Here is a 109,842-nt window from a genome sequence, read left to right on the forward strand (position 1 = left end):
TTATTTTTTAAATATATATTTTACTGGAATGTTATGAATACACTTTAAATGTTTATACTGTATATTTCAGTTTTAATATGTTTTAATGATTATTGAGGATTTCTTTATGATTCCCAAATCTTTGTACAGGTTGATTGTATATATGGAATAGTAGTTAGAACTCTACCTGGTGGACTACAATCTCCAAACCATTGCCCAAGTTTGGTGACTAAGAACACTGTAGTGTGGAAGGTATCTTCCTTCTGATGAAATGTTAAACCAAGATCTTGACTACTTGGTAATTAAAGATCACCTGGCACTGTGCTTGGCAGGTTGCATTGGTTCTTGTAAGAACTGGTGTATCCTGGGTTTGCAGGTCTAATTCTCTCTTAATTCAATTGGCGAAGTAATTTCTCACTTCCTGCTCTGGCACAGAATGGCTACCAAACATCACCCAGGTTGGGTGCTGCACTTTAATGGCTGAAGAAATGGGGCCATTCCTATAGTTTTAAAGCAGTTTGGAAGCCTTCAAGAATAAATGCAAATATTACAAATTTGCTACTAGAATTATTTTATATGTTAAATATATTTTTATATATGAAGGACTGCTAGACTCTATTAAATACAAATATTGTCATGCTACTGTAAGTGCCACAGTGTTTGTTCAACTGTATTCTATCTGCTAGTTCTTGCCTTTCAGTTGAATTTGGAGTCTTTAAATATAGGGGATGGTTCCTTGGCAATGAGGTGCAAACATCAAGACAGAATTATTATTTAAAGTCTGTCTGTCTTGGGATATCCTTGAAAACTACAGTGGGGTTTCCATGGCTATGTGACTGTGCTAAGATAGCTTTACATCTGCCTTGAAGGATAAATGGCTAAAGGGAAAGTTTCACATTTTAGTGGCATATGTAAGTAACTGAGTCCAAGCTTGGACTGCTGCCAAATGCAGAGAGACACCTGGATTGTAAAATGTATCCCTGTATATTTCTTTCTTGTCCTGTGATTTTTTCTAATGCATGCTGTACTCCTCATAGTTAAATGTAAAAAGAAAACTTTCCCATGATGTTTGTCATGTAACATTCAGGAGATCAGCATATCAGTGATGCAACAAAATGTATTTAACAGCTGCAAAGATAAGAAGCAAAACTGTAGTAATAAAGCAGTAAGGATCCACTGGTGTTTTTTTTTCAAGGGGATGGCAACATCCAAAAACTGAAATATGAAAAATTATGATACCTTTACATATAAATCATTTTAATAATCAGAACACTCTACTTCATTTTCAATGAAAGGGGATTAATTGTATGAGGTTTATAGGGGGGGAAATCCGATTAAGGAAAATTAAGCACCACGTGTATCTGTCAGTGGATAAACAAAATTAATTATCTCTTGATTGAGATAATATAATCAAAATATAAAGCGGGTTAATTCAAGCCAAAACACGATAACTCTGGCTACACAATTAAGTGTAGTTAGTTAGAGCTTTCTCTGTTGGATACTGCTATTATGGCAATCTTGTGAATGCCCAGTTAATTTAGCACTAGAAGCATATGTTACCCCCTTTGACACCAAAGTGCCTCCAACTGTTAGTCATGTACTCCCCCCTCATAAAATACACAATCACGAAATACCAAATCCCAGTCTTCATACAGTGGTATTTGTTTCAAGATCATAAGAACTATTGTTAATATGGTTTTATTGGGTTTTTGATTTGTTGCGTTCTGCAAAATTTAACTTAATAAAACATATATTTACAAAAACATGCTCCATAATGGAATGCAGTAAATGAAACAGGATCTGAGAACAGTGTCTTTACTTCCTAAATCTTAATTTCCAGAACCATGTGTTTACTTTGCATAACGTCACTATTAAACAGTAGAACCTAGCTGTTTATAACTGAACCCCGTTAACTTTTAAAGGTGATCAAAGTCCCCAGATTATCAAAAAATCAATCTAAGACATTTACTATTTGTTCTCTGCTATTTTACTGCTAATTTATACCTTTGATGTTTTACTTCTTTAAAAAAATCTGTCTTTAAATACATTAATAAAGGCCTCAGATGGATTTGATGTAAATCATGAGTATTTTAAGCTGATGTAATAATGACTTTATCATGTCATTGGTTTAGCAGCCTATGAGTAACTCACCACCAAAGATGAAAACATTTCCTGAATGTTAGGGTTAAGACTTCCAGGGGAGTTTGAAGTGAGAAATGTGTGATTTCATCTGAGTATATTGCCAAGTCCTAAACATGAGCAACATGTGGTGCTTGTAAAAGGAAAGCCATTCAAGAAGCATGTTGACAAAGGGAGTTTCTTTTTTCAGAAGGGAACAAAAGCTTTATGATCGTAGTGATCTAACACCAATGCTGAAATGGAACAGAAGGTTGTAGTGGCACTTAAGCACTATGTAAGTTTTTTAGTCTTATCAATAACTATCTATTGAAAATAAAATCAAACAAAACCCATGTTGCAATAAAGATTATTTTTTCCTTTAATAATGTCTTATGTGGTGTTTATGTTTTTTTGTTATTCCTTTTCTGACTTATTAGTTAAAAGGAGGCAAAGCTATGATTAAATACTTTTTATATATATATATTATTTGGATATGTTTAACTTCTCCGTTCCCCTTTTAGTTCTGTTGTTCTTGGCTTCACATACTACAGAGCTACAGAAACTTCAGAATGTGTGAGACCATGCCCCCAAGCCCTCAAGTACTATTCTAAATCCTGGTGTACAAACCGAAATGTAAAAGTTGGTTTAGTCAGCCGAACCCATAGAATAATACCACAGAGAATTACCTCATGGTAATTCCAAGCACATAAAATCACTAACGGAAAGATTTTAAACCATTTATAAACTAGTGTAAAAACATTTTCCGTCACAGTTATTTTCACAATGAAAAAAAAAGACATGAGGGGTTTTGTATATAAATATGATATAAATTAAGTAGTATTTAAAATAGATTAACTTCATACTAACATAAATGTATTCACATTAAGTAATTTAAGTTTAGAAAATCAACAAAATAATTTACCTACATTAACAAATAAATGAGTGACACCCTCTAACTTGTAATGTTTTCATGATTTTATATTCATATTTTCTGTCTTTAAGATAAATCATCAAAGTTGTAAAAAAAAATTCTCCCCTGATTACATTACAAAATGTGCTTTCTGTCATACCTGGAACATCCATTCCTGGAATGGCACATCCATTCCTTTAAAATGGAGGAAGCGTCCCATGTGAATGGAATATTTACATGTAGGAATATACCTGTAAATTCTGACATACCACAATACATCTCGAAAATGATTCTTGTTATTTTAGGAAAAGACTTAGTTTTAGATTTCATGGGGAACTTCTTTTCAGTTTTTTGTGCACCTCTTGGTAATGAAACCCAATTCAGTCCCTCCACAAATCTGACACCCAAGTCAAGATTTTATTTCACCTCCTACCCCCACCACCCAATTTGCATCCCCTGTCTCCATTCCTGTAAATGAGGAAACCTTTAATTTTCCTAATTAAAAATGTACTTACTGTGTCTCTGTGCCCCCAGGTCTGGTGTCTGCATTGATTGTTATCTTGATAATTTGAAGCCGCAAAGTTTTCTTCTTCATCAACAAACGGTACCTGAAAGAGGAGCATGTTACTTTATTTCATCAGCAGTCCTCCGTGCTTGAAGTCAAACCCCGAAGTGTAAACAAGGCATTTAGGGGTTACATGAGCCAGCAAAAGGACATGTAATCAGGGACTGAGCTCAGTAGTCCCTGCTTCTTTAGTTTCACTGTCACATCATTGTTGCAGGTTTTCATTGCAACAGAGAAAGTCATCTCTGTCTGTGTCTGCCAAAACATTCAAAAAGCAGAAATATCTAGGCTGCGCAATACCACAGAGTCACTTCGTAAAGTGTGGCCAAGTAACATTAGTGACTGACATTCCTCAATTTATAAAAGAAAATGTATTGTAAAAATCTAACATCACTTTTATTAACTATTCATTTCTTTGTTTTCTAGAGTGATTTGCTTCTAATCTCATTTAAATGCCATTTCAGAAGCCTTCTATACAGTAGGAGAGCAGTGTTTTATTTCCATAAAAAACAGTTACGTGATATACAATTAATCATTCTCAAACAACAAGGCATCTCTAACAAAGTCTGAGTCCCAACAAGTAGTCTTTTAACAATTAATATTAAATTTGAAACATAATAGTATACAATTATGTACTGCACACCCACAAAATATCACACAAAATGCAAATCGAGGCCCAAATTCCCCGGGTCATGAGTCATTTTTATTCTCGTGGTTAAAAAAAAAGTAATTTACCTGACATCATAGGATTCAACTAACGGTCAACTCCAAAAACAGATCCCTTTATGTTCTCTATGTAATCTCTGTAATGTAGAGCATAGGGTCACATGCATTAGATGACCTCTGGGCTAGGTTACATGACCCCCCCCCAACACACACACATGCATCTCATAGGCTAGGATGAAGTCAGACTTTCTAATACATGGAAAACAAAATGTGGTGTCAATCACGGCATGACTGGTAATAAAAACCACAGGGGGAATTCCAGTAGAAAACATTTAACTTGGTTTTAAATATTGTCCTGTACAAAGGCCTGAATCTAAGATATGCACACAAAATATTACATATACAGTAAGTAACAAAACCATCATCTTTATATATATATACAAAATGGGAAACATTGATGTCAATACGTATTTTGCAACTTCTAAACGATGTGTGAAAGAAATAGAAAATGCAAACAAAATCACAAAATACGCATATACATTTGTAAATTTAATATTTTATTCACAACCTTAATGCTCAAACCTAAGACTTTTATGGGCTAGACACGTTACAATAAATCTCAAGAAAAACCAAGCGAAAAAAAACACTTACTCAACATTAGGTGGAAGCACTTTTGCAACAATTACAGTTGAGAGTCTTTTGGGGCTTGCACACTGGCCTGGTAGAATTGTTGCCCATTATTCCTGACTTCGCTTAACCTGTCTCAAGTTGCATGAGGCACAATTACGGACAGTAGTTTTAAAATATTTCCACAGATTCTAAATAAGATTCAAGATAAGGCTTTGAATAGGCCACTCCAGGACATTCACTTTTTTACTCTTAAGCCACTCCAATATAGCTTTGGCCTCATGCCTCATGTGGGTCATTGTCTTGCTGAAAGGTGAATTTGTAACCATTTATAATATTTCTTTGTATTTTATTTTAACATTTTAGTAGTTTTTTTACACTAAATTTTAACTGTTATGCTCTGAAATTGTTGTTCACTATCATTGTGATAGATGGCAATACTGAACAAACTACAATTCTGTAACATGCCAATTACACAAATTGAAATTCAAGTCTTAGTTGTTAAACACGGTCCAGTATTGCCCCAGCTGTTAGGCAGCCACCTGTGACCACCGACAAAGTAAACCAATTAACAGCAGCATTGAACTGCACCAGAAGCTTTTTACTAACCCTGTGTGCTGTGCTTCAATTAGTCCCTGCTTAGTACTTTGTTTATATATCTAAATATGTACTATTAAAGACTAAATTGCTGTCTCTCTTACTCAGGCCTACTGTTTGTGTATATTCACAGTGAAACCCCATGCCACAAATGATGAGTGGCTTCAAAAGCATCTTGACATACTGTCTTTACATACCAGCATAAGATCTTCTGAAGTCTGTGCTGAACTCTACTAATAATCCATATCACGGATTCTTGCCTTTAGAAAATTTAAAAGAAATTAGCTTATAAAACATGCCAGAAAAACGAGAGTATTGCAAAGGGTTTATTGAAATATAAAGGATTACTAAAATCTGCTTAACCTCGTTTGCTCCACTTTAAAGATGCTTGCTTCATGACCTGAAAACTCCCATCACAAAAGAGTAATCATAATTTGGTATATTAAATGCTGTTGAACACTGAGATATTAGCAAAAAGGAAAAAAACACAGATTGAAACAGAAAATGGTTTCCATTATTTTATTATTTTGAAGAGGTCTCTAATGGGTTGCTGTCCAAACAGGATTTGGAGCAACACAGAATTTGTGTCTGTGGACAGGCATGCCATATGCAAGATTCACAATTACACCACTAAAGCCCAATGTCCCCTCTAAATTAGGTATATATGCAGGATTTGCAATTAAACCACTAGAGCCCCATGTCCCTTGAGACTTGGTGCCTCCTATCCTCTTTACTCACCATCACAACAGGGTCAAATGATGTCATCGTTAAATCTGCTGTTTCTAGTCTCTCAAGGACGTTTAACCCACGCTACCACCTGCAGTGCACAAACACAGCAAAACAGAGGAAAGACCTTGCACAGATGTTCACTTTGTTAAAAAAAGAATGACAAAATTTAAGATCTAGGCGTCACATTCCTAGAACATGATGTGACCAGGCTTTACTGATCTATGAGGAATGTCTATGATAACATCTTTGTAAACAAAGTGATCAATCACAATAGTCTCAGGAACAGCAATTTCAAACCGAGGAGCTCTTCCTCGATGTACAAGGAAATCTGTTTGTGTACATACAACTGCTTGTGTCATTATATGTTTTCATAATATAAGCTAGAAAAAGGAAATAATTCACAACAAAAATGTTTTAAAGGAAAAAAAACAAAAGCAAAGGAACTAATTTTAGTACAACACAGACTAGTTCCCATTTCTTTACTTGAAATGTTATTTTGCCTGTATTTATGGATTTGTATACTTCAGTTTTCTTATTTCTGCTGTTGTCACAAAAAGACGTACATTTTGCGATTCCAAATGTATATATTTCAGGAAAAATCAGAGTAGGTATTACACATCGCTTTAAAAAAATTTACAGATTGAAAAGTTTAAAGTTTAAAAACCTCTCTTGTGTTTATTCACATAAAGATGGTCCTGATATTTCTTTCCATCCATTTTGTTAAAAAAAATGCTGTATGTTAGTGCAACACATAGGAAAAGACATCTACCATTCGGCATTCCTGCAATCAGGTGTGATATTCTACATTGAAGGTTATATATTGGTAAAAATATTATGCCATTTGAAGGCAGCACAGTGGTGTTCGCATTTGCTGCCTTGCAGTGCTGTAACCCTGGGTTAAATCCTACTCTCTGCATGGAGGTTGTTTGTTTTCCCCGGGTTTGCGTGAGTTTCCTCTGGATATTCCAGTTTCCTCCCCCCCATCCATAAACATACTGGTAGGTTAATTGGTTTCTGGGAAATCTGGTCCTAGGTGCAGGTGTGTGCATGTTTGTGTTTGTGCCTGTGTGTGTCATTCATGAGGCATGATAGCAGCCGAAGACTGAGAGAAAGGTGGAATTGCTTATGGAGATGTGAAGACTTGGCTTAACGCGCTTGGCTGAGGGCCAATCTCCCGGCCATTGGACAGGGAGGATAAGACCCCCATGCCACCAAGGGGGTAGCTGCAAAGGGGGAGAGGGGGTGGAGGAGGGAGGCAAAAAACGAGTGAGGAATAGGAGAGGGTAACATGTGGTACAGTATATATGGAGACCGAGTGCTTACGTCAGAATTAGTCAGAGTTCCAGCCGCTGAGCTTAATTAGCGGCCTTCATCCCTCCCGATCTCCATTGTGGTGGACTGGTGTCCTATCCAGGGTGTATCCTGCCTTGCACCCATTGCTTGCCGGACTCCGGCTCCCCCACGGCCCTGAATTGGAAGAAGCGGTTAGAACATGGAATATGATGCCATTTGGTGAACAGAAGTTCACTAGGAATAACAACACCCAAGGATTAAGTGTACTGAAGGCATTATGAAGTATTAGTGAAAATTTAGCTTAACCTACTTGGCTGAGGGCTGCCCTCCCGGGCAAGTGAGCAAGGAGCAGCTACAGAGGTGGAGAAGGGGTGGAGGTGGGATGCAAAAGACATATGTGAGGGAAAGAAGGGGATCAAATACCGTATTTTTAGTGTTTTAGAAGAGGAAGTGACGTGATTACTAATTACTGACAGCTAAGTCTGATTGAACTTGATTGTTGTATCCCTCCTGAACTTTTGTTACAAACTCATTCATTCATATGGTCTGCAAGACAGAATCTATATTTTTTCATACACTAAAATAAATGGAGGAGAGAGATCCTACATAATGTCCAAAGACATATTTAGTTAAAAAAGCTGTAGCTATAGCTAATGTATTCTGCCCTTACATGTGTAAGCTAAGGGTCACTATGGATCATTAGAGAATATGCTAATTAATCCACAATATTGGAAACAAAATAGTCTAAAAAGACTTTTAATTCTGTGTTTATTTATTGGGGGTAGTCATTCTAAAATCCTTTCTGATTTTTCTGAGTGTTTCTGAGGAACAGTCTTTTTGGATACAGATTTAATACAGTTTGTTTTCTATACAACAGCACTGCAAGTCATTCTATCAAGGTCAATGCTAATAATACAATGGTTGCATTTTGTAAAAGGTTCAAATAAACTGCCTGTGTTGCTGTACAGGCACTCTATTGCAAAATGCATTAAAATTCCATTTGTAAAATGTGACAAGTTCTCCTGAAAATGTTAAATGATTCTGGCAGATCTTAATGTCACCACCACAGCAGGGTAGTAAGGACCCTGTACTCCAGCCCCCTGCCTGACATACTGAAACATTAAAAAATAATAACATTGTTATGCAGGCTGTTCCTTTTGCCCAGATACAGCAGTGTCAGCATTTAAATATACACTACACACATGCAGCACACCACTGCCCTGAAGTTGTGTCTGTGGTGGGGAGGGGGTCTTGTTTACAGCTCATAGCAAAGCCCTTGAAGGCCTCATTTTGACAGGAAAGGCAAAAAAAAAACATGCAGAGTGAAAGCCTAGTTAAAAACAACACTGCTGTTTGTCTAAAGATATCCGGATTGACTAACTTGACTTGGGAGAGATATCTTGATCCTCCCCAACAAAATTACACACTGTATGATTAATGGTTACTGCACATGACACTTCCTCAGCAATAAAATGAAGAGTGTTTCTAAAGAAGAAAATGGTAGTCTGGCTATATATAACGAGTATTAACTCTTCAAAATCTTTTTATCTTTCTACTGACTTGCTCTCTTTTGCATGATTTTTATATCATACTGCTGACACTAAATGAAAAGAATGCCTCTGCCTTCTGCATCTATCCCCCCCCCCAAAAAAAAAAATCTGTCATGGTTTATAAATTTAAGAATTAGTTATAATTCTTTTCTAGCCATATTCATTTCACATATTAATAACTCCATATTTGTACTTAAACTGTTTATTGCCCCCTTTAAAATATGTATTCTATAGTACATCCATCATATTCACCGGGTGTTTCTGAGGAACTAGCTGGCTTGTCTGGCCTATCCTAATTCATTAATATCTTAAGTAAATAATCTGCATTAAACCATGCCAGTAGCAGAAGCAACACTACAGAGGATGTGCAAGAGAAACCGAGTCAAATCAGTTTTATGCAATTTAAATCAATATAAGATATAAAACTGAGTAGTTTGACTAGACAAGTTAGGCTGAAAGATAAAAAAAAGTTTTGATCAGATTATAAAAATTGCAAGTATTAATAAATAAATATTAATAAAAACACCTACCTATAATAATTCTCATGTTAATACTTATAATACTACCAATTTTCTTGTTTTGAAAATATCAAGTTCTGTGGTAGCATTAGATCGATTAAACCCTTGTTTTAGAATTTAAGGGAAGACTAAGGACTAATGAATCCTGTTACAACACTAATATTATGAGTGGTGAAATCGTAATATATTATTTTAAATCTAGCGCTTTCTACTGGAGGTGGTTTGATGTAGAAAGCTTTCAAAATGTGTTTTATCACTGAGTGCTGCTCCGTGGGGGTCATTCACACCTTGTGCAGGATTTTCAGCCAAGGAGGCTACTTGCCATTCAGAGAGAAAATTCTCTCATTGTGATTTAAAAACCCCGACCACCTGCAGTCTGAGTGTGGGGTGATATCACCTCTGAGTGTCACGTTTTCTATGCTGTGAAGTACGGCATTGTTTAAAACCAGCTTATCTGCCGAGAGCAGCCTGGTGACATCAGTGGCACACATCCTTTTGTGGTTACGAATGAAATAAGCAGTCAAAGCTTTCACACTTTTTTTTCTCATTCATGTGGCTTCTTAAAGAGATAGGCATTGGTTTTGGAAGAAAGTGTTATTCTACAGCGTTTTATAGTACTGGTCTTGAAAGAAATGTGTTTTTTCCTGTGTGAAACAGTTAGAGCTGCTGCCTCACAGGTCTGGGATCCTGGGTTTGATACTGAACTGAGGTTTGAGCACATTAAAAGAAACTCATGATCACTTGAGGAGCACAGTACAGGAGTTCTTTATTAATCAGAAACTCTAAAACACAACCACCCCTACAAGGCCATTTATATACTAAACATAACTCAGTACACCCATGTGAGAATGTGTCTTTTGAGCCCTTCACCAATTTTCAAAATCATTAATTAACATTCACCCAGTGTGTCTATTTACAGCAATTTAAATGTCTGTAGTGGCAGGTCAGCTATAATATCATGCCAGTCTTCCTGACTCAGTCTGTTCTCCCTATGTTTCTATGGGATTTTATCAATTGCTCTGGTTTCCACCCATCTTCTAAAGAAATGCTGGCTAAGTAAACTGTTATTTCTAAATTATGCCTGTATGCTTGTGTACGCCATAAATGGGCTGCATTCTATGCAGTGTGCCCTACAGACTATGCTTCCCTGGTAGGTTCTAGAGTGCTTCAAGCCTTATCAGGATTAGGCAGCTTTCTGGTAATGTATGTATATTCTGTATTTTCATCATCATGTTTCAATCAATCAATCAAAGTTTATTTATCAAACGCACAACAATACAGCATGCAGCAGTAGTTGCTGGCAATGAACAGTCTTTTCTGCGAGATCACCAGGGGAGTTAAAATCACAAAATTTAGTTACAAAATAAAGTTAATAATACATAATAATGCAATAGAAATTGAATAAAACAAACTCAGACAGAGCTCAATGTAAATAGAGCTGCGGAGTGTCCAGGGTGTATGCAATACATTATGTCCAAGTAGTGCAGTATGCCGAATACAATGAAAACTGTATGTCCATGTAGCCATTACATTTGATTTGCTGAACAAACTGCAGTTTGGCTATTTAGCAGTCTTATTGCCTGGAGGTAGAAGCTGTTACATAATCTGTTGAACTTTGACTGAATGCTTCTGCACCGTTTACTGGACAGTAGGAGAGAAAACAGTTTGTGACTGGGATGACTGGGGTCCTTGAGAATGGACTTGGACTTCTTAAGACATCTAGCTGAGTAGATATCCTAGATGTTTGGTAGGTCACAGCCGGTAATGAGCTGCACTGACTTCACCACCCTCTGCAGTACTTTGCGATCCCGGGCGGAGTAGTTCCCATACCAGCCAGTGATGCAATCAGTCAGGATACTCTCAATAGTGCAGCTGTAGAAGTTGGCCTGGATATGTGATGGCATGCCAAACTTCTTTAGCCTACGGAGAGAGAATAGGTGCTGCCGTGCCGTTTTGATCATGATGTTGGGGTGGTCGGTCCAGTTTAAGTCCTCTGTGATGTTAACTCCCGTGAGCTTCTGACCCTCTCCACTGAAGTCCCACTGAAGTTTATAAATGAAAAAAGCTTGACATTAGCCAGTCCCTTTAAGAATAAGAGCAGTATCTGGACAAATAAAGAAGTTAGTACAGGTGGGTAGCTGCATCAGCATGCGTAGACTGCAAAGGAACAAGTAATAGGCTTATTCCATGCTGAAAAGAGATGAAAGGAATCCTTTTCCTTTTTTCTCTTTTCAGTGTGGAATAAACCTATTACTTATTCCAAATAAAGAAGCTATACTGATTATTTTATTGATTTCCTTGATTTAGTGCAGATTGCAACTAGTTTCATGTGCCTGCCTGAAACTGTCACTCTGTTTCGTAATATAAACAGCTGTAATTCTAAGTGCACAAGTACAGAAAAAGTAGCCCAAAATTGAATTGTGGCAACCTCGCCAACATTAGTTTTGAATTAGGCTTTTATGAAAACACAAGATGTGCACAAGCACACAGGTTGTACTGACAATCAGATCTAAAAAACTGGCAGAATGAGTGCCAGCCTAAATTTCTATTTAGGATGCATACAAACAATCACTTTAATAAGACTCCACAGCTGAGATGTTTTTTTTTTCCTCTGTACTTTTCAGCATGGAATTAAATTATGCCTTTGCAATTCACAAAGTTATAGAGTTACTCATTGTCTCCTCTAAATACAATCACGATGTACTTATAAGAATCGTGAAAGTGGTATAATTTAAAGGAATATTGTCCTATACAATTTACTTATTACTAACATTCACCCTTAGTACAGATACATTGTAATTTGATCAGTGGAAAAAATTAGATGTATACAGTACATAGTGTGCTACCATACAGAAACTGGATTGGCAGTAGTGAAATTAAAGATAAATAGTGTTTGTTCCTGAAGTTCTAAAACATATTCCATAAATAAATAATAAATAAATAAATAAATAAATAAATAAATAAATAAATAAATAAACAAACAAACAAACGTTTTTAGTGTTAAGATTGTCATGTTGTAAATTAGTATTACATTCCAATTTCTCATTGGGACCTACATTACATTTCTTAAGAACTGTTTGTACTGTGTTAGAGCTGGAGTTTTAATCACTTTCCCTGGCTTCTTGGGAATTAGTACTTGTAACAACATTTTTAATAATTGCCTTCCAAATCCATGGTTATAATGATTAAACAATCCAGTTTAGCCATGCAATACTACTGCAGTTATAATCTTTCATGCTTTGAAATACACCCATCAATGACTTGGGCTGAAAGCATGTCAACTAGCTACAAATATTAACTGCTTTATAGAGGAAAATAAATACAATGTCTTTTCATAGGTGTTTAGGTGGAGTTCAATTTCAGTTTGTCAGTAATTACTTCTGAAATTGGGCATCAAAGTACACGTTTTTGTTAGAATGTCCACTTAGACAAGAAATTTTCACGTTAACTATTAGAGCAATTTTGTGTAGAAGTGCTGGCTAACATGATGTGCATTCTGTAACAGTGCAATTCTCAAAATAGCTGTTAAACAATTCTATACTGGAATGGTGACTTACACTTCAGCCTAAGATCTAGTAGTAGTCTGGAATCCTTCTGGTGCTACGAGCCCTCGGTTAATATTTATGAGGGCTCCCCAGTGAAAGCTGTCAAGAATGACATAGGTGATATCATTTGAACAGCTGATGCCTTCAACAGCTGATCTGTTCAAATCATGTCTCATGCACCGAAAACCAAGTGCTCTGATTTGTGTGCTTTTGAAACATTCAGTGAACATTTCAGAAAGTGTTTGGACTTAAAATGTCCTTAAACAAGCTGCAAATGAGAAACGTGCTCATGTTTTAAATCTTTAAGAATTATTTCAAATTAAAAGTAATTTTATAAAACTGCTACAAATAAGCAGATGTCCTGACCAATCAATAATAGCCTTGCCACTCATTTTTATACACTGTACTTACACCATATTCCTTTTCAATACTATATGACAAAAATGCCGACTTCACTTTATCTCTAGTTTTCAAGTGGGATAAAAGGGGATTAAGGAATTGAGAGGTTCTTAATCTCACAGTTTCACACCTTTTTATCAAGCACTCATCATGATCACCATTGAACCTAATTACTGAGTCTTCCCTGCTGCTGAGTCCTGAAGAACAGAGGTCATCCTGAGTGCTCTTCACTTTGCTTCACTGGGTAGAAGATGAGCCAATCAAAAAACCTGGGTGTTGAACAGCTCTTCAATTTCTCTGTGTTCTCTGTGTAGTTTTGTGGTTCTAGAAGTAAATTTAAAGGATTAACAATTGTCAATTGTTAATTGTAAACTGGGAGAGCATACATCTAAGACAAAAAATAAAGAGCAAATTACAAATGGAATGGCAATTAAGGTGCTCTTAATCTAGTTCTTTATGGGTGTCCTCTGCATTATCTACAACAGTGGCAACAGCCAGCACTGTGTATTACATACTGTAGTCCATATTTATAATGTATGTACTATCCTTTTCTTTTGCTATTTAAGTTAAGGGTTTCAAAAACTCAATTATATACATTTCATTTTGGATACTTCTAGTATGTGATTCTGAATCATTTTACCAACATCACTTCAGGCTATCAAAGTAATATAAGAAAAAATGGCGCCACGCTTTATCTGGCAATCTTACAATTTCACAGTCCCTCAATTGCTTGCCTTGACAGCATCTTTCAGTGGTGCTGCTGAAAAGCCCTTTCTGTATCTGTCTGTCAGTGACAGGATTCCTCTGCCTGCCGTTTAGACTAGAGCCTTGGCAACAGCGCTCAAAAGATCAGTAAGCACTGGGAGTCATAAATCATTCAGGAGCGCATCAGCCATCCTGAGCATCTCGTCTTCTTGTTTTTAAGCAGTCATGCATACATTACCACTGTGCACCTAGGAAAACACCAGCAAAACAAAATGAGCAATTAATTAAACAAATGGCTGGCAAAATGTTACCTGGCTACTTTACCTAGGTGGTGACATAAGATGTCTCTTTTGAAAGATTGGGAAAGGTTCAGCTAAATGTCCATTGCAATCTTATTTATTGGTATAAAATCTGCTTATTTATAAATTCTATGTTGGTAAAGGTAAACACATTACATGTTAAATGCGCCAACATATTTTATATGTCACACCTGAAGAAGGCTCCACATGCGAAACGTTGTGTTTCCGTTCTTTTCAGCATGGAATAAACCTGTGACTTGCTCCTTATTCTATATGTTTACACTTATATTTGAACTGGAAGATTTGAAAAAAAGCAATTGATTCCATCTTTCAGCGTTGTAATGACTATGATAGAATAGATTTCAAAGTGAATATAGAAGCATTAGCAAATATGTTGGTAACAACTGTACAACAGAAACCATTAATTCAGAAGTGCAGCTTCAGAAAGCTTTTAGTGCAAATCATATTACGAGGTGATTGTTTAAATAAGGTAATTCCAATGTTAGCTTGCAAGAGTGTACTGGAGTAGAGTAGAAGCAGGCCTCCCAAGTGTCATTAGGCAGCTGTTAATGGGAATTTCACACACAACTGGCCAAGTGTCACCAGAGCTGGTCAAGTATGAGAGAACCTCTGCGTAAGTCAACTTGCTGCATAACAATCCCCTCTGTAAGTTTGCAGTTTTATCAGTGAGTTACGCATAGTTGATCTCTTGATGGTTCTGTGGGCATGTGTGAATGAGAAGTGAATGCATGTATACTGTCTTCATTTCCCCTTTGCTAGTACAAGGGTTTTAGCTCTGAGCTGGGGATTTTTAGGGGACCTAAAAAAGCAAATATACTTGGTAATTCTAAGTTTATTTTAAGTTAAGGGGACAAACTGCTTGCAGATCATACATGTGGTCTATTTATAATGCGCAGAAACGCCTGAGGCAACTGGTGTTTTGAAGTTTTGGTATTACAATGTTTTTAAACAGTTATTTCTGACTATCCAAGCCAGTGGAACATTACAGAACAAGAAGAAATGTATTCTATATATATACAGTACATATGTATGAGACATAAAATACTTGCTGAGGTAATACCACAGAAATGGTATTTTATATTTCTACAACCACTTGAAACAACATCAAATGAGATAGTGGAAGCATTGGCAGTTGTTCATGCTATGATGTTCATGCTACAATGTCAGATGTTCATGGTATGTTAACATTTTTCTGAGTGCATTTTTCTAATTAAGCAAAAAATGTATGAAGATAATTGCAATAAGAATGAAAAGATGGTTAACAAATGCTCATAAAAACACAACCAAAAGTTCTTGGTGAAGCTCTGAGATAATCTGAGATATCACTGAGATACCTGAGTGAGACTGTCTGAATGGGATAGTGATTACTTACTTTGGCATCAAAATTTTTAGTTTAATTTATGAATTGTTGTGCCAATACATAAACTGAGAATTATCCTAATAGTAACAGGAAATTACTAAATTTAAGATTCCATTTTGACGACACAGATTTAGTTAATACTGTGAAGTAAAACTAGTATGTATACAGATTAAAATCTTGTACAGGCCTCAAAGAATTTAATCTAGATATATCTGTTTTGAGATGTAATTCAAAATAAAAAATCAATAATTTTGAGTCTTGATTTGAAGGTGACTCTTTCTACCCTTACGGATAGAATGCCAGACTTTAGGGGCATAGCAGGAGAAGGCCCTGTCACCCATAGTATGTAGACTGGTTGGAGGGACAGAAAGGAGACCACTGAGATGAATGAATTTGCAAAGTGGGGAGTAAAACAATAGTAAGTCAGACAGGTACAGAGGTGCCAAGCCATATAGAGCCTTATAGTTGAGTGTGACAATTTTGAAGTCGACACAAATCCTGAAAGGCAACCAGTGCAAAGACTCCAGGATAGGAGTAATGTGATGACTTGCACTAGACCTGGTCAGGATTCTGGCTGCCAAATTCTGGACATACTGTTCAATGTGGAGTTACATACCCAAGCAAGTAGGGTGCTACACTAATACACCTGTGAGAAGATAAAAGTGTTTAACAGCTTTTCAGGGACAGTTAGCAACAACATAGGATGTAGTCTGGTGAGGTGGAATAATGTTTTTACAATGTGTTGAGGTTTAGATTTAAATTAAAGTGCAATACCAGCCACAGATAGGGTTACTGCACTGGCTTTAGAAAGTTAATGGGAGGTGCCAAGAAGCATGGCCTCAGTCTTGTCGCAAATTAAATGAAGGAAATGAAGTCACCCATGTTTGTATGTCAGAGATGCAATTAGAAACCACTTCAGTGTCAGGTTTAGTATGGATGTAAATTTGAGTATCAGCCTAGAAATTATCATTTAAACCATGTGATCTAAGTAGCTGACCCATTGGGTACATGTAAATTCTGAGTAAGTAAGGGTCCCAGTATCAAGCCCTGAGGAACACCAGACTTAACAAGTTCAACTTCAGAACAGAAAACCCCAAAAGAGATGATCCATTTAAGAGCAATGTCAGAAACACCAAAACCAGTCTCAAGAAAACCAGGAAAAATGAAAACAGGGCTTTCAAAGGTGATGATGCCTACTTTAAAACCACAAAATGTGAATTCCTAAATGCAGTAAAGAGGGCCAAAGCTAAATTTAAGAACTAGAAAATGAACTAATTACGAATGACAGCCGATGCATCTGGGAAGGTATTCAATTAATCACTGACTACAAGGTGAAATAAACTGCTCAGACAAAGTGAATGAATTCTACTGCAGCAGATCTAGACAACCAGGGAGTCACTCCAGCCACCCTCTATCATTCAGAACCATGACATAAAACAATTTTTCAACATACAGAATAGAAGGAAAGCATCCGTGCCAGACTTCGTATAAACAGCTACATCGAAATCTTGTGCCACTCAGCTTACTCCTCTTTTTACAGATATTTGCAAAGTTAACCCTTAAACAGGCAGCCTCAGTTCCTAACCATACCAGCACCTAAGAAATCCACTGTGCGCTGCCCGAATGACTACAAACTAGAAGTCTTGATGTCTGATGTCTGAAAGTATGAAGGTTTCTGAGCAACTCAAAGAAAATTTCCTTTTCTAACATGCACTTGGACTCATCCCGGCATGCTTACAACGCAAAAAGGTCAATTCTACAGTAGAAGCACCCAGCACATATGCCCAGATCCTCTTTACTGTATTTCACATTCACACTCAATCAAAATGTTCAAGTTTACTACTCTCATAGGGCTCATCACAAACAATGACTCAGTATGCAGGAATGAAGTACTTGAATGAGTTGGATGGTTTAGCCTAAATAACCTGGAGCTTAATGCCAATAAAACAAAAGAACTTCTGATGGACTTTAGGCAAAGTAAGGCAGCAGTGTCACCTCTATATATCAATGGTCAGTTTTTAGAGGTGGTGGAGAATTGTAAGTTCCTGGGCACCATCATCTCCAACACTCTAAAAATGGGACGTCAGCACATCCATTATGGTCAAGATAGCCCGCCATAGGCTGTTCTTTCTGAGAGAAGTAAAGAAGTTTGGTGTGTCACAGGAAGCAATGACCTGTTTTACAGATCTGTCATTGAGAGTTTTTTTACCTTCTCCATCACTGTGTGGTATTGCAACACTTCATCCCAGGACAAATAGCAGCTTGAGAGCGCAGTGTAGGAAACCATCATCCCTCTGTGGAGTCACTCTACTTCTCTAGACTGAAACCCACAGCTGTAAAGATCCTCACCAACCCTTCCCACCCTGCCCAACCTCTGTTTACTGTCCTCCCTTCTGGTAAGTTGTTCAGTTTCAAAATAAGGACTACTAGGTTCTTTAACAGCACCTACCTAGAGGCTGTGAAATGCATAAATCCTGCACTTTTATCTTTTTATTTAATATGGTCTCACTGTTATTTGTTTTATCACTGGTGTATGTTTAGGATACTATGTGAAAATGTGTTGGGTCAACGTTGTTTAATATTGCCTTTATGTTGTGTGTTTATATTGTATGTCTTTTAATTATATATCCTCACCAAACCACATTCTATGCAACAAGTTCTAAATGCCACAAAAGTTTTAAATTTGTTGAAAACATTCTTTAGTGTTGTCATAAACAGGGTACAAGTTTAACACAATCCTTCTGCAATGATCACTTCTCAGTTTGGGAATTTGTGACATTTCAACATCTTACTATGTGTTAAAAACCTAAGGGATGTCTTTTAAAAACATTTACATAACAAATATGTAATAAGTGTTTGTCATGTGCCCATGTTATGTCTAGATGTGCCTCACATTACCAAACTGCACCCTCACAGTCAGAAACCTTGCTAAAAAATTTTGTCTAACATAATCATACCACACTCCTTTTGTGTAGTTACAATGTTTTGTATTACTCGGGTTACTGTTTTAAACTATTCTGGCAACACATATTTAATCATGATTAATTAAAAAAAATGTTTCTCATATGTCCACAAACTATAAATGAATGTGGTAAAACATCCCTCTATACTGTATAATCTACAATTAAACTGGCCACTAGCTGGCCTTGTTATTCCTGAAACATATTTAAATGTTACTGTTAGGAACATAATAAAGGTTACAAAAGAAAGAGGCCACTTGGCCCATCTAGTCTGTTTGATAGTAGTTTGTTGATCTAAGGACCATATTCTGACATTTCCTAAAAGAAGCCAGGGTGTCAGCTTCAACCCCAACACTCTCGGTAGAGAACTGCCTGCTGCTCTCAGTTATAAATGCACTTTCTCACAGTTCCCACTTCAGTCCTTGAGTCGTGTTTCATGGCTTATTCTGAAAAAGTCCACGTCACTGACTTTATCAGTGCCCTTGAAAATTTTGAATATATGTTGGACTTTAAAAATCTCCTCATAATTGTCTCTATTCAGGACTAAAAGGTTTAAAGTCTTTTAGCATGTCAGGGTAGAAATTAATCCCAGGAATGTAGCTGGTTGCTCTTCTCTTGACTGATTTTAGAGCTGCAATGTTTTTTTTGTATCATGATGACCAAAATTGTACACAGTATGCTAGTTGAAAGTTTAATGCCCATAGACCTGGAATATTAAATCTTTGTTAATTATATATTGTTGCTTAATTATCCCGAAATATCAAAAATAGCATAATCTTCTGTGGATATAAAACAGACCTCCTCCTCTGAACCGTTGATGTTGAAACATCTGTACTTCTAGTTGCATTGAGCTCAGCTTGTATTTCATAGACAGTTAGTTGCAGGTTTCAAAGACTTGGGACTCTAATGAATGCATTCTCCGATTCTGAGGTCACCTTTCTTCATATTGTTTGATAATCTTGGCTACAGCAGTTACTGACACTTGAGGGTTCTTGCAATTTGTCTTAAAGATTGACCTTCATTTCTTAATATAATAAGAGACTGTCTTTTTTCCTTGCTTAACTGAGCAAATTGTGCTATGTTCATTCAGGAATTACAAACTTTTGCCCATGCTCCCTATACTGTATTTATAGTAATCGTGGGCCCTCACCTGTTTACCAATAATTAGTTACAAAAGGTAAATGAGGTAACATGCTAGTTAACTGTGAGAACATCTAACAAAGACAATTTTGAACTTCTTTTAGTGTTCTAACACCATGTTATACAAATTTCTGACTTTTAACTTACCTGGTCTTCAGACTGAAATCCACTTGCTTTGTGTGTTCATTTTATTGAAAATGAAAAATGAACATTTTCAATGCAGTTCACTTAAGATGATAAGTACACATATAGACAAGTTTATAGAGTTTAAAGCACAGATAATCATGGAAAACCTGGTTTCAAGGAGGTGTACTCAAACTTTTGACTGGTACTGTATACATTTCAGTTCTCTTCAAAAACCATTACATGCACATGCTTTTTCCAGCCTAGCTCATACTGTTTGCACAAATATTTTAGGATTACAGGTCATTATTTATTTAGGTGAAACTCCATCCAAATTATTTTATCAAATGATTGTATTTATCTGATTGTTCAGCAGTTGGAATATGCTACTTATTTCCAGTAATACCTAATAAACACATAACATAAATTTCCCTCTGCAAAATCATTCATGTTTTGTTTTAAACTAAAGCGTAAATCTTTGTCCAGTTTATTACTTTCACATTCCCAAATTGCGGGAAAGTTCATTTGTTTTTTGTTTTTAACTAAAGAGTAAGTCTTTGCCCAATTTATTACTTTCACATTCCCAAAGTGCGGGAAAGTTTCTTTGCCAACCAAACTTAAATACCTAAGTCTATTTTCCCTTCCCTCTCCTCATCCATTTGCCCTTAATGATCATCAGTGTGTATCTCACATTGTTTCTTTGTTTTCGGGTTTTCTCACTGTCATTTTAGCCTGCTCTCCCCTCCTTCACACTTCTATTATAATGCAGGTTGGCCAACTAATCCTAACCCTCCCTGGCAGTTCACACCTCAGCCTGCCTTTCGCTGACGAGTGATGAGATTATCTTGCTGCTTACCCCCTGCCACCTCACACCTACTCCTGAGTTGCTTCTGTGTCATGACCTTGTCACGGCCCCCTTTCTGCATGACCCAGTTCACTCAGATCCTCTTTATTCTTCAGGTGTCCATGAAGAAGGGTCTAGTATTCATTTACAAGTGCCAAATAAAGTGCAAGGCACTGTGAATTACTGTGGACTCTAATGATGTCATTAAAATGCCAAGCTACAAAACTCTGGAAAGTAAACCGGCAGACACAGAATGAGCATATAAATAGCTGTCTTTCTGTGCTTTAAAGACTCCAGAAACAAAAGAAGAATGCTAGGTCAAGAAAAAAATCTGACCACTTTAAAGCACGCCATTTACTTGAGCTCACCACTACAGAATGCTTTGAGGGCTCCCAGATGATTTCTTTACTCTAAATTTCATTGCTTTTGGATTTGTGTTGCCTTCAATTTTCTTCCCAAATTGAAATTCTGTATGTGAGTTCCACCTCACCATTGCAACTCACCTGTCATCTGCAAAGACATGGCTTTGTTTTGCCAATTTGTTTTGTCAAAAAATGGTTTTACGCAAACGTGTAATCAAAAGTGATGTGTCAAATCGTTTTGCCTCTTTACATCCTTGTATTTACACTAGAAAGGTTGCTAACCATGGTTGTGGAGTGTCACATTCCAAAATGATCTGTACAGGTTGCTGTCAAAAATGTCTCCTAAGGTGTTGGGCCCCCACGTGCAGCCAGTACAAGCTGTATGCAGCCAATGTATGCCTCGTGGCATAGAGCCTACCAGCAACTGGAATTCTGCAGGGATGTGGCACCATCAAATGAAAGGCAGTTAACTCACACGTGGCTAATTGAGGTAGAAAACACCGTCCCAGTCTTTCCAGAATATCCTATAAATGCTCAACTGTTTAGATCTGGTGACTGAGAATTGAATGACACACAAATAACTTCAGTCTCGTGCTTATCAAGGCACCGGGTAACACTCATGCTCTGTGAAGACATCCCTTCTGACAGGAATGAAATTCTGCAACATGGGATGAAGTGATCACTCATTAGGTGGTAACGGTTAACACCATTAGGTACTGTAGCAATTAGAATTAACCTTGCCTTCTAAGTGCACCCAAACCTTGCCATGGAAATGCAACCCAAAATATTACAGAACAATCAGAATCACTGTCTATTAGAAACAAACACCTAGAGCAGAGTTCTTTAGATTGGCTCCACAAATACCTTCATCTATGTGTCAGGAACATGGTGAAGGATGATCCATCTGACAATTCTCCACAGTAGTCCATTACCTGTGCTCTTTGTACCTCTGGACTAAAAACGTTTATTGCTGGGTTTGATGAGCAGTTTGTGCATTGCAACCTGACTATGATACTCCTCTCTGTGAGTTTCCTATAGAAAGATTTTGATGAAGCTGGCTACTTGAACCCATAGTTGAAATTTTTGTTCAGTTGATCTGCATTTGTTTGCCTGTTTTGCCTTGCCCTTTGAATTAATGCATGAACATGATGATCATGGAGTATATACTGACATCACCTTAGACACCTTGACTTGTGAAACATTTGCAAGTTGAGCTATCTTGGTCAATGATGCTCCTGCTAAAAGTGTCCCAACAATCATCATTCATTAATGTCAACGAGGTCTCCTCATACTGCTATTCTAGCCATAAGTATAGGCAAGCAGGTCTATGCACAGTTTTTATACATAAACCTAAGCATTCTGTGTTGTTATTTCTTTAATTAAGCACAAGACACACCTGTATGGACGCCCTTGTTTTCAACTTACTTACTGTCCCTCATTTACTCCAGGTGTTTCCATTTTTTGTCCACTCTGTCCCTTTTCTTGTTCATTCTTGAATCAAGATCTGTTGAAGAGGTTATTAGAATAACAGATTGAATAAAAACCTCAAACACCTCAAGGTGTACAGCAGGCTTAATGTAGCAGTCGTTCTTTCTCATTTGACCAGAAATTTCCCTTTCTTCCAAGTCATTAGAAACTGATGATCACAACTTACCTATAAAAATTACTGGATTGTTTGCCTTGTCTGCGCAGTGTATATTCCTCTCTGAGAAATATTCATATGTGGAAAGCCATGTTTTGTCCTTTACACATTCGATACATGTGCTTTATATAGGTGCGATACAGTTGGATCCCAACTCCCTTGATAAGTTTTTTTAGATATTTTTTTATTTTTGCTTCTAATATTATAACTAATTCAATTCAACCACATTTCTGCCCTGCACTTTCTTTGTATAGAGCACAGGTTTTTATGCAATTGAGTAACTGTGAATGTTTTAAATTTACTGATTGGCCTGTTCATGACACAGCCATAACTGTATAATGTATAAAGAGCAAATGCTATAAACTGAACCAATACAAATGAGTCTGGCTTGAAGGGAGACATAAGAGTTTTGAGAGGGGGTTTAAATTAGTACAGAGGGTAGCATAGATAGGGAAGCATAAAAAGAACCCAGGAAATCTGAATACGTAGTACAAGATTTGAAGATTTTTCAAAATGCTTTTCTTCTTCATCTGACAGGCTCTATACAAATCAAGTGATATCTTCTGCATGCAGTCCCTATGTAAGCACACAGTGTGCACTTTTTAAGAAAGGATTGGGTTGAATGTTATTTTTATTTTTTAAGTTTAGCAAGTGAAAAACTCAGTTCCGGAAAAACAAATTATGTATGGAGCTGCTTTTTTCAATGCAGTTCTTGATTAATTAGGACTTTCCAAGAAATGTCATGAAGAGACTCTTGAGATGCGTAGGGATCTCTATTCCTGATGAGTGTATCAGTCACTCCCCTAGCTAAAAATTGTACTCTGTTCTGATTTGAAAATAAATACAAATCCTTTGAAAGAGGAAGCTAAATGTAGAAGTGAGGAGAGAGCATCCACTTTTGTGTGGGTATGTTTGCATAAAATTAACCTGGCAGGGCAGACAAAATATGGTAATGTATTCATTTTGCAAACCTTGAGCTCCAAAAACTGAACTTAAAGTACATCAAACCCACCTGCTGGTCATTTTGAAAATTGCACCACAGCATGAAAATTTGCTCTGGAGTCTGTTTAGAGCTTGCAAAAAATATTTTTCATATAGAAAAAACATATTTCTGGTAAAAGCATATTTAAAAGAGTAGGAGAAACATTTTTTTTCCAACTATAATAGTATAGTAACTATATAAACATGTATATTTGTATGAAGAATTAGATGCTGTTACATTTAGTGATTCATTTTTAAAATCCATAATGTACTGTAAATAAGAGTTTTGTGCATGTTTGTGCCATTTCTGTTTATGTGACTTATGTAACAGGAGTTGGTCTGAAATAATTAATGCACTAAGAGATCATTTACCATGCTGTGTCCTTACGGTAAAGAGAGTGTTCTTCCCACTTGATCTGAAGTATATGTGTCACCATCTGTATTTGTTTCATTGTGTATTTGTATGTGTGTGGTCTGAGACATGCTAATAAAAGTTGACCAGGATAGGGTGCCACTGAGTGACCTTGTAAAAGAAAACCTATGAAAGATTGATTTGAGAAACCGGACCGTCTGTTTTGTTTTTTAAAGGGTCATAAATTATATTTACTTTTTCTTTCAAACACAAGTGGTTGTACCTGGACTAAGCAAAGCAAGGAACTTTAGAAGCCGTACTGCAAGGCCTAGGCTCCAGGTATTTGATTTACTTTTCTGAACTTAAATATTTATAATTGCTTTTTTGTTCTGCTGTTCAAGTTTCATGCAATCAGTGACCTGGCAGGAGACGAGCATCAATCACCCAGGATATGCCAGTAATAAAGTAAGCATCATGGTCTAGAATAAGTAGCAGAACCACAGCATTAACTTAAGTTTTCTTTTATTTTTCACTTTCTAAAAATAGATTGTTAATTCTTAGTTGAACAGCACTTTTTAAAAGCTGTTTTGAAAAGAGCCCTGGAATGCAAGCAAAAGAAACAGATGGGGAGAGAACAATCTTTTGTGGTGGGCACATTTGCATACACTTTCCAGTCCATCTCCTGGAACACAAACATACTGTATCTATGGATATGGATGAATACGGATTAATGTTCACATCCATGATGAGGTACAGAATAAAATCATGTTTACCATACGCGTCTTCATATTACACTATGATACTAGTGACTTTAAGTTTCTTGTGTCTATTGAAATGTTTTAAAGTGAATTGTTTACACAGGGTGTAAAAGGGCAAACCCATAAATATATTCTTTATTATTGTTCTTAATAAAATTTATAGTGAAACCTGGCATTTTAATAATAATAACAACAACAACAAAAATAATAATCACCATCATCATCCCGAAACAAGGCCTCCATCTTTTAGGAGATAAGTGACAGGGCTTTGAGTTTATAAAACTGGCAGAGTACGAGCCAGGCCCAGTTCTGAGAGGCACCTGCCCTGGAATCCTATTACCCAGTACTACAGTTAGAGCGAGACATGCCTCAGCCTGCTGGACTCGGCAGCTGTTGTCTCCAACTTTCCTGCTATTTTCAGGCACACACCAGTGACACATTCAGAAAGTATTCACTCTCCTTTGAATGATGTGACTGAGATGTCTGCCAGGCTTAACACTTCCTAATTTTCAGTATACTACACATTTCTGTATAAAACCGTGTAATGCTTTACTTAATTAATTAACACAGTAATAGTCCAAACACATTGCAATAACAAATGTTTCGGCAAATCTTCAATCTCTGGCAACAGAGAGTCATTGACTAAATGTAAATTATAATCATTGTAAACTCACAAAAGCAACTTGTGACAGCCGATGTGTTTTATACAGTGCCTTGTTTCAAAACATGGAACACTTGCACACCTTCTTACTTTTTAATACCATTCTCATTTATCCTTTTATTCAAGCCATCATACAATAATCATAATTATTTTAATACAATGCCCTAGAAAGTAATATAATAAAGTAACACAATTATAGAAGTTTAAATTGTACAACAATGGGGATGGTAAAACATTGTGAAACATCTCTTGACTTTATCGGGAATATAGAATTCTAATTTCAGTTTTGTGGCAGGGTAACAGAAGCTCCAGATATTGCAGTTTTAACCTTTCAAACAGTATCTTTTGCAATAAAAAAATTGTTGATACAGTCCTGTTTTGTCATGTTTGCCATGTCAGGATATCCAGTATATTGCACACTGATTCTTGAGAGGTTTCTGTATGAAAAACAAATCATTAAGTTAATTAACAACTTGAATATTTACTAAACAAAGTTGTTCGCAGATGGATTAACTGATGAATGACATTATTGAGACCTGAGACCATGGAAACATATCATCGTTTGTTTACTCAAGTAGATGGACAGCAGATATCTTTTTGACTGATAGAAAATAAAAATGTCTGCAGTCCATCTATTTGAATAAGATTTTTTGCTTAGTTTTACTTAAATATGTTGAAAATGTGTGAATGTAGTGATGATTATTTTTCAATAAGCAGCACTTGAAAGAGACCGGCACTTGTGCTCTAGTGTATGTATAAATGTATCATTGTACTAGATTCTTAGTGCAAGTCATACCAGGGTATAAAGTGTATGTGTGCTACATGCCTGTGTTGTCTGAGTGAGTGACTGTGCTTGACAGCCTCCAGACAGAGCATAGTTCCCCAGCTGGTGTGCACTCCAGTGCTGCCGACTGGCTGCTCACTTGATAAATGACTGTGACAACAGCTGTTGTTTTCAACAAGATAACCAAACTGATACAAAGTGGGGATATGATTCAACCATTTTTTTTTCTAGGGAGGTACAGTGAGCTGAAGGAAGAAGAAAAACATATCATGAGCCCTCAAAAAATAAATCCAGATTCTATTATTTTTGCATGGACTGTATAGTTTTCTGAATTCATCCTATAGACCTAAAAGGGACAACGAGTCCATTAACTAATTAACTTTGATGGACAATTATTGCATGGACCATATAAGTTTCAATTTATCTAATATTAAAAAAAGTTATAAAATCGTAAATGAGATTGATTTACGTGGATTTGCAGAGCCATTTCCAAAACCTTGTTTTATCTCCTATTTTTCTGCAATCCATTTTTGGAGACCTGCTCAAAAAAGATACACAATTGTGCAATTTAAAACTCCAAAACTTCAAATGCTTCTGTTGTAGAATTGAATTATTACATTGGATTAGGTGTATGGAAATACAAAAAAGACAGTAATAAGAAAAACACTGAACTATGGGCTGCCAATTTGTTTTGTGGTGTTAGTAATCTTTACTGTAGGATTTAAAAGGATCAAGGCCATTCTAGACTTTAAAATCCTCATGCTCACCTACAAGGCTTTACATGGCTTGGCACCTCAATACCTGTCTGAACTTTTATCGCCCTACTCCCCACCTCGCAACCTCCGCTCTTCAAATTCTGCCCTCCTTACTGTCCCCCAAGCCCGTCTACATTGTATGGGCGACAGGGCCTTCTCCTGCTATGCCCCCAAGCTCTGGAACTCCTTGCCCAAGGATATTAGAGAGTCACCTTCTCTAAACTCCTTCAAATCCAGACTCAAAACCCTCCTTTTCAGAAAAGCCTTTACTTAACTGCTTCCATTCTTCACCCCTCTGCTCTTCTTAATACCATCTTCCACGGTCTCCTCTATTGTTATTGTTGTATTGTTGTAATTATAATTGTGTCCTGTCTTGTGAAATTTTCTTATTTATTGTTGTAGTCTTCTTATTTATTGTTATTGTCATCCTGTAAAGCGCTTTGAGAAGCCACCTTTAAAGGCGCTATATAAAATAAAGTTTATTATTATTATTATTATTATTATTCTAGCAGGCCAGCAGTGATTAGAATAGTAGCTTAAGCTGACCTGCCATTACAGGTCATTTAGGCCTGTACTGTTTGTACATAGATACAATTGTGGTTAATTAATTGATTAATGAGATAACTGGTGAAGGGCTGAGTTTCACATTTCCATAAGGGTTTATTTTAGAATAATTTGATGCACAAAAGGTTTCACAGACATCATTGGTATTGGTGTTGGTTAATTATTAGTCATTTTATGTAGCATTCATTTCTTGGCATTCCATTGTGATTTCCATGTGCTCAGGCCTCATGAGCCTCCTAGGGAGAGGTAGGCCTGTCACAGTCACTGTCAAAACTTTCCTAATATTATGCAATGTGATCTTGATATTAATAAAAAGTGACAATTTAAGTGTGTAAATCTCACAAGAGATAACAGAGTGGATTTTGTTTTGCTTCAAAATGTCAGAAATGTGTTGGATATTTTGTGGGTGTAAAAAAATTCCTTACTTCTCTAAATGGTACACTGTGCAGTGTATCAGGCTCCTGGTGTGTAGAAGCTGCTGTGTTTCACCCAGGTGAGAGCTGCACTTCACTAGTGGGTGATGTGGGTTCCCTCCTGTTTGTGAAGCACTTAAGGATGAAAAATGCTGCTCAATAGCTGTAAATGAATGTATAATTGCTTAATACTTTCAATATTGTAGTACTTGAGATAATACAGTAGTGTGAAGTAAGCTGAAAGCCTTTAAATTTACAAAGTATACTATAAGTGTCCAGCTTACCCATATGCTCAGTTTGGAAAGGCAAGCTGATCTGTGTGGTATGATGCACATTCCACGTCTTAAGGATTGACTGTACTTGAAGGGAAAAGCAAACTTCTCCTGAGCTGTACTTCTCTACTGCCTAATCCCTGACTTGTTTCAAAAGCTTCTTAGTCTTCATGGTCAGTTCATTATATGATCTGAAGCGTTGAGCTAAATAGCTATACTTGTACTCTGAAGTACATTTAAACAGCTGTGATAACACCTAGACTATTACCCTAATTTTGCAACCTTACATACTATTCTTTTACATCTCAACTGATTTTAGGTTGTTATCATAAAGGTTGCTATATAAAGTAAATAGTAAATATGCAACTAAGATTCTTCTTATTTGCTTTAAAAATAATTTACATACTATCTGCATTTTTAGCTGTATCAGTTTGGAGTAAATAGTAAAAAATGTGGAAATATATATGTATTCATGTATAGTCAAAATGTGCCCATTTTTCTCCTGTTGTTAAATAACAAATATCTACTCCAAAACAATAAGTAATCAGTTTCTTACTTCGGAAATCTCTGGAAAGGAAAAAAACGGGGACAATTCAGTAGAAATAAGATGTGGCAAAAAAGATAAATAACCATGAAAACTGGTGGTAATGGCTACTGCCGATTTTCTTCAGATTCTTAACTTGTCGAGAAGATTCATCTGCATTGAGAGGAATAATTGCAGCAATATAAACAACCACATTTAAGACCGCTTGAAAGTCAGCAGCTGTTACATGCATTGCCTTATAATTCCTTGCCAAAGTAATTAGCCAGCAAGATGATTAATGGAATAATGTCTGAAAAAAACTCAATTATCTTTACAGCTGACAATAAAGGATCACAGTGAATACAGCTGAATTGATGACAACACTATATGAGAATATAAATGCTGTATTACATCATTCAGTGATCTTCCAGATTATTGATCTGGTGAGTTAACTGTCAATGAAATCTCAATCAATAATTGCACACCAGACAGTAACACCAAAGCGTTTTCAATTTTTTAAAAGAGTATGGAGAATTAACATTTCTCTAAAATGGACTTTAATTCAATTTAAAAGCGTGTGAACAGCAAAAAGAAAATGTCCATAGCCCCCAGAGTAATATGAGAAGATCCATTAAGATGTCACTTTGTGGCAATCCAATTTTCTACATATTCCGTGTAAGTATTGGCAATTACAGTGACAAACGGCTCATTATTTATTCAGTTAGACCACATTTAAATATGGTATTAAGAACAATCAGTGTTGAAAGTTTTTTTTTCTTGGATTGACCAGAATCTTATAGTTTTTCAATAGTAACAGAGAACACACTCTTGGAGGGCCTACCTTCTCGTGTGATTAATGCTTACCAAAAACTTTCCCCTATTAGTTCAAGACTGAAAACAAAGAGCAACTTGTTTTTGTATCTATGAAGATCTTAGTCTGGTTTGCCTGTTTGATACTGTAAAAGTCCATGGGAGAGACAGCCTAACTAAACACCCCAGCCAATCATCATTGATGTTGCAGTGTGAAGCCTTTTGAGCCACAAATGCCAGGCTGGTGAAAGTACTGAGCCAGAAAGAGCCAGAAAAAGCACTGTAGCCACAGCCATTTGACCTCTGGATGGACAGTGGAGATCCCACTCTGCGCAGTGGAAGGTTATCCCTGTTTGTATGCCAACATGTGGACTGTTTGGTTTACGGTGTCCTTCCATAGACTGGGGCTGTTTATCTACTCTGTCTGAAACTGAAACCCACTGCTGCAGGTGACTGTCTTGAAGGCAGCACAATAGCAGGTCCTGATTATTGTGATATCGATAGGGCATGAGATCAGCCACGGCAGGGCAATTATTTTGTAATGTTTGTTGTGTTGCTTCTTTCCTTGCAGATCAGTTTGGAAAACAGCATATGACATGGCTTGTAGATTTGGCACAGTTAGGCATCAACAACAAATCATTAAAGATTAGTTTTAACAAATTTAAACATCACAATCATGAATTACCATTTTTCATCCTTAAGCTCTCTTTTCCACAAGATCAATTTGTATTATACTTGGTATCATCCATAGATTTCAAAGCAACCTTACCTAAATTTACCTAAAATTAGCATATTATAAACCCAGAGGATGATGACCAATTTCCTTTGGTTAGAAAGGCAGTAAATAAAGGGCTGGCACGAAGTAGTGGGCTTCTGATTTGCGGCTGGTGTTTGTTGACATTTTGATTTAACAGAGGCCATAATCTGAACAGGAAAAAAAAGGTTAAAAACAACAACAGATTTATCATGAAAGATAAAGTAAAGCCCGGTGTAACTCCAAACCTGCTACTTGATGTCTGTATAGCAGAGAGTTGCCCATATACAGGCTCCAGCTAAAAAGTATTTTAGATTGAACTTGAGCACATCTAATCTCCCTCAGTGTTATTTTTAACTGCGGAGATTTCTGACACGTAAGGACACAAGGAGACCATTGTTCTGTCGGAGCAGCCCTGCGCACGACTCTGCACGCCCGCGTGAAACCTGAGCAGGCTGCCCTAGGACCACTAGCCCCCAGCTGTGTGGGATCACTGATAAGTGCAGATCGCGTTCCCTGAGATGCACCCTGGTCTTTTATTTCAACACATCAGCTGGGTGCATTCCAGAGTGTTTCCAACAGAAGAAACAATTATTCTGTGTTTCAAAAGGGCATGTAAGAAAGGAAGGGCTTATCTGGCATTAAAATCCAAGCACTTTACTGGGGGGTGTATTTTGAAAGTCATGTTACTTTTGTTCCTTCTAGAGGTTTTGATTGTTGTTGTTGTCTGATGGCTGCGACGGCGAATCTTTATGGTCTACCAAAAGTTATTATCTTTCATGGAAAGCTGCAAAAATCAAATTCGCTTGTTTGTGCATTACATTAAGTAATCATGTAATGTAAGACCCAACTCCACCAGTGCTTTTTAAACATAAATAAGTTATAGCTGTAATGGCTATTCCTTAACCATCAGTTATTAATTATTGTGACGGTGGCAGAAACTGAATTAAGGAAAGGCCAATATTCTTCCCCTACCTTTTCAAAATAGAAGAAAGTAACCTTGCTCAAAGAAATCAGTTTCTGGAAGATGGGAGTACCCTAGGTTTGATTGGTGAAAGTTTACCTAGGTTTACTAGTAAAAGGAGGCCATGTTGAGATAGCAGTTTCTCGTAAAAAGGAATACAGTCATGTGTTGGGAGAGACAAAGTTCTCAACGGTACTATCAGACTGAACCTTAGGGACTGCTTTGGCTCTCATTTGTTAATCTATTGGGTTTAACATTTCCATGATCTAATGATCCATGCTCCTTGTCAATTATCAGTCCAGTCATGCTCTTGTATGTTCATGTCTTTTCTTGCTCTTCTCATAATAAATGTAGTGTATAAATGCAAGGAATTATTAGTAGTAGTAACAGTAGTAAACATAGATATAATCTGTCATTTTATTTTCACTATTTTATTTGTTTTTATTAAACCAAACAAACTTCAATTGCAGTTTAATATCATTGGTTGGTCATGGTGGAGTCTACTATTTGTATCTATGTATATCTAGATATATTTCTCACGATGAAATTCATGATCTTATCATGAAAATCAAAGTTAGAACACAGAAGAAAGGAATAATGACCTTAACATTTATAACACATTTTAACCAGCAGAGGGAAGTTTAACCTTATTACAATTTCAGGGTTAGCAGTGTGATGCATGGAAAGGCACTGATTACTGTACCTGGGACAGTTAGAAGAACCTAAAAGTTGGTTTCTTGTTGATTTGCTAATTTATTCCTTCCATTTAATAAATTCCAATCTTTTTTGTTACTATCAACTATTAAATTCTTTTTTTTACTTTTATTGACTCCATATTTAATGAAAAAACACAACTTCCCCTTTTCATACATTCACTACTTTGTTGCAAACGTTTTCTCTGTATGAGCTCTACTTTTCTTAACTATTACCTGAATTGTACTGCATTGATTTAGATTGAAATAACTATGGCTGTATACCTTGCGCATTTCTTTCTATAAGTGAGAGAACTGACATTTTTCACTTTACCAAAATTGAAGGGTTCTTTCTCAGAAACCACTTCAAGCAAATATATTAAAGTTCAAATAAGCAATTTTCCATACAAGCCTAGGATGATGATATTGTAAAGAGTAACTCTACAGTGGCCTAGCCTTCCTGTGCCATGACATTACTATTACTATGCTTCAGAATTTGTTTGGAAGTACAAAGATGAGCCGTGGAAGTTAAATGGACTGATCAGACCAAGATAAACCTTCACCAAAATGATTAAAGTGTGGGGGAAATAACTCCAGATTCTCCAGAGAACACCAACTCATCATGTTATGGCCAGGGCAAGCTTCCATAGCTGGGCAGTGCTTTACCATGCAGCATGACAATAAACCAACATGTATAACCAAGGAGTTCTTCAGGAGAAAAATATAATAGTTTTAAATCTATCACTAGATTTAAGTGCAATTAAGCATGCATTTCACATATTGAAGACAAATTGAGTCACAACACCAACAGAATAGGCAAAGTAGCAAGGGCTTGGCATAGTTACATGACTGCAAAGGAACAAGTAATAGGTTTATTCCATGCTGAAAAAAAAGAAGAAAGAGAACACAACGTTTCGGCCGTGGAGCCTTCTTCAGGTGTCCCTACAGAAATAGTCAGGAGAGCTCAATTAGTTGCACACTTCATGCAGTGATTGCTTCAAAGGAATATGAAACAAACTGCTCAACATTCCAAATTTTATTCAAAGTGAATGTTCCCTAATACTTAAGGTCATTTGAAATCACAACCCAGAGTAAATGTTTGTTTTAATATGATCGAATGCATCCTTTGAAGTACCCAAAAATAAAACATACTGTATACTGTACTATCATTTTTAGTAATTTCATGATCACTTTTATATGTGACAAAACCTTGCCTCATGCCTACAAATGTTGTTTGTTTTGTTTTTATTTTGTTCTCCTAATGCTTGTCCATTACTAAAATCCATGTGGTGTGTAATTTGCATATGATACAGAAAACGTAATAGATGCCTTGCTTTGCATGCTTAACAAATGTAAGCTTGCTTGGTTTGCTTAACATCTAGCCCTTAAAATTTAAATGTACTGTACATGTCTATATGCACATTCATGTTGGTCTTGTATTTTATGTATGTATGCTCAGTGCACCTTTTATATCAAACTCTGTCTATGAATCCTCTTGAGATCATGAGACCTCTGATCTCTGTGGGAAAGCCTCTAGCAGATATAATTTAATAGAGAACAGGCAGTCTGCCCACAGAGAAAATAAGGGCCTTTGTTTTCTTTAAGCTTCATTAGATAAAAAGTCTAACCACAAAAATTCAATGTTTTGAAAGTTAATGTTTTGATCCACATAAATTGTCATTAGACCCAATCATGGCTGCTACCAAACAGATTTACAGGTATCAAACTGTTCTCTTCCCTTTTAAACAGCAATTTGGCAAGTTGGAGTACAGAAGAGAACCATAAAGAAGCTTATAACTCAACCTTGTTCCCTGGTATTCTGCTGAAGAATATTTCAGAAATGCATAATAATCCTGACTTTGGGGGGTGCTAAACACAGATGAGTGAAAAGTTTGAAGGCCATTTAAGTAGCGGACTCAAAGTGAGTTGACAGAGCCAAGAGAACTGAAGGTACACTAAGAAGAGAAGTAGGGAAGAGAAGCACAGGACACCAGATTAGAGATCAAGCTCTCCCACCTCAGATAAATCCATTATTACAGATATTTTAGAGGCAGGAACTGCAGAGCTCAGATAAAGAACTGAATGAGGAGCCAATCCCTTCATAGTGTAGGGAAAGCGATATGGAGAAGGATAAAGCCAGTCTACCACATCCACTTCACTCTTTAGAACAAAAACAGTCAGATATCTGCCCCAGGGAACCCATCCCAAACACAGCAGTAGGAAGGAGGATGGATGGCTACTCCAGAGGACATTGACACAAGCTTGAATGAAAGCCATGAAAAGCATCTTTTGACCCAGGCCATGTTTTAAAAGATTTATTTTGTCTGTAACTTTCTCACAAGATGAAATGACATGGTCAGGAAGCTCTGATTGCCTTCAGGATTGTGATGCAATGCAAATGTTATGGGCTCCACTCATCTATATTTCCACATGCAGTGAGGCTCAACTCATCTACCCATGGGATGCACAGTAGAAGTTTGTGTTAGCAGCTGGGAAGACTAGCTGAATATTTTATTTGAAGCATAGAACATCTTACATCACAGTTTTTCGTGTGCTCATGCTTAGAGATCAGTTTAGAATTACTGGTTCAAAGGGGAAAATTGCCACCTAACATCCACCATCAGTATTTCATTTATTCGATTGTTTTATTAACTATTATTCAGTATGAATTCACGATTGGAAAACGAGTAGTTAGAGAATGCATTTTTGTAATTGATGACCTATAACCTTTTTATCACTATTATGGAATACTGTAACAGTAAATGTCTTTTCTTAAGATACGAAGACGTCAGGAATTTGAAAAATACATCCTGAAAAAATAAAATTTCCAAGAGTAAAATTGCTTTTCAGTATAATGCATGAAAAACAAATGAGAGGGAGATCCAGTGCTGTTTTAAATACTTTCAGCACGGCACATGAAAATAAGCCACGATGACCCTCTTACAGATGGAAATTAGATTCAAATTCTTCTGTTCTATTCCTATACAGTTACTTAGACTTAGTCAGAAGAGAGAATTCTAATGTTTTAAATACATACAAAAACATTATCATTTAAAATTGAAAAGTTTAGAAACACACAAGAGAGAACAATATTCTTCTTCAGTGCCTAAATTCACTGAAGGCGGTTTATGAACATTTCAATTTTTTGCATCTCTGCCATGTGTGATGCCATACTGGTGGTGTGGAACAGCTGAGCTCAGATTTCAGACACTGTCAGGGCCTCAAGATTTCAATCCTATATTCCCTCTCTGTTTCTATCCACTCTCTAACACTGTTGGCCAATTGCTTATGCCTCAGTCTGCACAGGTGATAAGCAGGAGCCTTACCAGAGGTGTGAGAGAAAGCAGCACCTCCAGCTGATGCATTCTTTCCCTGAGGCCCACTGGAAAGAATTCCTGACTGTGAGTTGAGAATGGGGGCATTGGCCTGGAAGTGCCTGTGCAAGTCCCTGGTCCCCATATCCACCTCCATCTTGGAAAATCAACCACGACACTGTTCAAAAACATAAAAACATAAAACCAGTTACGAACAAGAGGAGGCCATTCAGTCCATTTGGTAGTGATTAGTTAATGTCATCCTAGTGTTTCTTTAAAGAAGCCAGGGTATTGGCTTCAGCAACATGGTTGTGTAGCCCAATCCTTTAGACTTATGCCTTTGGTCCAAGAAGTGCCTCCTTTTGGTTTTAAATGCACCTCTACATAGTTTTGATTTGTGTGTGCTCAGGTTCACATTTTACCATTAATTTGCAAGAAATCTGTTGACTTTTTCAGAGCCTTTTGAGAATTCCGAATGATTTTATCAGGACTCTTGACACTTCTACCAACAAATTCTAGAGCAGCAATATCATTTCTATTACTAAGTGACCAAAATTGTACACAATATTCCAATTGAGGCCTCAGTAGTGTGTTATACAATCTTAACATAACATCTCTTGATCAAGATTGTAAGTTAATTTGGGGGCCTGCAGGTTCAGAGGCACTTTATGTCATCTGGTTCAATAAGCACCCGCTCACGATCTGGAAAAATCAAATAATATGACTTCTTATCCACAGATGTGTTCAATGAAACATTGAATTTTCTGTGAGTTCATAGACAGAAGAAATAGGACGTTTTTCAAACTTTAAACAAGTTATTACAGGATCACCATCACTTCACCGGTACTACAATCTCCCTGTGGGCTTTTTTCATTTTCTTGTAGTTCCACATTAACCTGGAAGTGATTGATCACATGTGGATAAAACCTAAACACTTACCTATGCTTGCCAGTGAACAGATGGATTTGCAGGCTGAGAAAAGCGAAGGTGATAAGATAATGTAACTCATATGATTGATAGCATTTTATTGCTTGTAATAATGAATTTATGCATCTTGGCCTGTGTGCACTGTTAGCTATGAATGAACAAATGAGTACAGATTTCAGGCAAAACCCTCAAAAACAGCAATGAAATCAAAAGTCCTTGAAGAAAGCAAGGAGTCTGGGGCCAACACCAGGCATCAGGGGAAGAAGGCAAGTGGAAGGAACCTTTTGCCATCACTAGGAGTAGCGAGGGCTGTAAATGGGGAACCTGGGCCCAGTACATACATACTGCTGCACCCATAGTAATGAGCCTCAGCAATCAGGGGGCTCCTATGGGAACAGCAGAAAAGGATTGGGAAAGGGGGTAAGATCAAACACCGGAGAAAGGCTGGGAATGACAGTGCAGTGGGTTGGACACCCGATGGGGCAAAGGATGGTGACGGTAAAGTAAGTGGTGAGATAGAAGAATGGAGAGAGGAAGGAGGTCGAGGACAGAGACACTGCAGTTGTTCCAGAGCTCCAGGGAGAGGTGACAACATCAGAAAGTGTCAGAAGAGAGGAGCACATTTCATGGCGGTTTGCTGGGAACCAACTGTTAACCATGGAGCAGGGACAAGTAATAGATGAAGAGCATCTTTTTCAAGGAGGAGTCAATTAATCCTGGCTGGCTGGAAGCTGGTACGCACAAGGAGATGATGGTGTGGGAGCCAAGTGAAGGTAAGATCTGTCTCTGGCACAAACAAAAACACAGAAAGGCAAGTCTGTGGCAAGAGCAAGCAAGAGGGTGAGAAAGAAGCGGAAAGGGGCTTATTTGCAGAGCGGAAGCAGGGCCAGTCCTTGGCCTAGGTGAACTAGGTGACTACTTAAGGCCCCGCTTCCACCAGGGGGCCCCTTCAATGTGCAACACAACATTTTTTTTAATTGGCATGTTCAAATGTGAGTCAAAAATTCCCTGCTGTAGCTCTGATGCTGTTGTACTGATCTGGGCTGTTATATAATTATTAAATTATAACATTATTATTTGTGAATGTACAAGTGTATTAGTTTATTTGTCAACGTAGCACATGACTCTCATCTTCACCATCTAGACAACAGCATCATTGTGGTTTCAGATGTTGCTACAACGAATGCTGTTTGTTTAATTTCGGAAAGTAGTAAATGTTGTGATACTCAATTTTATTGATTAAACATTGATGAAACATTACAAGTGACCTTCTAATTGCATTGGAAACTATGTGGTAATGCTTTAAAATTAAAATCTTGTAGTTGCAATTGGTAAACACACACTGTCATACCGTACTTATTGGGCACTGAGAAAAGGAATGGCAGAGAAGAACAGGATGGTTGATCTCAAAACTGAGGTACTGTATGCCAAATCAAGTCATGTGTTAATGCATTTGTACTGTAATTCATCTGGTTTTGAGTCTGTCAGATCCATGTCATTAGTGAATGGTAGACAAGCCAGATTTTCTAGCTAGACACATAGACTGGCTAAGGTGTTTTACTAGTTAACAGATTGGAATTTCACATTATTACTTTCAATATTAAAATACATGTTATCTTTGTAAAATGCATGTTTGTTGTTGCTGTTTGTAAGTTTTGTATTATGTATTCTTCAAACTGGTTAATAGATGTTTTCTGGTTATATAATACATTTATGCTTTTGTTCTAAATATTAGAATAAGTTTGTTGTGGGAGCTAGTAATAGTAGTTTATGCACAAATTGTGATCTGGAGGCGCCCCTTTCCATGATCTTTCCTAGGAAAAAAAGCTGGGGCCAGCCCTGAGTGGAAGGGGTGAGATTAGAAGTCTGACCTCCTACTGAGAGTCTATTTAAAAACATCACTATATAAGAATACTAGTCATTTTTTTTCTGCTCTTCAGCAATATCACTTGAAAAATCAGCAAAATTAAAATGATTATTTCTGAGTGCAAAATCAATTAAGTGGTACCGTTTCTAAGAAACATTGGATTTTATTTGTACACCAGGTGATACAATAACTAATTTGTCACAAAGTTTTAAAAGAAAAAAAGTTTACAACTTCGTCATTCACATTCATTACAAAATTGCAAAATGCAACAATGCTGTTGCTTAACAATGTTGTTGTATTAACTATTATCAATATAATATAGATGAAGAATGATCCGGTGACTAATGGAAATGAATGGAATTTGCAAGTCAAAATACTTTATTGTGCATACAGCGTAGATATGTAAATTTATTTATTTTGGTTCCATTTCCTTTTCAGATCTGAGAAATGTGTTACTTCAATCTGTGATCCTGACAGGCAACCTGTTGACACCCTTCCTAGTGGTAAGCGGGACTCTGAGGCTTTCATTATACAACGTCTTAGTTTAGACCTTTAAGAAGAGTAAACACCTTGTCTTGTCTTGTCATCGAAATTGGTGTCAAGGTTTGTGTGTTTGCAATAATATCAAAGAATATCAATTATTCATGTAGATGTTTTAACTGAGGCACCAATTGAAAAGAACAAATATAGCTGAAAGCATTATGTGAAGTGATGACGTTTTTGTAAGTAAGGAAGAATAAAATACATTTTCAAGCTCAATGGTTTGCAGTTACCCTATTGTTTTTTCCAAGTTTTGGCCTGCCTGAAACATGTTTTTATATCAGTTTTCTACAGTTTTTTTGTAGCTAACTACTTAACTTGTCCTTTGCAGAGCTAGATATTCATCATGGAAAGGGAAGCTTGCAATTACTTTGGATTTGGAGCTCTGATATGCTTGGGTTCACTTCTGTTTCCTACTTATGTTTGTAAGTATAGATGATTCACTCAAATTATGAACTGATTTGTTGCTAATGTGCTCTTTTAATATTCTCAAAACTGGAGAAATAAATTCTATGTAAAATTCTCCTCATGTAGACTAAGATGCCCAAATGGTTTAGTAATGGGTTTAGTAATGTTGGAATTACAAATGAAAAAGAAAAGTTCACAAGAAGAGTCTGTTCAACCATGAAAGCTCATTGTTTTTCTACACAATTATTGATTCCAGTGAAAGTATTTTTTTAAAGCTAGTCTGATTTCTGATCTCCTAAACAGTTCTTGGTAATTTCTTTCTTCGATGGATAATTGTTGAAAGGTGAGGATGAAATTTAACAGGTCTGCCATTAAGCCTGTTGCAGAAGTTGCAGAAGTAGCAGAAAGTTTTTTTTTAATTGTTTGCAGTGTAAATCCTATTTTCCATAAACATAAATGATCAATCACCCCCCACCTGCAATTGTGCATAAACAGCAAATGCTTGTTTTGTGCTGTGGGAAGGATAAGACACAGTAGCACTGTTGAAAAAGTCATGAATTGGGAAGAACCCCATAGGACTCATTGTCATATCTTGCATTAGTTTCTAAAATTTGATTTAGACATTTCCATTTTATCACCTGCTACTATCTGCCTATATCCATAACTAAATAACACATAACTTAAAATAATAGTAGATTTTTATTCTGTGGAAATACAAGACATTTTTGTTTCAATTGACCAAGATGAACAACCTACAGATATATTAGTTCCAGCAGAGACAGCCTAGACCCTAAATCAAGTTACTATATACCAGTTACTATATACCAAACTTTCAAATGTACATGTAAAGGATTAGTTTACTGCTGCACATGCAAGCAGTGCATCCAGTTACACATTTGAGAACCTATGCGACATTCACTAAGCATGGAAGACTCCATCATCAGTGAAGCACATCAGTACTCAGAAAAGGTAGCAAGGTATTCTGGAACTTCTGACAACATTATGGACAGAATTTTTGCATTGCTTGCTCGTGGCACTGAGGCTCTGGGTTCAATTCCGGACCCAGGGTGCAATCTGCGTGCGGTTTGTTTGTTCTTCTCAGGTTTGCGTGGGTTTCCTTCATGTGCTTCGGTTTCCTTCCACACCAAAAACATACTGGGAGTATTTATAGTATAGTATAGTATAGTATTTATAGTATAGTATTTATATTTTGGAGGTATCAACTCTGTTTTTTCCTTTTTTCCATTTAGATACTGATTCATGCATTGGGAAGCCTATTATAATTATAAATGAGGATATAAACGCAAATAGAGGATTCACAATCATCCAACCTTTTGATTCTAATGCAACTTTATTTGGAAATGCACCCTGTTCAGGTAAAATTAATTTGATTCTATACTTAGATTGGATCAACACATATGTATATTTATGATGATCTGAACATTCAAAAAATCCTTTGTATATCTATATTAATTTCCTCCTAGTTCCATTCTTATGTATACCTGACCTGAAAATGAAAAAAACTTTTGATATCTTGGTTTAACACTCAAATTAGTAGGAACGAAACCAGGGTATAATGAGAGGTTACTTACTTTTTCTCACAAAATTTTATACAATGCAAAAAGCATTGACAGTTTGGCAATAAACTAGCAAGATTTTCAGACACTCTTATTGTGAATTTTTCGTGTAATTTGTTCTAGGTGTTTTAAATGATACATCTAAATGATATTGTAAATGAAATTATTTAAATGATCATTTATCCACTGTATTGATTAGAAAAGTGATACCTATTCAAGCAGGAAAATGCAGAAATCCTTTTTTACCTTGTATAAAGGGTTGTCAGTTGAAAAAATCATTTAAATTTAATTTATTTATATTTTCTGTTCTTAGCAAACTGTTCATTTTTGTCTGTTTATCAGGATGCCCAGCACAGAACATTACTAATTTCTTGGAAAAATACTGTGTATTGGTTATGGGAAATAATAATACAGGTAATTGATCCATCTCTCTCCTATAGTGAGTTATAAATGTTTTCTTAATTGTCTTTACCAATGTGACTTTCTCTATACTTTTAATTTAATATACAAATTAAAATAGAGTATTTGTATCAGGTTAACATAATTTTCATGAAGTCAGCACTACCTTCTTACTTCTATAGCGTTAAAGGAAGCAGAACAACTGCATATCGTATAACTGATGCATAGCAGAAAACACCATAAAGAAATCCTCTTCTAGTTGTTGATTTTGTGAGTGGAGTATAATGGATTATGCAAGGTAACAAGCTCTCAGATGTATTAAATACAATAAGTAATTCAGGAGACTGAACCTCGAGATTTACATCACTTGAAAGCTGAATTGTCCTCTTAGATTTTCACACACATTTAGACAATTAAAGCAAACAGAGAATGATCCCAGTTGTCAATTCTGACTAAACTTATTACAGAGATGATAAAGAGCTAGTACAACTGAAAATGGTCACATATTCTGCCTGGATAAATCTATTAATAGGAGGAAAAATGAGAATGAGGTTGCTAGTCTGGAGATTTTTGTCTTTAATTCAGAGGTAGCTAGTAGCATTGTTTTTATAAAATACAGATCCGCAATACTGCATATATCTCCATGCCTTAAGGTATTGGCACTTTTTAAATTTTAACTTAACAAAACGTTCAAACTGCTGCACCTTCTTGTTGCAATGGCCATCTGGCAATTTACTGACAACATTATCAGTTTCAAGTGCTTAGACACTTGTTCAATCTTTGAATGTAAAAAGACATTTTAAATGAAACAAATGGAGCTGAGTTTGGCCAGAGCAACGCCATCTGAATGGAATGGGACCACAGGATGGGTCAGCATCTTTCAATAAAGAAGATTTTAAAATATTTGAAAAATATAGAACACAGCCACCAAGTCAAGTGACCTTCTTAATTAATTTATTTTTTATGCATGCACACCTTCACATATAAGCCCTTAAACCCTGTGAGGTTTCATAACTTCCTATGCTCTAGGATGGATTATACAGCAAATTCAGTTTTAAAATGTTGCTTACAAGATTATTGGATCCATGTGATTACTGAGTAGTGTATCTGTGGTACTGCTGCTGCTTTACAACAGTGTCATTACAACAGTGTCATTACAACAGTGTCAAGCAGAATATGTTACACAATTGCTAAATGATACAGTATAAGTAAACAGAGTGGTTGTGTGATGTTTCTTCTCTGAAATCACTAAAGCAATGCAAGTGATGCCTAGCCTAGCTTAAATGAATTCCCTCAGGAAATATCAAATGTCAGCGTAGTGGACGTACACAGTCTTTACATTTATTTATTTGTTTGTTTGTTTTTAGAAGAAAACCACCAAACTGGGAAACAAAAACAGAGTGGTGAGTCATTTAAAATAAGTGGGTGGGAATAGGAGGCTTTCTAAGCCCTGAATATGAAAATTAATGAAAAGCACCTGACATGTGCTGTCACAGTTTCTGTACCAGCAAAGCACGTCTAGCCATACTTTTTCAGTAAGACGCTCATCTGCACCCCACTTCTATAATACATGTTATGACTGTTATAAAAATCAAAATGCTAAAATCTTAAAAACTCCCAAATGGCTTGCAATCTGTTAAATTAATCAGTGTATATGTACGGAAATTGGTGTTTTCTGATGAAAGGACTTGTACCATTAATAAATTCATAAACAAATGTAAATGGAGATGCAGAAATGTGAGTGGACAGCTTCAACTATATCTCTTAAAAAAGAGATATCTCTTTCATATATTTTCAATACCATTTAAAGAAGATGTTACTTTGATTATTTCCCCCATGTTTCACTTTGATTGGTTCGGTGGTGTCAGAGAAGAATGGTTCTGAATGTAATTAAGTCATTTAAAAAACTACAAACAAGAAGAGGCCATTGAGACCATCTTGTCCATTTTGTAGTTAATGTTTACTGTAAGTGATGCAAGGATCTCTTTCAGTCATTTCCTGAAAGAAGTCAGAGTGCTGACTTCAGAAAAGTATCTGGGATACTCTGAGAGTATGATTAGCTTGCTCCATACTCCCATACTCCCAGAAACTTCAAAGTAAGGAGACGTAGATGTCCTCCTGTTCTCAGTTTTAAATGTACTTTCACAAAGTTTACATTTTTGTCCTTAGTGTTTCATGGTTTGACACCTGTTAGTAAAGAGGTCCAATTGCAGTGAGTGTATCAATGCTGTTGATGATTTTCTGCATTTGGAATATCCCCTCATAGTCTTCTCTGTTCCAGATTAAAGAAATTTAGTTCTTTCAGCCTGACAGTGTAGGACAAACTGAATATATCACAGATATATATCTGGTCGTTCTTCTCTGGACTGATTCCAGAGCAGTCATATCTTTATAACACAGTGACGAACATCCCGTGATTTGAATTCTATGATATTGATTATATATCCTTACAGTTTTTGCCTTTTATAATGCTTTCTTCCCTACATTGTCAAAAAATGTAAATAATTAAGATATAAACATCCACCTCAAAAGGAAAGTATTTTTCATTGGTAGTCCCTGAAAAGTTAATGTCTCTTGTATCAAAGCTTTCTGGTTTAATCAGAAAAGAGCTCAGTGTTGTATTATTCTGCAATGATCTTTTTGAAAACCTTCTGTTTTCCAACCTTAGTAGGGGCACCGTCCGACATCACAGAAAATAATTTCTTGATGTGAATTCCTCTTTACTCAGAATAATTAATAAAGGTCTTAGCTATATCTTCCCCTGTAGCTGTGCCATGCATAGATATTAGGCAGCACATCTCTTCACAAATTCCATCTGAGCCACTGTATCTTGTAAGAATTGCTAATCTCAGTACATAATTTGTATCCACACACTCATATTATTACACTCTTATTAGACTTTTATTGCATATGCCATTAAAACCATTTGCATTCCATAGTGACACAGTCCTATTGGCTGCCAACCCATGATCTACACGTTTCATATAATTAAAAAGAGCAGTGGTCCTAGTGCAGATCATTGTGGTACTCTACTAATTACAAGAACCAAATCTGAGCATAAATTTTCAATTTATTACCAATTCTCAATTCAAACAAAATCATTTCCCTGAATGCCTACTACTCATAATATTAAATTTAATGTTTTATTTATATACTTTATCAGAAACCTTCCAAAAATCTATATACACCATATTATCTGCTCTCTGTGTATTTATTAATGGTGTGGTTTGTTGAAATAACTCTTACAAGTTGGTTAAGCAAGACCTACCATTTAAAATCCGTGATGATAAGATATGATTTCCATATGTTATGAAGTGATTAATCCTCTTAGGTCTCATAGTTTCCATAGCCTTACCTACAAATAGAGCAAGCAAATATGTAAGCACAAATACAGCATGTAAAAAAATCCTGGTCTTCTAGACTTCCTGCAAATATTTATTTCCTTTTGCTTCAACTTGCTTTTTAGGAGTGATCACACATCTACCTTTTTAATACTTTTGTCCTAATGTTTGATTCCTTATTTGCATCAGATACTTTTAATGGAATTTATATTTGCATTACCAGGTAACGATGAGTTAATTGATGTAGAAAAAAATGGAAGCTCATATTACATATATTTGAAAAAAAACTACATTTCTATGGTTCCAATATTGCGGCTCATACATGGATGTGAAAATCTAACAGAATTATTGTGCCCTGAACGATTTTCAGGTACATTTTAAATATTTATCTGCTGATTTTTTAATTATTTGTAATCAATTTGACACTTTAGAAACAGTAACTGTTGATTCATTTTCCACTTTTGGGACCTTTATGAGAAAAAGTAGCAAAGCAAATCTGTTCAAATCTTTCTTGGAGACAGTAAGAGCAGATATCTAAGCTCATACATTGCCTAACAGCGCCACCTGTTAAAATTACTGTGCATGTCTGCTGTTAGACATCTAAGTACAGTGCAGTACTTTCTATTTATAAAAAATAAGTGAACCGGAGCTATTTTGACTAGATTTCAATTGCTGTTAACAACATGGATCACTTAGTCAATTGTGTATGTTATTTTTTTCCTTGGCTTATTAAAAATCATGTGAGTTTACTTTCATTAACCAGCTGTACTTTCTTGGTGTTAAGTTTACATTTTATATGATCAATCAAAATCCCTGTAGACTGAACTATATGTTTGTGACAACTTCAGCATTTGTGTATTCTTTACAGAGCCATGCCAAAATTGTAATGAAAGTGAAAACCTTACAGGTACAGATGTTTTTATTACTTAAACATATTATGCTTATGGATATGTTTTATTATTTTATAAATAAGTCATCTGCTTTATTAATCACTGTGTATTTTGTATGTTGATTTACTTTTTAATTCAATCTCTCAGGAAACTGCACAGTTACATGCTTCAGTCCATCAGATGTATGTGCTGTTAACAAGACTCCATTTAATGAAAGCATTTACAAAGGTAAATGTTTCTTATTCATCAGACAAATGTTCAAATTGTAATATGTACAGGTACGTCACATAATGTTTTACAAGAAATTATTTTTAAGAATTCTTACAATCCACAGATAGATTTACCGTTCAATAATGTTATGGAGGAAAGCAAAACAAAAGCATTTTAGCAATGTTACTGTCAATTTTTATTGTGCTGTTAAGGATATCTTTTAGGCTTAGTCCATATGTCTTCTACTGCTGAGCTATGAAGTTCTGAGAATATGAGCTTGTCTACTTGAAACAGACATTTACAAACATTTTATAAAAATCACATATGACATAAACATGCTTGACAACTCCCAGAAAAGGATAAGAGACAAGGCAGCACCTGATTCAAAAACTGGTACTGTGCACTGGACAAATAATACAGAAATACCCAAGCATGGTATCTGACTACTCAGGAGATATTGTTGCCATGATAATATAGTTTTCAGCATCTTACAGAAGACACTACATGTTCAAAGGCATACAATATGGTGACCATAAAATAAGTTAATCTCTTTTTTGTGATAAAGAGCTATCGAAGATTCTCATCACAATGAGCACACATAGTGTATCCAGCACTACTTTCAATTATAATTAATTTTAAATTAATTATTTAATTATATCAAATAAAGAGTGTTTTTCAGAAATCAAGTTATTTCCCTTCATTCAGCACTTCATAGCAGTGTTGCAGCATAAGCTGGAATGTTTTTTGGTTACTGGTAAGCACCATAAACAAAGACCAATGTAATCCTAATAATATTCACCAGAATAGTCAGTGTACAATATCTATACTATCATCTGATGAGGTGTGATGTGTTGTCTACCTGTGGGACAGGTTTTTTGGTGTCTTTGATTCCAGAAGATTGTTAACATTTACATAGAATCAGTTTTCTCCAATATTTAGCACTTTGGAACAAGATTCTCTTCTCTAATTTTCCAATGTGTTTTTGCATCAAGACCTTTTGATTCTTACATCATCAATATTACACTGTGGACAGCTAGAAAAACATTTAATATGAGTTGTATTAGATGCCAATCTGACAACATCCTAACATCACCAATTACTGTATCCCTACCATTTAAATGTCCAATGGCTACAGTAACTACATGTATTAACCCACCAACAACAAGTGGAGCATTCCCAACAACATCATTATCAACTACTGCCCATTCTACAGTAACAAGTGCATCATCAAAAACATCAACGACAACTGCACAGTGTACAAAAACAAACACTGCATCTCCAAAATCATCAACAACTGCACAGTCTACAGTAACAAGTGCTGCATCTCCAACATCCTCATCAACTGCACAGTCTACAGTAACAAGTGCTGAATCTCCAACATTGTCAACAACTGCACAGTCCACAGCAGCACGTACTGCATCTCCAACATCATCAATAACTGTACAGTCTACAGTAACAAGTGCTGCATCTCCAGCATCATCAACAACTGTACAGTCTACAGTAACAAGTGCTGCATCTCCAACATCATCAACAACTGTACAGTCTACAGTAACAAGTGCTGCATCTCCAACATCGTCAACAACTGCACAGTCTACAGTAACAAGTACTGCATCTCCAACATCATCAACAACTGCACAGTCCACAGCAGCACATACTGCATCTCAAATATCATCAACAGCTGTACAGTCTACAGTAACAAGTACTGCATCCCCTCAGCTACCTTTCAAAAATGATACCATAAAAGCAGAAGATGCTTCGTAAGTAACATATATGTCTTTTATGTGCTTCCTATACAGAGTGGTGTAGCAATCTTCCAGACACAGGACAATAAAAACATGGCCAAAAAGTTTTTAAAAAACAAAGTTCATAGAAGTTACTCTTCTGCTGTGAGCCTTCTGGGTAAAAAACAAAAATAAAAACCAAATATATCAAAATGAACAAAACTGGAGATTGTTGAGGTTGCTCAGGGTGGCATTGGGAGCAAGACAGCCCCACCACTTGGGAAAGAGTTTAAAAACTTCTCACAGGTGAAGAGCCACTACAGTAAATGATGGTAATTACCACAGCTGCTGACAGAAGCCCTATCATCTCAAATGTTCATCAAGATTATAAATAAGCAATTTAGATTACTCCATATAAAGTTCATTAGAAAGATGTTTTTCCCAGACATGTATACAACTTGGCTTCAAATATGACTTCATTTTTCAGCATGTATATTGTGAAACTATCAACAGTTTTAATCAATTTAAATTTTAAATGTATCGTGAAACCGTGTCCATATTATTATAGCCTATTCTTCTCAGGTTAAAAAGGTTTTATCCTTGGCCTACTTCATATGTTATATGCTCCACTTCATAGTATAAACTTCAGAATAATATGAAAAGAAGGTGGGTGGATTTTTCTAAACTACAACTGCGGTTTGTGTTGTAATCCCAGAATATAGAGAATTAATAGGGGTTCTATCAGAGGCAATCTTTGTGCAGTATTGTAAAACATTGTCAGAAATTGGTCTTGATTCAACCAAAAGTACAAATGAGACCTATCTTGTTTTTTGTAATAGAATAATGTGCAGTGTTTTTCTTTTCTTCTTCTTTTTTTTATTTGCATTCTATTTAAATGTGTCCATAAAGGAAAATCCCTCAGGGGACAATAAAAATCTTATCTTATCTATCAACTGTAGACATTGAACCCTTTTTCAGTTTTCTTTGGCTGTTGATGGCCTGGCTTTGTGGTGTAGTCTTTGGAAATATTTGTCATATTAGCCCTTCAAAAAACCAAACAGTTTTTATGCTGAAAATCCTGCTTGACATTGAAGTGGAAGTTCATTGTACACAAAGTTGTTTTCAAAATCCTTTAAACAGACCTTAATGAAATAACGCTGAAAAATTTGTAAAGCAGTTTAAAGTAGTTTGTACTTAAATTTCATGGCATTAGTTTTCTTATGAATCTGTTCTAGAACTGATCATGTGTGCGTGTCCTAATGTTTTAGGTTCTGTAAAGCAATTAACTTTATTAAATTAAGAAAATTTGTTTCCTAGCATGCTTTGACACAACTTAAGGTACAGTATCAAATACTAATTAAAATCATACTTTTTCACAGAATGTTCATGAGCAATCTCTCAGCAGTAGCTGATAACATGACAGAGGGTCAGATTGTCATATACAGCTCAGAGAATGTCAAAGGGATTGTGGTAAAACCCAGGATATCAAAATCAAAAACTATTGTTTTTGGGATAACATCAAAGAGAGTAATGGTGAGTATTCATTTGTTGACCAATATAATCTAGTGTATAGAGATACATCATGCTATATATGACATCATTGGTTTACTGGGTCTCACTGGCTCTTTTGAGGGTGAAATATCTGAGAAAGATTAATATTTAAAATTGTTACTTAATTTAAAATGTTTGATTGCTCCTCAGTAATACAAACCACATCAAATGTAAAGTCCTGCAAGAACTGGTTTTATCTGTACAATAAGCTACAGTGTTCGGTTAAGTGAGCATGACAAACTAATTATTATTCACTTTTCATTTTCACGCACCTGAAAATCCAAATTTGGACTTCAATGCTGCAATATCATCACGTACGCATCATCTTTCAGTTCAGGATTTGGAAGACAACATGTCATTCATGTTCACTTAGCACTTTTTAACCAAGCAACTGAATTAACACAAGAAGGACTTTGTGATAATCTTACATGCAGTTACAAGCTAATTCAATATCAGCCTATTACCTTATATACTGTATGCTATACATTTTATGTATATAATTATGTGTAGTCCAACTATACCAATCCAATTACATTTATTGTACAGTATATTTATAATAAATAGAAACAACCAGTTTCTTGTATTAAGGAATTACTTATTGAGCAACTTCAAATATCAATTAAGGCATTTTTTATTATTACGTATGAGTAGCGGCAATGAAGATTTTCAATCCTTCAAAACTTATTTCCATACATTATAACAGCAGATATTTTCTATAAACATGGAGGGAGAAAAGACTGTATTTAACTACAGTAAAACACTTTACAGTGCCCTGTTACTTAGGCCAGCTTCACATGCAGTCATACTCAGCATCATAAATTGGCAAAACATTAGCCACCATAACATTTGTTAAACTCCTCTCCTCTCTGCCCCCCTGTCCCACGCACAAACAAATGGTGAGTAGACACACAAACAGAGAGGAGTCATGAATGCCGAGGGACAAGGTAGGGAAAAAGACCCTGTGCGAAGTCAGAGAGAGAAAACCGAATTCCTAAAGCGAACGTAATACAAATCGGGAGACGAGAGCGAGCCGGAGATCAGAAACGGTGGGTCAGAAATCCAGGGGGTCACAAGAACAAATGAGAAGTCAGAGTAAATCGCTACTTGGATGCATAGCTCAGGCTGAGGAAACCTCAATAGTGAGCGACGACAAGTTGCTGAGTGGAAGTTCAAATAGACAAGGTGAGTGACGTTAATTAGTGAGTGATCAGGTGCTAGTGGGAATGCAATGGTGTCTGCGTGCAGTTTGTGACATTATCCCAGAATTTCTAAAACTGTGTACTTTACATACAGGAAATATAAGAATTCAAGCAACCATAAAGTGTGAAGAAACAATCCTAATGTCAGTACTTAAAACATACCAGAATCCAACCCAACAGCATTAAGGAAAGTTGCTCTGAGATACGTTTATTATGCTGTGCAAGTGTTGGCTTCATTGCTTTGGCACAGTATTTGTAGAGGTAAATGCTGGAGGTTCTACAAAGTGAAAATAATAATATGCAAGATTCTTGTTTTTGAATGAGTAGTTTTCCAAAGTTTATTATTTCAGTCCTTCCATCATAGTATATAAGATCAGCCTAATTAACGTTTTTTAAATTCTTTAAAAAATTTTTGTGTCCTCAGATGATTAATGACAGCACAGCCAACTACGAATTCACGGCATTAGTGCGCATTCCAGGAGAAGCTTTAGACAAAGCAAGAAGTGAAACCAACAGAAGTGCATTTGTTAGTGTTTTTCAATTTCATGGACTTTCAAAGGTAAAGAAATACATTTCTGAATGGTCATGTAACCACAACCTTTAACAAATTATAAATTTGATCACATTCTGTTCATGCGCTTTGTCATAAAAATACAGAACTGCATAAATGGAGCAGAAATACATAGATAGTTGAAGTCTTTCCGTTATGTATCCCTCTTGCACCTCACCCGGAACCCCCACTTCCTCATCTGCACCCTCGCAAACTCTCTAGCTTCATCCTTCAAATAGTGAGGGAGTTTAACAGATAGGCTGCCATCACTTCAGTTATGCAATCAGGCCAAATACTTCATACATGTTTGCTCCCTCTATCACATTCATTAGGATCTAACTAAACTACTTGACTAATTACTGGGTTATACCAACATTATGTGTCAATGACCTTCATGAAAAGATCACTTTATTAGCCATACACAATTTCTTGCATTAGGAATTTGTTTTTTCTCAAACCCCAGCTTGCTCTCCATGAGACACACAGACAGGGAGAGAAGCTTGGGGTCAGAGCGCAGGGTCAGCCATTTATACAGCACCCCTGGAGCAGCTGGGGTTAAGGGCCTTGCTCAGGGGCCCAACGGATTAGGAATCCTCTGCTGGCCGTGGTATTTTCAACAATCTTCCAGCCATAGGTACAGATCCTTAGCCACAGTGCCACCACTCCGCCCCTAATGGTCTACATTTATTGAACTCTCATTCATTCTTGCAACCCACAGTAAAATTGCATACTGTCTATCAAGAACAGATATATAGATTAAATTATATACAGGGTCACCTGAGATAAAATAATTTCGGAAAGACCCTGACATAAGTGTTACATTGTTTCTTAAACATTTTTCAATTATAATTTATTTTAATTCAGAATTAAAATAAATTCTAATTGAATTTTTGGCACAGCATCTTTTGACTTCTGATTCATTTCCACAATTGTGCTAGGGATTGAATGTTTACCCTGTGCTAGAATGACTCGCTGTGACCCTATAAAGGTAAAGCAGTTCCTGAAAATGTATTGAGAAATTTAACTATTTTATGAATCCAGTATACTCTTAACCTTTGTTTTGTATGTTTGTGTGTTTAGGATGAGAACAACAGTCAGGTTTTTGCCAATGAGGTCATTGCCATTGAAATGGGAGCTAGAATTTCAAATCTCACAGACCGCATAACAATATCTTTCACAAATTTCTTGAAGGTAAGTTACAAAGGCTAAGGTTTGTGTCACGAACACGGACTGAGATCCGTGTCAGATCTTGTAGTAGACCCTATGCGATGTGGTAAGAGCTGGAGAAAACAGGAGGCGTGGTAAAAGGGAACACACAGGGGTTTAATAGTGCACAAAATAATAGTGACAATCCGTGAGACAGTGAACGGGGAAGACAAAGAATGGCATCCAAATCCAAACGGGTCCAAAGGCAGGTCAGGGCACAGTCCGAGAGTCCATCAGCGAGAAATCCATCCTGGGAGGCGACAAGGTTAAAATTCCTGGGAGGGGGGAACACACGGAGAGACAAAACATGGAGGTCCAAGGGTGACGGGGCGAGATCCTCCAGACCCTGGGCTCAGGAAGTGGGACGTGTCGGGGATGAGGCTTATGCCCTCAGGAGACGGACGTAGGGTTTCCTGGTGCTAGGCGAGCCTTGCGACATCTTTACCCTAATGATGAGCCCCCAAGGACTGGAGGAGTTAGTCTTTAAATAATAAACCTAAAAAGGTACACCTGGGAAGCTTAATCACAGAAACAATAACGGGAGTAGTGGAGCGCCCTCTAGGGAGGGATGTCGGGCGTGACAGTTTGCTAAAATGGGTTTGAAAGCTGTTCTACAACTAGCACAGACTGAAAACTGCTTATGACTTCAGGAAAGCACACTGTATAGGAATGTGGCAAAACTTTAAGAAATGTGGGATGGAATAGGATTGATAGGAAATCTGTAGAGAATGGTAGGCAGTTGTTTAAAGCTACTCATCTTGGAGCACAGAACAAATTCATCCCAAGAGTTAGCAAATCAAAAACCAAATAGTTCAACAAATCAATTAGGAAAAATATATGGCTGGAAATGAGTGGCTCAAATAGTTTAATAACTTAAGAAGAACATACAGAGACAGAAAGCACTTTATAAAGTGATTAAAAACAAATCACAAGCATAAGTTAAAAAAATGTTTAAAAAGCTGAGAGCAACATTAAAAAATGCAATGGAGGTTTAAATAAAAATTTTTTCAGTATTGCAATAGCAAAGGCACAGTTAAGAAGGAAGTACTGAAACTGAGAGCTGAGAACTTAGGATAAACATATTTCCAAGTCCTAACAATATTCTACCTTAAAGGATGCAGGAGATGTTCATAGGCCATGTAAAAATCTCTACTGAAAGTGAACAGTTATGAGGGGATCTGATCCACGTATTCAAAATTCTAAAACAAAAACACAAAGTCAGCTCAGCAGTGTTCTTCAGGATTAATATTGAACCATGAACCAGAGGAAACAAGTGGAAACTATAGGGGTGTGCACTAACAGCTGAAAACAGTAGGCACTTCTTTACACAAAGGGTTGTGGAAATATTGGAGTAGATTACCCAGCTATGTTATCAAATCGGCTAGATGAGTTGCTTAGCTACAAAGACTAAAGTGCTCTTTAAAGAGTAGTTTTCAAATTCCAGGTGACTGGCATTCAAGGAAATACAGTATGTATACTTGGAGTAAGAACTGGTAAATGGATAAGAAACAGGTAAAGAGTGAATGCTCAAATATGGATGATTTTATTAGAGGAGTATGACACAAATCTGTACTAGGAACACTGTTCTTCTGAATTTGTATCCATCAGATCAAGATTTTAGTCAACTAGTCAAGTTTGAAGGTGGCACCAAAACAGTACAGTTAACAATCAGTATAGCACCTACAATGGAAATTCCAAAAAGATTTAGATATAATTCAAGACTGGGAAAATATCAGTGACATTTAATGTAGAGAAGTGCTGAGTTTTACCTAAGGTTGAAAAAACAAAGCAGAAATATGAAGTGGTAAAAACTGCATTTAAAGAAGCAATTCATTAAAAACAAGTAGTTTATGTTGAAGCATCACTTATCTTCTAGACAAATGAGGGGAAGCAATATAAAGGCAAAACAAATTAAGGATATATATATTTAAAAGTATGTCATGTACATAAAGATATGTTGTGCTAAAACTGTACAAAGTACAAGCGAGGCCTAATTTAGAATATTGTGTAAAATTGTGGTCACTCTGATACAATAATTATTGCAATAATATATTGCTCCTCTGAACAAGATAAAAAAACTACATCTTTTTAGTCTCAGACAGACAAGACTATGAGGCAACCTGGTTCAAGCATTTTAAATCCGCAAAGATTTTCTTTCACAAAACACCTAAAAGGGTTCCTTAGAACTTAGAACTTAGAAAAGGGCTAAATGGCCTCCTTTCATTTCAAACTTTGTTGTTACACATATAATAATTACATTGACCATAATCTACAGATATAATAACTGAATAATTTATAATCCATTTAAATCATTGTGAGAATTGTGTTTTCATTTAAGATGATTTTTAAAAACATTTTAAACAAATTCTACAATATGAACCAACCAACCAACTAGGTATAGGCCCAAATATCAGGGATTTACAATAGTACATTACAAAGGAGTGTTGTAGGACCACATCATACGCCTGTTGCATTTATATTTATTATAAGAGTTACATATTGGGCACCATGTTAGTTTACAGGAATTATAGGAGTGAAAAATCTACAGCATATAATTGAAACTGCATCAGCGTGGAAGCGAGAAAGGAACAAGGAGAGTTTAATTCCGAGCTGAAAAGTGTAACTAAGAAAAAAACAACATTTCAGTGTTTTTCAGTGATGAGTCTTCCTGTTATAAAAAAATGAATTGTATTTTTTTTTTAATTGCAGGGTAGTGCTACTCCATCTTGCAATTCATGGAATGGTGAAGGTACAGTATTTTGCACTTTAAATTGTTACGGTTTCTACATTCCAATGAAGTGTGCCATATTTCCTGTTTTAGCATATTTGTTGAATAAAACAGGGGCACATTTTAAATAGCCAAACTTTCAAAAGCAACATTGTGTGGTGCATAGTGAAGTATAGTAATAACATGAACACAGAATAAAAATGGAAATCAAAATCAGAAACTATTCAATTCACAAAGACCCAGATTAAATCAAGATCTAAACCCACCACCACCACAAAACTTTAAGCAAGGGAACACTGACTCAGTACAAAAAGCCTATGGCCACAAAAATCTGCCTCTTACTCTTTTCCTTTTTCACAACTGACAGGTCACTTGAAATTCACTTGGAAGTTATTAAGGGCCTAATCTATGATATGCTAAGAATTTTCTCATTGACATATTCATATATTTTTAGCAAACCTTTCCAGTCTCTGGTGGATACAAACTGGACCCTTTTACACTTTCCCACAGGTACAAGACTTCAGTGGATCACGGATGGCTGTAAAACTGAAAATAATCAAAGTACTATACGTTGCAACTGTGAACACCTCACCTTTTTTGCTGTACTCATGGTAGGAACAGTTGTCACTACGTATGTAGTGCCCTACTGTTATTGTATTTTACTTTATTTTGGTATTTGGTGACCAGATAACTCTGACAGCTATTTTCATTGTCTTTAATCGGAGTGTACTGTATCATCTTTTTCATGGTAGATGCATCTCATCAGAAGTGTTTTTCCACCTCATTTTCATTTTAGACACATAACAAAGCCTGGATCCAACACCATGTCAAAGGATTTGTTTTTTCCCTCTTTATGCTTCTTAAAGCAGCATAACAGGGCAGCTGTTTCAGTTCTCCTTCACAGATGATTCCTCCATATATTATTGGTAGAATTTCTGGTGCCTGAAATATTATTTTATATAATAGTATACTGCTTTTTTAAAATCATGCTCCTTCCACTAATTGATCTATCCTTTATTAAACTTCTGTTGTCCATTTTTAATTTCCTAGACCTCCGAGAGAACTATCAGTAGCTCAGATTTGAAAACCTTGACATATATTTCCAACATTGGCTGTGGCATCTCACTCTTCTTCTTGAGTGTGGGGCTGTTCATGCACTTTATGTTAAGGTAAGTATTCTTTTAAATGTATTTTTCTGATAAGAAGACCATTAATCACTGTTCTGTTTGAATAAAAAAAAAATGTTTCTGTGTACAGGAGAGCCAAAGCCAACAAAGCAACCAGGATCCTCATCAATCTCTTCTTGGCCCTGTTCCTCTTGAATCTCACCTTTCTAATGAATGAGTGGCTGTCCTCCAAAGGAAATGCAATAGTCTGTGCAATCATTGCAGGAGCAATGCACTACTCCATGCTCTGCTCCTTTACCTGGTTTGCCATTGAAGCCTTCCATTTGTATCTGCAGCTGATTAAAGTCTTCAACATTGACATCAAGCACTATGTGTTAAAAATTACACTTATTGGCTGGGGTAAGTTTAATGCCTCACTTGGTGACACAACAGTTACATTGTACTACAGTATGTATGGATCACTGTGTGCACAGCTACTTGGATGAATGAAGAGTTTTTAATTTGGAATTGAAGACCAAGCTTTGTTTTAGCACTTCCTTGAACTGGGTCATGAAAGACAAGAAAGTAAAGATGGCCAAAAGGCTTGAACTCACTTCTTAGTTCTAGTGCTTAATTGAAGTATGCTAAAGCAGCACCTGTTGATTTAACAATATGATACATAAATGTTTCAGATGTTTTAAGTGTCCTTCAAGTGAATTTCCAGTTCAAGCACGTAAACTCCCGAAAAAAATTGTATACATTATGTAAAAAATCTTCAAGAGGTGCTTATTTTCTAAGTGACAAGAGCAAAGGACTTATAAATATGTTTAAAACAAAAGTTCGGGAAAAGTCAAACCCTGTTCTTGCCCACTTCTGATCTTCTGTGTATAAATATCACAACTCTAGAGCACCCCTCCCTCCACGCCATCACCTCCCATGCAGGAGCTTCCTGGCACATCCCTCAAAACACAGCCGAGCTCCAACAGCCAGACTGTTGTTCCCCACCAAGTCGACAACCAACAAAGCAACGAATATAAACCTCTGTTCCATCTCTATAAGGGTGTGGGCTGAACTTCAACAACGAACTAGAATAAATGGTGCTGTGCAGAGACATCAGTATAACATTTATTTCACTTCTTTGCCGACACCTTATCAGTGTCAGAACTGGGACAATGGCATTCACTGCAATAATGAAACCTCTCTCAGAGCAGAAGTGATAGGTACAAAAAGCATTATCCTGATGTAGCAGAATCGTGCTAGATGGGTGTTTCATTAGAGAGCTGTGTTTGCATGGTTAGAGATCCTTTGAAACTGTGACCCAAAACTTTATGTTGCACGAGGATTTAAAAAAAAAACATGCAACCGACAAGGAACTATTAATATTTTAATTGTTTTAGCATGCTTGACGTTTTACCTTTAAGTACTTCATGTTATTGCACTAGCATTGTTTAATGAAATTAATAGAAGTAGGAATTCAGAAAAAGCTTTGCAGTGTTTACCCTTTACAAATTTGTATTTTGTTTGCATAGAGGAATTGCACATGTAATGGGCAACTAAACTTTATGTGCCCATTCATGTTTTTATTATGTTCTTGAGTCAGTGAGTTACTTAAAGCCAACATTTTCAATAACTTCCTAGGATGATAATTTTAAGGTGGTGTTTGGTTAATGATAATTAATTATAGCCTGGAGAGTCCCAATACAGTTATTCTTATTCCGTCAAAACAGTTGATCAATAAGCAACTGTTCTGAGGGAGTGGTATTTTTCATTTCTACTTGTGGATAAGGTCCCTTGATCAATTAGGCAGCAACAACCATAAGAGCCTGTGACATTTATGTTCTTATGTACTTTAGCAATGCCAGGATTAGTCATCATTCTCCTCGAAGGTCTGGGAAAATATGGTAAATATGACATACAGAGCGATGGTAATCAGACTGCCTCAATGTAAGTACACCATCATAAAATAATTTATTCACTTTTGCTTGGGAATAGATTTATTTTTGATGCTGTTGCTGTTCATCAGCTCATTTGATTCATATTGTATGTACTATACATTTCCCTCTGTATTTGTGGTGGACATGTCCAAGGATGTGCTCTTGGGAAATTGGCCCTAGGTTGTGAGTGTGTGCATATTTATGTCTGTCTTGCGATTGACTGGTGTCTCATCCAGGGTGTACCCTTCCTTATGCTCATTGCTTGCCAAGAGAGGCTGTCTCCCCCGCAACCCTGAACTGAAAGAAGCAATTAAAAATGACAGATGGATGTCTCAGTATGCTAATCACAAGATTCAATACTTTATTGCCATAACTAATTGCAAGGAATTTGTTTTTTACTTCCTCTTAAAAGCTCATTTATCTGGGGTAACAGAAAAATAATATCACCAAATCTATAGGAGAGGCTTTCCCAAAGATGGGCTCTAGCACTGAGACGATTTTTTTTTCTCCTCGAGACGAACTTTGCTAAACATTTTAGGAAATACACCAACTTCCAGTAGAAAAAGGCATACAAGTATGAAATAAAATCGGACGAAAAAATAAACTTGTCTAATAAAAAAAAAACAGACATTTTAAATTATGGTTAGGGTAGCTTTTTGCTGGCTACTGTGTTCAAATGACAAATCATGATGATCTTTTTTCATACTTATGTGTATTTGTTCTTTATTGTGCACTCTGATTATCTATGGATCTAACATAAGCATGTTGAATTAGATCAATTTAAACAGATCAGTATCATTCACCCAAAAAAAAATGAATTTTGGAAATGTGTCATGAATATTCATAAAATTGCATAGCAATGCTCTTGAAATGGAAGGTCAACTAATGTTATAAGCAGGACTTTCTTAACTCAAAACATTATGTAAACTGGAACAAAGCTTTTGCAAGTTTAAAAACGTACTTTCCATTTTTTCTAGGTGTTGGATCACAGATTCCAATGTGCATTTCGTAATCAACATTGGTTACTATGCACTAGTGTTTCTCTTCAATATAGTAATTTTCATTATTGTAGTGAAGAGAATAATCTACCTCAAAAGGACCAACATTGGTGGACCAAATGAACATAGATTAATAAAGACTATATACACTGTAATGGGCCTGTGCTGTTTGCTTGGAATAACCTGGGGCATTGCATTCTTCGGCTTTGGTCCTCTCCAAGTGCCATCATTTTATGCCTTCAGCATCCTCAATTCTCTTCAAGGTAGGTAAAACAAATCAGTCATAATTCACACTCTAATGGACTTTTAAGAATAATTAAAGGCATGAACCCCTAACCAAAATCAAACTCCATTCATCTTTGAATAAAAATCAGATGTTATAGTATTTGTTTTCTGTTCTACACAGAACAGGAAATTGTTTATCAATAAATGAAAATGGAATTCAAGAATACATGTAGATTTTTAAATTTTGTTTTCAAACTGAAAATCTGTTTAGACTAACTCACACCTCACCACCTATTAAGGAATAAGTATTTCAAATTACATAGCACATCATTGTGCTAATTTAGCCTATATACAGTGTAATATGAAATAATGAAATAAAAAAATGGTATCATACCTTTTATTTAACAACTGAGTAAATCATGGATTGTTTAACTTCAATTGAACTGAAATACTTTTTTCCTCCCCCAACAGGTTTCTTTTTGTTCCTGTATTATTATAAAACAAGTAAAGTCACTACAGATGGCCCTCCTAGCTTCTCAAGCAGTAATACCAGCTGGAGTTCAAAAAGAGCTCATTCCAATATTTATGTAACACACACACCTGCCAACAGTGATCCTTCAACGAAAAACCTCTAAATGAAAATTCTGAGCATCAAGTCTATATTAATCATGTTAACTTATCATTATAGACTTAGTATATACTGTAGGTAAAATATAGAGTAACAGATGTGATATATATAAATCAAGTCCTTTTAACAAAGAAAAGGCAGTCATAACCTGATGTAGGATATCTGCAAAAAAGTTTTTCTTGACATCCAACCTAGCAGAGCTGATTTTCTGAGAGAACAGGACTCACCTAATAAAAGTTATTTAAAAGGACACACGACTCAGTTTACTCCAATTTACATATTTTTCTTTCACTATACTTGTTCTCTATTAATAAAAACTGTACATTCAATACTTTAATAACAGCTTTTAAATTAAGCATTTTTGTATCTGTGTTGGGCATCTTATATAAACGGACCATGTAATCCAATGAAATGTTGAATAAAATAATCTGTCATGCATTTCCAAGATTGATTTTAAAAAAACCTACCGTACAGATTTATAGAAAAAATCTGATGGCTCCTAAACAAATTTTATTTAAAATCATTCTCTTCAAGGGTCTGTTTTTCTTGGTTTTAATATTTTATTAGCTTATAAAAAAATACTAATTTTTACATCTCAAAGCGAATGGCTTTTCTGCCGGCACACAAATTTACACATCAAGTAGCTGCTGAGCATCATCTAAAGCTTTCTCCATTTCTTGTAGTTCTGTTTGAAAGTTTTCTTTTTCCTTCAGACGCCTCTCTATTTCTTCTTGCTGAGCCCTCACTTTGGATTTAATTTCCTACAAAAGAAAATTAGTGAAGGATTCAACCCAACTCATTTTATTGCAGGAAAAAATTATGGTTCTTAACAGTCAGTCTTTTAGATAAAATTCCACTTAAATGTGTTATTCTCTTTTTCTAGTATCTGACAACTGTACATTACCTACACGGGAACTCACGGGACATTGCATACTTACAGTAGGTGTATGGTTCTGAGTGGAACACATACAATATATTTGTAATTAAATAAAAAATTAAATTTATGTAATTTATGTACATATTTATAAATGTTTAAAGAATATTCTGAAAGGCTACACAAACACGGAATAAAATCTCTATGCCCTGCTCATGCTAGATTTTTCCAGAAAGGCTATGGCTTTTCAGAGAACAATTTATTATTCTTCTTATATGTTTAATGTTAAAGTGTATCACAGTGGGCTTTTCTAGTCATGAGCAAAGACTTTTAAATGGAAATAAAAAAGCCTTTATTTGCTGTATATTAAGTAACTCCTTACCTGCATCTGTAGCCTGTGCTCAGAAGCTTTCTGACTAAATACCTCCAGTTCATTTTGCAAATTCCTAGACAGACTCTGGACCAGAGAAAATATTGATTATTTCCTTTCTAGCAGCAAACGTTTGCAAAAAGCTAAAATCTTTAACAGTCTGATAACACTGCATTAAAAACAGCTGAAGAATAGCCATTCGCCTGTCACCTATCAGTGTGTTCATTGTTGTTTCTTTCTGTATGAAGTTCAGACACCTTGCCCTTTTTAAACATAGGAATTTGTCAATGGAAACTCAGTTTTAGAAGTTCAAAAAAATAATGCTGAAATGTTTTAAATGGTTTTTATTTTTTAAAAGACAAGGCCAAGTAAAACTAGTGTTTATTATAATTAGTGTTAATCTGGGTGAAGATGACTCATCCTCATGTTCATACTATACTGATCTAAACTAAAATGTAACATTTGAAAGGACCAATTTTAGTCGTTCAGCCAAGTGTCCTTTTGTGCTGATTATTTTCTGCTGGTATGGGCTGAACTGGTTGGTCTCTAGAAACAAAAGAAAACTGTTCTGGCACAAAAGAAAACTGTCTCAGTCCAAGAATGTTCAAAATTAAACAATCACATTTGTTTCTATAAATTTCATTCAAATTAGATTGATTTTAAAATGTCCTTACCATCCTATTAGTTAGGGTTCTCCAGTCAGTAAAGAAAGAACATTTTAATATGTGTGCACAAAACGATTCAGTGAAAATCACAGCATCCCAGATTTTGTTTTCTGGTATTACACATTCAATCACTACACAATAATATATTTTTGTCATGAGGGTGGGATATTATTTCAACCTTCCTGCAGCATGGGGTTATTTCAAGAATGGAGTACTAAGAGAGTGAATGCTGTGCACTATTAAGAATTACAAAACAGATACCTTACAGTTTAGAATGTCAGACTCACCAACACTTCCTTTCTTTGCTCTTCATTTTGTTTTGCTGTTTCAAGGATTTTTTCACCTGAAACTTAGGATGAAAAAAGTCATACCCCTTAAAAAACTAGCTTGTTTAATTCTCTTATTGCTCTGGACTAAATCAATGTGGCAAAACATTTCATGCAGCTTTAAAAGACCATTTTTAAAACTATTTTTCTACTTCATTAATAAAATATATTTTACTTACATTCCAGATAGCCTACAGTTCTGTACTATCCATATTACAAAGCAGTATGCATTGTGAAACTGAACAAATCAAAAACAAAAGGAACAAAATCAAAATACAGAAAATGGATAATTTCTTTACCTGGATCAATGTTGCTAGTTTCCAGAAATAGCATGCACTTCTCCAGCTGCTTTTTAAGTTCACTGGATTCTCCTTCCAGACCTGTGTATTTCTGCGTCAGCTTTGCAATATTCTCCTTTAAAATAAATGTGAGGTTTGTTCAGTATAGAAACGCATACCCTGCCTGAATTGACAATCAAGGGGATGAAACTGCTGCACAATGTAGATTAAAAGAGTGGTAGTGTAGCCATATGAGCCTATTTATGTAGAACAAGGAATAACACCTCTAAAATTTCTCCAGACTAAAAAATCATGCATCAAGAACTAGAATAAACCATGAAACGTAGTTTCATCCATCTATTTTCCACTGCATCCAGTACAGGGTTGCAGGGAAGCCAGACCCTATCCAGGTAAGCAATGGGCGCAATTCAGGATACACCCTGTAGAGGACACCAGTCTTTCATGGAGCACAGATACACCAGGTCCAATTTTTCCAGAAGCCAGTTAACCTTCCAGTATATCTGTGGACTGTGGGAAGAAACCGGAGCTCCAAACAGATAGCACCCTGGGAATTGAACCCAGGACCTGAGCCCTGGGCAATGCTGCACCACAGTGCCAGTCGTTTGCACAGCTTATTTAGGTTTAATATTTTATTAAAGGTTGCACCACAGAGTAAGTCTTATACCTTCTGATTCTTAATAATGGGTAATGGATACAAAAATATTACCAATACCTTATCTCCTAAGCCCCTTCATTTCAAAGGATGTTTAATGGTGGGTAATGGTGGCACAGTAAAACCAATTGTTTCGTAAAAGTGAACATGGACCCAACTTACCTTTGCCTCTGAAAGATTTCGATACAGCTCCAGATTGGATGCTTCTAAAAGCTGGTTCTTATCTCTCAGTTCTGCTTCCACACGGAGCCTGGTATTTGGTCTGAAATGAGGATATACAAAATTAAAATATTCGTCTATTAACTTTCATGAAAAAAAACAGTATTACAATGTCATTAAAAAAAGCAAAAAGACACTTTTAAAAACAAATTCCTAATATAGTTACACACAATATTGATTTTTGAGAATAAATAAAAAAAACATTTCTTACCCTTTGTAAACACCATTTTGAGGAATTTTCCTGGCCAACAACATTGAAGAAATCAAAAGGTCAGCATTCACCTTCAAAACAGCTATTTTAGGCTTTCAAAATAAAATCTTAACAAAAGCTAATCTATAATATATCAGTATACACTTTCCTAACTATGATGGTTATTGTTCATTATGAAGAAACCTTTAAGCAGAGGAGAGTAAACATTTTCCATGATCAGAACAGAAGCAATGCTGAAGTCACCTTTTGCTGACAGTTGGGTTTTGTGGTTTGAATGCTCCAACCTTTTCAGACTTTACAGCAAAGTTGAAACTGGTAGGTACTTCAAATTTGGGAGCCACCGCTTTTTTCATACTTTCAGCAGGGCGATCATTTGCTATATATAAAATAATAAATTTCTGTTACAATGTTACAGTTTTGGATTACAGAATTACATCACAGAAATAAAACATTTCGGGGTCTCATAAAACCTACATTTTGTTGCTTCGTATTGCTTTTTTTCTTGATAAAGAGGAATTCTGGAATTCTCTCTCTCCCCCATGATTTAAGTATCTGAAAAAAAAGGATCACCTTTCACTACACAGCACCTATTTGATAGGTCAGATTTAAAAAGGGCCTTGAACTTTACGGTTCCCTAACATGTATTTTAGTTTAGCATACGAACAACGACTGATCACGATTAAATTGTTAGTATTTAGAAATCAATGAGTTCATTGTTAATCTTAAAATATGCTGTATTTCAAGGCTCTCCGGCAGTATGTCTGAAAAAGATTGCGGCTATAGAACTAAAAGTAAAAAACACGTTAAAGCATGGCACTATAAATACTTTAGTCACACAATCATCCGCAAATCGATTAAGTTAATAAGAACTTTATACTTATACTTATACTTTATACTTATTTTAAGAACTTCATGAGGTATACTTTACACTAATATTTTAATTACAGCCATTAAAAAGCTCAAGAATTAGTTATAGTTTAAGTAGTTAATAGTTATATTTCCCTAAATTGGCAACTAACATATTGAGAACTAGATTAATCAAAATAAGTAAACTTAATACAACACGATCTGTATTATGAACACGAGTCAAGAGTACTTACCAAGCTTGTTTGTTGCCACTTTGCAAAAATACAGCAAAACCCGCTCTGAAATTTTAAAATAAAATACGTCACTTCCTTTTAACGCCCCTGGTATAGGAACTCAGGGTTTCGGAAAGTTAGTGCGCATGCTTGTTAGTAGAGCGGTTAAATTTGAAAAAATTAAACATTTGCAAAGGGTGGCGGAAATGATTTTGGATAAATATAAATGAAGATTAAGACGGCGATATAATTAAAGGTATGTGTTAACATGTGTGTCACTTTTTAAAAGCAGTCTTTAGGTTTAGTTTGATTCAAAAGAATCATTTTAATCAATAGGGCGGTATGCTCTAACTACAGTAGTTACCTTGTTTGGTGCGGAGCTCACTTCTGCATACAATGGCTGTGATGATAGGGGAAACGTTGTTGTGAAACCCTAGCGTGTTTCTGGTCTTGAACATGTATGATATTTCATTTCAAACAAAGAATATAAATGCCGTTTAACGATGTGGACGTGTGTGGTGATGTTGCTTTCTGTGCTTAACCAACCTGCTCACACTGGCTCAGAGCATCTGTGAAATTCAGAAATGTTAGCTACATCAGTTTAATGACTGCATTCTACAATACTATATAAGATCTTTACGTGCATTTCTTCATGTGCATCCTAGCAAGTCATTTACAGTAATGTGTTTCTGATTTTACGTTTATTCATATGGATTTGTTCATTGGTTTAATGTCTATTACCAAACGTTTGACATTGATAAGACTAGAGTTATGTTCGCACGGCGAAAGCAGTGCCTTGTAGTGCACGAATTCAACCAGATGGTCTGGAAACGTGATGATTTTATCGATAATTAACTGTTGAAATATGTATATGTTTCATTCGATATACACCTAATGTGGATGGACTAGTGGACAGATTTACTAGTGTTACGAAACAATCTCGGAAAATGAAACCCCGCAGCATTTATGTCCTGATGTTCTTTCTCTTAAACTGTGTATCAATTTAGTTTCACATGAAACGCCTTTTTGGTGGAGAAACCTGTAGACAGAGTGTAGTCGAAAAGACTGTTTAGCAGGCATTACATTTTAATTTATTGACAATATTCTGATTTAAAACAAAATGGGATTAATAATAAATATACCAAGATAAATTAATTTATCTTTCTTTCCAGAATAAGATTGTTTGGATGAAGATGGAGCCTTTTGTAGCAATCCCAAGTGATCAGTAAGTTGTGTGTTTAATCATAGTTGTAAACGTGTCTTTATTTGAACTTCTAGTTCAGAATGATGTTAAAATGTATTTATTTACAGTAGCAGTGACAAATTGGGGTGAATAAGATTCTGGTGTTGTTTGGAAGGTGAATACAATGGGCTAGGTTTACATACGGATTCAACATTCAGAAAATTTTCATTTTGAGTGAACACCTGCCAACAAACTGAAGGCCAGAAAACTTCTCCATTTTAGGATTCTTAGAATCTTTTCTTTATTCTGATTTCTAACTTGGAATTTTCAGTTAAGTGATTCTTTTAATCATAGTATATTATACTGAAAATATGGAAATGCATATTTACTTTTCATTGTAGCACCACAACTGTGTATTTTAACTGCTAGAACTGTAAATGTTTGACTTTTTGCAAGGCGTGTTAGATTAATTAAAATTATCCAATTTTACAGGTCTGAACCGACTAAAACCAATAATATGCGAAGGATTTCATCGGTATGAGCCTTTAAAAAATTCTCTATGTTCCAGCTTTCATAACAGAGGTGCTTTTTAGCAATGAAAATGTGCATATTCTGTCAAATCCCCACAATAATTGATAAATCTAGATCTTTCAGAGTGCCAACTGTAGCCTTGGTGCTAACACCAGACACTATGCTTTTAATGTTAACGGCTCTACCTCTTGTACTATTAAAGCAGTGATAACACAGTACATTTTTCATTCACGAATTTAAATTGGTTGTTCAAAACCATTAAAGATAACCCAGGCAAGGCTATGCCATCTTAAATAACTGCTGATTGTATTAGAACCATCATCATATATCTGTCTAGTTATATCTTGTCCACATTTATGATATTATATTATTTACCTTAGGCCTCTTTCTAAACTAGTCTTTTTTACTATTATCAGAATAGTCTGATACAAACCATATAGTTTTCTCCTTTGTACTAAGTCCCATTACCTCCATACTCCATACCGCCATGTTTTTCTTCTTTTTTTTCTTTTGCATTCTATTTAAATGTACAGAAGTGCCGGGTGTCCCTAAAACATTTCCCTCAGGGGACAATAAAATCTTATCTTACATTTTAAGTGTTTTTGACTCTTTATCAAACACAGCTGTTCAGCTAGACCTTTCATTTTTGTATACAATGAGTAATTTGTACACTTTCTGAACAGAATGTGCATTTGTTCTTACATTTGTTAAAGTACATGTGTATGTAAACTAAGAAGTCTGCTTTTTTTTTAGATTTTAAAAGCACCTCGCACCCCACTTAAAAGTATTGGGGGAGAAGATGGATGTCAGGTAATTTCAATGATACGTGATTGGGTATTTTAATTTTAAAAAGTCATCTAGTTTAGGAGCTGTTAAAAGTATTTTTAGTGTGCTCTGCTATGAAAAGCATTGCAACAGTTGAATAGTGTGGTCTAATAAAAGTAGTTTTCTCTTCCTGCTAATCTGAGATCGGTGTCAATGTTAATTCTGTAACAACGATTGATGAAAGGTGAAGTGGGGCTTAAGCTTTTCCTTTAGTAAAGTTTGCAATTTGAGATCACCATGATTTAATTTTTTTCCCTGTTAGGACTGCACAAACAAACCATTTGAAAAGAAAAGACGAAGTTCTCGAAGAGTCAGTTTTGCCCAAACCAATAATATAAAGTAAGATTAACATATTTTCAGTTTTCTTCGCAAATGTAAAGTTGCATTCGATTGCAGTTTTTGTTATATAAAAGCTGAGTTGATAAGACAAGTTATGTCTATTCTCATTAATCATTATCTTTTCCTGCTTGGGATATCATTTGGTTCCTTGCTGTGAAGAACATATTTGGACAGAAATACTCCTGTTAATCTTTTTAAAATGTTTTTTTTCTAATATTTTAGTTAATTTAATAATTATGCTTAATTGCGTATGTATTAAGCTACATGTGTATTTACCCAATGTAAGCAGTTTCCTAAAGGTAGATAACATTAAAAAATGAATCCATAAATGACTGTAATTGACATTTTATAAGCTGAATATTATGATCTGTATTTTTATTTTATTCTGTCCTCTTAGGGATTTTAAAAATGATTCACCTGTGACAAAACTTTTGGGAGACCTGGATGGAACGGGTAGGTGTTTGTTTTCATTTAATATTTAATACTGATTTAGTAATATTCCCATTTCTTTTCAGGTAATAATTTTATTTCTCCACTATTTGTCCAATTTTGCATGTAGTCATACTGGAATATTTCAATCATTTTGACTAGTTTAAGTAATAAACTGGAAATGTATTAATATTGAGATATTCAAAAATTGTTAATGATCTAAAACTTTCAAATGTTATATTGTTTTTGAAAAGTATACAAATTTACCCACATTCAGAATAAACAATGGAATATAGCTTAAGGCAAAACAGGTGGAAAAGCCAGCAAAATTTGTATGCATTTAATACTGTTTTGTATGTTAATGTTTCTAAATATCAGTTCTTAAAATGTCACATAAAACATAAAAAATGTCTGACTTTTAGGTGAATGTTTATTTTTTGTAGTGATTGTTTTACCCTTAATTATTTATGCACGTCTCTGTCACTATGTTCCTGATTCAGAAAACACCAATACATAAAGTCTTATAGATAACCCTGAATTGCCTGTTTGTGAATTTTGGGAATGCTTGGTGGTTATAGACCAGTTAAGCAAGTCATATGCTCGGTTAAAGAAATTCCAGTCTTGGGGAGCTGATAGCTTTAACAAATTAGCAAAATTTTACGAATTTTACGTTTGTTATTGATCAGAGTTACAATTCTTCCATTTCTTCAGAAATTTATGATTTAAGGGTTACCTATAAAACCAGCAGGCCTAGTCAACTTTAGAAAAGGGGTTGGAGGCCCCTAATCCATGATGTTGCACTTTTAATGTGAAGTAAATTTAACAATCTTGTATTAGTGCTAGATCATATAGTGTTTTTTCATGTAAGCACCATACATAGAAATGTTGGGTTAGACCAAATTTGTTGCATTTATGAATGATCAAAGCAAAGAAAGCAGAATTCATCCGACTTACTCACTGAAGTGCAGGAGAAAGGGAAAAAAATTATATGCACATCTTTTAAAAATGAACCAGTGAGATGTCGTATGGCATTTAGTTGATATTAAAGACAAGTCACATTTTTTATTAAATTAATCTAAAAAATAAATTTGCCTTTTTAGAAATGGAAGATTTGGATAAGGAGAAGTAAGTATATTTTATTTTCCTACATGAAACTGACACCAGCTCTTTGCATGGCATTTGTTTTTTTTAATCATTTATTGGCAAAAAGGCATACTGTGGTGCAGAAATAACATTCTATAAAGTATTATAAATAGTGTATATTAAGCCCCTAGCAGTTTTGATATACTTGCTAAAAGTTTTGGCTTGTATTTTTTATATTAAAGTAAAGCAATGTATATTAAAATCAGGGATTTTCTCTTGAATAACCTTATCAAAACCTAGTAAAATAATCAATTAAACTCTTTTATTAGCAGGTTGAATGCTGATCAAGATGGAAAACCACAGTTACTTGGTAAGAATTTTGAAAATTTTAACTATGAATATTTTTTTTACATTTTAATTTATAATAATGTAATTGTTTCTTGCAAAGCTGGTATGAGTAGAAATTGTTTCTATTAATGGAGATAATTGAGTAATCATTTCATGTATAATTTTTCAGGCATGGAAACTTTGCTCAATGCTCCCCTACAAGTTCCACAGCAGCAGAATAAGGTTAGATATTTTGTTTCATTGTTATAAATTAAGCCAGGTAATATATAGTACCTTTAATTGTCCCTGAAATTAGCGGGATGACCAATACAGACATTCTTCTAGTTTCATATTGGGATTTTACCTTGTTACACGAGAGCAGTGTCACTATTCCACAGAACTGCAGCATTAGCTTTACATACAGTACATCATGAACAGTTTAATCATATAAGTTATCCAGAATCTTTAAATATCTCGCACATAGATAGAAACTATCAATTTAATATTTAAAAATAAGAAAACAAATCAAACATTTCAAAAACATTTTAATAGATGGCCTAAATGGTTATTTGAAAACATTTGTTAACATCAACAAAAACCCCTTGGAGACAGAAAATTAGTTATAGCAGGCTTTGAATGATCGGGTTTCAGATAATACAGTAATGTCTTATTTCTTTATATAAATACTTTATTTTTTGGTTGAAAAATTCCACTTTATATTATATAAAGAATATCAATTCTAATACTATGTTAATGGAAATCGACATTATATAATTTTACTTTTTTCCATCTCAGGAAAGGTCCTTTTTTGAGCATGGAACTATGGACACAGTTGCTGATAAAACGGTAGTATTTTCTGAAGAAGACAATGCAAATATGGATATGACCTACAGCCACACTATTGTTATTAGTAAGGATGATGATGACATCAACGATGTTGCTAACTGTGGAAATCTAGATGTCGGAGAGTTCATTTCTAGACTGGACAAAAACAAGGACGTTGGTAATGCTGACTCAAGACGGGAATACAGCTACTTCAGCAGATGTGAAGATTCAACAATCTTTGGTAATAATTCTGTGAAGACATCTGATTTCAAAAATGGCCTTGCAAAATCAGTTGGACAGAGTGGTAACAGACGCTTTTTCAGTGATCCAAGTTCTTTAACCCCATTGGTTCAACAGAATTCTGTGCCACCTGGGCCTGAGAAAATATGTTCCAAAGATTTTCTTTCCAGACTCAAATCACATGGATCTGGTTTTGATAAAGAAAAGCAAGCATCTGTATTAACAGAAAGGTTTGATCTCCAGTTCATCAATAAGACAATGTTAGTAGACAAAGAGGACAATATGGACATGACTAAAAGCCACACAATTTCAATAGATACCAGAACAATAAATGAGAATAAATGTGTCATACAGCCTGCAGAACCAGATGATATGGACATGACAAAAAGCCAGACTGTTGACATTGCTTACAAGGAAGTTATGGCTTCTGATCCATTCAGAGTAATCCCTCCAAAAACTAGAAAACTTGTAGCTGGTTTAGCAGGTTGTAGCAATGAAACTGTTGTTTTTTCAGAGGAGCTTAATGAAATGGACATGACTAAGAGCCATACAGTGGCTATTGACACTAAGAGCATTTTAAATACTGGTGAGAAACCATTGGATTTGTGTCATAATGCTCTAGGTTCTTGTGGATTGTCCTCAAGACCTGATTATAAGGACATGACAAAAAGTCAGATGAATTCACTTGATTACAAAACTAATGCAGCACTTACCAATCCAGCTAAAGACATTAACAAAAGATGTAGAAGTGTACTTGGTTTTTCTGTTCCAGCTGATAAAACAGTTCTTTTTTCTGTAGACGAAGATGATATGGACATGACTAAAAGCCATACAGTTGCTATTGACAACAGAAGTCTTTTTAGGCAGAAACGTGAACAAAATAATAAATTAGTTGACATGGAGATGACAAGAAGCCAAATGGCTGCAGTTGACTGCAGGACTATTGAAGTAACCGATCCACTCATGGCTGTGCAAACTAAACCAAGAAGTAATGCAACATCTTTTTCAGCTCCCTATGATAGAACAGTGGTGTTTCCAGAACACTTGGCAGAAATGGAGATGACACAGAGCCACACAGTATCTATAGACAGCACAAATATCTTAATGGCTAGAGAGAAATCTGAAATGTGTTTTTCTGAAAGCCGTTTACCATGTTCCCCTTCTTTTACCTCTGTGCCAAAAGACATGGAACTTGCAAAGGGCCAGACTGTAAAAAGTGACTTTAAAACCACTCTGGCAGAAAATTCCACTTCAGCAATAAGGAGATCTAAACAAAGTATCTTTAGTTTGTCTGTTCCTGCTGATGGAACAGTTGTCTGTTCAGGAGAGTATGATATGGATATGACTAAAAGCCACACTGTGGCTATTGACTGCAAGAGCATTATTAGAGAAATTGATAACCCAATGCAGTCATCAAATAGCAATGTTCCATCAACTTTGCATTCAGTAATTAGTAATGCTGATGAAATGGAATTAACAAAGAGCCAAACGGTATTTGGAATGTTTGAAAAATCTAAAAAAAATCCGATTGGTTTGTCTATTTCTTCTGATAAAACAATTTTTTTTTCGGTGGACCAGGATGAGATGAACATGACAAAAAGCCATACTGTATCTATTGACAACAGGGGCCTTTATGAACAAAACGTGGAGCAAAATGACATGAAAATAATGAAAACCCAACCTGCTGCAGTTGACAGTAACAATATTGAAGATGATCGTTTCATGGGAATTCATACTAAACCGAGACCTAATATGACTGTTTTTTCTGCTCTCCCTGATAAAACAGTGTTTTTTTCAGAGGGCATAGCTGAAATGGATATGACTAAAAGTCACACAGTAGCTATTGACAGATCATACATCTTACCAGCAGCAAGTGAAGCAATAGCCAGAAACAAAACAGGAATGTTATTGTCTGAAAGTATTCTACCAAGTTCCCATTTGTCCACCTCTGAAGCAGAAGATATGGAACTTACAAAGAGCCAGACTGCTAAGATTGACTTCAAAACCACTGCAGCAGACAGTTTTGTCCCGAAATGTAATATCAGATCTGGAAGAAGTGTCTTGGGTTTCCCTGTTCCTGCTGATATAACAGTTATGTTTTCAGGAGGGTGCGATGATATGGACATGACTAAAAGCCATACTATGGCTATTGAAACCAGCAGCCATTTTGAACAGAATGAGGAGTCAGATGATATGGAAATGACAAGAAGTCAAACTGTTGCAATTGACTGGAAGAATATTGAAGCAGCTGATCCATTTATGGGGATCCCAGCTAAACCAAAATGTAATGCGACGTCTTTATTGGCGCCTTCTGATAGAACAGTACTTTTTTCAGAGGACTTAGCTGAAATGGAGATAACTAAGAGCCACACAGTGGCTATCAATAGCTCAAACCTCTTACCAGAAAGTGAAAAAAGAGCGAGAGAGAAATCTGGAATGTTCTTGTCTGAAAGCATCCTACCGCATTCCCACTTTTCCACCTCTGAACCCGATGACATGGAACTTACAAAGAGCCAGACTGTTAAGATTGATTTTAAAACCACTGCAGCAGACAGTTTTGCCCCAAAATCTAACATCAGATCTAGAAGTGTCTTGGGTTTGTCTGTTCCTGCTGATAGAACAGTCGTGTTTTCAGGAGAGAATGATGATATGGAAATGACACGAAGTCAAACTGTTGCAATTGACTATAAGAATATTGAAGCAGCTGATCCATTTATGGGGATCCAAGCTAAACCAAAACGTAATACAACTTCTTTATTGGCTCCTTCTGATAGAACACTAGTTTTTTCAGAGGACTTTGCTGAAATGGAGATAACTAAGAGCCACACAGTGGATATTGACAGCTCAAACATTTTACCAACAAATGACAAAATAGGCAGAGATGAATCTGGAATGTTCTTGTCTGTTTCTGCTGATAGAACAGTTGTTTTTTCAGGAGACTGTGACAATATGGACATGACCAAAAGCCACACAGTGGTCATAGATAAGAGAAAAGTAAAAGAGGTGGGTGAAGATTGCATGCAGTCTGTTCCAAATAGTGTCCAGCTTAATTCTGAGATGTCGGCTGCCATAAAAATTACAAGAAGCCAAACTAGTGCTGTTGACTGCAGGCCTGTTGAAGCTGATTCATTCATTGGAATTCGACAAAGACCTAGAAAAAGTGTGACCTTTTCTTCACTTCCTACTGATAAAACTGTTGTGTTTTCAGAGGATCGGAATGAAATGGACATGACTAAAAGCAACACAGTGGTTATTGAAAGTACTTTTTTTCAAAATAATGCAAATATGCAATATTTACTCAAAAGTGATACAGAAAAGACAAAGAACCAAACTATTGCTAATGATGTGAAAAGCAGCATTGAAATTAACCATCCGAATGCACAGGGAAATAAGAGATTTAAACAAAGTGTGCCTCGTTTGTCCGCCCCTGTGGACAAAACTACTCTGTTGACAGATGATCAAGATGAAATGGACACAACAAAAAGTCACACACTTGCTGTCGGAAGCAGTAATCTTTTAACACAAAGAGAGAAAACAACCGGTGAATTGAATAACTCCATTCTGCGAGTAGACTGTTCAGTTTTGGATCAACAAAATATGGATATAACAAGGAGCCAGACAGTTTTTATTGATTGCAGCACTAATCCAGCAGCAGGTAACAGTACGAAATCTAAGCAATATGTGGCTGCTTTATCGATATCTGAAAAAAATATTGAGTTTTCAAAACAATGTGATGATATGGATATGGCTAGAAGTCACACAGTGGCCATTGAGAGCAGGCGGCCTTTTGAGCAAGTACCCCGTTTACAATTTCAAGATGATAAACAAATAATTGGAAACCAGACTGTTACCATTGGCCACCAAAACAGTGAGATAGTTAACCCATTAATCAAAAGTAAAAGTGCTTCAGATGAGTCAGTTCCTATTAAAACAATTACTTTCTCAAAAGGTGAAAATATGGAAAAAACTAAAGGCCAAGAAGTGGCTATTAAAGGAAGGAGTCCTGTGCAAGGCAGTGAAAGAGATGTAGAATCCCAGGAAATGTCAGTACAGTGTATGTCTAGAACTATCAAACCAGATATTTTTTCATCCTCTGATAAACCTGCTTTAGGTATGAGTGTATTGGTAGATGGTCTTGCAACAGAGAAAACACTCTCTGATTCACGTTTTTGTTTTGAACCTCAAAATGTAAATAAATTAGATGAAGAAAGAGGATCTGAAGACAAGAGTAACTGTTTTGGATTAAATAATCAAGAAGTTAAAAGAGAGAGTGTTCCTTTCATAGTTTCTGACCTTAACTTAGAATCAAGAGAGCAAATGAAAAAGGCTGATTTAACTGAATTAACTTGTGAAATTAATAGAACAGTGGAAGAAAGTGGTGAACTATCTCTACAGAATTCAGGGGCTATTAATGAAGCTGTCAAAATGGCCAACAGAAGAAGGAGAAGTCTTGTGGATCTCCAGTCAAAACTTAAAAACATTAAAAATATGATCAACAAATCAGAAACTGGGATGACTTGCCACACAGCACCTTTACCTAAATTGATTAAGCTCTCAGAAACCGAAACTGAAGACAAATGTGATAAAGATTCCTTTCCCAGAAATGAATGTAACAATCCTAATGCAGCTGATTATGGAGAGGTACATTTTGCAGTATCTGAAGAGCCAAAAAATCTTCAATGCAACGACAACAGTAGTCATGTGGATCTAACCAGGAATATGACCACACCTGTTAACTTCTGTTATGACAAGCCTCAGAAAACATCAATGTCTTTTGGTGGATTTCTACCAAAGCTCCCACAAAAAAAGAAAATTCTTAATAGTAAGACACTGAATTGTGCACAGAGCAGTCATTTTGGGAAAGTACTGATTAATGCTGTAACGTCGGACACTGCAATTCAACAAGGAAACAATGACCCTGTCCAAAATATTGATGAAGAAATTCTTCCTTACTACACTGATGAGGAGGACTCGGCTGAAAATATGAACTGCGAGTTCCCTGCAGAAAACTGCGATAAGGAAAACCCTGTTGAAACTGTTGAGACTGATGTTGGTGTAAATGACTCAGGCTTTGATAAACCAGTACTCAACCAAACACCAAGGCAGAAAAGACCTCTCCAGGAAGATGGACATGAAGACATCATGGTGCATGACAGAAAGATCAAGAGAAGCCCCGATGTTCCTTCTGCAAATCAAGAAAAGGTGTGTTATGTTTTTTTATAATGCTTCAGAATGTGCTTTGAAGATGCAATAAATCGATTTTTTGTTTGTTTGACTGTATAGGTTTGCTTTTTATTTAGAATTTATTATATGCTGGAAGGTAGGTTATTTAATTGATCCTGAAATTTACATCTCTACCAGGTAGAGTTCTTGTTTTCTTGTCACTACAGATTTTTATTTTCTTACTTAGGAAGCCAGAGTGTGTCGTGTCCAGTGGAGCAGTAGTGCTTTGGGCATTACAGCAGAAATCCTGCCAAGTGGGACAATGACCAAGACCTTTGACACCACTTCTGGTAGCAGCAACAGCATGAACCTAAAAGCTGAAGCAACATTTGACTCAAGTGGTAAGCAACATTTTTTGTTATAATGTTTTACTCTAAGTTAGTGAACATGGAAAGGCTGTAATGTTGGATTTAAGGAAAACAGAAAAAATATTAAACAATTTCTACTGAATTTGTATTTAAACGGAAGCCCTGTGTCCTTAGTGTCAAAAATGCTATATCTAACATCGTAGAAATATAAATGATAAAGTCTTTACAAAATGATCTAATTAAAATGTACTAGATTTCAAGTGATTCTAAGAATTTTGTCAATGATAAATTGAGACGAATAGGCAATAGAAAGAAAGTAGACGTAGTGCTCAGGAACTGTAAGAGCCAATACATTATTTAATGTTTTTTTTCCTGAATGATTCACAGCTCAGAGATGCAGTAGATTCGAATCCCAATTTTTGGAGGAGATAGAGGATTTACAAGAGGTAATTTTTATTGTATAGATACATTATATTTTGTTTTTTGTATAATAAAAGTTTTATACAACTATAAATTAGAAGGTACTAAACTGTATAATATATTCAGTATAAGTTTAATAAAGTAATGAAATGTTTAAATAGCTACTTTCTTTAACTCTTAGAAATATTTATGTATCTTAAGCAGGTAGAATGTATTAATGAATAACCAAAAGTTTTATTTTTCCTGTGAGGGGAAAAATGTGAATAATCATTTAACTTTTACTTTTTTATTTTAGAAACTTCAAGATGGTAGCATTACAGCCAAAGAATTTCTCCAGCTCCTTGATGTCTATATGCATATCCAGAGACCTAGGCAGAGCACACTTCCTCACAATGTACGAATTGAAACAAGCCTGGATCTTTTGTTTTGTAGTTTCATTAAAAGCTTGTTTAGTCCTTCAGGATTCTGAAAAATATTATAATTCTTCTTGCATCCATGCAAAGCATTGGCAAAGCATTACTGCTTTGGGGGTCCTTATTCCAAAAAGGTTATCCACTCTAGATTCAAAGATTGTATAGATTCTGTATAATGTAACTTGAATTATTATGTTAGCCTTCTCAGAACAATGTTATTTAAAATTGTACAAAGCAACAGGTTTTATATTTTTAAATGACATTCTTGGTCGGGCAGTGGCTCTGTGGCTAAGGATCTGCGCCTGTGGCTGGAAGGTTGCCGGTTCGTATACCGCGACCGGCAGAGGAATCCTACTCCGTTGGGCCCCTGAGCAAGGCCCTTAACCCCAACTGCTTCAGGGGCGCCGTACAAATGGCTGACCCTGCGCTCAGACCCCAAGTTTCTCTCCCTGTCTGTGTCTCTCATGGAGAGCAAGTTGGGGTATGCGAAAAGACAAATTCCTAATACAAGAAATTGTATATGGCCAATAAAGTGATCTTATCATTTTACTCATCTGAATTGCAGGTAGCATCAGATTCAGCTCCTAAGACAGAGGTCTTGCTCAAAGAAAAGTATATTTATAGACCTCAACAACAGGTTTACGAAGAGGACTGTCAAGCATTGACAGAGACTGTGGACAAGTATGTTTATTTGACATATACTGTGTGACCTCTCATTCTTTACTGCTTTAGTAAAATGTATTCATTCATATTTTCATGTATCAGCAAACGGATGTCAGCATTGTAATACATGTATTTACTTTGTTCATGCTTTCATTGTATAATCTTGCATTTAAAAACTTAAGAGATTTTCATTGTGTAGCATCAGTAGAAAATTGTTTGGCAAAATTGAAAACTTCTCACAAAATTAACAATGTCAGAAACTTTTAAAAATTTATTATTTAATTGTACACAAAATTATTGTGACGTGTTTACAAATGACTGAATGAATGAAGGAATAAGATCTCAACCAAGAAAACATTCTGTTCTGTAATGTTTGCTCCTGTATATAGACATTGGGAAAAGAGAACCGGATTAAGTCATTTTTGATTTAAGTCTGGATTTCATATTTAAATAAAATTTACCTTTTTTTTCTTCAAGATTAAAGACCAGAATCTGTGACCAAGAAAAAACTTTGAAGAGCATGAATGAATCTCTGTGGTTAACAGTGAAATCTTATTCAAAAGAACAGGTCTGTTACTCTCTTTAAATACATTTACATCTCTTTAAATGTATAATTGGCTGAGTGAGAAACAGAAGGAATTATTTGAGATGTTTATCTACTTTTCTGCTATCATATTTTTTATACATATATCAAAAGTAGGAAAAAAATAATTATTCAACATTTGTCAATTATGTTTTACCAACTATTAAATATTTTTTGTATAGCCCTAAAAATCTATTGTGGTATGAATCTCTTATGTATTAATTGCTTTTTTCAGATCTTGCTTTTACAAGTGCTGTATCACTATTAACTTATTTTTTATTCCCTTCAGTTGAGAAGTCTTGCATTCAAGCTGAATGAGAAAAAAGTACAATTCAGGAAGAACGTTAAAGCTTATTTCCATGAAATAAAAATTGACTCGTATTCCAAGTTGGTGCAGTGTGCACAGGTGAGAGAGCAAGTGAACCTTCACACATTGTGTTTGGGATCTTATGGATGTTTATCGTAGGGTATTTTTGAGATATAGTGTTTTATAGATTGTCCAAGAGTAAAGTTCAATACACGTGCAATGATATACACCAAGTAGAAAATCTTAAACACGAAAGTAACTGCCACTGGGACTTCCCAAGCTAGAGTAGTGTGGATTTAGGGCTGTTTTGTCTGTTAATTAAAAAAAAATGTACACATGTAAAATCAATTGTGGCTGAGCAAGTTAAAATTGTGGTTTCTAATTTAGAAAAGAATCCTGTTAAATCCCATTAATCCTGTCCTCCTTTCCTTTTGTTGGCTTGTTGTATCTGATTTAGAGGTGGAGAAAGTACTGAGCAGCACATGTGCAGAATGTGCCTAACATGCATTCCTTATTTTCCATACTGAAATACAGAATTATATCTCTGAAATTTATTGAACAGTGCTAAGATTATCATTACTGTACATATCCAGAAATAATTTCTTTCGACAGACTGCACAACAGGATTTAAAGGAAAAGATCAATTTGACTGAAGGGTTGCTGCAAAACTTAAATGAATGTTTCCATAATCTAGAAGCAGGTATGTACAAATGTTTTGTTCAGCAAAAATTACTTAGTTATCTGCATTTCCTTTAATTTTAAACTATACACTGACACCTCGTGCTATGTTGATGATTTTAGGAGATTTAGTTAAAAGATTTGTCCACTTTGTTCTGTTGCTGAGTAGATATATTGTGTAATATAGTTGATATCTATCATTTATTATATATTAACGTTTATGTGTGTAACTATATTTACTGGTATTATTTTGTAGAGCTTGCAGGCTTGGATTGTTCTGAAATGGAAGAAGAAAATGTGAACCCGGAATTGGAGCTTACCTTGAAGACTAGGCAAGAAGGTAAATTACTTAGTTTGAACCCACTTACTTCCAGTACATTTAGATGAATTCCCAATTTATAGTAACCTTTTAAGTGCTTTGTTTGCATTGTTAATGTCCACTTTCTGTTGGAAATCACAACATGCACAATTTGGAATTACTTTCCTATTTTTTTTGTGATTATTGGGGAAATTAGACTGTAGGTATTTTTTACTGCTGCAAATGTATTGATATAATAAAATGAAGATGCAGATTGAGGCTTTTTCCCTTTTAGTTGTGTAGAAGGCTTAATGATAGCACAAATACTATGCCCAACCTTGCCACATGTTTGAGTTCACGTTCTACAGGAGGTAATACTTAATACTAATATTAGCAATAATAATTGATGTCCATGTTAATGTTTCATTCAAAGATAGTTTAAAATAGCCTTTCTTATTTTAATTATATAATTCAAATGTGCTTATTCAGTTTTCATTTTTTCATTTTTCTTTGGTCAATTATAGAGCTTGAAAACCTCAATGCAGAGGGTGCGGATTGTGAAAGGTAATCTGTTTAAATGTCTGATAAAATATGAAGAACCTTTTTGTCTACGTTAAACTTAATTTAAAATTACAATAAATATTTACTTTTCATGTATTCTGTTACAATGGGAGCAATGTGAAAGTTGCATTAAATAGATTTCTCAGAGGTTTTCCCCCAAGCACTGGTTTAAATGCATTTGCTGTTGGTGACATAATTATGTCAAAAAGTGACATTAGTAACCACTTTATACTGTAAATTAAATTTACTTAGATTACTAGATTTTGTGTGCTTTTTGCATTTGTAACTATGTGCTCCTAGGCACAGAGGTAAGTGTCAATATTTATTATTGTTTTTGTTGTTGTTGATAAAGATATTACTAATTTAAAAAAAAAAACTTTTGTTCAGGAAATTGTTCAAATTGGTGACGGAAAATAAACAGCTTGAAACTGAAGTTTGCAAACTGCAGGTGAAAACACAAGAGTTGGAACTCTACATTCAAGACCTCAACAGGTGTGGAAATTTTATTTTAATAATAAAAAGTATTTTTTTTGTAAAAGTTTTTCTTTCTTAAATCAGGAAATTAATGTAATGAAACATTGAACCATATTTCTCTCTTTATATTTTTATTTCTAGATTATCAGAATGGACACTTACTCAGTGGCTAGATGGCCGGGCAGTCTTCACCTTTTTGAATGGATCTCTTGAACTCGAACTGGTATTTGAAGCACCACGTGGTGAGTAGCAAAAGCGTATGTATAAAATATTAACCTTAGGTTACGTGAGATACAAACAGGTTCAATGATGTAGTTTTATTTTTCTTTCCCAGATGAAACTCATTCAAGTGAAAAGGCTGTGCTAAATATTCTGGCTATAAACTTTTACACACTATTGGATGGTAAGTATAACTATACCTTTGAATCTTTTGTTTCTGCTCACACAGGCTGCCTAAGTCTTTCAGTAAATACATTTTAAACCTGTTACATTAGCATGATGTTTTTGTAATACAGAATAAATAAAATGAATTTCCAAGACCGACTCAGTTTTCATTAATGGTTATTGATGTTGATGCAAAAAATTTTTCTGATTTCCACAGATGAAAGAGCACATCCTTCCTCTCTTGTAATCCACAGTCTGATAAACCAGTTCATAAACAGTAAGGAAAGTTGGTGCAAGAAATACTCAACGCAGTATGATATTCCTAAGGTATGTACTAAACTGTTGAATTGTTGTTGATATTATATTTTGACAGCTTTTCTGCTAAATGTTGGAGATATTTGACTAAATACAGAACTTTTGTATGAAACATTTAAATGTCTCAATCATTGTTTTCATAGTATGGCATCTGAATAGAAATATGTTACTGAAATCTTTAATTCAAGTTGCTGACAAAAATGTCCTGTAAATAAGGAGTAATAAGCCAAATATTTCTGTTAGTAGTTTTTAAAATGCTACTTATTTTTTTGACAGCTCCTTCATGACTTCTCTATTGTGGTTAGTCATCTACGTCTTCTTGGACAAGAGCTCCGATACCTGAAAAAATGGGGGCCGCTCAAATTTGATATATTGGAAATGACACTTTTAGACACACAGTGAGTTTTTATGTCTTTGGTTACTATACATAAAGGTGGTCTAGAACCATCTAATTCTAAAGATAACTGGCTGGTTTTGATTTTGACCTGTGCCTCTAAACAAAAAATATATATGGTTGCAACTACTTATTTTTAAAATATGCATTTTAAAAGTTATTTATGGGTTTTTTTCTTTGACATTTGCTACCTAAATCGAATATCATGGAAAATAAATTTTATATATCAACCTTAAACAATTCATCTTGTTTCCCTTTTTGTAATTTCAGTGTCAAGATTTTGTTCTCCAGTGTTAAAGGATTTGCAAAGTTTGAAATTACATTAGCTCTTACTCCAGCTTACCCATTTTCCCGTCTAGTGCTGTTGGACTTCAAAAATTACATTGGAAATTTAAGGTAAGTCAGTAAAAATTGTGTTGGGGTGCAAGTTTAAACTGATTCCTAAACAGTTTGGCTTTTACATCATTCCTTTTGCACCCAAACCCCCTCCTTTTAGTGTTTTGCATTCCAAATTTTCTTTGAAAAATGTGATGACTCCAAATACATGTCTCTAATCATTGCCTCGATTTCCAAAAAAGTAATGGTATCATCAAAAATAAGCCATCATTTTTCTGTTTCCCTTGGAACCAATTTAGCCATTCCCCTTTTAAACCTGAACTCCACAATTTTCCATTAAAATTATTTTTACACTTTTTCATGTCTCTTGGATTGTACAAACCTACTTTTTAACAAAGTAGTATTCACAATATATCACAGTATTTATATCATCACATCAGCAGTGATACAAAACCCAATTTCTTTTATGTGGCATCTATAATACACTGTTGAATACACTGTTTACCTTCATATAGTATCATATAAGAAAACAGTAAGGTTAATATTTTATGGTTGTTTCACATTAACTAATTAGAATCTGAAACCTGTTTATTTCTTAGGTGGGAACAGATCGAAGAGGTACTATGTGCAGTTCAACCTGAAAACGACTACCTTACCAGGATTGTGGAAAAGATTCACCTAAACCTACTGACAAAGCCTTCTGTCCATTTTTAAGCACTGCTATATCCAATGCCATTTTTTAATGTTGATGAGAGTTAAATATTTTAAATCCAAAACATTGTTTAAAAGCTTTTTAACATATGCACTCACTTTATTTTGAAGATTAAATTCTTCATAACCCTGTGTTAGCCACCAAGCCTAATATGTTATTTCTGAGCACCTTTAGCTCAGGATGGAGGAGCTGTGCACTAAAGACTCCAGCCTCCCTCATATGTTTCTGATGCTGATATATTGACTTGTCATTTTCTCTTTTGTATTCAGTGCTACTGCCTAGCTAATGTTCCGATTTGGTAGTCAGTAAAAACTTAATTAGGGCTCTAATCAGAAGTTACAATAATACGCAGCCTTTCATTTCACAATGTCCTGGTTTTAACAAGCCATGCTGTGTAGTACTAACATACTATTGTGGGTTTATCTGAGTGACATTTGCAGTGAAACTTTGCTGTAACTTCACTGTCCCTTTTTAGTACACATCCTGAATTTAAGTTTCTCATTAGTGCTAATCAGTTTGTAAAGTCAGCCTTGTATATATAAAACAAATCAGATAGCTCCAGATATTTACTATTTGCAAAGGATTTACCATTTTTTAAGTAGACTTTGTATATTTGAATAAATATGTAAGCGTTTATGTATTTTTTTTACTCTGTATATGTATAGATGCAGCTTTAAGTAGAGGTGAATCAGGAATTAGTTTTCTCTTTCTTAAAGTAATTTTAAGTATGCTTGAAGTTGTTGTGTATTTAATTTAACCAGATTTATTTCTTAATTTTGCTTTTCTGAAAAGTTAAGCTTGATAAAAGAGATACAATGTTTTGTGTTGAATAAAAACATTTCTAAAAAGATTCAGACATGATTTGCTTTAAGTGTGCATAACTACACTGCCTGTTATTAAATCTCTTCAGTGCCTTTAATAAACACCAATTTGGATGATGCCTTCAATATACAGCAAAATAACAGCAATTAGATAGGATTACATTATAAAAATGTGTTCATAATTGAAATTGCTGCCAATTTCTAAAGTATATCTGGTATACTAAACAAAAAGATTGATCCTCCTGTTTGTAGTTTTGTACTTTCGATGTCCCACATCTGCAATGCAGTTCTTTCATTATTTCATTTTTACCTCTTCACCAATCTGTACAACAGATTCTGTGGTTAAGGAATTTCCCATGACCAACAGATTCAAAAGGTGGTGTAATGAAGATCATAATAAAGGCTGCAAATGACAAGAGGCCGTCCAGCTCATTAGGCCTCTTTGGTAGGAAATTGATCAGCCATTTCTTGAAAGAAACTAGGGTAGGGGCTTCAACACTATAACTGGGTCATTTGTTCCATTCCCTCACAATCCTTTGGGTAAAAAGATGTTCCTGTTCTTGGATTTTAAATGTACTGTACACAATATTCAGAATGAGACCTTTCTAGTGCATAGATTGTGTACTGTATAATTGTGGCTTAGACAGCAACATTGAAAGACCCAGGAAGCTATCAAGTTTGAAAAGCATCAATTGTAAAACTGACTGAAGAATTAATGTCCAATAAATGATACCTGGTCATTTGTTTAATTTACAAATCACTTTTACTTTTTTAATTATCCTTTTATTCATGATGTCATTCATTTTTGTTACTTATTCTCTACTTTGAAATGAATAGGTTATAATGTCAAATGTTTTATTTACTGTAAGTATTGTATTATGTAACATTTGTATTATGCTGCTTAATCATAGTTTGTTGATTTTATGTTGGATGTATTTCATAAGGATATTGAGTAAATATGTATATGTCATATTTAGATTTTTAAGGTAGTGGCTAGAATGTGATAACCTGAATTGCATGGACCTGCTGAACTTCAGTTTCGAGGGTCTGACAGGCAATTTTTGTCCTGTGTATTCATATCCATTTCCACTAGATGGCTCTGTTACACTTCAATGTCGAGATAACGTTGAGGGAGTGTACTGGTGCACATTGGCTGCTTTTGCATCATCCTGGAGGGAATACTTGTTAAATTAACCTTACTAATGTAAATGTCATTGAAACTAAATTGAGTTGTAGGTATGAGAAAGACACGTTTCAATTTTTTTCTCCAAAATTAGACATTTTATTTTTTCTTGTTAAAGTTGTTAAATTAGCATTTTCCACCAGTTTCACAAGTTAGTGCACGTCAGTACCCATGGACTGGATAATGTGTAATGCAGTGTCCATCCATAAGAAGGTCGCAAAATCGACCAAAGTAACTATTGGCCAATAAGTCTCTTATTACGCATAAGGTTACTAATAATCAAGAAAACCATAATTTGTAGAACATTTAATAAAAATCCTAGATTCCCAAGTTTTCAAAAGATTGTGGAATGGCTACATTAGATATTAATTTATACTTTGTTGCAATATTTTTCTTGCTATCACGTTACAATGAAGTCGGCCATATTAAAAACATTTTTTTAAGTCAAAGCTTGAACGATTGTTCCAGGAGTGAAAAGAGGCTTCCAACACAGTATAGTGCTACCAGGGGAATTGCATTGCGTGCCTGGGAATAATTAACCAAATTTGCCCGACTCTCCAGAGAAGCAGAATCTATAGGCAAGTAACCGATTCGCAGTCTGCTCCTGCTGATGTATGATCTTTCAGCCTCCTAAAGCAATGCAGCTCAAAAGGCGCACCCCCACCCCAAAATGGCACAATGTGATTTTTAACAGACCGCTGCGATATTCGTCAACAAAAACTTAAAACTGTTTGGTTTCGGGCAAAATCTATACTGGGATGAACCAGATAGTGGTTGTATTCAGACCCATTTAGGTAATAAAATAAAAAGCATACTGAAGGCTTGAACCTACTGTACAGCAATGTATGACACAAGAACAGTTAAAGAAATATATTCATCGTTATACCGCATCTGGAATACTGCACACCTGGTGTCGCCATCGTTTTTGGAAGGCAGAATAAAATATTCACTCGTAGTTTTCAATTACACGAACCAATATGGAACGCTTCAAAACAATATTAGTAAACTTCAAATTGAAATTACGGAACATTCATATTTGGGGACCTGCTCCTTTAAGAAAGGCGAAAACGTCATCACGCACGGACGCTTGGTGGTGCGCGGGAGTTTCTGAATTCCACGAACAGGAAGAAAGCGGGAGGTGAGTTTGTCAATAACATTGCAGATCAGAGAAACAAAAAAAAGTTTGTGTTTAATGATTTCAAAGTGACATTCAAGTCACGGTATTATTCCCGAGGAATTACATTAGAAGCGCGTTGAAGATAGATTTAACATTCTTTTAAGTTGTCCAAAGGAGACAAAGGTACTGTACTATTCCTCAACACACGTCCAGGTTACATAACATTGTGTTGTTCCTTAATGTTTTTTTCAGAAGATTTACTGCAAACAGAGGGCTTGGAAGCTAAACTGGACCGTTATTAGTGATTTTCTTACCTGTTCTTCACTTAATAGCATATAGGCCAATTTGGTTAGATTGACCATATTTAGATAGTGTAAGCGAACATTTGAAAATCTAGTTTCAATCTATGGCTTCATAATATGCAATACGTGTATATATCGGCTTACGTGACTTTAGTGTTTTTGTGATACGCCTTATAGTATTCCCTTCAGAACAGGGCCTCTGACTATTTGATCTAATCCTACAAAGGCGAGGTCTGTACTGAAATGCTAAATGCCACCGCTCACTCTACACTGTAGACTCGGTAGTGTGAACTCCTTCAGCTTCTGCATTTCTTCAGTGTTTGGCAAAAAGACAACTGTCACGAGTTATGAATTAAGCGCATTTAAGCAACCTTGTGCATGTTTTATGCAGTTTGTTGGAACAGAAATTGTACGCCTGTTTATAAGTGTACCACATTTGACCACATTGGTCAAAATATACTTTATTTTATATTAGCAGCCTTATATTTTAGTGGTCATTTTACTTGGCAATATGTACAGAATATCCTTATTCTGTGAGGTTTGATTGGAAGTCTAATAGTAGAAGTAGCATGGATGGTGATTTTACAAACGCTTTGTTTTGTTTTTTAACTTAGGCCTACTATAAAATGATCACAAGTTAGCTTCTGCTAAGGGAAATTTGCCTTTAATATCAAACCCTCCCTGAATAAAACTAAGTTCATTTTTGAGCCCATTTAATTCAGCCCAGATCTGGAGTGCTATCTGTGTGGAATTTGTATGTTCTTGCTGTGTTTGTGTGAGTTTCCTCTGGGTGCTCTGGCTTCTAGGAAAGTCAGTCCTTGGTGTGGATGTGTGCGTGTTTGTGTCTGCCTGGCGATGGACGGGCGTCCTGTCCAAGGTGTACCCTGCTTATTGCCTGCTGCTTTCAGAGATAAGCTCCGGCTCTCCCTCGACCCTGCATTGGAAGAAATGGTCAGAAAATGGATGGGTAATTGCTGCCCTCCTAGTCTTGAATGCTTACATTTAGTCTGTTTTGACATACTGTATACAGACGCAAAGGTTTTCCAGAATGGCCATGAGATGTGACACCAGAGAGGAGGTTGAAGTGGAGGAGAACTTTGGGCCTCAACCACTGAGCAGACTGGAGGTATGGTTTTAGACAGGTCACTGCTGTGTGTTGTGTATCTTGTAGCACTTGTGTGTCTATAGTAGTGATGATAAATGGAACATAACATCAGATACAGACCCTGTGGAATTTTCTGGTTTGTAAGTTGCTTATTTTCTCTTACCACGGGGAAAAAAATGTTTTGTTGTCACCTGTCTTTTTACAAATATCTTGTTCTCGTTCATCATTGCAAAGGTTTGTAACACTTAAAGTATTTAGCAGATATGTTTACATATAGTGAACGTATATATTTGTACAAGTTCAAGTAAGTAGCTGCATCAGAAGGCTCCACAGTTGAAACATTCTCTTTTTCTTTCAGCATGAAATAAACCTTTACCTGTTCCATTTAGATATTTATACCAATATCTATATAATCTATTAGCCATCAACTATAAATTGAAGTTATATAGAATGATAATAAAGCATCTATAGATAGGTTAGGGCTAATATGCATATTACTCACTCATACACTAATCCTCATCCTAATCTCAAGATCATAATTACTGAAAATACTAATAGTAATAGTACTCTATTAGCATTCTGCACTACCTCAATTTATAGTGAAACTCTACAAGTAACAAAATATCTCTTACACCTTCTATACAACTCAGTGTGTCCCAAAGTTCTTTGGAATTTTAGTTTTTCCTAAATGAATTGCAAAGGGGTGTCCTCTATCTAGAGATCTGCGGTAGTGTGTGCAGTGCATTATCTTGCCCTTCGCTTTGTCGGCAGTCATTATTTTATATTGTCTTTCCACAGCAATGTGGGATCAGTGCAAGTGACATCAAGAAGCTGGAGGAGGCTGGCTTCCACACGGTAGAGGCAGTGGCTTATGCACCGAAGAAGGAACTGCTGAACATCAAAGGAATCAGTGAAGCTAAAGCTGAGAAACTTCTGGTAGGCCATGTTTATATACTCTTCCTCCTGATCTCGTTTTGTCTAGTCTTATGTTATGTGCTTTGGTTGACCTGTGGCTTTTACTGCTATAGAAGTCCTGAATTTATTAATCAAAATCATCATAGTCCCTTCTTGAGATTGAAGATAAAGACTATAATTCTCTGCCAAGAATTGTAGCTTTTGAATGAAGTTTTGTTTTCCTTCATAAATGGGACCTATACTAAAGGGAACTGAAGAGAAGAAGCTCCTTTGAACTGCTTCAGATAAAACATCCAAAAATGTAGTAAGTTCTTTTGTAAAAGTAAATTACACCAGTGAGATCTAAGCAAAGTGTACAACTTGTTTTTCAGTTGAAATTCATCTTTGACCTGTGGTGTTTGCATGGCAAGAATTTTGTGATCTTTTCAAATGGTCTATTACCACAATTTTTTTACTACAGGCCGAAGCTGCAAAACAGGTACCAATGGGGTTTACTACAGCCACAGAATTCCATCAGCGTAGAGCTGAGATCATCCAGATCACCACAGGATCCAAAGAGCTTGACAAGCTGCTACAAGGTGAGAGCTTATGCCATTAAAAGATTTTTGTGAATATCCAATCCTAAATTATGTCCTCTGTTATGGACCTCAAAGGGTCTTTGTTTCTTAAAATCAGTGATTATAACCCCCTGATCCTATGGTACATACTGTACCACTTGCACTTCAAGGAAACCACTTCATTTTATATACAAATGGCATTTTTGTGAAGTAATCACTCTGTAAGGGCAACCAATTTTAAACAGTAAAGGCACTACTAACCTCCAAACCAGCCTTCACACTGTGCTTTGTAATTGACATAGCTGGTAAGGATCAGCTGCAGGTGAACTCTAGAAGACATGAAATTTACATTGGTGATGAGCTGAAGAAGGGAGACCTGAAATTAAACACCTGAATTATATGCTTGATACCTTTTGCCTAAATGCTGTTTCATTGTAATCTTGTGTCATGGAATTATACTTTATTTTCAAGCATGGTGCCAGTTATAGTTTTATATTGCATCAGTAATGGAGAAAAGGCAGCTGCAAGACTTTAAATTTGGATGGACCTCAAAACTTTACTTTTACTCCAAGCTCAGCTGCACACTTGATATAGAGGTGATCCAGGAGAAGGAGTGAATTAAAGATGATGACACCACTTGCAGCGCATCCTCTTTAAAACTGCCAAAACCATATACTAAGCAGGATTACAGGATGGTGGTGCTCTGTATGATTTTGGAGATTGCTCCCTTTCTTGGGGTCTTTCTTTCTTTGCACAGTGGCACTTAAAAAAGATTTCTTTGTTCTTTAATTGTCTTTGTGGGTAGTTGTGCTGCCCCTCCTCTGACAGTGGACCATTTTCCACTGCATCTGTTGCATCTTGTTTTTCCTTAAAAACTACAGTATCTGCTCTTTCTGATGTGGTGGGCTGAGGGGGGGAGTTTGTCATAATGTCCTGACCTCTTCAGAAGACTATAACAGGGGTTCTACCAATTAGGGGAAGCTCATAGAGTGTTTTTTTTTTTTGTGGGGATTGTAAGTTCTTAACAGCATTTGCAGTCATTGTGGTGAGGTTTTTAGACTTTCTAGGTTTAAATTTGGGATTTGAGGCCTAGGCTAAAGAATGTGGTCTTACATTTGGTCGGAAACTGTTTACTTGTAAAATTGATGTTTCAAATTGGAGGGAGTTGAAGCAAAGGAATGTAAAAAAAAAGGAGACCATTGTCTCTTTGGTCCTATTGTCTCCCAAAACTTTTAGCTTAGTTGCTGTGTTTATCCTGTCAAGTTACACGTGAGAAACACCTTTCAGACGTCTTTTGGTATAGGCTGGGCTAGTCTGCTTCTACACTTTTAGATGAATTATAAATACACAGTACCGTTTTGTCTATTGGGAGACCAAAAGGGAATGGGTGAGATGAGAAGATCTAGGCTAGAAATTGCTGATCGAGACTAGAAGGTCGGGCAGCAAGGTTGTGCAGTGGTCAGCATTGCTGCCTCACAGTGCTGGAGCCCTGGGTTCAATTCCTGAGGTGCTATCTGTGTGGATATATATTTGTATATGTATGTAATATACATTATATTGAAATATATTTGTATATTCTCCCCCTGTTGGTGTGGGTTTCCTCATGGTGTGCTGGTTTCCTCCCAAGGTCCAAAGATGTACTGGTGGATCAATTTGCTTCTGGGCCGTGCGTGTGCGCGTGTGTGCGTGCGTCCTGCGATGGACTGGCATCTTGTCCATGGTGTATCCCACTTTGCACCTTTTGCTTGTTGTGATAGGCTGTAACTCCTCTATTTTAAAATAGAAAGATGGACTAAGAGGTCTTTGTCTTATTATTTTCAGCCTTAAACTCCTATCTAAAAATATTTTACCATTAGTTAGGCCCGCTTACAATTCAGACAAGCACTTTAGGTGCATTCATATGACTATGAATCCGAACAATATTATAGCCTACTGTTTCCTTAAAAGCTGCTGCACACATTATGCTACATATTAGTCATGGTGGGTTCAAATTGAGAAGCTCATTTTCCACAACAAACATCTCAGATAGCCAGACATTTTGTCTGAAATAAAACAATCTGTGCCCATTTAAGAAATAATAACCTTTGAACCTTTGCCAAAAATAGCATTTTGTATAAGTAATATTACCCTACCCTCCTTTACATTATAAAATGATTATCAGAGTGTTCATTTACTGTTGAGTCTATGTCCTAGACATTCTAGAAGTCGACAGGCAACATTTAGTTAAAGGTTTTCCAGCATGATTTTACAGTTTTACAATTAGTGGAAGTGCCAACAGTTATTGTTGGACCTGCAATTTATTTTGGCACAGAGGTGAAAAACATTTCTCTGCCTCATTTTTAACTTTTTATAAGCTGCCTGCTGTAAGTGGCTAAAAAAAGTCTTAATGAAGTTCATGATACTTACTTTGATTAGTTAACACCAGTTTAAAGAAAACATTTGAGTAGATTAAAATAAAAAGAATGTAAATACAATATAGATTATTTTTATTGGTCCGTCCAGATGATTGTACTGTATAGCTGTTAAACTTCATTTATTCTATTTATTTTACTTGTAATTTATTGTAATTACTATACCTCGAGGTAGTACAGAATGGTAATTAATATGCATCAAGTGATAAACAATGAGTCCAGGTTAAAGTTAGTATTAATGCTACTGCATGTATATACAGTATGTGTTCTATTAAAATTTTACAGTTCCTGGAGCTTATAGTTGAATGAATGTATAGTACAGTTCCATTCATATGTATTAAATATTCATGAAACATAAACAACTTTGTTTATATGAATAGGCTGCATCAATATATAATTTCCTAGATCCAAATTCACTTGGCATATAATTTTAATTTGCTATATATACTGACAATGCCATTGATTTTTTTGATTGGTCATTTTTTCTTGTTAGGAGTGTAATCAGGTACAGGAAGCCCTTGATTGATAAAGTTACAATAATTTTATTTTTTTTAAATGAGAAATCATTGACCAATTTTAAACAAGTCACGTTTTCAAGGCAGGCGGTATGAGTTTGAGTTATTTTTACTAGCACATGATTAAACCACAGCAAAGCATGGCTCTCTTTGTATATTGGCACCAGTATAACTTTCATAAAAAGGTGGCTGTGTTTAATAATGTGGTTTTATTGTGAGATTGCAGATCCTTTGCAGATATTTACAGTTGCAGAAAACTTTACAGTTCACATAGTATTTCATATCGGTGAGGACAATACATTGTTATTATCATAATAATAATAATAATTGCTTACACTTATATAGCGCTTTTCTGGACACTCCATTCAAAGCGTTTTATAGGTAATGGGGACTCCCATCCACCACCACCAATGTGCAGCCCCACCTGGATGATGCGACGGCAGCCATAGTGCGCCAGAATACTCACCACACATCAGCTATTAGTGGGGAGGAGAGCAGAGTAATGAAGCTAATTCATAGAGGGGGATTATAAGGAGGCCATGATTGGTAAGGGCCAATGGGAAATCTGGCCAGGACGCCAGGGTTACACCCCTACTCTTTTCGAGAAACGCCCTGGGATTGTTAATGACCACAGAGAGTCAGGACCTCGGTTTTACGTCTCATCCGAAGGACGGAGGTAGGACATTTATGCTGTCTGGGTCCTACCTTGCGTGTTCACGGGCTTGTAAAGATCAAGATTTCCCTTCTAAATTGTCAAGAGACTTTGTCAGCAGCTGTCTAAAAAGAAAGAATCCCACACTGATTCTTCAATCTGTGTGCTAAATTATACAATTAGTTTGGAAAATGTAAAAAATTGACAAATTTATGGGTATGCCCTTTTGGCTGCCTACCAATATGTTTTATTTAAAAAATCGAACAGAATGGTAAGATATACATGAAAGCATATAATTTAAATTTTGGTTATGTTAAAAAAGTGCAATGTCCTAGAAAGACTGTTTAGAATATTGTGTGTAATTTTAGTCTCTTCACTTTCACTTCAGAAAATATATTGCTGCTTTGAACTTAAACCAAACAAAAACAACTGGATACATTCCTGTGCTTTGAAGGAATGTCCTACTAAGACCGAAAATATTGAATCTTTTTAGTCTAACAGAGAAAACTACAAAATCTCCAAATAGGAAAGACAATGGCAGTCCTATCAACTTTGTCAGAATCAAAAGTGAAACACAAACCAGGGGATACAAGGGTAAATAAAGGGGATCAAATTACAAACTTTTTGAGATTAGGAAGCAGTCCTTGTTCCAAAAAGTCACCGGAGTTTGAAAGAAAACACCCAGCAGTGTTTTTGAAGTTGATATTTTGGCTTCATAAAAAAAAAAAAAAAAATCTTTTATTAGATTCTTGGATGAATTAGCTTCTGACGAGCCAAATGAGCTATATATATTCCCAAATTTTTTGAATAAAGTAAATAATCTTATGTATGTTTGGCTTATCTGAAAGTATTAGATTTTTTACATTTATTAAGCGGGGAAGTGCTTAGTGACACCTTTTGTGTCGTGGTCATAGTTAATGTATAGTATTTCCATTTTTTTCAGGTGGGATAGAAACTGGTTCAATTACAGAAATGTTTGGAGAGTTCCGAACAGGAAAGACCCAGCTTTGCCACACTCTAGCAGTGACTTGTCAGGTATTTATTAATATATATAAATGTTTAACATGCTGAAAGAATTTATTAGTCATTTAAACTTTGTGTACACTCTTCTTTTTCAGTTATATCTGTATACTTCAGTTTTTATTGTAGGGTGAAGCTTTGACAGATAATATATGCATGTGAATTTAAGAACTGGCCATCCTGTAGAAGTCAGACAGATTGGGACTGGAGTCAGTGTTCTGATGTGGTTTGTCATTTGACAAGCCATTTTTGCAGTATTCTCAGATGTAATGCTATTTTTATATTTTTGGTTAGAAATAATCAGCATAGATGGTGCATTTCAAATCACAGTGAACATAAAATGTACACAGTGACATGTAAAACCTGATATTTACATTCCAAAATAGACAAAATATCCAGGTATACAAACGTCTAGTGAGGTGAAGCAGCTCTATTACATTGTAAACAAGTAGGGTTGCGAATACATCTCTTTTAATCCCAAAATAAATATTTATCTCAGCTTTAAGACAGTTTTGCCAACAAATACAATTTATTTGTTAACTTTGCATGTGGATTCTGTTAGAACATTTCGGTAGTGAACTGTCTGCACATCCTGTATTTAGACGCTCGTACATCACATTACATTAGTCATTCCAGTGATTAGTGAGCAGGAAGGGCCGCTTCACATCGCAGGTCTCGCAAACTCTTGACAAAATTATGACTATCCATTACTTTCACAAAGTTCACAATTCTGTGCCTAATTTGGACATTGAAAAAACAATATTAAATAATTGGTCTGAGAAATTAGGACTGCAGTTTCCCTTTAAGAAATCATTTGGATAAGCTGACGGTTGTCCTTCAAGACCTGGACTGAGAATCACTCCTGTAAAAGATATTGTGCATTTCAAATGATAAACCATTAAGTGAAAGGATTGTTGTTGTTCTTGTCTCCTAGTTGCCAATTGACCAAGGTGGTGGAGAGGGAAAAGCCATGTACATTGACACAGAGGGGACCTTCCGACCCGAGAGACTGTTGGCAGTTGCAGACAGGTGTGATTTTTCTAAATGGCCTCCTATATGAATGCTTTACATGGGTTATGTTTCTATGACAACATGCTATTCATGGTTGCCAATTTGTAAAGTACGTTTGACTGGGACCTATCTAGACTTCAGTGAATACAAAAAACACATCAGGGAATGAAAGAACTATGACAGTGGAAAGCTGGCCAAATGGTCCTGGAGTTTTATTTTTTTCATCTGATTCTATTCGACCTGTGTTTGGTCTCCACCATTGCTCGAAATAAATAATAAAGGTCTTCTCCTAAATGTTCTGTTTCTTGCAAGTGTCAATATGTTTATATGTATTTTTTGCACATCAAAAACAGTAGTATACATGTGTTCCCACTGGAGCAGTTACTTTAAGCACACACTTGTTAAAACATGTGCTTTAGCACTTAATTTGGGACGTGCAATTTTACAAGCACTTTTTGTGTGTGTTCTGCAAGGAATACCATTACAGTATTCTACTAGAAAAAATGCTGTGCATCATGATATATGCCAATTTTAATTGACTGTTTCACAACACCAGAAGCAAAAATATGTAGATATTTTGGAAGCTCAAGATTGATTAAATAGCTCAAGAATGACTTCAGGTTGTTGGGTCAGAAAGCTACTTCAGAAAACCATTGGGGAGGTAAGACTTCCTTTTGCTTTAACTTGTTCAAAATATTAACTTTTTTTTAAAAATGCAGTCTTGATGAAAGGTAGAAATGCAACCTTTAAATCTGGGGGTAGAAAAAGGAAAGATGTTAGTGTTGACTGTTCCCAAACTATTTGGTCCACGGACTATAAAGTGGTTTGTACATTTTCCAAATGTACAAATGAAAGTAATATACCATTGGTGTTCTATTCAGGGTTTTTCCAGGCACTTCATTAATGAAAATGAAACTCTTTCCCTTCACTATTCGTTAAATGGAAGGGAAGTAGCAGTTGAGAGTGTGATATTGAGTATGCCTGAGTAAAGCAGAGCAAGGCCTTTTATCTGAACTGGCATCTGCACATATGCTGTGGGAAGGCTGGGTGGGTTTTCCTTGAGGCCTGTTTGATTCCTGTTGTTCTTGTTGCACGGATTTAAATCCCTTCAAATGTGGGGTTTGTTAAACGAGCTCGGCCACAGCAATCACTGGAACTCGCTTCCTTACTTCTGAGTCCCTTCTGGAGGTCATATGCATCCAAATAAATTGAACCTCTTTCACTTTTAGACAGTCTATTTGTCTGTAGTGGTTCAGCCAAATTTTCAGTAATTATTTATTGAGTTTTCTTTTTGAAACTCTTTGAAGAATAAGGAAGTAATACCTCAGCACATTTCAAATAAACTTTCCAAGATGTTTTTTTTTTTCCAATGTTTTGAAACCTAGCCTTCCAAGAAAAAGTTGTGCTACTGACAGCTCTGGTCTTAACATACTTGTGGGATTCTTTTTTTTTTTGTTCAGCACTTTTTTTGTTTAAAAAAAACAACAGCAAATGTTATCGTTACAAAAATCAAAAATGATGATTTTGGTGTCTTCGGATATTGTAACCCTAAATGTGACATTCATTTCATTCTGGTCAAGATCAATTGTTCCTGGACTATGTTGCTTTATATACAGTAGATTTTAGTCTAAAATTATATACCTAGTGATTTAGGTTCTTACATCTAAAATTGACTGCTTCTATTATCATAAGCAAACCATAAATAATATACCACTTTTAGGATTCTGGCAATGACAGCCTGCCAGATCAACTTAAATATGGAGGTCCTTAGTTGTTAATCATAGGACCTAGAGTTTATTTTACTATACAGTTGAACCATATATTTTTTTAAATTTGATTATTTTTTAGCTTGTAAAGCAGAGTTTCTTGTCTCATGCCATCTGTTGTACTTTTATGTGCGTTCAGAAGTGCTGCATCTACATATTCAAACTAATGTTTATACTCCTAGGCTTTTGTCTTCTGTTTAAGCTTTTGTTCCTGAGCTATAAAATCAGATTGTAACAGCAGTGTATGTTACTAGCATTATACTTCTGGCTTCTTAGGCTGAATGCACTGAATATGTAAATACAAATTAGACTAAATTGTGCACTTTTATTGTTTTATGTGCTGTGGTTTTGACACACAAATGCATGAAGAATCTGGCCATTAGCCTTCAAATCCGGTTCAACAAAATAAAACTCAATTTCCATAAATTCCATTTCTTTTTGAATCAAATACTGATAAAGGAAGGGGGTTTTGGTTTAAAAATACATAACTACTGTGAATTTCTTTTGATAGTAGAGGAAACAAAGTCTTATTTTATGTCAGTTTGTATGATGTCTGTTACAGAGGAGAATATTACTGGTGTAATGAATGATATTTTGTGATTGAGTGTTGATATGAATTGATTTAATTCTTTCCTAGTTAATAAAATGGTGTGAAACAGTGCTGAAAATATAATGAACAGAAATAACAGTTACATGAAAAGGATCAGAAATACAAGTTCACAATAAGTGCTGAACAAGATAAATAACATTGGTCTCAAGTTAAACATCTAAATGACCAAATTTCAGTATCAGTTCATCTTGTTCTACTCCTTCGTACTTGTTTTAGGCTTTATATACCTTATGTATTGAACAGAATCTGGCCCAACGCATAAAATATTACTGTTAACTTACAAATGAGTTCAGCGCACTGACAAATTAGTCTTTTTCATGCTACAAAGAGTTGTGATAAAAAGCTTTATAATAAATAGAGTGGTGTTTTGTCTTGCAGCATATTATATTTGATTTTTTTTTTACTATTGTCAGAATGATTTATTTGGCAGTAACTTTATGAATTAAGTTGATGTCAATCTGGTGCCTTTGTAGTGTCTAGCACTCGCACTGCCTGCTATAAAACTTCAGCAGAGGTCTGAATATGGGGCATTTCTTGCGTGACTGTAGGACAGATGAACAATAGCCATATGTTTAGTGCTTTAAAATTGAGGCACCTGTGAATGTACTGCTTTATCATATGTCACTTCTACGACCTTTAAATTACACTTATTCAGGCAAATTAAAGGGTATTGTGTTTGTTTTGGGATTTATAAAGGTGCTTAAATGAGTGTGTAAAATAAGTGGTTCATTTAAAGTTACTATAACAATAAACATTAAGAACCTTGCATTTTTTTTAGTCACGCAGAACTTAAACTTGCAAACCTCAGGGAAGTCCCTAACTAACAATTTGTCTGCTCCATGTATTAAAGGCAGCTGAATTATAAAAGCTGCTTTATTTGCTGCCTCTAAACACTAGGTATTCCAAGTCTGTGCATATTAGTCAATGTTCAGAATAAGTATGTAATTACTGCAGGTAAGAGATTTCTAAGCCTTTTCTTTTAACCATTTGTTACACAGCTTTATTAAGTTTGTTTACACAGACATAAAAGAGGAAAAAATGGTGAAAAGGCCTGCAAAAGAAATCTTTCTGTGACTATTAAATAGGATTTCACGCTTCCTTCTCTGTGCTACAGCACACTCGCCCCTTCTCACGGCATGCCGTTGTGAACTGTATGGGGGATCCCCTGAGCCTCGTAATGAGGTCTCACTCTCTCTCTGTGATCGTGTGGCCTGCTGGCCTCCTGTTCTCCCTTGTAGCCAGCCCCAGGTCACTCAGTCCCTGTCAGACTGTAGCAGCACACCATCCAGCTGCTCATTAAAAGCCTGGCCTTTCTTGCCACTGAGCCCTGGGGGAGAGGGTCAGGGGCACTGCAACTGGAACTTTTAAAGATCTGATTACACTGCACGCAGGAGCTAGCAAAAGCTTGCATGGCTGACCTTCAGTATTCCAATCTTTTTTTTTTATTCCAACAGTAGGATATTTTTTCATTTTATTTGTTCAATTTTATTTTGGTATACAATTTGCCTGTGATCTCTGTAATGCCTGCCATTCCATATGTGCAAGGCAAAAATGATAAGAAACTCAATACTTTTCAAAAATCATCACTGTCATCCTGAGTGCAGTTACACCATCGTATTACTTTTTACACCATGTCTAGACTTTTAACTGTGGAAAATAGGTGGAAGACTTCATGGTACAGAACTTGGATAAGTATTAAAACCTTAATCTCCTTTCTAAGTTACGTAAAAATGCAGCTGAACACCTTAGTAATTATTCAGATTAAAATGTTTGACATGACTGTTTCTTTCATGTTTTTTCAGTGTGATTTGCACAGAGCTGATAACTGCTAGTTAGGGATCGCACTTTACAGAGTTGATAATCAGTGGTTTAGGAGCTGGGAAGCCCTGGGTTTTCCCAAGCTTTGTCTTGGTGTTCTGCCAAAGATCTCGAACATACCCTTTACATTTTCTACTTATGTTATTGTCTCCCCCAAGATAGTGCTTTGATACAGTTTGAGAGTTTAGTATTTTTCTTTGGAAATTCATCTTGTTTCAGTTGTCATTTGTATTGTAAAAGTAAAATGCAGTGCAAAATGGATTTCCACTGGAGATGAAATGGTGGGTATTTGTGAAAATGTTGTCGGTATTTAATTAGACACTGATATTTTAGACGCTGATAAATGTAATCAAGATGTTACTGTTACAAACATCTCTAACTTAAATATCTCAAATCTAAATGATTTCATAACTCTGAAATCCATTGTTGAAGATGGTACATTTAAAATCACTGACTTTAAGGTAGAAGAAACAGGACCGTTTGACCAGCAGCCATATCACTCTGCAACTCACAACAGGCAACCCACTGAAGCCAAGCAGGTGTGAGCCTGGTCAGTACCTGGATGGGAGACCTCCTGGGAAAAACTAAGGTTACTGCTGGAAGAGCTGTTAGTGGGGCCAGCAGGGGGCGCTCACCCTGCGGTCCATGTGGGTCCTAATGCCCCAGTATAGTGACAGACGCTGAGATGTAAAACCGAGGTCCTGATTCTCTGTGGTCATTAAAAATCCCAGGGCGTTTTGCGAAAAGAGTAGGGGTGTAACCCTGGCGTCCTGGCCAAATTTCCCATTGGCCCTTATAAATCATGGCCTCCTAATAATCCCCATCTATGAACTAGCTTCATTACTCTGCTCTCCTCCCCGCTGATGTGTGGTGAGTGTTCTGGCCCACTATGGCTGCCGTCACATCATCCAGGTGGAGCTGCACATTGGTGGTGGTGGATGGGAGTCCCCATTACCTGTAAAGCGCTTTGAGTGGAGTGTCCAGAAAAGCACTATATAAGTGTAAGCAATTATTATTATTATTAAATAAAGCAGTTTAGATTTTTTGCTGATGCACACCACACATAACAAAAAGCCTCAAATGTAATTGAGACATATTTAATTAATTTCTTTCTCTTCCAAATGACCGTGAGCTGAATTATAGATGTTGTGGTAATCTTTGAAATTTTCATACCTGCGTCATTTTTAAGAAGTGTCACATTAATTTCATACTTTCCTCAGCTCCAAAAGGTTGAATAAAGGTTGAACTTAAAAAAGTACCTAACAGCAGATGTCTTTGTAAGATGTTTGATATCATTAAGATATCAAATGTTCCTTTGATAAATAACTAATATGCTTTTTTTTACTTTGGTGTAATGTACAATTCATTTGTCTCTCTCTAAAAACATTTTAATGTGTTTTTTTTTTCACTAGGTATGGATTGGTTGGCAGTGATGTTCTTGATAACGTAGCCTACGCCAGAGCATTTAACACAGACCACCAAACCCAGCTGTTGTACCAAGCCTCGGCAATGATGTCAGAATCTAGGTAATATTTATTTTGTATGTAAATTAAAATCAAGAAATATCGGCAATCTGTGGTATATGAATAGAGGGGCAATTCTCAAAAAATAGTTTTCTTCCAAGATCATTGGTAGCTTTTGTCCTATTTAAACAAATACAAATAAACTGAATGAGGATGCAAAATCTAGTTTTTCAGCTTGTTTATGCTTACCATTGACGCTGATGCTTAGCAACAAATAGCCATTGTTTTTGAAGTATATTAGTCTTAAATTTTATGAACGAGGTGGATTGTTACTTTTTATAAATATTTATGGTTAATTTTTTGGTAAATGTGAAATGACTCAGTGTGTTACGTTGCTTTACCTCTCCTATTGAGTTCTTGGTTTTCTATGCTAGCACAAATACCGCATTTCTAACTACTTTGCGGTGCACTGCCACATGGTGAAAACTGGCTTGTCAAGGTATTGTTTGTGATGTCGTACTTGGAGTGTCCGGAAGCACTCTACCTGTTCAACAGCTGTCTTTTGCATTTACAACAATAACGTATGCAAGGGAAGCGAAAACTGAAACCAAGAAAATAGCATGTATTCTTTGTGATTGAGAGAAAACAGTGATGCCTGATTTATGGATGGAGTGTGCCACGTGGAGCTGTCACAAGGAGCTTTCAACTCATGAATGAACTTGAGCAAATTTAGCAACTTCCACATCACAGCCTATAAAAAAGAAATATGTGAATACAACTGTTTGCCACAGTTGAACATGTTTAATTTGGTTTGTCCTTGGGGCAAACCTCTTTTGTCACTCACAATGGTAATGTAGAAGGAATAAGCTTCATGCTATTATTTCCATGTTGTTAGTATTCCTGTTCAGCGAGAAACACTATTGTTAAAGCAGTCCAAAGTGCTTTAAATTGTTAAAGCACTGTTTTGCACTGAGCAAAAACAGGCTGTCACTACAAAGTTCCAAAGTCCTTACTTTGGGGGTTCTGCCAAATTACCATTAATTAAGATTCTTTAAGACTATCAGTTTCTGTTAAAAAGCCTTAAATGTTCAAATTAATTAGGAGATTCTGGCGTTGAAGACTTAAACTCCGTCTCGTGCAACTTTCACAGAGATGTACAGTATCTAAACAAGGAATTCAAGTCCTTAGAGGATAAACTGTTCATTGCTTCTATGTAATGAGCATGAGGGTTTGTCACATTTCATTAGATTAAACGGAGAGCTAGACTGCATTGTCAGCAATACACATAATGAAAACAGTTTGGCCATAAGGGAATGAGACATATACTGATTGCAAGTAAAAGTTGCAATCAGCTGTTTCTGCCGTAATGGGATTTGTAATGTAAAACACAATTGTCCAGCGCTTACTGTGGCCTTAAAATTGGTACATTTGTTCTTCTCTGCAGTTCTAGTGAACATCACTGCTTCTCCTATCGAAACTGTTGCTTTCTTTTTGACCCCGTTAAGGAATATGGTCTTAAAATGCCATTTAACCCGTGAATTCTAGAAATGGGAAATAGGTCTCAGTTAGAAGTCATGTCTAATTGGTGTGAATTTACCTTTATCTAACTTTTTTTTTCCAGGTATGCTTTGCTTATAGTGGACAGTGCTACAGCCCTCTACAGAACAGATTATTCAGGGAGAGGAGAGCTTTCTGCACGACAGTGTCACCTGGGCAGGTTTCTGCGTATGCTGCTGAGGCTTGCAGATGAGGTAGAGTACCTTATTGCTGCTCAGAGATAGTAACACGTGTTTTAGAGCACAGCTATGTAAAGATGCACTTGTCTGCTTGTACACAAAACCTATTAGGATCTTTTAATTGAGTCTTTTGGTGCTTGTAATTTGGCCAGAACCAAATCAAAATTTCAATCTACCATCTAGTTAAAAATACAAACCATGCAGGTGAAAGAAATAGGCTTTTTGTAATCATCCATCATCAAGTGCTTGTTTTAAAATTTGAGTTTAGTGGTGCCCAAGTTTTGATTTGATCTGGGCCTCAGACATAAGTGGCACCTACCATCCCCAGCAAGTCACTAAAGTTTAACAAATTTCTTATTACATTATACCTGTTTGAAAATGGTATGTCTTCTGAATGTATCAAGTACCTCATTTTCACAATCATAGAGTTAAGTTAAATGATTTAACAGCAAGGGGTAATATTTTTTACAATTGTATAGAACTCTAAAGAGTGAACCTTTTAATACAAAATGAAGAATTAGTGTAACTGTCAGATTTTAATTGGTTTGCAATCCATCTGTGGCAGGGAAAGTAGTTCCGAAGACAAGCAGTAGGTTGCTTCAAGCATAGGATGTGGTGTAAGTAGATGATAGTTTACCAAAATCTGTTTTCAGTTAAGCAAAACTTGTTCAAGTGTGGCATTTTTTTGACCACACAAAAGATCTTTCATATGAACATCAAGTGGCCTTGCTGTCCCTTTAGGGGCACTCAGACACAATGAGTCTGAAGCGTGAGGTAGATTTTTTGATCTTCAAATAAGCAAAACTACTCTTTTGGTTTTATTCCACCAAAGAAGGCCTTCTGCCAATCTTTACCAAAGGGATTGCATCATGAGGTTTGAATTTTAATTAAAACAGACCACCAGAAAAGTTTATATTTCGGCACAGATTTGTGTGGTTTTGAAAAAGTATTTTGCCTTTCCCATTTTGTAATTTATGGGAAGTTGGTGTCTGATGGTGTACCGTAATGCCCAGTGTTCCTTATTGGCACATTTCAAGTATATTCTAAAGAGAAATTGCACAACCACACACTTAAAAAATTTCCTTAAATTTGGACAAAATGCAGCTTTCTTTTATGTAGCAATTTGTTATATACAGCTAAGGATCACAAAACACATTATAAATACCCAGGATGTAACATGGTAGTTATTCTTCTGTATCAAACCAAACAGCTAGTCACCAAAGGCAGTATGAAACATGAATTGGTAAGGGGAAAACTGTACATCCATTACAGGAACATGACATTCATGCCAGAACAGTATGTAGTTAGGACACCAAGGTCAGAGCTGTTGCTCTTAAAAGATGGTATTTAATCTCTACAATGTAGACCGAATGGACTGCTTTTAACCCCTCTTGTAACAATTTTAAAAGAAAATATTTGGTGTGTCTTTCTATACTATCTATAGGAGTTCTAGGCACAGTTTTCAAATTTCAGATGTGCTTCCTGAATCTTGATTAGGCAGACAGGCATCAAATTACAGAACCTTTGCATGACTCATTCACTTTTATATGAGCAATTAATGGGCATTCTTTGTACAGTGTGAACACTGTTTTGGAGGAAATGATTTCTGTGGTGTGATGCATGCAAACATTTCACTTTGACACCTCCAGGTAGTGGACAAAAAACAGAAACATCTGGGTACACGAGGGACACCAAGTACTGTATATTGAGAGCAAGAGCTTCCATACAGGTGTGTCTCGTGCTTCTAAGTAAATAACACCTTAGCATTCTTAGGGAGAAGTACAAGAATGTTGAAACAAGCATAAATGCTTGTAATTATGGTTAGCATGGCCATATGGTATTAGAGCATGATACTACAGTTGGGTTGCAGTCCACAAACTGCTTATCACACCTGGCAATGCATGTTTATGAGATTACTGTTACAAAGAGCACCAGCAATAGACTGCTAAGTATTAGAGAAATGGGATATTGGCAGATGAATCATCCTTTAGCATATTTTTAATATACAGAGAAGTGCACATGTGGCTCCAACCCTTGAGTTCTTTGGTCCAACAGTGAAGGGCTGTGGTGGTTCTGCAATTTTCCATTCTGCCGAATTCCGGTCACTTGCAGACTCTTACCCTGCTTCACATGGTGACCTCGTGAATTTACCGTGGTATTTCTTTTTGTCCACTGCCTGTAGATTTCTTGTTTTTACTAATATGGTCTTTGACTGTACACAAGTGCAAGGTTAATGGACAAAGTGTTTGCTTGTATGTCAGTCAGGAGTCTCTTTACAGTTTGACATCTTTTATTGCAACTAGCATCTTGGTGTGCACTTAGTCTCCTTCTGTGCTTAAAGGAGTAGTCTAAATTATCTGTCTCATTACTGTCTAAATCATCATTAGTGCTGTTGCTTACTTGTGTGTTGTGTTTAGTTATCAGTCATTTTCATGTTTTGTGAATGCTCATGATAACTTGTATAATGAAACTTGTAAAAAAATATAAAAAGGCCCTTCAGCCAACAAAATCTATCATGAAATGTGGTGGGGGCACAGATTAGTACAGATTGCACACTATTCAGAAGCCTGTTGGTAGACCATTGGCCATAGAAGGCTGTGTAACAAAATTATTTCCACACAGCACAAAAGAATCTTTTGAAAAGTGAAGGCTGGTGAGGCCTGACTATAATAAAATATACAAATCCTCAAATCAAGCATTAAAAATGTACATCTGTCACCAATCAAATCAAGTTTGAGCATGCGAAATCACTGTTGATCCACATGTGCTCATTAATTTTCCAAACAATCTGACTTACGTGCAATAACAATTATGAATGCTGTTCCATTAGGGCATTACATGTTTTAGTTATTAACCTACAATAATTTTGTGTTTGTATTTTTCTCTTTCACGGAGGGCAATAGCAAATGGCAACGAATGACGAAGAAGGGAAACCCAGTGTGTCTTTCTGATACTGTGATTTTTCCCTGTAGTTCGGCGTAGCGGTGGTGATCTCTAACCAGGTGGTGGCTCAGGTGGATGGTGCTGCTATGTTTTCTGCAGATCCAAAAAAGCCTATTGGAGGCAACATCCTTGCCCATGCATCAACTACTAGGTGTGTTCTGTTGCCTGAACTACATTATCATTGGTTATTACTTATTGTTATTGGTTATTATAAAATTCTTTAATATCATTAAGTTGTTGTTGAAAGTTTGAATGTGTCGCTTGTTTCCTTCCGTTTTTCCAACCTTTATTAAAATTAGGGATGAAATGAAATCAGTGGATCTTGCATTACAGAGGTTTTCTGCAGTTGTAAGAATGAATGCCCTTTATTATATTTAAATGATTCAGTTGTGCTTTAATGTTTAATATTCATGGTAATTATGAAGTCCAGTTTAATTCTACTGAAACAGATGCCTGAAGCATGTTCAGTGACAAGATAGCAATTTCACAACAAACTGGATCCTTTAACCTTGCCAGTATCGGGGGTTAGAAATGTTTGCGAAAACGCTAAGGACCATCTTTTATATGTGCTTAGCAAGGAATTGTCATGAAATATTTTGCACTTGCAAGGTTCATGTATTGGTGTTGTTTATGTCTCTTACAGACTGTACTTAAGAAAAGGCCGTGGTGAGACCCGGATATGCAAGATTTATGATTCTCCTTGTCTCCCAGAGGCTGAGGCCATGTTTGCTATTAATCCAGATGGAGTGGGTGATGCAAAAGACTGAGCTGCTTGCAACTGTAGAACTTAGAAGCAGTTGTCAGAAATTAACATTGGTCTTTTTTTTTGCATTAAGGACGCTATTTAACAGTTTGCATTGCTTGTCCAACATGATCTGTCGAAGATGATTTTTTACCCTTGTCAATTTTACTCTTTGGAAAACACATGAGTGAACACATAGATGTGTGAAGGCCCTTTTATTGAAGAAATGGTAGTTCTTGCCTGTTTTGCTAAAGAAGTTTAATATTGAGATGTTCGGGCTAAGACAACAAAGGTGTATAATAGACTTTGCTGAAGAATTCATGTTGAATATTGTGCTCTGAAAAGGTAATGAATTACTATGTAGTTACTGTTTTGGACAGAGAAAAGCAATGATAACTGCAAAATCTCGAAGACCTTGAGGTTTTCTTTATTTTTCCTCTGTAGGTATGGAAGGAAATTGTCATTTTTTTTGTTTCCCTTTTATGTTTTTGTTATATCACCTTCCTTTGTATATATATGATATACCCTATTAAATTTATTTTTAAACCACTAATTTCAGGTTTGTTGTTTTCATTATTTTTAAGCGATTGTAAAGATAGTTTCTGATTTTACAGTTTTGTCTTGAAAGAACATTGTGTTCTTAAGATGTATGTTGGCCGATTGTCAAGTGTCTAGCATGCAACATACAATATTTTAAATTTCTCCTCAGACAAACTGCAGGGTCATTTTGTTATGGAGTATGTTTTTAAAAGTTACAACAACTCTAAAATTCTGTGCTTTGTCTGTTTGGATATAACTTTTCAATGAATGACAATGAAATTCAACTGTATAATTTTCAATTTCATGCTGTTGGAGGGCTTAGGGAATGTAGACTTCAAACGTTTTATACAAAAAGTGCTGTATTTGTTTTCTCGCAATGTATGAATTAAGTGAAATCCAACAGAACTTTCTAACTATTTTGTTGTAGGGGTTTTATGTGGGATGTTGTTCTTTTAAAGGGTGTGTGCTGGTATTTATGCATGTGGAAGAAAAAAAACCTTTATGTTTATCTGTATTAAGATGATGATCAATAGGCTATAAAAACCATGCAAAGCAGTCTCACCACATAAACAACTACAGACACATCTCCCCTTGGAGCTCCTTCACTTAGATTTGATTGTTTTGCTGAAATGCTGTCAGCATTCTTAGGGCACTCGGAACAATCTTATTTTACTCTTAATTATTGTACCCCTTTCAATCCCGATTTGCCACCGCACACACAAAACTCTGAGACATCCCTTAGTTGTGGGCTGTAACATCTGTTGTACAGCCTGTAGGAATTAAGTCGCAGTGATACACATTGCTCAGTGCATAACTAACCCAGGAAAGGAGAAAATTACATCAGGTTCTTGTTTATAGCAATATCCTGGTGTTGTCATGTTGTTGAATGAAAAAAAAATGCTGTCTTAAATCATTGAATTTAATGTGTTACCAATAATGTGTATCATAAGATGGCTTCATTTTATATTTATAGCAGTGTGTGGTCAGTACCAGAATGCATTTGTGGTTTTTCATAATGACTGGGGCTGCATTTCAACAAAAAGGATTTGTGTTTAGTCCTGCTTTAGATACAGTGCCTAAGCTGAAATACTGTGCTTGATGTAGTACTGATCCATGTTTGCCTATCATTACAGCAAATCGCTGCTCTTGCTTTAGAGTTATTTCACCATCTACAGTATATGCATTACCTTTTTGTCAGCATCAACTGAGGTCCAGACAATAGTGTTAAAGGTATTGTAATTTGTTTTTGTTTAAAATACTTAAATATGATAAATTAACACTCACACTTTTTTGGCATTAATTAAACAATGAATATCCAAAAATTTATGAAAGGATTTACACAGTAGTCAGGGCCTCTTTTTACTGTTTTAAATCCCCTGCCGATTTACACCTCTGATAGTCACTTTAACCTGTCAGGAATTGATGACATTGAAACATAGAGCTTTTTTTTAGCTGACCTCTGACATTCTTTTTTTTTTTAATATGTCAAATTTAACCTGTCACACCAAACATAGAATGTGTATCCCATCACTCAGGTTACTCCACAATAATAATATAAAATGAATGTTGTTGTTTTTTCTCATGTATGACGTTGAAAATCCCACAGTACACTCGTTTGTCTGAAGGCACTCTGCCATGGTGCGGCACATTGTTTAGAAAATGCCTTAGGGGTCTTCCAGTAAGAAAAAAACATTAAGAAAAGCTCTACACGAATTGTATCACAATATTAAAACATGAGAGTCCAACTAAAACATTTTGGCAATATTTCAACCTCTATTCTTTTCCATTAATCCCATCTTTAATTCTTAAAAATATTTTACAAGTACTAGAGATACATTATCACTGATAAGTAGGTTACAGAGCAGACTTTTTTTATGAGCAGATGTAGGTAAGGACTTAATGTTTCAATTTGCCTTGTTCTGTTGTTTTTGTTGGTTTTACTAATTAGTAGTTTTCAGGTAAATCTGCTTATTCATTTTTCTAATTGTTACATGATAACACATTAAAGGTTTGGAAAATGTTCAGATGTTATTAATTGAGGCTTTGTGGTGAAAAATGCATGGTTAATCTGCCTCACGTATGCTAATTGTGTACTGTACAGTGAATCATTGACATCAAGCATTCTCTTCATGCATTTCGCATAGTTCCTCACCCTGGTAAACACTGCATTAGTCTCTAAACTCCAGCTGACCTGAAACACAAGTGTACCAAAGTGTTATCTGTTCCTAAAAAGCAGCAAACCCAGATTTGGAGTGACACATTTCCCTGTAACCAGACGGGAGGGGCGCTGTATTGTCTGTCTTATGAAATAAGAATGAAAGAAATTACAGCCACGCAAAGCTTCACTTGGCATTTTGTCCCTTTGCGGTGAAGTCAGCCATGAATGTGTGAACCATTTCCAGAATGTAACTTTCTAAAAAAAAAAACAATGTGCTGTGACTTACTAATTGTACAACCGGGGTTAAAGGAGCCTGCTGGAAGGTGAGAAGGTGACAGAGCGGCAGAGGGGAGAAACATGGTCACGAAAGAAAACAAACCAAGCTGGAATAGGGCATGGTTCTCACGCACAGACTAGTCATGTATCTTGTCATGCAATCGCCGCCCTGTCACTGCGTATTAATGCTGACAGAGGCATTAGGCTGGTGCAGATCAGGACGAGACTGAGGTATGCCAAGACAAAAACTGCTCAAGGACAAAATCACTGTATTTCTATTTTTCAATATTGTGTCAGTCTTGAGTGAGTCAGTTATGTGGTGTTCCAACATTAAAACACCATTAAACCATGAGTGAATTTTACAGCCTTTGAGTCAGTGTAGCCAATGGGTTTGTGTCATTGTGAACAAACCCCCGTTTTCCGCTAAACTAAATAGGCAATTATGTATTGTTTATTGCATGTTGTCCAGAGTCTGGTGCATGTCAAGTAATCTCTTCTCTTTTTTCTAGATTTATGTCAACATCCCCGAAAAAAAAAAAATCTGTGTGACATTCGTTACATATATTGGTCAAATGTTCACATTCCAGAAGTCTGTTCTATCATGTTTTGATACTGACGAGAAAAAAATGGTTTATATCTGATCTGTTTCTCTCACCTTTTTTGAAATAAAAAAATAGTTTGTAACAGGAAATGAACTCAGCTCAATCTTTGTATTTTCACTATTGAGGTTATTTTTCTTTTTTTTATCATTGTTACATATTGTAAGCCTCAGAGACAGTGGCTTTTTTAGAGCCAACAAATTTGACCCCAGTAATCTTTTAATATTTTCTTCATAAGAAGACGATTCAAGTTTGGATAAAAGGAGTGCAACAAATAAATCATAGCAAGTCAAAACCAAACAATAACTTTAAAAGAGTGTCAGATGGGCCTAGCATAGGTGGTCTGCTCCAGATGTGTAGTACAATATATCTTTGCCTCCAGAAATGCATATGGAACGCATTGTGCAAGTCATTCCCTTATGACTGTGGTGTGAGAAACTATGTGGCTGGCAAGACAGCTGATTCTGTTCAGGAACAAGAGAAATGTGAAATTTATCACCTTTGTGGGATTTTTGGCAAATTTAGAGGTCAGAACTTCCCGGCTGGCTTCGGGTATGTATCTTGTGGCCTGTATGTCACAAGTAATGTCTGTGGTTGTCTGACAGGAGGAATAATAAATTATGCTCATGGTGATGGTCTTCCTGTGGAGTAAAATGATTCACCTTGTGGTTCTGTAATGAATAGTCTCCCAATGGACCATTGAACAAATAAGGAATTATTTGCTGCCCATTTGGATGCATAAATACAAAACACTTTTAACTGTGCTACATCAGTAAACAATTCAGTAAGGGCACAATCCCTCAAGACTTAAATACATTTTGCTTCAGTATATACAGCCCTTATACTGTATATAACCTAACATTCATCTACGGTTTGGGGGATTTTTTATACTTTTCTGGGGAGACAGCACACAACTTAAGGGAGTCTTTAAGGGAAGATTATAAAGATTTTTCATTTGACCTTTACTAGTAGAAACTCCAGTCCCTGAACTCCAAAATGAAGCAGCTTTTAAATCTTTTTAAATTATGACTTGCTTTAGACCTGGGGACAGCATTGGTTAATTAACACATCGGTGATAAATTAATTTGTTCTATTGCATGATTAATTGCTCAGGTGGAATCAAAAGAAAAATAACCTATAGCCTTTGATGATCAGATTTCAAGTATATCCTAAACAGATATCCCAATTGAACATTCAACAATATTCAGGACAGGTAAAAACAGAATGATATAGTGAACAGACTACATACCCAAAAACAATAATATCTGGTCTGTCTACGTAACTTAGCATTGTTGCACAAGTTAATGTCTCTTAACCTTAATAAGGAGGCTATGCAAGAACAAAACGTGTGTTCAAAATGCATTACAAATGTGTTTTAATGCATTTTGAAAATTTTAAAAGAGAAAAAAATAATACCAGCAAGAGGATAGTCTTTCTGTTGTGAACCATACAGTATGTGTGATTCTTTTAATTGTTGCTGCC

General features: G+C 35.8%; 4 protein-coding genes across 6 annotated transcripts; 3 read left to right on the top strand and 1 right to left on the bottom strand.

Annotated features, from left to right (window-relative positions):
* Nucleotides 1-38,814: 38,814 nt before the first annotated feature.
* On the top strand, nucleotides 38,815-59,986 carry adgrg11 (adhesion G protein-coupled receptor G11). The gene is made up of 18 exons (XM_015350711.2): nucleotides 38,815-38,846; nucleotides 39,215-39,308; nucleotides 40,542-40,667; nucleotides 41,211-41,282; nucleotides 42,635-42,670; nucleotides 45,477-45,515; nucleotides 45,646-45,726; nucleotides 46,844-47,465; nucleotides 48,809-48,962; nucleotides 50,604-50,738; nucleotides 51,810-51,920; nucleotides 54,645-54,684; nucleotides 55,174-55,274; nucleotides 55,714-55,832; nucleotides 55,921-56,189; nucleotides 57,623-57,713; nucleotides 58,681-58,964; nucleotides 59,398-59,986. The coding sequence occupies exons 2-18, from the start codon at nucleotides 39,230-39,232 to the stop codon at nucleotides 59,559-59,561; spliced, it is 2,523 nt and encodes an 840-aa protein (XP_015206197.1). The 5' UTR covers nucleotides 38,815-38,846; nucleotides 39,215-39,229; the 3' UTR covers nucleotides 59,562-59,986.
* Nucleotides 59,987-60,094: 108 nt separating this feature from the next.
* Nucleotides 60,095-64,347, bottom strand: knstrn (kinetochore localized astrin (SPAG5) binding protein). The gene is made up of 9 exons (XM_015350706.2): nucleotides 64,271-64,347; nucleotides 63,645-63,722; nucleotides 63,414-63,546; nucleotides 63,171-63,200; nucleotides 62,903-63,002; nucleotides 62,089-62,203; nucleotides 61,751-61,812; nucleotides 60,811-60,885; nucleotides 60,095-60,315 (listed from the first exon to the last, which is right to left on the bottom strand). Exons 2-9 carry the CDS (start codon nucleotides 63,709-63,711, stop codon nucleotides 60,184-60,186), a joined length of 714 nt encoding a protein of 237 aa, XP_015206192.2. The 5' UTR covers nucleotides 63,712-63,722; nucleotides 64,271-64,347; the 3' UTR covers nucleotides 60,095-60,183.
* Nucleotides 64,348-64,398: 51 nt separating this feature from the next.
* Nucleotides 64,399-82,950, top strand: knl1 (kinetochore scaffold 1). The gene is made up of 26 exons (XM_015350924.2): nucleotides 64,399-64,505; nucleotides 65,422-65,474; nucleotides 65,925-65,967; nucleotides 66,717-66,773; nucleotides 67,051-67,127; nucleotides 67,525-67,580; nucleotides 68,657-68,681; nucleotides 68,969-69,009; nucleotides 69,157-69,209; nucleotides 69,762-75,233; nucleotides 75,442-75,595; nucleotides 75,950-76,008; nucleotides 76,278-76,376; nucleotides 76,961-77,076; nucleotides 77,536-77,626; nucleotides 77,931-78,047; nucleotides 78,561-78,648; nucleotides 78,883-78,966; nucleotides 79,449-79,488; nucleotides 79,873-79,977; nucleotides 80,101-80,201; nucleotides 80,294-80,362; nucleotides 80,561-80,670; nucleotides 80,935-81,056; nucleotides 81,323-81,448; nucleotides 81,988-82,950. Exons 2-26 carry the CDS (start codon nucleotides 65,437-65,439, stop codon nucleotides 82,100-82,102), a joined length of 7,458 nt encoding a protein of 2,485 aa, XP_015206410.1. The 5' UTR covers nucleotides 64,399-64,505; nucleotides 65,422-65,436; the 3' UTR covers nucleotides 82,103-82,950.
* Nucleotides 82,951-85,137: 2,187 nt separating this feature from the next.
* Nucleotides 85,138-105,340, top strand: rad51 (RAD51 recombinase). 3 transcript variants are annotated; one of them, XM_006632448.3, is made up of 10 exons: nucleotides 85,139-85,242; nucleotides 86,554-86,649; nucleotides 87,427-87,564; nucleotides 88,004-88,121; nucleotides 92,622-92,713; nucleotides 93,633-93,727; nucleotides 99,316-99,429; nucleotides 100,988-101,117; nucleotides 104,075-104,196; nucleotides 104,689-105,340. In XM_006632448.3, exons 2-10 carry the CDS (start codon nucleotides 86,572-86,574, stop codon nucleotides 104,810-104,812), a joined length of 1,011 nt encoding a protein of 336 aa, XP_006632511.1. In that variant the 5' UTR covers nucleotides 85,139-85,242; nucleotides 86,554-86,571; the 3' UTR covers nucleotides 104,813-105,340. The 3 variants fall into 3 exon arrangements, with proteins under 3 accessions (XP_069049408.1, XP_006632511.1, XP_015206172.1); XM_015350686.2 differs by lacking the exon at nucleotides 85,139-85,242 and adding an exon at nucleotides 85,263-85,404; XM_069193307.1 differs by lacking the exons at nucleotides 104,075-104,196; nucleotides 104,689-105,340 and adding an exon at nucleotides 102,752-103,117 and having other exon boundaries at nucleotides 85,138-85,242.
* The last annotated feature ends 4,502 nt before the right edge of the window (nucleotides 105,341-109,842 follow it).

Source organism: Lepisosteus oculatus, chromosome 8 (assembly GCF_040954835.1).
Source record: "Lepisosteus oculatus isolate fLepOcu1 chromosome 8, fLepOcu1.hap2, whole genome shotgun sequence".
Lineage (NCBI taxonomy): Eukaryota > Metazoa > Chordata > Actinopteri > Semionotiformes > Lepisosteidae > Lepisosteus > Lepisosteus oculatus.

What these genes read in the sequence shown, in the direction of transcription:
- adgrg11 (XM_015350711.2), top strand. Translation starts at nt 39,230, where the DNA reads ATGGAAAGGGAAGCTTGCAATTACTTTGGATTTGGAGCTCTGATATGC. An exon ending in TAATGAAAGCATTTACAAAG is followed by an intron (nt 45,727 to 46,843) that starts GTAAATGTTTCT and finishes CAATGGCTACAG; the next exon opens with TAACTACATGTATTAACCCA. An exon ending in CCTTTTTTGCTGTACTCATG is followed by an intron (nt 55,275 to 55,713) that starts GTAGGAACAGTT and finishes TTAATTTCCTAG; the next exon opens with ACCTCCGAGAGAACTATCAG.
- knstrn (XM_015350706.2), bottom strand. Translation starts at nt 63,711, where the DNA reads ATGGGGGAGAGAGAGAATTCCAGAATTCCTCTTTATCAAGAAAAAAAG. An exon ending in AACCCAACTGTCAGCAAAAG is followed by an intron (nt 63,201 to 63,413) that starts GTGACTTCAGCA and finishes GTTGTTGGCCAG; the next exon opens with GAAAATTCCTCAAAATGGTG. An exon ending in AACTAGCAACATTGATCCAG is followed by an intron (nt 61,813 to 62,088) that starts GTAAAGAAATTA and finishes TTTCATCCTAAG; the next exon opens with TTTCAGGTGAAAAAATCCTT.
- knl1 (XM_015350924.2), top strand. Translation starts at nt 65,437, where the DNA reads ATGAAGATGGAGCCTTTTGTAGCAATCCCAAGTGATCA. An exon ending in TGGAAAACCACAGTTACTTG is followed by an intron (nt 69,010 to 69,156) that starts GTAAGAATTTTG and finishes ATAATTTTTCAG; the next exon opens with GCATGGAAACTTTGCTCAAT. An exon ending in TTCCACAGCAGCAGAATAAG is followed by an intron (nt 69,210 to 69,761) that starts GTTAGATATTTT and finishes TTTCCATCTCAG; the next exon opens with GAAAGGTCCTTTTTTGAGCA.
- rad51 (XM_006632448.3), top strand. Translation starts at nt 86,572, where the DNA reads ATGGCCATGAGATGTGACACCAGAGAGGAGGTTGAAGTGGAGGAGAAC. An exon ending in AACCACTGAGCAGACTGGAG is followed by an intron (nt 86,650 to 87,426) that starts GTATGGTTTTAG and finishes GTCTTTCCACAG; the next exon opens with CAATGTGGGATCAGTGCAAG. An exon ending in GCCCATGCATCAACTACTAG is followed by an intron (nt 104,197 to 104,688) that starts GTGTGTTCTGTT and finishes TGTCTCTTACAG; the next exon opens with ACTGTACTTAAGAAAAGGCC.